Source organism: Symphodus melops (genome assembly GCF_947650265.1).
Source record: "Symphodus melops genome assembly, chromosome: 1".
NCBI classification, from domain to species: Eukaryota; Metazoa; Chordata; class Actinopteri; order Labriformes; family Labridae; genus Symphodus; species Symphodus melops.
Genome location: NC_136691.1, coordinates 21573775 through 21717953, shown reverse-complemented (window position 1 = coordinate 21717953; position 144179 = coordinate 21573775). Strand labels below are relative to the sequence as shown.

General features: G+C 43.8%; 4 protein-coding genes across 5 annotated transcripts; 2 read left to right on the top strand and 2 right to left on the bottom strand.

Moving 5' to 3' along the window:
• Positions 1-1486: 1486 nt before the first annotated feature.
• LOC306833638 (gamma-crystallin M2-like) lies at positions 1487-2285 on the top strand. The gene has a single exon (XM_079359032.1). The coding sequence runs from the start codon at positions 1552-1554 to the stop codon at positions 2104-2106; it is 555 nt and encodes a 184-aa protein (XP_079215158.1). The 5' UTR covers positions 1487-1551; the 3' UTR covers positions 2107-2285.
• Positions 2286-40924: 38639 nt separating this feature from the next.
• Positions 40925-44384, top strand: marcksa (myristoylated alanine-rich protein kinase C substrate a). The gene is made up of 2 exons (XM_079360679.1): positions 40925-41327; positions 42476-44384. Exons 1-2 carry the CDS (start codon positions 41232-41234, stop codon positions 43136-43138), a joined length of 759 nt encoding a protein of 252 aa, XP_079216805.1. The 5' UTR covers positions 40925-41231; the 3' UTR covers positions 43139-44384.
• Positions 44385-46999: 2615 nt separating this feature from the next.
• LOC306820816 (histone deacetylase 2) lies at positions 47000-53678 on the bottom strand. The gene is made up of 14 exons (XM_079338796.1): positions 53458-53678; positions 51427-51539; positions 51218-51335; positions 51028-51102; positions 50628-50766; positions 50232-50373; positions 50016-50108; positions 49682-49790; positions 49453-49593; positions 48366-48474; positions 48106-48236; positions 47677-47832; positions 47528-47585; positions 47000-47405 (listed from the first exon to the last, which is right to left on the bottom strand). The coding sequence occupies exons 1-14, from the start codon at positions 53510-53512 to the stop codon at positions 47375-47377; spliced, it is 1470 nt and encodes a 489-aa protein (XP_079194922.1). The 5' UTR covers positions 53513-53678; the 3' UTR covers positions 47000-47374.
• Positions 53679-55825: 2147 nt separating this feature from the next.
• LOC306834605 (heparan sulfate glucosamine 3-O-sulfotransferase 5) lies at positions 55826-131329 on the bottom strand. 2 transcript variants are annotated; one of them, XM_079360641.1, is made up of 4 exons: positions 130916-131328; positions 87288-87365; positions 58667-58808; positions 55826-58392 (listed from the first exon to the last, which is right to left on the bottom strand). In XM_079360641.1, exons 3-4 carry the CDS (start codon positions 58771-58773, stop codon positions 57462-57464), a joined length of 1038 nt encoding a protein of 345 aa, XP_079216767.1. In that variant the 5' UTR covers positions 58774-58808; positions 87288-87365; positions 130916-131328; the 3' UTR covers positions 55826-57461. The 2 variants fall into 2 exon arrangements, 1 of the variants encoding a protein (XP_079216767.1); XR_013780510.1 differs by lacking the exons at positions 55826-58392; positions 58667-58808 and adding an exon at positions 82941-83109 and having other exon boundaries at positions 130916-131329.
• Between the last annotated feature and the right edge of the window lie 12850 nt (positions 131330-144179).

Below are 144179 nucleotides of genomic sequence, written 5' to 3'. Positions count from 1 at the left end.
TTGTTGTTTTTTAACTCATTCATCCATATTCTCATGTGTAACACCAGAGAGAAACCAGGTCATTTATTTGTCTACTAGACTTAAAATAATACTTTACATGTTTTACATGTTGTTGCATAAAGTATGATTTTTTTCAGCAACATGTCCGACTTGGAGCTGAAATAGATTAAGATTGATGATTGATTTGCCTGACACTCAACCTGCTGCTTCTTTGGCTTCTTTTGGTGAATGTGTATGAATGGATGAGTTTATTCTGATGGTCTCTTCACTCAGCAGCCTCTCCCATCAGTGTGTGAATGTGTAGGTGTGACCTGCTGTGTAAAAGAGCTTCATGTCCTCAGAAGACTAGGAAAGAACTCGACAAGTCCATTTACCACCTGGAAAGAAACAACATCTTCTAACTCTTGAAATATGATTTTGTTTGGACTCGTGATTATGGCTACACACAAAGGCTGGAACACACAAACACACATACACACACACAATGCTTTGCTCAAGGGCGCCTCAGCAGTGCACAGGAAGTGAACTGGCACCTCTCCAGCTACCAGAGCAATTTCCAGATTTGGTCCACAATGGGACTTGAACCGGCGACCCTTTGATTCCCACTCCTACTGCCAGTCCATCTACAAGCTGTTCAGCTTTGACAGATTTAAACATTTGTACACTGTGGTTCAAAAAGCCTTGCGTAGATCTAACTATAAAGTATCGTTGAGTCGCGCCCCCCCCCCACACACACACACACACACACACACTCCTACCAAACAATGATCCAACCAACGACATGCAGACACCCTGATTCTGAACACCAGAGTTTATTGGAGCTGTGGTTTGTGAAACCTAAATCAAACTACTGTTTACATAACAGACTGAGAAACTGTTTAACTCTATACTGCTACATCTCTATGTTAATGACCCTGAATGAATGAAATCTCTCACTGTGGTGTAAGTGAATTACACCCTCGATGAACGAAACAACCCGACTAATGAATGTTCTTTTATTACATCGGTCACAGTCCTGACTGTGGAGACTTCAGGTTGTATATCATGTAAGTGAGCGCGCTCACACATTCAGAAAACACATCACATAAATGATTAGACATTTTCAAACCCGGAGTCTTTGTTTATAATGAACCTCAGCTTGACAATGTTAACGGATGACGTGGCAAACTGGGGAAAAAATGACAAAACAAGAAGAATGTCAAAGCTAAGGATGGTTGTATGCTCTGCTGGGACTAAAGCAAGTGTCACAAAGGAGCCTTTGTTCCTTGTTAACCCTTTGAAAAGGTTTTGTTTGACGGTATTTGAAGGGAAACCGCCTCTCTAAGGTCTTTTGGGGTAACAGCAGCAAATGTGGACAACCCTCGGCGCTCTATGGGCTTCTATGGAGGGTTGCTGGGTCAGGCTGTTTTCACAAAAGGGCCCTCTGCTCGTCAGGTATAAAAAGGAAGGTCTCCAACCAGGTAGACAAGCAGTTCAGCTCCAAGAGCAACCACCAGCACCAGCACCAGCAGCAGCAGCATCGCTCCCAGCGACAACACCGACCTGGCAAAGATGACCTCCAGTGGCATGAACATGATGAGCAAGATCGTCTTCTACGAGGAGAGGAACTTCCAGGGCCGCTCCTACGAGTGCATGAGCGACTGCCCCGACATGTCCTCCTACATGAACCGCTGCCACTCCTGCAGGGTGGAGAGGGGCTGCTTCATGGTGTACGACCGCACCAACTTCATGGGGAACCAGTACTTCATGAGGAGGGGCGAGTACGCCGACTACATGAGCATGATGGGCATGAGCGACTGCATCAGGTCCTGCCGTATGATCCCCATGCACAGGGGCTCCTACAGGATGAGGATCTACGAGAGGGAGAGCTTCCAGGGCCAGATGCACGAGGTGATGGAGGACTGCGAGAACGTCATGGACCGCTTCGGCATGGGCAACTTCATGTCCTGTAACGTGATGGAGGGCCAGTGGCTGATGTACGAGCAGCCCCACTACAGAGGCAGGATGATGTACATGAGGCCCGGAGAGTACAGGAGCTTCATGAACATGGGCTCCAACAGCATGAGGTTCATGAGCATGAGGCGCATCATGGACTCCTGCTACTAGAGAGAGACTCATCCCGGTGCGGCGGCTAGCTCCTCAACGAATTGAAGAAGAATTAGAGTCAACCAATCGGCAGCAACGTACTGCATCAAAATGATAAAGAAGACAAAAGCTGATCTACAATTCCAGACGATGAAGAGAATCACATGATTAAGAAACACCAATAAATTCTTTCAAATTTACATTTTATGTGTTGGGATTTATTTCTCCTCCTTTCCTTCTTCCTCTTCTCTTTTCACTGCCTGCAGTTTCTGAATGTTCCTCATTAAAATGCAAAGTGCGAGGTTGAAATGACCATCCGTCTATTATTTATACAGCTCCTGGTGGTCGGAGTCATTCCAAGTTCTGCTTGGGCCAAAGGTGGGGAACGCCGTGAGCTGAGTCAAGGTCCATCACTGGGCTGATGTTGGAGCCCTTTTTCACATGTGCACTCGTGAAATCCTCTGAATCGAGCTGTTCACACATTCACCTCACAGCGGCGGCTGCCCCCCCCACACCCCTCCCTCTGTCTGACAGGAGGGGGGCAGGGTGCATGTGTGAACCTCTTGGCAGCGACATTGACTGACATATTTACAGACACGTTCAATTTAAATCTCGAGCGTGGTGTTTGTTATTGTTTTGGGTCGGTGCAAAGCGGGACACAGAGTGTTTTATAGATATTTGGTGAGGACCTGGGACGCAGATTGAAAGCAGGACGCTCCCCGTCACATCCAGACATATGGTCCCCCTTCTTATAGAGGACGTCACGCTTATCACTTTACAGGAAGTTGGCTGGTTTTCAGTTATCTCGCTCTTTATTTAAGAAACAACCCTAAAGAAGAGGCCCAGTCCTCGGTTGACTCTAACAGATCGTGATTCATTCTTTATGAAGATGATTTGTCCTCAACTTGCCTCTATTTTTATGATTAATGGTCTCCCGAAGCATTACTTTTAATCAGCCTCTTATCCGGTCTCTTCTAGTCCTTGAGAAAAAAAAGAAATGAGGAAGTCTTTAAGTGCAAAACCATCAGCAAGGTTAGGCACTACACACTGACTGAACCGACTCACAAGAGCCTCAGACGCATTGAGTCCTCATTTCATCAGGAAAGACGAAAATCCTGCAATTCTTATAAACCCCAGCAGACCGACAGGAGAGTACAGCCGCCATGCAGCTCTGCAGTAATCCCCATCAAGTCCAAGTGTCTGTGGGAAAGTCACGCTCTCACGTTGCAGGTCAAGGTGTGTCTCCTTTTTTTCAACCTCTGCTCCCTCTGCTTCTCTCTCTCTCTCTTACTCGCTTCATTAGCAGGTGTAACAGCTCTCAGCCTCCCTGTCAGGACTAATTAGAGCAGATCCAAACGGATAGCTCCCATTAGTCAGGCTGCTTCATGCAGGCAGGGAGCCGGGATACAATACAGCCTGTGGCTCCTCTGGGGTACTGCCCACTTCTTCAGAGCAGCACTATATCTCTCTGACCTACATCTCAGAAGATATGACTAAGAGATTTTAACTCTAATACTCCAAGTCCATGTCCCATTAACCCACTGACAGAGAGAGTTTGGAAGCTGCTCGCAGATACTGCTTACTGAGAGATTAAATTTGTCAAACTAAGAAGCCCTGACAGGAAGGGAAATCTTTGTTTTTTTACACACGAAAATGAAATTACAACTCGACACACAAGGAGCAAAATGCCCAGCCCAGATTTGCACAAGTCGACGCACATCAAGACACATCATTCAAAAATCTGTTTTACTGTTTTATATTATCACCTGCTACGGCAGTCTCTGGCTTTAGCCAATAAAAACAGACTTGGTAGCCTGGTTAATGTGGCAAGCAAGATTGCTGGCAGGAGTCAAGTCCAGTCGAGCGACCTGTTCAGCAGGCAGGTGGTCAGAAAGGCGGATCCCCCTCTGTATGCAGAGTTTCTTCCCTCAGGTAGACGATGCAGACCGCCTGTGGTGAGAACTAAAAGACATTTATCCACTGCTATTTGTTTGTTAAATAGCAGTTGAATTTTAAATTCTTCTTCACTTTCATCATAATGCTGGATTATTTCTGTTAAATTTGAGTTTGTATGTAAATTATTCATGCAGCTGATTGTCATGTTGGTTGGATTTTTTTATAGTGTTGTCTATGTATTTGTATGTTTCCTGCTGTAAACTAATTTCCCCTCTAATTACCTTTGACCCTTTGATCTCTCTTTTTAGTTGTATTACTGGAAGTCGGCATTAGTCTCAAGACTGGCCTCAAGGCCACTTTTTGAAGGTCTTGGTCTCAGAATGAAATGCGTTTTCACTCGGACTTGTCTTGACTCTGACTAGGCCGACTCTAGATTTTTAATCAAGACCACCCCTGATAGGGTTTTTTTTCTCCCCGCGTCATTACTGTGACTAGAAAGAAAACACCCCTTTCTAAAAGAACCAATAACTTCCATTCATTCAGATCCCAGTGTTACCGTCTAAGTGACTCTCCTGCACACAAGATCATGATGTTTCACTGACAGTTATGTTCTTGGTCCTGACTTGGTCTGGATCCCTACATGTCTTTGTTTTGTCACAGTTTGCCCTACCTTGGTCTTGATCTTGGTCTTGGTCTCAGTTAGGGTGGTCTTGCCTACAACACTAATCCATTGTCTTTAAGATTGCTTTTTATTGCGGTCACCATGTAGTGAAAACTGTTACATTCTCAACGTTTGACGAACCACCTGGAATATAAGTGTGACATGATGACCAGAGAAATCTCCAAACGGCCTGTTTGAGCACACTTTTTCTGTAAAGTGGAGCAGGCAGAAGACAGAGAGGATGGACTTTTCTCATTGTCGGTGGGTTTGTAGACAGACAGGGAACACATATTTGTTTTAGAAAAACATGGTTAAGTGTATTTTGCGTTAACCACTGTGCAGCCCAGCTCCTACAAATGAATAAAAAACACCAGATGGATCGGGTTAGGGTAGGACGTGTGCACAGCTCTGATGATGACATTTAAACTTTCCACCCAAGTGTGACAACACAGGCCACTGTGGAAAAATGGCCTATTGTCTCACTGCTGTACATTTCTGTAAATACTGCACTGTTCTCTTTTGAATTGCAGGACACGTTTTCATTCCTTGCTTGTGTTTAGTCAATTCAAACACTGGCAGGTTATGTGCGTGTTGATAGTGAGATCACTGTGGTTCTTGGGGAACATGTTTAGAATTCAAAGCATAATCCAGAGGCACCTGGATTGGACATACAAACGCCTTTTTGCCAGGCATCGTGTGGGCTGCTGTTCTTTGAACCCGGGATGAGATTTGCTGAGACAACCAAAAGTTGAAGTTGAAAACATGAACTTAGAAGATTTCCTAATTCTGGGCTTTGGTCTCTTGTGTGTCCGCTGAGCTTCCTCCTGTGTCTTTGGTGCCATGTGGGGAGAGCACAGGACGAGAAAGGAAAAAGGGGGGAAATATCTCTCACATCCTTTCATGAAGCGAGGGCCACCAGCTGCCAAATGCCTCCTCATATCAACTTTGCACCACTGAATGCAGTGACGGTGCAGGACTAAACCGCACAATACTGGAGCCACAACAGCTGACACATCAAGCTCTTCAATTGATTCATTTACCCATCTCACTTTTTTCCACACATATCTCTTTACAAAAGACTGAATCTGACACTTCTGCCTGGTAGGCAAAGATTGTGTTGAAGGAGCTAGCTACAAGCAGATAACAGCAAATGTTTTGTCTGTGATGAAAGAGGGAGGCAGTCGACAGCTGCAGAAATTATTCATGGATTGTGCTGAAAATAACTCTGTTCAATGTTTTAATACCGCCTTCTGTGATCTCGGGCGGTGATCCAATGTGACAAGCTCCTGTTTGGTCGAAATCATCCATTTGTGAAAAGATGTGAGCGGGCTAATCCCAAACTAAGCAATGAGCTCATCTCTATGGATCCAGTGTTTATTTAAGCCTGGTAATATTAACAGTGACACAGGTCGACAAGGACATGAGACTTCCTGTGAAAGACAACATCATGAAAAACTACAGCGCCAACAAAGATTTGAAATCAGGGCAATTTATTTCTGTTTTCAGTCCCGCAAGATCTTTCTTTTCCGAGGCAGTTTATAACTACATGACATGACAAGAGAAGTACAAATCTGCCTCTTCCAAGTCAGACGTACTTATTTCAGACATTTTATCCTTTCGCATATTTACACATGACTACAAGCAGTGCCACTCTCTGTAGACTGGGGGAGGGGGGGGGGGGCAACTGGGGAACTGATTTAAGCAGGGGTGGCCTGAACATGTACAAATAATTATCAATTATTTAACTCACTTCTCACTTCACTAATCATAACTAATAATATAACACACAATAATGGCAACATTAGCTTCATGTTATGGCGACACAAAAACAAGGTGTAAGTCACAACTTAAAAATGTGCACATGAACTCCTGCACACTAACTTGCAATGTTTTGGTCCTGACAGATTCTGATGTCAGGATGTGTCTTACTATGAATAACTCTTATCCTTAACCTCTTATCTTAAACCCTTCAGGAGCAGAATCTGAAGTTAGAAGGAGGACATACTGACTGCTGCATTGTTGTCAGAGAAGACAGAATTTCAACACAACATGTTTCCTTAATGTCAGACCATACAGTGACTGTGTTGAAACCTAATTCTGGTTAAACTAAGTAAAATTTCATCACTATATCATCTGTGCTTGTTTTTTTGTGAGCTGACTTTTTCTAGCGGTGGTCAAATACGTCTGTTGGCCACACTGGAGGTTATTTAGACGCCTGGGCACTGGCAGCAGTGGCTCTGAACTTAGTCAAAAACCTGTTAAAAAGAAACAGGGTCTGGCAGGGGATGACTGCAATCAAGCTGCTTTTGTGAGTCACATCAAGACAAGTCTCTTACCGTTTGAAAAACAGCACGGGGTGAAGGAGGCCAGCATTTTCAGAGGCACAAACAGCAGTGCTGGGGAAACCAAAGCAGAGTGCCCAACACAACGCTCGACTGCAGCAACAGCAACAAAAAACTGAAAACGTATGAATGATGGATTTCATCGTGGTCACAGGAATATTTGGACAATGGTGGGAAAGGATTAGACACCTCAGGGGCTTCTGGGTGGTTCATTGTGTGTGGAGGTGGTGTGTGCGGCCCCAGACTGTGCTCACATCAGCTCACACATCAGTCTGTGATCATGGCACAACTTTTACCCAACAGCTGGACTGCAATTGGCGAGTCTGGATTTATTAACAGGCTTATGGGTGCTGGGAACTGGGGTGTGTTGGGGGGGGGGGGGCTCCCTCCTACTTATGTTGAGAAGAGGAGTGAGGTTGGAGGGCTTCAAAGAAAGAGCTCCCCAAACTGTGGAAAAAAAAACATCTGAAACCACTTCCCCAAATTGTATAACTTTCGGGGATCAGTCGGTGTTAAGATTAACAGCTTTATTTGTCATGTGCAAATTTAGTGAAGGACGTCTTGTGAAGTAGAAAGAGTCCCGCAGAGATCAAGTGAAATAGCAGGACAGCAACGTGCAGGGGCGTGTCCAGAGGAGTGGCCAGGGGTGGCTTGGGCCCCCCCTTGAAATCTGATTGGCCACCACAAAGTCCTTGACTATTATTAACTATAACAGTTGATGTGATCAGCGCAGAGAGAAGGGGTCCGAAGTCACCCAAGTTTTAAAAGTCTGAAAACGCCTCCTGCAATGTAAAAAACTAAAAATAAGTTATGTATTGATTAGTTTTTCTATATGTATTTATTCTTTGCAAATAATGATAAATGTATAATGTGTTAACTGCTTTAACCCTCCTTCACACCATCAGAAATCTACCTGCTCCACTTTTGGCCTGACGTCTGAAACAGGGTTGTATGAGTTACTTATGGTCAGCGTATTAGCCACAGGTTGATGCTGGTCACCCTTTAAAGAGAGATTAGCACAGAAGATGTCTGGCTACATCTGCACTCTGTATTCTGTACCGCTAGTCAGACTGACCATTCAAAGATATTTACGCCCCTGGGACGTTTCTCCTTCTATATGAACGACCGTCATAAAGATGTAATGAGGTTTTCCACCTCCGTAACAATAACAGAGATAGTTACAAGGAGCGAGATGGGCTCAGTGGCAGGGCAGCACTGATTGTGTGTGCATGTTCAGGTGCGTGTGAATGTAGAGCTCACACTGGTTCTCTACATGTTGTGTTTCCCCAGTACTGTAACCCAACGGAGGAGCTTCTGTCCGAGCCTGTTGTTCTTGTGATTGTGTTTCTCACAGGGTGGGCCGAAAGACTAGAGGCCAGCTGAGAAAGCAAAAGTCCAAGTTGAACTAAAGATTCTCAAACAACCATGTAAAAGTTTCACACTTCAAAACGGGCTCATCTTAGCGTCACACTCCTACGATACGTCGAGCAGTGTCAGTGGTTGTGTATCCGAGCGTGGCTAAAGAGACATGGGCTTTATGATCTCTGAATGCAGGGAAAACATTCAAACAGAAACAGGAGCAGTGATACGACCGGTTTGAGAACGAGCCCTCGGGTCTCCCACACTGCCTGTTGTTACTGCAAACTTCAAACTGTTGGCTTTCACTCGTCCCTGCAAATAAAGTCATGGCAGGCTGGCAGATTTATTGACAGTCTGTTTTACAGACTGGCTGATGGTTTGGCTGCCTGTGCTTCTTGTACTGTCAGACGTTGTTACGGCAGTGTCAGAGGACTCAGCCTTTTGCTGATTAGAGACGTATTTTTTTATGATACAAAAAATACCTTCAGTAAGTAAAAGTAGCAGTTGAACATAATGTTTTGTAAGAGACCTTTTTCAGGGCCTCAGGCAGAAAGGATCTGTTTCAGGGGTTGCACTAAAAAGCGAGTGGTTACCATCTCTCTAAAAGGTTTCTGACACAACTAAAGGCATCTAGTTGCAATCACTGGAGGGATGCTCAACACATTCAGTTTTCCTGCACTCTTTGTTTTGCACACCTTTATTTCTCTGGCTGTCATGGAATAAGGCTGATGGACTGGAAAAGCTTGTTTTAGGCACAGAAAGGGGGCTGAGATGGAATTTCAGACCGATGACCTGAAGGCAAAGACAGGGATGCAAACACATGAATGTTGAAGTTGGAGGGAAAAAAACCAACGGCATTTCATTATATAACAAGGTGAGAGAGGTATGTACCACGGTTGGTCTTGTGTTTTCTCTCCTTCACAGGTTATGTTCATTTTTGTTATATAAGCATGAGTCTAATGTTAACTGCACAGGTTTAATCTGTAATTATGTTCACTCTTAGTCACATAGGAGGGCTGCTAAATCTTGTTTGGGTTTATTATATACAGAGGGGAGGGGGGACAGCGGATCCAGATTTTGTACATTTTACCAATAAACGCCGATGTCATTGTGTTTCCTGGTTGCTGACATACTCCAGCTGAGTTTGGTTGTTTACACAACAAGTTCATAAAATACAGATTCCCCCCCCCCCCCCCCCCACAGCCCAATGCCAAATTTTCCCATCAGTTCTATGAAAGTATTGTCAAATTTCTCCAGATCGGCAGCATAATGGTTAGAGCGCCGGCTCCATGTACAGAGACTATAAAGCCCTGAAGAGCGGGCGGCCCGGGGTTGAATCTGACCTTCTTTCCTGCCTGTCATTCCCCACTCTTTCTGGGTTTATTTTGAATCAGGATTTATCACAAAATCTAACCATTTAATCGATACTATTCTGATTTTTAATCACGTTCGAAATAACATAATTTAGCATTTAAAAATATGTTTATAGTGTATTTTGAATTTTAATCTCATCCTGATTCCCTGCTTTGTCCACTGTCCTATCCATTAAAGGTAAAACAAATGATTTAAAAAAAAACAACGTTGTTGTCAATGTCACTTCTCTCCACACTGACCAATCAGAATCCAGAAGGGGTGGGATTCTGATCCCAGCTTTGTCAACACGTAGCGCTCTGTAACTGCTGCCAGTGCAGAAAGTGCTGATGTGGACACGGGCCGTCAAACATGAAGTCTCAGTGACGCCTGCCATCTGTTTCTCAAGCACTGTTTCGCTGGCCAACCTGTGTGTTTGCCTAAAGTTGGAAATGCACATCACAATCTTATTTTATGGATCTAGAAGTAGTCAGAGAGGCGGAGCTGAGGCGAGCCTTACTGTAAGTCTCCTGGTAAAACTCTTTAAAAAAGACAAGTTATTAAAAAAACACTTCTCGCACAGTGTGTACCGATAAAGACATGAGCTATTCAGACACCAGTCCTTTTTTGTACCACACTCTTCTGGTTAGTGGTCATTTTAATAGGGATGTTCATGAACTTCACTTTTTGTTCTTCTGCAACGTTTTCATTTTTACCAAAGAACTATTTGAGAGGAATGTTACCCATCTCTTCTGGATGATTAACACAAGTCAGAGTGTGTGTGTGTGTGTGTGTGCGTGTGTGTGTGTGTGTGTGCGTGCGTGTGTGTTTGTTATAATGAGGGGAGGTTGAGCTCCATAGTAAACGTATATTGTCAAAAACAGGTGTGAACTTGTAGCGGGCCTGAAAGAAGCGAGTATTACAAGAGTGACAAGAATCTTATTTCACTCAGACTGAAGCCAACAGCTGCGCTCCTGTTGTGAGCCGATACAGACGGACTGTGTCACATTAACAGCTCTTTATTGTAGATAAATATTTAAACGCGGTGCGGACGGCCACCTCGTTGCTTTACAGGAAACAGGCTGGAGGTCATCTGACCATCAAATGGAGATCCCGTGTATTCATTAATACTCTCAGATACTCTTTGAATGATGTTTTTAGTGACACATGTGTCTTGTTAAAACTTTGTGCTGCTGCAGCCCGGCTAAACAAAAAAAGCTCAGCTCTCTCAGTTGTTTCACTTGAGTTGGTCCGACTGTGAGAGCTGAGAATAAAAGTGTGCGGTTACAGATCAGGTTTCATTGTCTCATTTGAACCCTAAAGAAACACAACCCCTCTAACACAGCCCCCCCTGCACAGCCTGGATGTGTTTGTTTTGTGTGTGAATGTTTGCAGAGTATACATTGATGTTTCTATGCCACTATGATGGAAATGCACTCTGGGTCTCGGAGATGGGGAATAATGCCCTTTGGTTCAGAGGGATGTAAATCCTGATTAATTCTGATAAGTTTATAGGATTAAAGCCGATGAATCTAACACAAGTAATCCTGTAATAATCCTTCACTTACTGTTGGAACCAGACCCTATTATTCTTAACACCAGCGAGGTGACTAACCTCACTGCACTGTAAACATGAAGAATATGTGTGATCAATAACTTGACCCCTTTCACCTCAGAGTGAAACTGATTGTTCAATATTCAACAGAAAGACTTTACAAAGGATACTTCCATGTTTGTAAATGGCAAACAAAATTCTGTTTTTAAGCTCGATTATGGTTAAAAGGCTGTGGATCAGCGGTAGAGTTGGTCATTCAAATGTTCGATCCCCAGACACAGCTTAAACAGTTCTTGGGTGGGAGACTTGACCCCATATTGCTGCATCATGGGAGTATACATATGTGGATGTGTTTTTGTTTTTTCATATTGTACTTATGATACCAGGAAAAGTTTTTTTTTTAATTAAGACTGTTTTTTAGAAGTTCAGCCTGGCCAAGACAGGAAGCAGCACAATTTACTGGGTATCAGACATGAAACACTTAACGATAATGATCATAAATAAAGGAATTACAAAATTCATCAGAACGTGTCATACATCAACAACAAGGCATCATAAAGGGGCAATATGAGTCAGTGGAAACATGCACAGCCTGATATTTCTGCCTCCACATCATAAAGAAGTCCTTCTTAATGAGCAGCATACTTGAACACCCTTTTCCCCAATTCACTACAGGCTTTAGAGATAGTTGAAATTCTACAGATACTGTGCCCTGGATACCGGGCGCTGAGCTTTATTAACAATCTCAAGGCCCGTTTCCACCAAGCGCTCTGCTTTGGTTCAGTACAGTTTGGTAAGTTTTGGTAAAGTGAACATGGATCTTGTGTTAATTTCCACAGCCAATCACACATCACTAAATCACAGCACATCATAAGAAGGACGTGACACAACAAAGACAGATCAACGACCCTCAGTCTGCAACTCTGAGACAAAAAAAACAGCCTGGAAAAGACTCTAAATCTGCAGGATATTTAAAGATGGCGTGTTTTATTATCCAGTCGCACAGGAAGTGAAGCTTCGTTCCACCAATGACTGGCTGGCTGTCTCGCACCAACCTTTAGGGTTGGATCTGCAGCCAACAGAAGGATACCAAAGAAGCAGGACGGTAAAGATCAGTTATTTTGGTGCCATTCCCAATTTTTGAAGATGGAAACGAGGATGAATGTGTCGCACAGCATAAACTGGAGCGCTTGTTGGAAATCCTCGGATAGCTGTAAAGCTCTTACTTACCATGGCTCTCTGTATGCTCGGGTTGGTCGGTCTGAATGAGTTGGTTATGACTGATGGACACTTCACATAGCAGCCTCCTCCATCAGTGAGTAAATGTGTCTGTTTACCATGATCATGGCGACTTCATTAACGAGTGAGCTTACATTTAAACTCATCAACCCCTGAACTGATTATCAACAACAAAAACACACTCATCTCTGATTTCACTCACAATAATTATAACAAAGATTTTCACCATGATTTATCCTCTTATTTAGGATTCTTGAAGACTGAACTCATGTCTTTATCTCTTACTCATTAGATATCCATTATCATAATGAAACTAACGGGCGCAAACTTAAGCTGAATGCTTTTGTCAGTAAATGTGAGCTATATATGTGTCACACTTCTTCATCTGCTGTAACAGGGAAGTGAGTCTGATGATGTAAAGGCAGACGCAGGCATGCGGGGAGGAGATCGGTCCAGTTTGCAGAAAAGTTTAGCTGATCGAACATCACAGAAAACGTGAGGTCGATTGAATTTTGGGTAAAGATCACAACATGGTACCTTCCTGGAGGGATAAGAGATATAATGCTGAGAGAGACAGTGAGCTCAGACTGTTTACCGGATTATTCATTTGTTGAATTTAACCTTTAAAACTGGTCTTCCACAAATGTTATTGATATAGATTAAATACACGGTTCTGTTCACCTCACATTGTCAGCACTAAGCTGACAGTTTCTCTCTTTCATTGAACATCAGGGTGAACATGACGCGGGGTTGGGATCGGCCTGTCCTGGGAGTCGGCCTGGCAGCCTTCACGTGACTATTAGCCACATAACAAACTGACCCAGCAGGTACCCAGAGACGGACAGACACTGAGCTGATTGTCATGGTGTTATCTGAGCTCTGTGGTGGCAGTTGGCAGGGTGGGTTTCACCCAGCGTAAATGTGAAGTGACAGTGCGTTATTGTGATAAAATCGAGCGGGGCCGCTCTTATTCCAGGGAATTCTGTTGGCAGGAGACAGGAACACTGATCAGGGCCAGAATTTGTAATGTGAGCTGAACCCAAACGGCCTGTTTCCCCCTTTTTGTGAGACGTGGAAAAAGTGCTGTAGCTAGCAGTAAAACCTGTTACTGATGCGGTTTGGAATAAAGATTTTAATCAATCCCAGGGTGAGGGCATCCGAGTAAACACTTGCTTAAAAAGTCTCTTATTTCTCAGTGTGGTTTGGCCAGACCACGAACAATAGAATGAGCAAGATGGAGAACGAGAGCAGACCACTGACAGGGCAACTCAACACGTGGGGTGAAAAAAAGCAACTGGCAGTGAATTATGGGAGCATATGGCACAGGATGGGAGGAGCAAAGAGAGTCACCAGGGCGGCTTAAAGGAGACACAGACGAGAAAAAGCTTCCACTTGTTCCAATGGCAATGATAAGATAAAGAGTCTACATCTTCATGTGTGTTTGGTAATCCCCTCATCAACATGCAGTCCAGTGAAGGGAGAGGGAGACGGGAGGCGGGGGGGGAGTAAAGCCCCAGAATTCACTTCTCTGCAGGTCAGAGAGCCCTGCACTCTCTCCTCTCGCCGTCGTTTCTGCATCGTCGGGGCATTGTGGAGCTGTTGCCATGGAGATGTGGGTCAGAGCGCTGATGTGCGAGCGCAGCGTGGATTTGGCGCTGGCAGCAGAGTAGCAAACAGCCGGGGCTGGAGCCGGCAGTAAAATGTGGCTGAATCTAGGTCACCGGGATTCTCCAGAGCAGAGGCAGACTGAGGCACAAGATACAGTGGGAGGGGGGCGGGGGTGGGGGGTGTGTGTGTGTGGGGGGGGGGATGTAACAAGGAGGGGGTCGATGACTGCCAGGGCTGGGGGAATACCAGCTCACAAATTTCAGCCTATTCAAAAATTAGAATAGGGATCACAATCATGATTTTTCCACTGCAGGATTAAGCTTGATTGTTGCAGAGGATTTTCGTCTACCTTTCCCCCAATGGTGCATTCCACCCGAGTGCAGAGAAGCCTTTAGGATCACATAATGCTGCATGGCTGTGAATTCGACTTTAAAAAGCAAAACAAAACAGCCAATGGGCAATTTGGGATATAATTCAAGGAACAGTCCATTCTGTTTTTGTCTTTTTGAATTAATTTAAATTAATTTAATTTAAACCTTTTCTGGTCTGAGCATTGTCTACATGAATTTATTCTGGAGGCATAGACAGACCCTTTTCTGCATCAAGCCTCGTTGCAGTCAGGAAGTCAATAAACGTCATTTTGTATGAATCTCTGATGGAAACGTCTCAGCCATGCGCTGAGGGGGAAAAAAGCATCCTTTTAGGACGTTAAGCTAACTGGATATCAACAAAGGAGGTCCCTTATTGGTCCATATTTAGATTTCCACAGACATTGTTGGACGTGCGCTGTAGCACACACTGTCTCCACTTGTTTGTGTTTGTGCATGTCTGTGAGACAGTCCGTGCTGGTTATTGTTCAACTTTGCAGAAACTCGTCTTGTTTCTTATATTGGCTTCCTGCTCCTCTCCTCTTTCCCTCCGCCTCCACTCAAGAGCGGTCAAAACAATCCGGATGCGACGACACCACAACAAACGAGATAGTTCAGAGCTGGATTTTTCTGACCTCTCCTGGGAACTGGAGGCTTAAGCCATATTTGGACTAATATCACCAGGGGACTTCATGTGATTTAGAAAAGGACTCTCCCATCTGTGTGTGATGTGAAGCATTCAAAACGGATAAAAGAAGTCTGTTTTAAATCCACATTCACTGAAATTATACCGACAGATATGTCGAGGCTTTATGTCACAATTACAACCCAACTCAAAAGTAATGTAGGGCATCATGGTACTGTTGGCTTGCGGTGGTTGTGGGGACTGAATTGCCCTTCTTGGAAAAATAAAGTCGTCTGAATCTGAATCTGGTCGTGGTTCGACGTCAGGGGCGTCGGATGGTGGAAGTGCCAGTTTATCTCACTGAAGGTTTAAGGAGCTCTGTCTGCTGGACAGCGTGGCGTCTGCTGCTGGGCCAACATTGTGTTTTTGTTTGTGAGCCGGTGTATCATTTTTATGAGGGACCCTCTTAACTGGTGACTTCAGCCGAAAAGCGTCTGAAGATGTCGTGGTTACGGCAGTCTTTAAAAATGGAAAGTGCCCTGACACTGCCTCGACCAGTCATGTGTAAACTGCATGTCGTGCCCATGTCACGTTCATTTTTAAGGACACTCCACCTCAAGATCCAGCTTTAAGATAAACGTATGAGATGTAAAGACACATTTCATCCAAACTAGAATCTAAACGATCTTTATGAAATCAAATGAATCAGTCTCTTCTCCGGCAGCGCATCCAAAGCGAGCTGCTAAAAATGAAGCTTTATGTTCACGCACTGCAGAGTGCAGACTGTGGTTGTAATGCAGCTATGTGTGTGAAGTCTGCCAAACACAGATCTTCATCTCCTGCATCAGCAGAACATCATTCAAACCCCCGGTGAATCTCTGTCAATGCAGGAAACAATCCCTCTCTTTGTTTCTACAGCAGACACACAGACAGAAGCCCAGAGGAGAGATGGATCTCTGTCCTTTCCTTTCAAGTGTCACCTGTTCAAAGAGAAATGCTAATTAGGTTCAAGAAAGTGAATGGTAAAGCAGTGGGACTGGAATAATGTAGCAATTGTCTTTCTGATTCAGTACCCTCACACGAGAAATAATTGACTAACTTGTTTATTGTTGAGTCATTAAGGTTCAACCATCTATGCTGACACTCTTCATCTACAATCCAGCGGATTATTCAAAAATGTTTTATCTATAAATCTTAGTAACAAACCACATATACATAGAGAGCTCCTGAGCCTTGTCCTGTAGGATCCTCTGGGTTGTTGGTTCGGACGTCCTGCTGCTATGGACGCCGTTCGTTTGTTAAGCAAAAGATAACACTTCTGACAATAATGCACAATAATGATTGATACTACTGGGTAGCCTTTTTGTAGATGAATTCTTAAGCCACACGTATTGATAAGGAAATCGAGCGATCCTCCGCCTTCACCTCATCACTGCCGAGCCTTCGCAGCTTCATCAGCTTTTCGTCCAGTCAGCGTCCGGTCATCCCCAGTCTTACACAGTTTGATCAGCCTCTTCGTTCCTCTCAGATCAATCAGCTTTTTCGTCCCTTCAGCATCAGACAGAATCATCAGCTAACGCTTCCACCACAAGTGTCTGGAGTCCATCGGGGGAAAGATCTTGCTGCAGATCAGGGCAGACTTCTTGGATTATAATATCTCTCTGTAGAGTTACAGTGCCAAAGATTCACTGACAATCGTTTAAAATCACTCATATAAATTATTTTTCATCTTTGATTCATTTATTTGTCTCTCCTGATTGAAACCCTGTATTATCATGCTGAAACCTTCAACACACTGTATTAGCACATCAGAGCCTCCCTGCTTAGATTCACTGTTTCATTGTTTTACGTAATTTGTTGTTGCTCATATTTCTATTTCCAATAATGTGAGGGTATATGTCCTTTGTGTTTAGTGATTCTTTAATTTATTAATTTTGATTGCCTTCTGATCAATACGGTCTATCCTCCACCCATCCATCCTCCATCTTTTAATCTCTCAACCGTCCGTCCATCCATCTAGTCATCAACAGATCCATCTATCCAACAAACCATGTTTATCTTTCACCAACTCATCTAGTCATCACTCCATCCAATAGGCCTTTGATCCATCAGTCCTGCTCTTTTGTTTTATATATATATATATATATATAGTGGACAGAGGTGGAAATCAGGGAGGGAGAGTGGGGGGAGACATGCAGGAAAGCAGCCACGAACCCGGGCCGCCCATGTGAGGACTATAACCTTGACACATGGGGACGCACGCACTGCCGCTGCGCCCTCCTGTTTAGTAATATTAATATTTTATGTTTAGTAATATCAAACAACACTCTTACCTACTCTTTGTGTCATACGATAACATTTGTTATAAATGTTTGCTATACAAACAAATATTGATTAAATCCATCTATTTAATATTTTAGTCATATATTTTTTTTTCTTTCGCTCATGTATCTATTGATCGATCCATTTATAATTCCATCGATCCATTTAGTCATCCATCCAGTTAAAAACCCTACCATACATTTATCTTCCCTTTTGACCATTCACCCTTCAATTTATCAATCCTTCCATCCATTTAACCATCCAACCATCTGTTTTTATTATCATTCCATTAATCTATTTAACCACCCGGCCAAATATCCAGTCTCAATAATTACACACTAATCCCCTTTTATATTCATATTAATTGGTAGATGTATTTTTTAATAAAGCCTTAACAACAGTATCCATGATAGGTAGTGTAGACATACGGCAAATTTTTGAGGTACTTTCTAAAAATCCTGAAAAAACACGTCTGAAAAGACAGAGTCCTGAAGAAGCTCCTGGAGAAATGATCATTAATCTTTGTCATGTAACTTTAAAGAGAAATATATCCTGCATGGTGCTGCCTGGGTTTATTTTCAGTAACCACCCACTGGTACTTCATTGGATTTTGTTTTAATCGAAGCTGCACTAGATCTGGTAATACAGTCATAGCTAGATAAATAAGTCACAGGTAACTCAGTAGTGTCATTTGTCACTGAAATGATGTTATCATTATGTAAAGTGAAAGTGATTTTGAGTAAATAGAATTTACATGCAAAAAAAACCCTGACATGTCATAACTCAGTGCTGCTGTGTGGTTTGCATAATGTTGTACAAAGAGAGAGGTGGTTCAAGTTTAGTATTTGAATATTTCCAATCCATGTGAAAAAGCTGGCTCCTGTTGCCATGGTTACGGCACATACTAAAGCCTGTAAATAGCTAACAGAATCAAATAACAGCATCTAATGCTATAATTTTCTTGTGCTGTGAAATAAATGACAGAGATGAAAACAAGAAGAACAGGTTTCGTTTGTATCGGTGATGCCTGAGCAGCGGCGGCAGCCTTGGGCAGCCTTGACTGTTTTAAGTCGCCTTTTCACTTTCAAAAAAGGCTGCTGACGTACAAGCTTCAGACTGTCAGGCAGTTCTGTTGTCCTGTGTAACCAGTGAAGCTCCGTCACTGAGGAAACCACCTTTTATTCTGAACCAGAGAAGAGCAGCAAAAGAAAATGAGTAAGAGATAAAGCTTCTATTCAGCTCACACTCAGTCCCATTAGATCGAGAACTGTCATCAAAGCATCCTGGAATATTTCACCAGATACACTCGGTATGATGTAAGCACTCGTTTGACTATTTCAGGACAGTCTTTGAGAGCTTGGTTAAAAGGATGCAAGGGGAAGGCTGTATAAAAAAAGTCATCAATTTCTCATCTCAAATTAGCTATAATTTGGATTTCTTTCATTATGAGTGGAAACACATTACGGGAAAATGTCAAAGGTGTTTCTTGAAATGTTAAACCTTGGTCCTGTGTTTTAATTATTTTTAGTTAGTGGCTATCATAATATATGTGGTTTTGAACTGCTCCAGCAGCTTGCTTCACCTGTGGCCTGGAGACGAGCTACAGTATATCGTCTTAAATGAAAACAGCATATTGGCAAATACACCCGATCATCTTTCCGGTGCTCGTTTTCGTTAATGACAAGATTAAATCAAAATGAAATTAATAAACAACATGATGGAAAGGATCCAAACAAAGATAGGGTATTTAAAATGATTAACTGCACACAAGCTATTCATTTAAGATCATTGGAGTCCACATATGTCTTGACCAATGTGTTTGCTTGTATTCATGCATAACATACCAACAATGGGTTACATCCAAGCGCACCATATTCAACTAAATATTTGTCCCCGGGGTGAACAAATAATGAACACATTTGTGTAGAAATATCTTGGTAAGGAATGTATTCCCAGATTGACCAAATCTGATGAAATGTGAAAAATTACAAAAATGACGAAGAACAAAAACCGTACTGTTCTGCTAGCAGAAGTAATTTTATTCAAATGTCTCTCCCTCCTATTTAGGCCTGGACTAGTCACATTCAGTCATGAGTGATTCAGGCCCCTACAGGTAGGTTTCCGACTGTCACTGTGAACATCGCACTGAGCTGCTGCTGTGGTATAAAACTGGGACCCTAGGCAGTTTCTTGCCTTGCCTGTAGACAAGCAGAACCTTTACAAGCACCTCTGTTGGTTCAAGATGAATTAAAGGAACCTAGAAATATGCAGACTGGACATTTTGATGATTTTCCCCTGTTGAACCAAACTCAAACCCAACTGTGACCCCAAAACCGAGGCACGAACCCAACGATGACCTCTGCTAGCCATTACATCCCCAGTATTTAATGCTTCCTAATTCATAGCTACTTCTTTTGTACCTCACTTGGACATTGTTCACGTGCCCACTGATGCCTTTATCCCTTCAGACAAATCCCAAGCAACTGTGACCACAACCTTGCCATTATTTCCATGAAAACTCCATCTGCAGCAATTAGTGGACTGTGTGTTACACTATGCAGAGGGCTTGGGAAAATAACATTCATAGACCTTGGAAGACCTTTCAAAAGAAGACGACAATGCCTTTCCGGCATTCCTCGGCGAATATGTACATATGCCCTCGAGCAAGAAGGGGGGAGCTCACATTCCCAGTCGTCAGGGGCTCACAATTAGCCTCTGATGGAGTACAACAGAAAGAGGGCCAAGAGGGCTTGTCAAGGAGGAAAAAGCCCAATTGAGATTAACTGTTTAATTCCTGTCAATTGACTGAGTTGTGATTCTCTTCAGAGCGCAGGCCACATGTTCAGCCTGTTTCCCATAAACCCAACGCAGAAAAAGTAGATCCAGACGTGGGATTAAGTCCAGGCATGGGTAGCAGTGCATGTGTGTCACATAAGGAAGAATTTCCTTCCATCCGTCAAAGGGAGTTACAAGCGTGACGGGACATAATGTGCCCATTGTGCTCTACAGCATCACTTCTTATCTTCAGTGAGAGGAATGCCATGGAGGGCTTTATGGAGCTCACAGGTCCGCGGTTGTTTGAGCTAAACACACCAAAAGTGTGTACAGTGAGCTGATGCATCTCAGAAGAATTCTCAGTTGAGAAAACCTGAGGAGAACGTGGGTCGAGCTGTGACACCTAATGTACTCCCAACTTCTCTGAAGAGTCAACTTTTTCTTTTTATACCTCCAAAACAGAAGGCCGTTTTCCCTTCTGGTGAACTGACAATAACCTTTGAACCCAGAACATAAAAAAAGGGGCCCCATACTTTGTTGTTTATAAACCCATAACCTTTTTTTATGTTCACCACCGGATAAAAGGTAAGTGTACTGGAGGTTGTATATTTCTTTTCTAGTCTCCTGACTATTCAAAGCTGTTTTACACTGCAGGTCAAACTACACACTGATGGCTGAGGCTGCTATGTACAGTGTCTTGTTTTATTCATAGGCAGCAGACGAAGCAGAACGAGAAATTTGGGGTTAAGAGTCTTTCCCAAGGACACATCTGACATGTGGCTGCAGGACTGGGGATTAAACCCCTGACCAAAGACCCACCCTACCACAGTTACTCCTTGACATAACCAGGGGAATTCACCTCAAGCGAGTGGGAAGTGATGGTGGTGATGTCTCATTGCTGGTGCAAGGACTGAATTCACATGGGATTAAACTGCTGCATCATGTTTTCTCTTCTTCAGTATGTTGTTCTTCGCTCTTTTGTTGTGATGCTATCACATCACAATCAGGAGAATATCCGCAGCAGTCTTCCGGACTTAATCGAGACATATTCAGGAGTGCAAATGTGGAAATGGCTTGTTCACTGTTTGTCATTGATAGTTTGTTGGTTGTGCAGCCGACTTAAATCACCAATAAATGGTTAAACTGTAAGTACTGGTTCCTGACTCTCGATGCTCACAGCAGAGATAGAGTTTCATATGCTTAAATAGATTAGCAGCTGCACCTTTCATTAGGAGTAGCTGCAGTTTAATGCAGAATGGGGAACGTCGAAAAACAGAGAGACAAAATTGTTGTGGTTGATTGCTGCAAGCATTATGCCAATAACAGGTTGTGAATCACCAACACCAGGTGCCATGAATCTAATGAAAAGCTGAAGGACAACACATATTTGAAGATTTGTTGGTATGTAGAAAAGACTGCTGATGTCTCAGTGTGATAAGGCTCGCTTATTGTATCAGACATGTTTTATTCAATAAAGGAGACTGTGTTTGGTGGATGGGAGATGTTTCTACAACCAAACACACAGGGAAACAAAAGAGCTCATTACAAAGTGATTCATCTCAAAAAACCCCTCAGTCAACATCAAACCCTGACTCATAGGAAACTCATCAGGCACTAAAGGTCATTTTCACACATTTGCTACCCTTTGTGTGTGTGTGTGTGGGGGGGGGGGGGGCTGCTATTCAGATTGGAATGATATTCTTGAAGGGATTCCATTATTCTTATTTATTCTACATTTATTTGTTTAATTTCTGCCTCTATTGTAGAGACAGGCCAGTGGATAGTGTTGCAGAGCACCCCACTTCGAGGGCTGGCCTGGTTCAGGGTGCTCAAACTAATTGCTGAGCCATCGGCACCCCCTCAAAGGGATCTTTGATGCTTTTGTTGACCACACCCTGAGAAACTGTTAAATTACGTAAGAATGAGAAAAAGTGCTCAAACTTTTAACAGTCATCACACGACTGGCACTTATTGCTGTTAGGAAGTTTGTGTTACATGTATACAGACGTTTGTGTTGTACTATATGTGACGTGTTCTCTTGAGTCCAAAGCAAATTTCTCCTAAGGAAGACAACAAAAGCAACAAACTGACTAATTTAAGCCCCATTTCCACCGAGCGGTCCGGTGAAAGTCTTGGTACGGTGCACATTTTGTGGCGTTTCCATACACTAATCCCGGGAAAGAGTTTGAACTCCAGCTTCTGCAACCGTGTTTTATGTGTCCTTGGGCAAGACACTAACCCGAGTCGCCCATGCTGATTCCAGCTGTAAAAATGTGATTGGTTTATTTTGATGGTCTCACTACTTAGCAGCATCTACCATTACTGTGTGCATGGGTAGGAGTGATCTGTGGTGTAAAAATCCATCTGAGTAGAGAGACGACTAACAAAGCGCTACAAGCTCAAATCCATTCACCATTTAAACATGAAACGCAGGAAACTGATTCAAAGACAAAAAAAAATGTCTCAGTCGAGACAGATAGTGGTGATATGCCATTTAAATCCTTTTTTTAAAGTAAAAGTTTTGAGGAAATGTAATAAATCTTTTTTTCACCCAAATGGGAACCAGTTTCTACCAGTTTTTTATATGGATTCTTGCTAATAGAATTTTCTAAGAGATACTCATTAGACTGACACCTTAATGAAACCACTTTAGGATTGTAACGTCATTTTCTATCTTTGCTATCGGAAAACTGCCACAGCCGGTTGATTGACCTTCATGCCGTGAGCTGATTCTAAAATCATTTCTTCCTCAGGCTCTTTCTTTACTTAAAACCTTTTTCATCTTCTGTGGGAACTTAACTCTTCAAACAAACACACACACACACACACACACACACACACACAGCTATGGAATAAGAGCAGTCGATGGCAGTATTCAACAGTTGTATCTTGTTCACCTCCAGACTGAAACCTGTGAAAAGTCTCTAATGCAGAGGAGCACATTGATTTCTGTCTGTGGGAGAAAATGACTTCCTCTGCTTCATGCTGTTATCTACAATTCTACTTAATCTTGGTTCAACATTCATTATGAATGTCATCGACAGGGGCTCTGCTGGTGAGCCCTGTGTATCCCTACAGAACATCCAGACCTGTTATAATGAGCTGAACCTGAGCATGAATGTAAACCGCTGATCCCTCTATATTTCTTTATATCTTAGATTCACCTTTATTAAAAACAAACTCTTGCAGGGGTCAATCGGGAATAAAACCGTTTGTCTGAAAACAATTAAAGCTTTTTCAAATAATAAGTCAAAAAGAGCCATGATACAGCCGCTTACTGTCTGTTAGCCGGGTTTGGGATAGCTCTGTGTGCTTCATATTTACATTAATTCAAAAACAATGTTGAGTCGTGTCCTGACATCAGCAGCAGTTCCTCACATGCAAACTGTTCCCAAGAAAAGACCATTTAGTGTCCACTCTGCCGTTGTTATTGTCAAAGCTGATATCAGTCGTTCTGACTGGTCGGTGAAGAAGCGTCTTCCTCATTGGTTGATTATGAGTCAGTTAAGTCTGCCCAGCCTAGTGTCAGTATCACTGCTTATTCAGAGTCCACAAATGAGATTACAACGTTCCTGCAGCCTCATGTCCGATGTGTCCTTGGACAAGACACTTCACCTCAAGTTGCTCCCGCTGCTTCGGTGGCGGCGTGTGAATGGGATTAGTTCATACTGATGGACTCTTTACACATCAGCCTCTACCATCAGTGATGAGTGGGTAAGTGTGACCTGCGGTGTCAAAACGCCTCGAGTGGTCAGAAGAGTAGAAAACCACTGAACAAGCTCAAGTCCGTTTGCCATTACTCGTCACTAATGGGTGTATTTGTCCGCATAGATTTCCCCAGTATGGATCTAGTCTCAGTTGCTACGTCCCTGCTCGATCTGTCCACAGTGGTTGACAACAGTCTTATGTGTTCAACGACCCCTTGCTTGCATACAAAGCTGCTCATGTTCACATTTGTACTAACAACACGTAAAAAAAGGTGTTGCTTTGCATCTTCTCAGATCATTTGGACTGACTGCGTTGACTCTCGCCTCCTCTCTTAGTTTCTATGGTGACACAATCGGTGAGAAGCTCTGGCAATAGGAGAAGCAGCCCTGATTTGCTCTGACCTTTCCCATCGAATATAAAAGATGTTCCTGTTTACACTTTTCATTGTTACCTGCGTCATTCAAAGAAGCCCATTAGCACGGAACAATTTCCTTTTTCAGTCTGCTCTCTCTTCACGTTGGAGTTAAAAGTTTTCCCTCAAAGGGAGAGGCCTGATTCGGAGCATTCTGCCAACAGATAGCAGCTTTAAAGGTCTGTGAGCTGCTTCTTGTTACATCATGTAACTGCAACACGTTTTGTTTTAAGGAAGAAGAGGACTTAAAAGTGCTGTGTTGCAAATATTGTGTGGGCTGAGTGGAATTAATTCCACAATCAGTGTTGGCGTACAAAAAAAGAAAGAGAAAAAAAAACACCAGGTGGAGCGGGGCAGTGCTGAGCCCTGGAGCAAATATCCAGGAACTGCTGCATCCAACACTCAAAAAAACAACCCCTCCAAGGTAATCGTGCTGCCAACTGGCCAGCCGCCACACAGCCTTTCCTCCGCTCTCGGATCTCCAGAGCTGGCCTCTCTGCGATGATCAGCAACCAGTGAAAGAAGGTGAAACTGGTATAGGGCTGATTTACACATTCAATCAACTGTTACATAGTTTGTGGTTTTGTCCACTAATTGCCATTTCCTGGGTTTTAATGCTGTTTAATTAACCCAATGTACTAGTCCTACAGTAACAAATGAGCTGGTGTGGTTTAGCGACAACTAGTAAGTAAAAGAATTATCTTCTTCAAACCTATTGTGTGATTCTTCCTATAAATAACTATCACCATCTTACTTTAAAGATAAAATATGTGGAAATGTTTTGTTGGTGCTTTCCGTACTGACATCTCGTCAAATATTTCCAAAAGTTTCCAAAGGCTCAGAGAAATTCTTAATTTTCTAGTTTTAACAGGATGTTTCTTGTTGCAACAGCTGCCACGTTAGAGCTGCATTACAAAAGACATGACATGTTTATCGTTTCTATGGAAACTCCGGATGTTACGTCAAAGACCCCTGCATGAGGAAGTGTGAGCTGCTACTGAAAGCTGCTGTATACATTGGTCTTGACTTGAGTCAGCTCAGAGTTGGGGGATAATCACTCCCATGATTCCCCGCCAGTCTCCACGCCATCTTTTGTTATTGTGGTATATGTCAGTCATAAAGAGAAAACTGTTATTTCTTGTCTTGTTGGGCAGTGCTGGGTATCAAAAGACAAACAAAAAGCAAACATGCTTTTTTCAAAACACATGGAGTAAGCTACAGTAAACCCTCCTTACTTTAAAGTATGGCCATTGATAAACAGGAAAGTTGATATAGAGACATGACTTATCATTACAGACTGTGTTTAAACAGGTTACTTATACAAAGCAAACCCTGCTGATGAATATTATCACTCCCTGACAAAAGTCGTGACATGAAAGCACTGATTATGTCTGAGTAGTTTCACCAGCTGCTTATTTCACAATCCCTCCAGTCCTTACCAACTACATTAATACAGTGCCTTAGACCGCAAGCATCAAAAAACAACACAGCTGAGTAAATATACATTTCCAATATCTGATTTGTTTAAATTCATGGTATTTAATATTTTTGCAAGTGTCCAGGTGATGAATTGTGCACTTTTTTTTTAACTATCCCTGGGATCACAGATATGAGCTCATGAGCAATGAGCTTTCTCACCTTCTTTGTCTATTTCAACCGAAGACTGTAAAAAGAAACATGAAGTCTGAGTGACGTCACTCATTGGTTATTGAAGGGGGCTTTTGAAGCATGTCGATGGCGGTCTCAGTGCTGGAAATCCTGTCTCACCCTGACTTTCAGTTAACCTAAGAACAGGCTGAGAGCTGGAGCTGAGGCGGGTTCAAAGCCTCCTGACAAGATGTTAAATCGTTCCCGCCCTGCAGTCGGGGCACGCAGCCAGCACGGTGACAGTTATTGAAAAGCAGGTTTTTGAAATTCTGCATCATCTATATTTTTTGAGGTTGTTGCTTCATTGAATCTGTTTTTAGGTCAACCACCACAAACAGGAGCCAATTCAGCAGGAAACTGATGTAACCATCTAATCGGTACGCTAATAAATTAGCCTAGCGTTAGACTGTCCAACTCTCAGAACCTAATATTTCTTATTCCTCTCCAGTGCAACCCTCTCATCGAGGTATGGTCCTATACGCTTCAAAAAACCAAGACGGCTTCAAAACAGCTGTCAAGAAGAAGCGGCAGGAGGGACCTGGGTTGGGAACAGGAGGGTTGTGGGTTCAAGTCCTGATGCGGACCAAATATGGAAGTTGGTCTGGTGGCTGGAGATGTCTATCAGATGGTGTCAGACCACTTCTTCAACACTACAGAGGTGCCCGAACCCCCACCAGCTCAGGGGCCGCACTCCGACATCTCTCCATGAATGCATGAGTGTGATTCAGCATGTCTCTACAATGACAGAGTGTGAACCAGAATTTCCCCCTCAGTGATTATAAAGTATGTAAAATAAAAAATGTAAAAATAAAATATTAAAAAAATATATCATGACGTCAAGCTGACTATGTCAACTTCTTCTATAACGTTTTTAATAGTATGATATCCTCACAGTTAGAGTGGTCTAAATCCCCTCGACACTGATGTAATAAGTCATTAAAACTATTGTGATGGTTAACAGTGATGGATGAGACACATTAAGATCAATCAAAAGAGCCATTAAAGGGGAGCAAGCCCTGAAAAGCTTTCACAGCAGCTCTCAGTGATGGTCTGCAGCTGAAGGAATGCCTTGTAGTTGAAATGACCAATGCTCGAGGGGGCATCACTGTTATGATTTGAGTCCAGTTCCTGTTGCCCCCTTAAATTCCTGCTTTAAATGCTGCTGATCTGACGCAGCACACACAGCGGCAGTCCTGTTTACTGAAGCCAGGGGTCAGAGATTCTCAACATGCATTAGTCAGTAATTGGGAGCAACTGGCCCAAAGGATGATCAAAGGGTCGGCTGTAGACGTGTAAACACACTCCAGAGCTTTAAGGAGGAAAGCTGCGTGAGGTTCAATCAGCCCGCTGAAAGCTCAAAGACAGATCTTACCTTGTTAAGGGTTTCATATAAAGATGTACGTCTTCTTTAACTGCTCCGCAAGGCTGATTTTATTTCAACGTTAGCCATTTTGGATTTTTCACATCATCTCTGTAAGCTTCGGAGTGTCCATCCAGTGACAACAAGAGGCGGCTGATCGCTCTGGAGAATCCTGCGGTAATCCGATATAAGCCTGTCGTATTTGACGTTTGTGAAATATCTGATATTTACATGAAGGCAAGTTTTAGACAGTTCGTAAAGCGTTGGGCAGGACACGTTAGGATGGGAAAGGTGGAAGCTTCGGTCCGAGTGTTGATCGGAGTCGAAGCAAATCTTGTCTCTGCCTAACTTTCAGTCCACCTAATGACAGGCTGAGGCGGGATGGCGAGCTTCTATCGGAACGTCTTCCTGTTGACTTTGCCAGCGACCGAGCAAAACAGCTCTGTGCTTTACTTTTGGTTTAAATGTGACGCACGCTATCCCTCATTTATGATGTTTGAGTTCAGGGTCAAAGGGCGGTGCAGTGACTTTGGAGCATGCTCAGAACACAGAGGGCCGTTTAAGGCCGAATCAGGATTATACATGGAAGACGGATCGATCCCCAACAGCATTATCTGAGAGTATTAGTCCAACTTGAAGTAATTTGACTCAGTCACACTAACGTGTACAGGCCTTTTAAAAGTCTAGTTTTAGTCGGACTAACACAACTGGTCGTCTTGCTCTAACTGCGTGTAAACGTTCTGATTGAGAGGTGAGAATTTAATCTTGATGTTGGGATAAGTTGCCTTGTTCAAACAAGCCCAGTTGAACAAACAGATTTTCACTTGCTTGAAATAAAAACACGTTTGTGATAAAAAGCTAACACTGACAGCCTTGTTGTTGTGGATGTATTTGTGCAGCGAACAGACTCGGCATGTGGCGCCCTGGCAGACTAAACCTCCACTCTGCGAGACACATGCTGCTTCTGATGCATCTGTCAGCCAGTGGCATCCCTGTGGCTGCAGCCTGTGCTGAGGCAGCAATCTGCACAGACAAAAGTCTTATCACCAGGCACAAACAACAGTCCGACCCCCCCCTCACTCCCCGCCGCCACCTCTGACATACACACCGCCACACATTGCCTCTGTCTGTCTCTCTGCCGGCAGGCCTGCTTTAAATCAAATCCTTGAAAGTGGAAAATTAATCATCAAACTTATCAAAACACATGATCAGCATCTGGTTCGCCCTCTCGCTGTGTAAGCCTGCGCTCCATCACATCTTCAGAAACCCAAACACACTTAATCCCCTCGGCAGATTTTCACAGATCGTATTCGCACTTTCTGTGACTGCCGTTTGGATGATGACTCTGTCGGTGAAGGTTGAGCGCTCTCCATGAGAATGGAGTAGGTGTTTAGCCTGAGGACGGGCTCGTGAGGGACTTTTCCCTTCGCTAATGAGAAACACTTCACCTCAGCGCTGGAATGCAGGGTCACTATTACTTCCAGGTGACGCCTGCTCATATACACGCGTCCCCGCAGCAGATGTATGTCTGTGGTCACTGGCTGTGGTGTCTTCTCCGGATGTGGTCGCTCCCACTCACACATGTATGGAGAGTTGGCTTGGTTTCCAACATGTCTGCGTGGGATGAGAGCGCTTGTTAAAGACATATTATAGCGACTTGGGTTTCATATTAGTATAGCTTTATTTTCTCCTCTAAACAGATTTGGAAAACATCAGGATTTGGTTTAAGAAGAATCTTAATTGATCTGGTTTAAGATGGGTGTAAGGTGAGCAGGGGAGACGCTTAGGCCGATTTTACCTCCATTCTCCCCTTTGTGACGATCCGAAGCTAGTTCCCCTTTTGAAGCTTTATTTTGGGCTTCTAATGCCTCCAGTGGAGAGACAGGAGAGTGGACAGACTCAGAAATGAGGCTAAAAGAAAGTGAGGAATGACACGCAGGAATGAAGACAGCCTGGAGGAGCGCAGCCTCCTTACATGGGCACACGCAGCGACCACCAAGGTCCCATCTTTATAATGGTTCTACTGGTTATCTGGCCACATCTTCCTGTAAGGAGAGGTGTCTCAGGAAAGTTCAGGATGCAAATTGTTAATTTGTTCAATTTTTAAAGAAAGCGAACGGCCGAGCTTGTGAGCACATATGAGCTAATATCTTAAAGAGTGTTGCTGGTGGTCTGGACTTTATGTGCCGATCAAGATCATACTAAAATGTGTTATGCAATAAATAATAAAGAAAGTCTCTCTGTGTCTGTGTTCAATGATCCGGCGAGACTGTCCGCTGTTAAAACTGAAGACGGGCTCACAAAAACTATCAACTACGACATGTACTGTAAATCTAATGTAAAGACACCTTTAATATCTCAGTCTTCATGTAAAAGGAGGGCTGTGTCCTGTGTGTCAGGGTGGCCAACACATCAGTATTTACACAGTCAGCACTGCAGGTTCAGCTGCCACCATCAGCTACGACACACCCTCAAACTCCCTCACCTTGACTGTGTGTTCCAAGTGTTTGCTTGCTGAGATACATCACTGACTGTTGAACTGTCAAACCTGTACAGTGGTGTGAAGAAGACTTTACCATTAAGGACAATAAAGTCTGCAGACCAGGCTGTCGTTCTCCCTCACCAGGTCATAATGCTGCATTTACAGAGAACTGTGGTGTGATGCGTACACTGTAAGATGTTAGGCTGATTTATTCTCATTTTGAAGACGGGCCGAATGTCGGCGCCTGCCGAGAAGTGCACACCGAGGCACGGCGGCCGATCGCCGTTCGACCGTGTTTGACATTTAGTTTGTTCGACTTGCACACAATCACATCATGAGATCAGAGACATGAGCCTATTCCCCGACCACCCAGAACCTGCACAAACTGACAGACAGCATCTGAAATCACCATGGCAACAGCAGGCATGACCTTTTTACATGCCCCCCCCCCCCCCCCGGGACTGACAGTGTCTGGATTAGAAAACCTAACTTATTAGATATTATAGTCCACTAACTGAAGATGACATGATGAAGAGTTCACAGATGTGGCTGCTCGCACTGACAGCTGTGTGAAAGTGTGTCTTGGTTTGTCCCAGTTTTTGGTCGCTGCATCTCACCTTGGTTAGTCGTGAATGAACAACCACAGCAGAAAGAAGGATCTGGAATCCAAAGCCTCCTGTTTCTTATCAGAGTCTCCCCCCCTGGGCTCAACAGCTCCTGTTTTGTTCAAACACGTGGTGCGTATGCAAATAAAAGGCAGCCGCCTGCGTGCAGCATGAAGTCACTTTGCCAGTGAAGTCACCGCTACAGCGATAAACCCGGCGTGGTGTTTGACTTGCGGGGTGCCTCAGCCGCCATCTGCGTAGGTACACAGGCACACCCAAAACAGAAGGAGATATTCCCTGAACGCTCGCAGCCAGGGCGGGAGACCTGAGCCGAGGAAGAAACAAAGCGACAGGGGTAAAGACCGGGGCCAGGTCCACAGTGGGGAGTGGAGACCTGCAATTATAGCAGCCAGCGGAAGCAGCTTCACAAAACTGGGCCATGTAAAAAAAAAAAAAAAACAGAAGATCACGTTTCCGCAGCTTTTGTGCTCGCCTGAGTGTTCGGTTCCTATACCTTTTGTATCACAAGCATGTAGACAAATCTCCAGTCTTAGTGGCCAGGTTGAGTCAGGCTATTCCCACAGGGCACAAAAGGCCCGGCTAATAGCATTCCTGTAATGGCAGCAAGAAAGCTGTGGACAAACATTTACGGTTGGCCAGATTGAGTTTTAAACAGCCTCTTTTCTCCTTCTTTCCTTGTGTCCCATTCACACAGGTCAGTGGGCTCCTCCCTGCTGTTTTGTGTGAGCGTCATTCACAGCTCTCCATCACTCAGTGCCTCCAACTCTCTCTCTCTCTCCCCCCCGGTCCTCCGCTCTCACTCGGAGGACAACACCGGTGAACGGCGCTCGGACATTCCTGAGCGAGGGGAGAGTGTTTTAAAGTGAGACTTGAACTGCTGACAGAGGAGAGAGTATCGAAAAAGAGAAACGCAGGTCAGAGAGAAAAGATGATCTTCATTGCCAAGTGTTCATGATAGTCGCTGCTGACAAATGTAAAACATTTTCACACCTTATCATGGTCATTACATCATTATCGCCATATGTTCGCTGGAAGATGCACGTCGGTTTCACCCAAACTACTTCCTCTTGGTGGGAACACATTTCTCAAAACAAAAAGAAAAACGGGTCAAATGAACAATCTGTAAGATGTCCCCTGAATGAAATGATAAAATGGCCAGATGATGTGATATATGATCAGACTTTAAAGGAAGAAACAACATTTTAAATACACTGTAGCAGAGTCTATCCTGTGTAAATGTCTACACTGGGTGAGAAGCTCGAGTCCAGCTGTCTGACTTGTTGCCTGATGCTTTGTGAATGTCAGGTGTTTTTAGATCACGCTCATTCTGCGTCACTAAAGAGCGCTAACATTAGCCCACTAACACAACAATGCAGCTGGAGACTGTCTCAAGACTGTTCTTGAGACCACTTTTTGAAGTCCTTGTCTCGTAATCTAAAGCATTTTTACTCAGTCTTATCTCGGCCTTAGTCTGGGTGGACTCCGTATTTTAAATCAAGACCACCACAGTTCAGCTATTTTCACGTCATGACTGTGATTAGAAGGAAATGCCTCTTTTTATTAAAGAACGAATAACTTAATGAATGAATGAATTAGTTGATTTTTATCCTCCGGTTACGTCCCCAAGCTTCCCGCTGTTACAGCCTAATGGAGTGACACACAAGTCGAGCATTTTTCAGTGCTATTCATGGTCTTGATCTCGCCCTGCCTTGGGGTTGGTCTTGACTCTGTCTCGATAACCTAAATGTCTTGATCTTGTCTTGGAGCAATCTGAGCTTAGTCTCGGTTAGTGTGGTCTTGACTACAACCCAAGAGTATGTTTCTCTTGTGTGCAGATGGAGATTACAAACAGTTATGAGCAGATTTTAAAAAGTCATCAATAATACTTTGGCGGCTGTAAATTAGCCTGGACGCCTCGTCCAAGTATCGTCTATGTGTGAGAAACACAGTGAATATTTATGGAGAGGGTTGTGTTCAGGTGCTGTTCATCAGACTCGTATGTCAGGTGTCACACACGACATGAAGGTAGGAAAAGATCATGAAGATAAGAGGAGCGCAGGTTTTGCCTGAGGATGTAAACACAGAGTCTAATCTGTTTGGACCAGCAACATGCTGTGTTTGGTAAAACACTCAAGAGTTCACAATGATCACAGCCTCATGTTTCTCTTTCAGGCTGTTGACACCACAGAGTCGGCACCACTGTCATGTTTAAGTCACCTGAGGACGCGCGTCCTCGTATGAGCTTCAATTTAGTGTCACCGCTTCGATCATATTTCCCAGGAGGACGCATCGTCTTCACAGGAGCGACAACAAATCAAGAGTCCGGTCAGTTAATCACTCAGATGTGATCTGGATAACGGTCTGTACAGGCACACAAATCACACAAATGACCGCAGTTATCACATCAATTATCTGTTCTGAACACCCAGGAGTTATTTTCAAATTTATGTCCCCTCCTTCATTTTTTTTTTTTAGAAACGTCTCCAAACAGAGCGGCTTCACGGTGACTGATCTGTAGATGTTTTAGTGTGTTTTTGGTTGACTCTGGACTTCACTTGGTTTTTCCCCCAGCTTCACTGCAGGTGAGTTTAGGAGTGGTTATAAATCAGCGAAATCTAAAATGCCAGACGCAGACATAGCAGCAAAGAAGCTGTGGTCATCATCGTCACAGAGGCTGTTGGTTTGAATCCGGAGCCCTTTGCTCCATGCCATCCTCTGCTCCCTGTCTGATTAAATAAAGGCAAAAGGCCCAAAACAAATCTTTAAAAAAAAAAGAAGAAACACAAAGTAAATAAAGCTTGTTTAAAAAGGAGCGTGAACATTGGGTTAGCTTTTATCAACAGAGGCGGAGATGTTTTGCTTCCTGTAGGACATTCAGGCGTCAAACACTGGCGGTTAGCTTGCGCTAGCACACGGTAGCGTGGAGCAGAGCTACATGCAGTAAACATTGACCTGCAGTGAGACCTGGAGGGGGGGCCCAGCGTGAATTTGGTGCCACAAACTACAACACCTTGAAATATTTGCTTGATTTAACATCACTGTTACTGGTAACTGCATCAACGCCTTTCTTTTTGGAAAACGTGTGCAGATAAATAATGCTCCGCTCAGGCCGCTGACATGACCTGTGTTTTGCTGCGTTTTGGTTGAAGGGTGTTCTCGCCTTCTGGCAGTCGCATGACACTCACCCATCCACCTTCAGTGACGCCACGGTTTATTTACCAACAACTAGTGTCAGTTTGCTCACTGACGAGGCGTGTTTTTTTTTGTTTTTTTTAAACGCATTGTCGGCAAGGTCTGCTGATGACTCCTCTTACTTCTGCAAATACCTGTGGTTGTTTGTTTATTCCCCAGGGGAGAGGCACTGCATCATTATCAGACCGCAAGATACTTGTCTTCCAGCAGACCGGCCCCCCTGTGATGCAAATAATTACACCACAGCTCTATTTAAATACACTCAACAAAAATATAAACGCAACACTTTTGTTTTTGCTCCCATTTGTCATGAGATGGACTCAAAGATCTAAAATTCATTCCAGATACACAATATTACCATTTCTCTCAAACATTGTTCATAAATCTGTCTAAATGTGTGATAGTGAGCACTTTTGCTTTGCTGAGACAATCCATCCCACCTCACAGGTGTGCCACATCAAGATGCTCATCAGACACCATGATTAGTGCACAGGTGTACCTTATACTGCCCACAATAAAAGGCCACTCTGAAATGTGCAGTTTTGTCTCACAGCAAAATGCCACAGATGGCGCAAGCATTGAGGGAGCGTGCAATTGGCATGCTGACAGCAGGAATGTCAACCAGATCTGTTGCTCGGGCATTGAATGTTCATTTCTCCACCATAAGCCGTCTCCAAAGGCGTTTCAGAGAATATGGCAGTACATCCAACCGGCCTCACAACCGCAGACCACGTGTAACCACACCAGCCCAGGACCTCCACATCCAGCAGGTTCACCTCCAAGATCGTCTGAGACCAGCTACTCAGACAGCTGCTGAAACAATTGGTTTGCATAACCAAAGAATTTCTGCACAAACTGTCAGAAACCGTCTCAGGGAAGCTCAACTGCATGCTCGTCGTCCTCATCGGGGTCTTAACCTGACTCCAGATCGTCGCCGTAACAGACTTGAGTGGGCAAATGCTCACATTCGATGGCGTCTGGCACGTTGGAGAGGTGTTCTCTTCACGGATGAATCTCGGTTTACATTGTTCAGGGCAGATGGCAGACAGCGTGTGTGGCGTCGTGTGGGTGAGCGCTTTGCTGATGTCAATGTTGTGGATCGAGTGGCCCATGGTGGTGGTGGGGTTATGGTATGGGCAGGCATCTGTTATGGACGAAGAACACAGGTGCATTTTATTGATGGCATTTTGAATGCACAGAGATACCGTGATGAGATCCTGAGGCCCATTGTTGTGCCATACATCCATGAACATCACCTCATGTTTCAGCAAGATAATGCACGGCCCCATGTTGCAAGGATCTGTACACAATTCTTGGAAGCTGAAAATGTCCCAGTTCTTGCATGGCCAGCATACTCACCGGACATGTCACCCATTGAGCATGTTTGGGATGTGCTTGACCGGCGTATACGACAGCGCGTACCAGTTCCCACTAATATCCAGCAACTTCGCACAGCCATTGAAGAGGAGTGGACCAACATTCCACAGGCCACAATTGACAATCTGATAAACTCTATGCGAAGAAGATGTGTTGCACTGCATGAGGCAAATGGTGGTCACACCAGATACTGACTGGTTCTGAGTCCCCAGACCCTCAATAAAGCAAAAACTGCACATTTCAGGGTGGCCTTTTATTGTGGACAGTCTAAGGTACACCTATGCACTAATCATGGTGTCTGATGAGCATCTTGATGTGGCACACCTGTGAGGTGGGATGGATTGTCTCAGCAAAGCAAAAGTGCTCACTATCACACATTTAGACAGATTTATGAACAATGTTTGAGAGAAATGGTAATATTGTGTATCTGGAATGAATTTTAGATCTTTGAGTCCATCTCATGACAAATGGGAGCAAAAACAAAAGTGTTGCGTTTATATTTTTGTTGAGTGTATGTAGACATGGATTAACACACAATCTCTGCGTCAAATCCTAGAAAACGGAGTAAATATGAACGGTGGTCATTAAAGCTCAGCGGAGTAGAATTAACACGCCTGCAGCTTTCAGCAAAGACACAAACACAGAAAACGTCTCTCGTGAATCGCTCATGAAACAGATTTTTTGCTGATCACATTTTGGATGAATCACAGATGATGAGGCTGTGTGAGGGAGTCACTGAGCTGTTTTCATGGACACGTACTGTACTTCTCTTTTTTTGGAGTAAATCAGCACACGTGTTTCACTCTCTCTCTCTCTCTGGGGAGAAGTATCATTTGTGCCGTGTCCTTCCCTCAGTCAGCACGGCTGCATTAAGCGGAGGTTCCCACACTGTTATATTTCCCCCCGGCAGCCTTCAGAGCGCTCTGCCACAAAGCTCTTCTCCTCTCACCCAGGAGACCGCTGCTTTGAAAACCAGACATGACCTAGAATAATACTTTGGCCCAAACGTTAATCTTTATCTTTATCCTAAACCGCACCAACTGAACTCGAGGCCTCGACCTAAACAGTTTCAAGGCTTTTTCCACACGTCTCCGATTCGTTTTAATGTTACATATTTACCTCAGGTTTGGTCTGTGTTCACACAGGGACATCGACGAGGCTCTCTAAGTGCTCAGAATTTATTGTGAGTAAAATCGCTGAGTTAATCAAAGACTAGTCGGCTCCTGATTCGCTTTTCATTTCCCATAATGGACAAATGACTACGCCGTCATCTGTTTTTCTGTTGTTTACATCCATCACTACAAGCGATACCGTTTGAAAATGAGGCTTGAGAGTAACATGTTGATGTACTGGAGTCGCTGATGGTGCTCATCAACACAGTTCAGGAGAAGGCGCAGGTCAATCCTCACCCCAAACTGTAGCTGGTTTAATCTTCAATGAACACATGAAAAAGTGAAACGCTTCCTGTTAATGTTCTTACTGCAAATGAAGCTCACATCACTCAGCAGTGTGACTTATAGAAAGGGTCTACTTGTGTCCATTTCTGAGAGTCAATACATCTTCATTTGGTCCATGTTTTATTAAAGATTAAAGTTCCCACCCTCAGTAGGCTTCACGCATTTATTCATGTTTTCACTGTCAAGAGTTGGGAACGGATCCAAAGACGTCTGACCCGTACCGTCCTGCTTTTTTCTACCCTTCAGTTCGGGGTGCCAAGTGTATCGATCCGACGTGATTGGTTGAAAGAATCGTCACTTCGGGTGCGACCGTCATAATAACATGTGAGGACCGAGTCAGTTTAAGCTCTTTGTCCTTGCGTCCTGCAGCCTTCTCTCGCCTTTGTCGCCCTTTTTTGACTGTGTCGCCTTCTTCTTCTTCTTCTGCGTTGAATTTATTAGCGGGCTACACTGCGTTGGGCTGCTTTGATGTCACGCTATCATGTAGCAGACGCACCGTTCCTCCTACAGCAGATCGGGGTACGCGGTCGATGGATTGCGTCGCACTATTGAACCCAAAGTGCCTCGAAAATGGGAGGAAGTGTGATGACGTAAAAATAAGAAAGAGCGGTAACGCGTGATGTTTGATATTTGTCTGATTAGTCTCACAACAGGCAGAAATCAACCTTCCTCATCGCGCTACGCTAATGCTATCTGTGTGGTCATCACAGTGCACAACGACAGGCAGGTGTGTCACAACAATGAGCTGCATGTTTCTGAGCAGCTCCAATCTCCACAGTCGTGTGTGGACTCACGAGGAGCGCAGGTAGACTGCCAGCAGACAGACGGCAAACACACACCTGTCAGCTCTCTGAAGATCATATGTTACTGACAAGTTGACACGACAAACACATTAATGTAACCAGCTGGAAGCTGTGGTTAAGGTAATCGGCAAATAAAGCTGCGTGCTGAAAAAAAAAAAAAAAAGAGGAACTCACGAATCAAAGAGTTTAAAAGAGAATACGCTAAATGACAGAGGTTACACAACTTGACCACACTCTGTAGCAGCGTCACATCTGGGGTTTCCCCCTTTATGTAAATCTCACCACGGAGAGCTTGATGGGTTTTTTCGGCCGTGGACTGAGAGGTGGTTTCTGTGGTGTTTTCCAGGACGTCTGATTCATTCATTCAGTGTGTCGAGTGTCAGTAAACACTGAAGAGTGAAAGGTCACGTTTCAAAACTGAGGGTTTACCAGACGACAAATATCCATCTTCCAGTCAGAAGAAAACAACCAACATGTCTTCACATCTTCAGACACATCCGAACTCCTGATCAAAAGAGCTGCTCCTCCAATCCTCACACCTGATGATGTCATTAACACGTGACGAATATTTGGCTTCACATCAATGCTACGTAGTTTCACAGAATCACAATATCAAGGAGAAGCGTCCTCTCGTCCTCTCGTCCTCTCGCTGGGACTTTGTACGAACGAGGTTAAAGTCCTTGGCGGGGTGGCAGGAGAAACCCTTTTAGGTGATGTGGGGCTGTTTGCACGTTTCAACCTGGTCACCCCGATGACCTCGGGAGTTTTTCAGGAGTTTTGTGTGCAGTGATGAACGAGGCTGTTGTGTCTTAGCGAGACCATATTTGCAGATGATAGTTTTCCTGATCAGTCGTGAGGCGTTACAACGCCTCGCCCCCCCCCCCCCCCCCCCCCCCCATCAGCTCTAACAGCACCTTGCTGTAAGTGACTGTGTTTCTGAATTTGACACTTTTTTTTCTTTCTAACAGCCTTATTTATAGAAAAGGAGTTTTCCCTCCAAATGACTAAGAAGTGACACGTTTAATGGCACACAGAGATGCTGTTTGCTCTGCAGGGCAGTGAGGGGAGCATTTAACCCTTTGTGTGTTTTGTGGTTTTGAAGGTGTCGTATGCCGACTCATTTGCTAAAGGCAAAGGTTTAGGGAGGATCTAGAGACGAGGAAACAAGCTGACCGGACACACCAGAGGCCGAGTACTTTTTTTACATCATAAAAGTTCAAACATCATCATGGACGGCTCTTCTTGAGAGTTTTAATCTGCATCAAAGCATCTTCAAGGCAGTCATCATCGATACCATGATGTGTGTAGGTGCTCCTAAAAGAGCTCTCGGCGTGTGTTTACACGAGATGTGAAACCACACGCTCACACACAGATGAAACTCTGCTGCAGACGCAGACTGTAAGTCCGAGGGCGTGGTGAGGGTGAAACTTCATGAAGACGCGGCTTCGTCTCGACACATGAAAGGCCATCGAGACTCTTCTTCAGGCTCTGAGTGTTCACGATGGGCTTTCTTTGACGTTCGGGGTTTTTTGGGGTTCCTCTCCTTTAACTCTTTAAATGTTTTTGGTTTGGTTGGATCATGAAGTCAAGAAGGACGGTGGTTTAATCGGACTCATCCAAAGTCAGCTTTGTTGTGTTTTTCTCAAAACAACAGAAACGGAAGCAGGTCCTTTAGTTTGTATCTCATGTGAGAGTGACGTGTTCTTTGTGCTTCACATTTCGAGGCAGCAGAGTGAAAGTGCTGCAGGAAGCCCCCCTCACTTTGGGCTGTTCAGGTTGTGTGTGCTGTGAGGACAGTTGACTCTGCCTGCCTGATGGATTTGCATTGCAAATACAGGCTGATAGACCGGTTTGAACACTCAATCACATGGTCGTCAACAGCAGCACTGCAACCCCCCAAAAAGCCCTCCACCACTTCTCTAACACACACACACACAGTTCAGCTGGAAAGTTCCAGAAACTACACAAGCAAGTTGAACATTAATGACCAAGTTGTTTGTGTTTATTTCTGACAGTTTGAGAGGTGATACCCAGGTGCACGTGGAGGCTGCTTTAATGTCTCAGGTGAACACGCACACACAGCTCATTGTTTCACCCTCAGTTCATCCCGGGGTCACACTGTGAATCCTGCTCAGTGTCCACAAAGGTGTTACAATACAGTTAAAAATGTTGATGAGGACAGAAATGTTTGAGTTTCATCTTTGGTTTAAAACACAAACATGTTGATGCTACGATCTCCAGTGATGCGTTCAAGGCACACTTCAGAAAGTGGGAGATTTAGGAATCCCAAGGTTTCAAGGATCAAGGCGACATTCAGACGTTCACATGCGGATTTAAGTCGAACTGGTTTCTAACGTCAGACATCTTTTATGTGGAGGGAAGGCCACCTGTGTTTGTGACGTAGCTGTAATGCTCCTTCGTAGAGTCGACCGTCGTGCCAGAGAAGGCGTTGACTACATGATGGGAAGGATGCTGGCAGGTAAAGATGGTTTTAAGGTGATCTGAAGTCACATCAGATAACGTAAAGGCGTAGTCAGTATTTACGGATAAAAAATGACTATTTGTGTTATATCTGGGAAAAAAAATTAATTTCCATGCAACAGAGCCGACAGATAGAAAATACAGTGAACTATATTCAAAACTGAAGAGTGACACCAAACAGTAACAGAGGACATTTATGAAAACTGTCTTTGTGGGGGGCAGCAGCAGTCAGTAGGGTCTTGGTTTAGCTCAGTTGGTCGAGTCGGTCGCTTGTCAAGCGGAAGGTCAAAGGGTTCGATTCCCATCTCCTCCAGCTACATGTTCCATGTGTCCACGGGCAAGAACCTGAACCAGCTGCTTTATCAGCGGCGTGTAAATGTGTATGAATGGATCATTTATTTCTGATGGTCTCTTCACACAGCAGCCTCTACTATCAGTGTGTAGCTGTGACCTGAGGTTTTAAAGAGCTTTGAGGAGTCAGAAGACCAGAAAAGAAATACACAAGCCCAAGTCCATGTTCCAAAGTTTGGAAGTTGGTCTGGGTGCGGGAGAGGTGGCAGGTCACTTCCCGAGTACTGCCGAGAAGCCCTTGAGCTGAAGCTTGAACAGCTCTGGTTCGCTCCCTGTGTAACAGCCCCTCACTCTGACATCTCTCCATGAATGCATGTCCACAGCATGTCCTCTGTGTGTGTGTGTGTGTGTGTGTGTGTGTGTGTGTGTGTGTGTGAGTGACTCAGGCCTCGATGTGAGAGAAGCATGTGTCTCTATAACAGAGTAAAATAAATGAAAACACATTTAACACCTTCATTTCTGGAGTCTGAAAAGTCATTTCATCTAAATTAAGATTAACTTGGACTCTGTTAAAAAGTGAAGAATCACTGATCAATAATACAAGATAACTAAAAGTGATTCAAAAACTAAGAAAACAGCACAAATGAAAGTAGAGAAAACTTTAAAATCTCTTCACTTTATCTGAAATGTACATGTTGAATGTTAACTTACTTGAGTCATAAAGTATTAAGAGCGCAACATTTGTGTAAAAATGTAGCACAAGTCTTTTTCTTCCTACGTGCCCCAAACGCAGCGCTACAATCTATTGTTCACTCCCTTTCCCCAAAACCACGCCCACGCCCTGAGCAGCGGCCTGTGATTGGTTAAATCTGAGTGCGGTGCCGTCATCGCTCGGAGCGCCCATTCATCTCTTCACTTGGGCGTTGGACTCCGCATCTTATTAGCAACAAGGGAAATTTCTCCATTTTGCAGCCCGTCTACAGCGACGAGGATTTTATTAGTCTCTCTCTACCTGCCAGCTTTTTGCTGCTATTTCCAAAAAGCCTGCTCACTCTTCACTGGACTTTGCTCTACATTTTCCCTGTGAACTTTTTCTTCGTGCACAGAGAGGGAGACAGCAGCGAAGAGTCTGAGTTTCGACAAAGAGGCTTGTGGGGTCTTTGTTCGGTTTTTTTGGGATCGCTTGAGTTTCTTTGTTGGAGCGAAAAGCATGGGAGCGCAATTGTCCAAGACAGCTGGAAAGGCTGAAACCGCGGCTGAAAAACCCGGAGAGGCTGCTGCCTCACCCACCAAGACCAACGGACAGGTAAATGATATTTTATCATCCATCTCCTCGCATCCATCAGGTCAGAGAATGTGTGCGGTGTGGAGGAGGGCTGCGCTCTGAGGGCGCAATCCGTGCGTAATTGTAGCTCGATTGAATGGAGATGTGCTTCAGAGGGGGTTAACTGCACGAGAAGATGTGTTTCTTTGAATTTAAATTCTTTATAGTGAAGAAGCAACAGTTGATTTTACTGTGTGTTCATTATTTCGTGGAAATCTGTGCGCTACATCCAAAGACTATTTGTAGAAATCCTTGACCCAAAAAACCAGAATTTGTTTGGAGGAAGCTTTTTTTGTTGGATATTTAAAAGAAAATTACTTAATTGATGGATTTCATTAAAATCATCGTTTTTTCCCCCTGGATAGGTGATGAATTTAAAAAAGAATAAAATAGATTGTTGGATTGGTGAATTTGACGCGTTTTGGCTTTGAATGAAGTCTCTTCTTGATCTTAATCTGTAAAACGCTGAATAAGTCAAGATGCGCGACGCCAACAAAGGCTGTGCGCTCGGAGCACCACTCCTTTTGTTACAGATGCTCGACTAGAAAGTGGAGATGGCAGCCTGCTATCACACAGGAGGGGAGACAGGGGAGGCTTAGAGAGTTTGGGTGCGCGCCGGCGAGCGACAGGCTTGTGCCGCTCCCTTTTTTTTTTGAGGTTTTTTGTGTGGAGTTTTTACATTTTTTTGAGAGAAGAAAAGAGAAATCAGAGGCCAGTTCGATTTTAGTATCCAATTTTAGGAAATGTATTTGAACTCTGCTCTCCGTGATCTGCGAGACTAATGAGCATCTGCTGTTTTAATGAGCAGCTGCTTTGCTGTTGGAGCGACCAGGCACCGACCCCTGTCGATCCAGGCGAGGCACTGCGCTCAGCGCGTGAACGAGATGTGGGGCCAATGATTTAAAAACGTGCGCTTTGCCCACTAATTCTAAGTTGTTAGATTAGCAGGATTTTTATGTTGATGAATGCAACGTTGAACTAGAACGAATCCAGGCTGAAGTGAGAGTCTGCTTAGAGTCGCTGTTGATGTGACGGTGACTGCTGCCCCTGGTGTTCATCAGCGGCACTGAGCCTGTTGAAATCCTGCCAGCTCTTTTCATGGCATTAACGGCCCCTGTGTCTCTTTTTAGGAGAATGGCCACGTTAAGGCCAACGGAGACGCGTCTCCCGCAGCAGCTGAGAACGGCAAAGAGGAGGTGCAGGCCAACGGCAGCGCCACAGCCGAGGAGAGCCCCAAGGAGGAGGGAGAGAAGGCTGAGGCTGCCCCCGCTGAGAAGGAGGCTGCTGATGGAGAGAAGGTAGAGGCTGCCGCTCCCGCCGAGGGAGAGGCAAAGGCAGAGGATGGAGCCGCGCCTTCAACTAGCAACGAAACCCCCAAGAAGAAAAAGAAGAGGTTCTCCTTCAAGAAGTCATTCAAGCTGAGCGGCTTTTCATTCAAGAAGACCAAAAAGGAGACCGGAGAGGGAGCAGAGGGCGAGGAGGCGGCCGCCGCTGCTGCAGCCACAGAGGAGGCCAAGGCCGAGGGCAAAGAGGGAGCTGCCGCAGAGGAGACCAAGGCCGCCGAAGGGGAGGCCGCACCTGCCGCCGAGCAGGCCAAAGAGGAGGTAGAGGCCAAGCCGGAGGCCGCGGCGGAGAAACCTGCCGAGGAGGCCGCGCCCGCCGAGGAGCCAAAGGCAGAGGAGCCAAAGGCGGAGGAGAAGCCGGCCGAGGAGGCCGCCAAAACAGAGGAGGCCGCCCCAGCCTCGCAGGAAGCAGCGTCAGCGGACGCTCCCGCTGCCGAGGCTGCTGAATAAATGAGAAAAAAAGTCAGAGAAATTTGAGAAAAATAAGGAGAAAAAAAAAAGATAATCAAAGAACATTTCCCTGTTTGTATGTTGGAGTGACGCCCGCTGGAGGCTCTGAAGAACTTGTCTACAACCAGGGATATTTTAAAGCTTTTCTTTACTTTGATTTTACATTCCCCCTTACACAAAACCCATCTCGGTCCATTGTTACTTCCATTCCAACGGGCTGGGGAGGTGGGTGGCTTCAACATGTACAACAGATTAATACATCCACACTCTGCCATATATTTTTTCATCAGTATTAAGTTTTTTTTTCTTCTTTTGAATTTTATACAAAAATGTAAACAACATAGTATGGACATGCCCACGGTATGAAGGAGGAGGGGGCGGAGCTGTAAATGAGGGGCGGGGAAGGTGGGGGGCGGGGTCAGGGGGGGGGCCTGGGAAATGTGCCACAGACTATTATAAAAGAGTAGTCTAAAAAACCAACATCGATATCCTCCAAACGGTTTACAACACTAAAGTCCTTTTGACAGCGCAGACAGCAGTCCCCGAGTTAGCGTGCTAGGAAACAGAAACAAGTCATAGGAGCTTCTCACTTCTCATTAGCCGTACCAGTCAGTGATTCAGTAGAAATACAAGTTGTATAGGCTTTATTGTTTATTGTTGGTTTACGACCTTAATAAAAAATGTAAGTATGTATAGGCGGGGTGTTTTTAACTGTGATTATTGTACAAAATGAAAAATCTTGATCTCAAGAAGCACAGAAGAAGTTTGCAGCTCTTTTTTCCACCCGCTCATTTTGTAAGATAACAACAAACACACACACACACAGAAACAAACACACACACACACACACAAGCGTTTAAAAAAAAAAAGCAGTCATGGAAGACCTTCTTAAGCAATTTTGAAACCAAGCTGTGATAAGTGGAATGGTTTAACTGTTTATATACTGTGGTATGTTTTTTTTTTTTTTTTTTGATTCCAGCAGGCGATGCTTTTTTTTTTTCCAGTGGTCTTTGACTCAATTTAAGGAATCATCAGATGCAAATGTTTGTGTAGCATCTTGTCTCTCTCTCTCTCTCTTTTCCTTTCCTTTTTGTAAATACTGGAGAAGCTTTGACCAGTTTGACTTAGAGATGGAATGTAACTTTGCTTACAACAAAAATTGCTATTAAAACTCCTCCTGCTTAAAGGTGTTCTAATTTTCTGTGAGCACACTAAAAGCAAACGAATAAATGTGAATAAAATTTGAGCCGCATCTGTCGTCATTTGTGTGTCAACTCCTTCTCTGATTGGCCGAGCTCTTAAGAGGATTAGATGACACCCTGTGGTTTTTATTTGTACTACAGCAGCTTCGGGCCCTTCCCAGACTTTAAACCCAGGCGGTAAACACTCATTGTCCAACGTGTCGGGAACAGTTATTGGATAAAGGCCTCAAACTGTAAAAACCCTCGAGACGGAGAGAAACAGGCGGCCGGCTCGAGAAAAACTAGGACAGCAATCAACGCTTCAGTAACGGGATGATGACGAGGGCGCCGTTTACACAGAAGTCAGAGAAATCATCATTTTCATTTAAAGCTGGGCGGAAATTGACGAGAGACGGAGTTGTGAAGCCCGCAGCTCTGAGACAGGCCGTGATGGCTCCAACGTAATCTGTCAGGTGCAACACGCCCCCTTTAAACTGCGTCCATTTAAAGATGGCGTCCGTGTGAAGGTTCCCTCCTCACTACATGGATCTTGAAGGCATGAAGACAGAGCAGCTGTCCCTATCTCTTTTCTGCGATGTCTTCAGAGTTTTAATGAAATCGAAGTAAAAGCCCACTGAGACATTTTTTACTCGAGATGATTTCAAGGTAAAGTCGCATTTTTTAAAAATCCTGCAGTACCTGAGGATCATGGTAGACGTTTGAATAATCCCACACTCTCTTTCCTTCAACACACACTCAACACCCGACATGTCAAGCTTCCTGGTGCAGAGTTCGGTCAGAGTTCAAAGGTCATGCCAATCACGTGCACCTGCTCAGGAACGGGGAGCGGCCCACGCTCTGTGACGTCAGGAGTCATCAGCAGGCCGTGCAGGAGGAGAGCGCCTGAGAGCTGGAAACAGGAAACAGGATTATTCCTGGCAGGAAAGTCGATGAAATGGACTTAGTGCTTTCACACTGCAGGTCACACCTACACTCAGTGATGTGAAGGGTCCGTCATCATGAACTCATCCATTCATACACGGGGACATGCAGGAGCCGGGGATCAAACCCTGACCTTCAGGTTGAGAGACGACGAAGACTCCACCATCACTGAGCCACAGGACGGATGTGATTGGATGATTTGATCAGCACAAACTGATGGTTCACTTTGCAGTCTGACACTGTAGCAACCCCGACTTCACTGCTACAATGACAACTCATTGATAAACACACAGAGCGTTGGATGTAGCAGTCTGACCTGTGTGAACACAAACAGGTGACGCACCCTTCAGTTCGTCTCTCTGTACCTGAAGTAAACGATGACGATGACTCCATCGCATCTTTAACGGGAGAACACACATAGTCGTGTTGAGCCACTTATTTAAAGTAGGAAACATCCTGGGTACAATGCACCTGTGGTGACCTGGACATTTACATACACCTTTGAATAAATCTCTTTGGGTCGGCGGCTGGAGCGGCTCAGGCCAGAGACAACAAGTCATGTGGGACACAGGATTCAAAGACTCGAGGCTTTCATGAGCTCATTCTCCCAATTAGCTTACTATGATGTCTAATTATTAAATAGCTGTCGGAAATACAAACAGAGTGAATTATTATCATGAATTGTTATGATTTTTATTTGGTTTTCTAAACATGCTGCTTGGAGGAACTCGTAAAACACAATAAGGTTTAACAATCTGTTGATTTCAAAATGCTGAATAATAAAGAAACTCCTCCTGTCGAAGTATTTAGATTATTGTTATCATATGTGCAAATAAATAAAACTAACCCAACCTAATTACAAAATCAGCAATATACAGAGCAGAAGGAGGCAGACAACTCGAAGAGCTCGCTTGAAGCCTCCGCCTGAATAATCTTTAAATGTCACAAAAAAACGTGATAAAATACAGAAAACAAATATATAAACTAATAAACTTCATATATCAACAATGACAAACGTCAAAAAGCAGAGCTATGCAGTGTAAAGTCGAGATGCCGATTCTTAGGTCAGGGCGCCCCCGTGTGGCCGACAGCAGCATTGCAGCCTGTAAGGGACGTGCGTCACGTTACCTTGGTAATGGCTGAAGCTTTCTGTCTGTGCAGGGTTGATGAGCACGAAACTCTTGGTCCAAAAAATTGAGAACAAACCTCGAAACCATCCAGTGGCTCGAATGAAAGGGTATCAGCATTTTAATGAGATGATTTATCTCGTTTTTCCTTTTTTTTTTTCTGCGTCATCTTCTTCCATAAACCAAAATCCATCTGAAAATTTCACAATTGAAAATGTTTTACGAAGCAACTAAGAAAATGGTCCAAAAAATAACTAATTTAAATAACAGATATAAATAATTAATGTGTGTATTTTAATTCGGCCGATCTGAAACCCGCGTATAAGTCACAAATGTGTGGTTAATTTACCTTTTGTTTTATTGGAGTCCCTTTCAAAAACAGCGCTAGTAGACGGGAGGACCAAACAGCCATCTATAAGATTAGGTCATGTTTACAGCAAGTGGACGGTGGGAAAGTAATCCGAATTAACCGAAACACTTTTCTAATCTTTAGTGTTTTGTTTTGTGCTTTAAAATATATTTATAAATGTTTAAAAAACGGACTAAATCACACACCGCCCCCTTGCGGCCATACACCATCATTACACAAATGATAAAACACAATTCAAGGAGATGGTATAAAAAGTTTTATTGACAATGCAAAATATTAAAATTTAAAACATGATTATTATCGGGCTCATGTACACTTTTACCCACTTTTGTCTAAAAAACCCCCCAAGAAAGTGGAGGTTTCCTTCAGAAGATCAAGCACATTGGAATAAAATGCTTCAGAGGGTATCAAAGGACGTAATGCAGCAAATTCAAGGGGCCGATAACTCTACACCATAGATGGACGGTTACAGTTCACAAGTAGAAAAGGGAGAGTTGTAATAAATATAATGCTTCTGGTTATAATTCAGTGATGAGTTTGGTCCTTGAGGAAGAAGACAGCACCGTTCTGTGTGTGTGTGTGTGTGTGTGTGGATTAAGCTGACACTTCTGACACTTCAGGCACTGCTCGTCTGCTCCGTCTTTACACTGCCATAGAAATAACAAAAACATGTCAGCTGACCAAAATAAACATTAACTGTAATTGTGAAATCCGATTACATTTATTAAAAATGCTTGAGGACGTGTTTGTGATGTCACAAGTTTCTCACCTTTTTGAGTCCGTCTTCTCGGCGTTGTCGTCTTTTGACTTCTCCTCCTCTTTGATTTCTGCAAAACACATATGGATCATTTTACAAAAAAAAACAAACAAACAAACATTAATCCACTGGATTAACTCATCAGTGTCCAGAACACTCACCAGTCTTCTTCTCCTCGCCCTCCTTCTTCTCTTCATCCACTCGGGGCCGCTTCGCTCCCTTCTTGTGATTGGCCACATTCCTCCTGCCTCCCTCCCCCTCGTCCTCAGAGTCAGAAAACTCCTCGTCACAGGCGATCCTCTTATCTGTAGCGCGAACTGCAATCACCAAACACACCCGGGTCAGACGTGTCACCGGTGAGAAGAGCTGCAGGTAAACACTGTGTGTAGCCAATGTCAGGGCAGCAGAGCCACGTCAACAAAACGACACTCCACTGACCACATCTGGTGGGAATACGCTCAGGATTCTTGAGACACCTTTACAAAAATCTAATATGTATGCAGAGGTGGTGCTTGGGAAACGTTCGGGGGATGTTAGCTAGCTATTAGCATGGCTAAAGTACAGGTTTGACCGTGTAATGAAAGTCTTACTGGAAAGGCGTTTGTCAGGATCCTCCGTGTCCTCGTCCACAGTGTCGTCTGGGATGGCGTCCTCAGGAATCGCCTGCATCTGTACTCCGGGAGCGTGGGGCAGCATCCTCAGGTTCTCAAACAGTCGCTGCCTGAACAGGTGAATACGACGCTACTTTAACTTAAACATGTACCGACTCGTGAGGCAGCTGAAGGAGACTTTAAAGACGTAGAACAGAAGTTGAGGAAGTGGTTGTGTTCTGCCGAACGCTTGGACGTACTTGATCTTGTCCATGTACTCCTGCGTGTTCTGGTTGGTCATGTTGGACGGGCTGATGTGCAGCTTGAAGTCGGGCCCAAAGTACTCGAAGTAGTCGTTGTACGGCAGCTCTGCAGTAGAGACAGCGATGAGAGAGGGAAGCAAACACAGCCGAGAAGGATTTACACCCCGTGGATAAAAACAACGCCAAACGTGATTCACAGAGGCTTTAAAACCTGCTCTGGTCCTGACGGAGGGGAGGACGGATCGGGACAGGGAGGTCACTTAATGTCCCCGAGTCCCATTAAGGGAACTGCTGGCCCATTGGACCGGCTGTGATTACACCCTCCGTCTTTATGTTACACAGACTCAGTGGAGGAGACAATCTGCTGACTCGGCTCCCTCAAAGGAGGTGATCAGGCGGTCCTTCTACAAGAGGGGGAGTTTTAATATACACACTTCAAAGACCCCCAGCAGATCCACCCACAACGCCCCCCGCCTAGAGTTAGACTCAGAGAGCGCCCTCGTACTAACATCTTATTATTATTCATCAAAGGAACTCCTACATCATTTATCAGTCTGGCTGTATTTTTAATCAAGGACTTAAAAGGAGATCTATTCTGCTGATCTATATTTAAAAACAAACATGTAATGTCACGATGTCCATACTTTGTGGGGTTTTTTTACACATTTGTTGGGGTAATCCTCGGACGAGAACTTCTTGAGACGTGGTCAGACCCTGACGTATCAGAGCGAAGCCTGGAGCTAAGTTGTTGGGACACGCCCACCCTGGAAGCACTCACTAAAATTTTTGCAACAACTGCAAACAGAGCTGGCCAATCAGAGGAATGTGAGCATGTGGGGAGGCGGGCCTTAAAGAGACAGCAGCCGAAATGAAGCGTTTGAGGCAGAGGCCGAGATGACAGACTTCACTGACGCTGTTATCAGATAAATAAGACGGAGTTTGTTTTCACTAACAAATCTCAGCACTACTCAATGAGTGAGTATACCAGACCTCCTTAAAGGGACAGAGCACACCTGACAGAGGTGCAAGAGAGAGGAGTGTGATGGGTTCATCATGAGCAACCTTCGTGTGTTCGGGGCCGTACCATCGGGGATGTCTGTGTCCAGAGCTACGGCGGTCTCGTAGGTCCAGCAGCGGGCCACGTTGCGGATGGTGTATCCTCCTCCGCCCAGCATGAGCAGCGGGAGGTTAAAAGACTTCATGTACTCCACACACTTGGCGTGACCTGGTGAGACGGGGGGGAGGGGGGAACCATTAAAACCTTTCAGCGTGGCTCATTACTTCAAACTTGTCTCCTTTCCCGTTTTGTGTACCGCGGATGGTGAGGTTGAAGCAGCCGAGGCGGTCTCCTGACAGGGAGTCTGCGCCGCACTGAAGGACCACGGCGCTCGGCTGGTACATCTCCATCACCTTGGCCATCACCTGCAGGACGACAGCACACGCAGGAAGTGTTAGAGGCCCAGCTCACGGACGCTCCCAGCTGTAATCAGAGCCTGGGGGTTTTTCTCGACTGCAGACTGACTGGCGTAACCATGGCAACAGACCGGATTACAACCAACGACTGAGTCAAAATCTGTAGGTTTCAAACATTTGATTGTTTGTTTGCTGTGAGAAGTTCAGAAAGGTTCGCGTTGCAGCATCACTCACCGGTTTGAAGATTTGCTCGTAGGACTCGTCGTTGATGCCGTCACGCAGCGGGAAGTTGACGGCGTAATATTTGCCTTTACCAGCTCCGATATCCTAAACGGAGAAAAGGATCATGGGGAAAATGTTGTGACCTTATGTCTGCTTTTTATACAAGTGTTTACCTGAATAAACACACACTGTTGTTTCCATGCCAACGACAGTTTCTCTGATGCTCACCCTGAGGTCTCCGGTTCCAGGGAAGTACTCTCCGTATTTATGAAAGGACACAGTCATGACCCGGTCTGTGGTGTAGAAGGCCTCCTCCACTCCGTCTCCGTGGTGGATGTCGATGTCGATGTACAGCACCCTCTGGTGGTACCTGGAGAGACGAGCAGCACGCACGCACGCACGCACGCGCACACACACACACACACACACACACACACACACACACACACACACACACACACACACACACACACACACACACACACACACACACACACACACACACACACACACACACACAGCGTGAGTCTGTGTTCGCCCATTCAGCGCTCCATGACGAAACGTGTTCTTTCTGATCTCGTACTTCCTCCCGCAGGAACACTCGGACTTTCAGGTGAAACTCACTTAAGCAGCTCCAGGATGGCGAGCACGATGTCGTTGACGTAGCAGAATCCAGAGGCTTCAGACTTCTTGGCGTGGTGAAGTCCTCCGGCCCAGTTCACGGCGATATCCGTCTGCTGCCGGTTTAATTTCACCGAGCCAGCTACACGAAACAAACAGCTTGGCTTGAGTCAAATCTGTCAGGTCTGAATGAAGACTCATCACTGTTTATAAAAAAAGACACTTTGTAGACTCGTTTGAAACCATCGCGCATGAAGACTGAGAGACCACTGAAAGCAGACAGCGTCTTATCTTACATATTTCACCGTACCTTTAGACTTCCCCTTCTAGAAGCTATTCTCACACAGTCGTAACATATTAACTGCTGTGTATTCGTGTGTTTCTACGTTCAGGTGACACTGACCTGCAGATCCACCGGCGGAGAGCTGGCAGAACTCAAACAAGCCGTCGAACACAGGACAGTCCTCTCCCACATTGACTGCAGAGTGAGACAGAAACATGGCGCCTGCTTTATTGGCTCATTTTTAAAGTGCAGCACATGAAGCCACGGCGAGCGAGCGCGGGCTTCTGGGGGAACGCCAAGGACTACTTACAGCGCTGCATCTGCTTGCTGAACTCGGACATGTTGTCTGGCCGGATCGATCGCAGAAACTTGATGTAGTCGTCGCTGTGGTATTTGGTCATCTCCTCTGCGGTGGCTTTGTGCGGTCTCTGAACGAAGCAGACAGAAGAAGAGAGAGCTGAAGGAGACGCAGCGTGGATGAAAGGAGGCGATGTAATCATGACGAGGTTCAGAACATACGTAGATCTCCATCTTCCTGTAGAGCCCATAGTTCAGCAGCAGGTTGTGAGTCATCCGGATACGATGTGGTTTCATGGGATGTCCCTGTCCGTAGTAGTAATTTCCGATGTCACCTGCGAAGAGAAACGTGCGCTGTTAAAGACTAAAAGTGTGTGTGTGTAAGAAACGCAGATTTATGAACACATGATACTGATATGAATGCATCAACTGTGACGTAAAAAACTTCAGAGCTGAAAAGTGAGATAAAGTCCTGATAACTTTTAATCACCTGAAGGAATAAACTGTGCAGGAGGGGAAAAAAACGATTCTTTATGAGAACAAAAATGTCTGCCATCTTCTTCCTAAGGTCACTAATCCAACCAGGGGAAATGACTTTGATGCTCTGTTATGATTGAGACACACACACACACACATGCAGACATGACATGCACTGATGAGGAGGGCTGCACAGGTGACACAGACAGAGCTGCTGCTGCATCTACCAGTATGATGTCATGAATGAATATAATCACATATTCAAACACTATTGTGCATGTTCTCAAAAAAGGTCATTAATGGCAGAACCAGAGAAAAATATCTGCCTTTAATTGTATATTAAGAGTTTTTTTTTTTTTTTTAGGTATTCTCTCCACGGACTCTGCGTTCCCGCAGAGCAGCATCGCAGGAGCCCCGGGAACAAGGGGTTCCTACAGAAATGACAGAACCACGAGCGACCGACAGAGACATAAACATACACCCGTCACAACCAGAGTGTTTTATTCTGAAAATAAACCGGATGTGTAAATGTTGATTTGGTGTCTGACTTCCTGTCAGCCTGTTTTTTCTATGGTTAATTAATGCCCTACAGAAGCCCGGTGTATCTGCTGCGGAGAGCTCCACGTGTTATTTCTATTGCTGTTGTTAAATAATTAAAGGAAGCAGTATGTAAACCTGACACCTAGTGTTTAAAATTGGTACTGCAGTGATGTCTCGCTCTCCCCTTCCTTTCTGGAATCGATGCTCACACAGGTCGCCATGTGGTGGACACTGTAGTTTCAGTGTTTAGCCAGTTCTGCATCGCTCTTTAAACGTTACACAAAACCTGGTTCTGTTTTTCTTTAAATATTACAATTCTGACTGTATTACCACAAAATTAAACTATTGCCTGTACCATCTAAGCCAGGGGTAGCCAACCCTGGTCCTCAAGGGCCACGATCCTGCATGTTTTAGATGTCTCCCTCTTCAACACACCTGATTCAAATGATCAGGATCGTTATCAGGCTTCTGCAGAGCTTGATGACGAGATAATCATTTGAATCAGGTGTGTTGAAGAGGGAGACATCTAAAACATGCAGGATTGTGGCTCTTGAGGACCAGGGTTGGCTACCCCTGATCTAAGCTGTGCACCAGTTATGTTTGTCCTAAAATAGGTGAGAGAAGAGTTGCTTCTTTTGGGCTGATTTTTATCACACCGAGCTGCTTATGTTTATTCCTGCAGGTTTAATGTTTATTATTTGTGTTTGTTCCTGCAGGTTTAATGTTTATTATTTGTGTTTGTTCCTGCAGGTTTAATGTTTATTATTTGTGTTTGTTCCTGCAGGTTTAATGTTTATTATTTGTGTTTATTCCTGCAGATTTATGTTTATTATTTGTGTTTGTTCCTGCAGGTTTAATGTTTATTATTTGTGTTTGTTCCTGCAGGTTTAATGTTTATTATTTGTGTTTGTTCCTGCAGGTTTAATGTTAATTTGTTGCACAAAGCCGGAGACACACGGATGTAAATTAACTCAAACAAAAAGAGTCTGTGTTACAACGAGACTCCAACCTCATATTTTCTTCTCACGTTGATATTTAAAGCTTCGTAAAGCTTCATTTGTTTTTTATCCAGTTTTTGGATGCAGAAGTTTACACTGCAAAGGCCGATCAAGAGACATCCTAGTGTTAGCCTTGAGCTAGCTTGTGCTCGGCTAACCACCATTCATTCAGGGCAGCAGCTAACCGGCTATCATTAGCATGTGAGGTGGACTGAGGTGGACCCGGGAGGTCCCGTACCGTCATAGTAGTAGCAGACCTTCCTCTTGGTACCTCCCGCTGTTGTGTAAGCCATGGTGGGAGCACTTCTCTAACAGAGCCGGTTTCAGATGGCTTTAGTCAGGACGGATGTGAGGAGGACGACATCAGCAGCTCAGGAGGAGAGGAGACCGTCTGCGGGGGGCGGGGCTAAGGTGACCCCGGAGGAGGGACCGTCTGCGGGGGCGGGGCTAAGGTGACCCCGGAGGAGGGACCGTCTGCAGAGGGGGGGGTTTAGGTGACCCCGGAGAACGGACCGTCTGCAGCGGGGTTGACCCCCTCCGACCCCTCCTCCTACTGGTAGCTCGCGGACAGGTTTCCAATAGCTCGTCTATAGGTTTGTTGACGGTGTAAAAAATGGTGAGTAAGTACAAATCTTCCCACAATTCACTGTGAAGTCGACATATTTTCTTGGACATTGATGTTAATTTAAGATTATTGATTGGTTTATTGAAATTTCACACAGCAGCTTAATTCAGCTGATGTGTGCTGTGTAAATAAATGTAAGCGAGCTGATGCAAGTAGCTCTTAGCCACTTTAATTTGTTCAAAGTAGCTCTCAGGTGAAGAAACCGGCTCTAAACACCATACTTGCATTTGACAGCTGTTTTCAGTCCGTCTCTGACAAACAAACATTAAATAGATGAATAAAGAAAATGTCTTTTTAAAAACTGGTAACATATTATTATTATGGTATGTGTGGAAAATAAACATTTCCACCTCCATAATTGCTTCAACTGAAGCAAATGTCCACCTCCACAGCACTTAATAATTGCTCCGACACAACACTAGGTGTCAGCATCAACCTTGTCACATTCTGGTCTTCTCATCATCCACAACAAGTGAGACTGTCGCCCTGCTTAAATCATTTACACTCTTTCTGCAAATAGGCAGTCATTGCATTGTACTCAGCGATGCACTTGATTCCTGTAAAGACATTTTAGAAGGTCAGAGACCAGGTTTCCTGTCCTAGAAAAAGCTGCAAAATCAGTTACAGTTTTTCTCATTGACCTCCTGCTGCTACTGGGGTAAAATAAAGACCAAGAGTCAGTTCCTCCAGGTCTTTTCTTTACAGATCAGGGCATGCTCAAGACAACAAATGACGATTTTAATAACTGCTGGGCTTATTTACAGATATAAAATGATGCATGTGCTTGTCTGATATGTAGAGTGTGGGATGTTGATTAACTCAACATGTCACTCCATGTTTCTTTTTTCAAACTATTGGGTCACTGAAGGACGAATGTGCGACTGTGTTGATCCATTAGACGTTGCCCTTGAGCACCAGCAGGAAACCAAAACAAAATTGTTGTTTCTCTACACCTCAGCTGATCTAAAAATGACATCCAAATAAGCAGTGAGTATGTTTTTCCTCTTCTCTCCTTGATCAAACCAGCTTCATGTACAAGGTCCCGTCCATGTGAACATGAACAGTAACTGACGGGACTTTAACTTGTCACTCATTGTAGACAGTCATGATTCAGAGACGGTTACAGAGGATATACTCTGCTACAGTTTATGTATGTTTAAAATGTTGCACAATCGTCCTTTTTTGGCTCCTGAAAAAAACACTGATTTTCCCCTGTCCGTGAAATTGCTCTATAGGGATGTTTTTTTTTAAATGTTGACTAAGCAAGATTTGCTTTATCCAAATCTTTGAGCTATTTGTTAGGCAACATTCAGTTTGCATTCACCTAATCGTTTGGATTTTGGTAAAGCCAATGCTGCAGTATGTTGCTCGTGAATAATTTGTCATGACCAGCAGGGGGCGCCTCCACTGCTAGCATATAGTCTGATAAGTAAATAAAAAGAAAAACAAGTACATCAAGTTGATTTTAATATCTTGTGACGTTCATTTTGTAAACTACGTCAAACCTTCTAATTTCAAGATGTGAATATGAAAACCAATAGAAACTCAAATAATCAAATGACTTCATGTTAAAACACCTGTATACTGTGAACACATTTAATCGACACTACCCACTCCACTTAACATCTTGCTTTCTTTTTATTGCCACCCAGTTAGATTGAATGCTGTCCTTCGGGGGCCCCTTAGGTAGGTCTTCCACTGTCATTGCAAAATTTGCACATTTTGAGCCACTGCTGTGTTTTTTGCCCCCTGTAGGCCATTGCAAACCTTATAAATGTTGACAAGTAGCACCTCTGCAACCAGGATAGAGGTGCATATTAACACTTCAAAACAGAACAATAAAAAATGTGGTGACAGAACAAATAACGAAAAAGGCTCCAAATGAAGGTTTCAACCCTTTGTGATTTCAGTTTAAAAACAAAGGTGTTTCCCCAAACCTTCAAGCAGTAAAGCAAGTAAGCAGACAATAAATCAGTTGACATGTGTTTTCATGTTCTTTTAATTTCACCTTTTGTAACAACACACTTATGATACAGAATGAATATTTGCACAGAAACAGACATTTTCATCATAGAATAAACAGTCAGTTTGACAGGAATCATCAGAGGACAATGGTTTTTTGTCACTATGGCTTTTTGCCTGGTGTTATGCAAATAAATCAGAAGCTGTAAAAAGCCCTGGGTACACTTGCTTTTGAACCAAGCCTACGCAAACGCTTGACATCAGCGTCGCGTATCCTGCGGTGTTTTGAAACGTTGTGCACCTCCTCAGAAATTAACGCTACGCTATCCTCAAGACAAAATGTGTATATAGAGACTGGATGTGAGACCAGATAGCTGCTACTACAATGGCGGAAAGTTTTGATACCGATTCAATCGACCAAGTCCACAACTACCTGCCAGAACATTTGATAAACCTCCTGGCTGTCCCGCTATGTTTTCCCTTCTGCAGTAACAAGAAAATGAGAAAAACAATACGGGTAAAATCCTGGCTCAAAGGACGGATTATATGCAGCTTCATGCAATATGCATATGAAGGGTGATTTGTCAGAGTACGCAACATCCTGTTGGCTACGCTTCCAAGTGTACTTGCTATTGGCTGCTTTAGATTTTTCATCAGAGACAGTCCAACCAGGAATTGTAAATATTAAACAGGATTGATATTTACGATTCTACATCGTGGAGGCACCGACTCAATCGGCCAGACCCCCTGATTTTTGTCCAAAATCGGGCCAAAAACTGTGTCGCTTGTTGCGGCTTAACACATGTTGTACATCAGCAAATATATGCAAACATTTACTGTCACGACGCAGCCGGTTGTCTGTGCGTATGGGTGATTTAAAAGCAAGCATACTTACACCTGAAGTGCCAAGGAAAAGACATACTTACATGAACAACACGAGCTCGAGTCTTTAAATGCTTTAAAGCTTTTGTAAACGGTGGAGTCTGCCTTTAAACAAAGAATCAACCTGTTCTGATCTTTGGGGATCAGTTTTGGGAGGTCACCGTCTAATGGATGGATGTCAGCATGAATTCAAATGAAATGTGTACAAAAGTAACTGTATGAGAAGCCAACAAAAGACACTACTACATGAGTCTACAACGTTGTCATGGGGTCTCGATTGCACATGCAGTTTTGGTCTACGAAACATAACAGGGAGCAAATGAACAGTTTTACTCATCAAATGTTTTTACTCATCAAATGTTGTTTTTTGTCGTCTTTTATCATGACCAAAGCATCACACTTAAAGCTTTTCTTCACAGCATGAACGTCGGTGTCTGATTTATTTATTTTTTTGTAAAGAGCGACAAAAATAATCTCTGTAGTTAATCACACAGCTCAGCTCTTCATGGGAACACTGACAGACAGGTGAATTAATTTCAAATATCAAGTGCTTTAAAGTGACCCTCTTAGTCAAACCACTAACTGTTTGTTTCTTGTTTTACACACGTTAAAAACATCCTTACATCAAGTTCCTGCTTTATATTTGGTCACACTGTCATTCTTGTATTAAATTCAATCAAAGTGCTATTAATATCTGCTGAGATTTGTAGCTTGGCGTTTAAAAAACAACAACACCAAACCAATGGTCTCCGACTGGAGGAGTCCAAACGTTGTCATGGCCAGTTGAATGTCCTACCAGTGATCTGATAAAACTTCTGATTGAAGGGGTGGAAGAACTTCTGCAGTTTGGTCACCACTGACAGGTCCACCTCCGGATGGATGCGGCCCTTGCTGCCTGCCAGGCACTTGTTGAAGACAATGTTAAATCGCAGACAGTAAAATCCTCTGGTGGCGTTGAAGTACAGGTTGTACTGGCTGATCCTCGAGGGGAGGTTGAGGAAGCGTTCGACCAGCTGCAGCTCCGGCAGCGGGTCTGTGATGAGGCGGTCGCCGTCCACGATGTGGAACTGCTCCACAGGAAAGTACTTGAGCCAGCGCTCCAAATGTTTGGTGTAGATGCTGGTCCGAACAGCTTTGTACTTTGTGTTTACCTCGCAGGTGTTGGAGTCGATGGCCAGCTTCTCAAACTTATGGTAGGTCTTGTTTTTGCGCTCCTTGCCCTCCAGGACTTGCGTGTAGTCGGACACGGCTCTGGTGGTGGGCTCACGGACGATGATCAGCAGCTTGATGGAGGAGTTCATCTTGAAGATGCGTTCAGGGACCTCCTCTGTGATGAAGTATGCAGGGCTCTTCTCAATGGTGATCTGATGGGGGAAGGAGAAGGGCATTTTCTCTCTGTACCAGTCGATGCCCCGGGCGTAATTTTTGTCGTTGTCAAAGAAGTGGATCTCCTGCGAGGCCTTGACCACGGCCGGGTGCAGGTTGAGCATCTCCAGCAGGGCTCGAGTGCCGCCCTTACGCACGCCGATGATGATGGCCCGAGGTAGCTGCTGGACCAGGTTGTGCAGGCGGATTTGCTCTTTGGTGGCATTGCCCTTGCGAAGTTCGTGGAGCAGGCCACGTTTAAACTGCAGGGTTCGGAGAGGGATCTGCTCCGGCTCAGGGGGGGGCAGTCTGCTCTCAATGGGGCAAATGGGCTGAAGCCTGAAAGACAAAAAACAATACATCCTCAGATTCACACAAGTATGACTAATCAACAACATAATTCTTCGCTTAACGTTACATCTTGTATCCCAGCTTGTGGCCCTTTGCTTGGGGACAGTTTTGTACTTGTAGAACTGCAAAAGCTTCAGTGTTTAGCCAGCTCTGCATTCTAACCTCTCCATGTGAACCAAAGCAAACATTTCAGGTGTTAAACACGACTCTAGTTTTTTTATTAAAAACAATGAATGAGTTGTTTGTGACAGTGACGACTCACCTATCCAAGGTCCCAACCCTGGCCACCAGATAGAGGACACTTCCGATAGCAAGGCTGCCCAGAACGAAGAGCTTCTGTCTCAGCAATGCCTGCTGTTTGAATAGCATGGCCCTCCATCAATCTTCAGGACTGCGTCTTCAGCCTGCAGAGAGCGGAGCACATAAAGCACTAATCACCGGGGGAAGAGAGACAGCCTAATGTTTATTAACACACACTCAATCAAGTCTTACAAGTGATTAAGCCACACTCACACACACCGGGAAAAGTGCTGCAGCGCCATTAGTGGAAATGCTCAGCCACCATCCAGCACTTTGTTACACTTATTTATTTATTTCTGCCAACTCCAGACTCAGATTGGATCGAAATGTAGAGGCGTGCTGTGAGGGCTGGGATCGAGACAAGAATTTGTTATATGACGTGTGAGTGCAGATTTGCATTTTGGACTGTTGGGCAATCCACGCCTGTGCAAGTTGGACGTTAACAGAGTGGTCACAGACTTCCATCGAGACCATCCATCCATTTTCTTCCGCTTGAATGAGGTTGGCTTTCAGTGGCAGTCAACCCCGTCTACTCTCTCTCCATGCAATATTATTCAGCTCCTCCTGCGGGATTCAGAAGGGTTCCAAGACCAGACAGGATATATAATCCCTGCAGTGAACTCTGGGTCTCCCTGGGGTCTCTTTCTGGAGTTTCCTCTGATGGGTGACTGGGCTCAGCCTTAGAGCTTTGAGAGGCTACTCCTTTGCATCGAAAGGAGGTGGTTCGGCCTTTGATTAGGATGCCTCCTGGATGAATCCTTTTGGAGGTTTTCAATGCACGCCCAACTGGGAGAATCAGAATTAAATTTGACCAAATGTATTCGCCTCATTTCTAGTCTCATTACACTTAAAATAAGCAACTTTAACCTGAAAAGTCCAGATTAGCATCATATCTTAAGACATCAGGCCTGATTCAAAATTATTCAACCGGACAGTGTGAGCTGATATTCCACCATGAATGCTACACAACCGCACATACGACAGGCTTTAGACATTTGGAGGAGAGAAAATATAGCAACGCCAACAAGCAAACATTGAGGGCCCAATCCTGGGTTGGTTTTATAAATGTGTCTTGGGTTTCTTCGTGACCCTGTCCCAGTACTTCAGAGTCTCCATCTTTGACAATATCAGGTTCATTTAAGTTTGAGTCACAGTGTGACCGGGTCAGTCACATTATAAACTATTACAAAAGGCTCAGCTGCACAACAATACAGCCTCTAAATGCTTACCATAACCAATAACGCAGGTCATCCACAGAGCGTCTCATAAAGCAGAGCAAAGAGCCGTCGACCTCCGTGTGACCTGAAAACATTTCACTCATATTGCCTCATGATGACTTCTGAAGCAGGAATCGCAATTTCATCAGTGTGACAAAGCAGAAGCATAAAGTCAGTTAGCCAGAGGGGCAGCCCTGCGCGTTCATGGAGTCCCATTTAGAAAAAAAGAGGATTTTATTATTACAGCCTGTATCTCTGAACCGAGCAAGAGCTACGAATCCAATTGTTTTTTTTTCAAAAGAATAAAGTCTGTTCAAGGTTTTTCTAGAGGGACACATGATTATTGTCAATATACAATTTTACAATTAAATTACCAGTTTATCTTAAAGTGCACAGACGACATTCAGGCATCCACATCTACAAACCAGTTCAAGCATTCAAGTGAAGTAACGACACTACCAGTTGCATGATGAGTTTTAACCACGCTCACAGGCTTGTGGTGCAAATATAAAAAGACTAGTTCAGGATAGAAACTCCTTTGTCCTTCCATCCAACACCAATATTTCAAACAAATAATATCAAGTTTTCTGTGGTCTTGTAATGTCACACTGCACCGGTCTGATGGACACTCACTTTAGTTTACATGAGATGAGTGTGATGAAATGGTTGTTGCAGAGGAATGGTGAGTGCATGTTCTCGTGTCAAGCACATCAGTTTTGACTTGGCCTGCTCATGACAGCCGTAAGAGGGTAACTGAGCGTGTGCAGGACTCTTGCTCTGTCTTACTTAAGAATTATTGCCTTTTGTGTCATCTCCTGGTTGCCCTTTCCATGTTCTGTTTTATTCTGCCACCAGAGTGTAATGTTTCCTGTTTGTAGTTCATGCCCGTAGTGTTTCGTCTCTTACTTCCTCCCATTATCTGGTTTCCATCCACATGGAACGTCCTGATTGTCTTTACCTGTGTCATCACTTTCCCGTGTCTGCATTATAACCTCAGTGTCTCAGGCCAGGTTCACGCTGCACCTATAAATCAGATTTTTAACTCATCCAGAATGTAGGTTTTTTTTTTTTTTTCCACCAGTCTGGACACAAAAAGTCAACATGAGATCTTTTTCCAAATTTGATTCAAACCACGTACAGAGGAGGTTTCAGATCTGATTCCTACAGATCTGATCAATCTGAACGTCTTGGTCACTTCACTGTGTATTCTGCTTCACTCACAACGTGACACCATCGACAATAACAACGACGACGACGTAGATCCACCTTTGGTCAGTGGAAGAAAACTCCAAGAATAAAACCAAAGTAGTGAAACAAGCTCCACAAAAAGATCACACTTCTCTGTCATCCAGTTTGCTGTTGTATTTCCTGGGCGTAACCCGTTACCATAGAAACCAATGTGGATCAGACCATGTCAATACAGACGGGCAGATCAGACCTGCTCACTCTGTAATGTGGACAGTCAGTCAGTAAGATCGGATTGTTTTCACCTCGTGGACGCTTCTTGTTTTGTTAGTTCTCTCACTGGTTATAAAAGTGATGGTTGGATTATTGTACCTCGCTTTGTTAGACTTTTCTTCTTGTTTTCTGTCTATTTAAATATTTTTTTTGTTTTCCTGCCCTTGGGTCCAGTTCCTTTTAATTTGATCCCTGAAACAGCATAGGCCTGCTTTACACAGTTAAAGTCCTTAACAGTTTGATCACGGAGCTCGACAAATGTTGTTAGTGTCTCTGCTGGAACAAAATATTCTTGTTTTAAGAGCAAAACAGTCAAAGTCTTTAAATGGAAACTCCTTTGGGAGCCATCGACCGAGTTCTTATTGACCTACTGTACATAACCTCTCCTCTGTTCGACATAATGAACACAGAGCATCACTCAGCGCTTGTTCTTTAGGACTTATTTATAAGCAGACACAGAAATTAATTGTTTGCCATGTCAGGGCGCTTCAGTCTGAACAGCTGTGCACCGAGACGCACTGGAAGCATCACTAATGGAACCGTTATGGTCGGGCTGAAGCCTCAACTTTAGTTACAGAGCTTTAAAAGATGTATGTTGTTCTGGCTGTTAGGGCCGCATGTATCACTGCATCTTAAATTCAAATGCTAGAAAAATAAAACCAACTTTGCCTCAAAAAACGATCATGATGTTTTACTCTAAGATAAACTCACACAGCGTTTTTTTTTTTTCCCTGTCTGGCTGTGCAGTCAGGAGTGCTTGCATGAAGAAGTTTTGCGCTGAGCATAGAAGTGCTGCACGTCAGTCCTGTCGCTATGACAACAGTCTGCTGATAAGGGCGGCTGCATGAGAATGTTTGTTCCTAATCGGACACGGAGCAAAGCAGAGGTGGGGACAAGACAGGATCCGTATGAGGGGAAAATACGAGGAATGTCCATTTGTGAAAGAGCGCCGATAAATCAAAATACAGTGAAAAAATCTCCCACCGCCTCGTGTACAGTTTCACAGCTACATCCAACTGTGCCCGAACACAGATTAGAAGGTGACTAGTAAACTTTAAAGAATGGAAAGGACTGTTTATCATACTCTGAAAACCAAAATGATGAAAGCCACAAACGTCTTTGTGTTGGTATTTTAAAAGGTCACGTGTTGCAAAATACACTTTTCCATGTAAACTCTGAGTCTGCCTTATCACTTTAAATAATCGATCATGGAGCGAGGAAGCCTGAGACACCCGAGTCCTCCCAGAGAGGAGGCGTGGTCAGACACAGCTCATTTACATATTTAAAGCTACAGACACAGAAACAGTCTGTCCTGAGCAGGGCTGAAATAGAGGGGTTTATAGGCTCAAATAGGAGAGTGGATTTACAACAACACACTTCACACAAGTTTTCTATGTTCTTCTGAGACGTCTTTAAACTGGTTGAAGAGGAGGAGAACATGTGACCTGTGAGTGTAAATCATCTCAAACATCCCCTGTCGTTTGAATCAACCTCAGAGTGAGATCACCCTCCTGTGTTTCATTTTTCGGTTCCTCTAACCTCAGCTGCAGATCGTCCATGTTTACAACACATCAATCAGCTCTGATTGACACCTGTCACGTCGAGTAATCAATCCTTCATGTGCTCACAGGCTCATCAGTGAGTGTGATAAGAACGAGCGAAGCAGAAAGTCTTGAAAAAAGAAGCAGCTGAAGCGATTAGAGAAATGCTGACTGGTCTTTTGGGTGTCATTAAAAAGCGTGGAAAGTGTTGCTGTTTACAGCCCTGATAACAACGATAATTACTTTCCAAACATCGGAACAAGAAATATCAGAGTTTGATAAAACGCAGCTATATTTGCAGTGACACTGCACAAAAAAACATGTGTGCTTATTAAGGCTCTCGCTGTGCCGTGCTAATAATCTGCACCGCTCTGTTCTCATTTTTAGAAGAGCACACAAGGGCACGGGTAAAAATAGACGCCTGCAGCTGAGCTCTCATTAGATATCTTCCTTTTCTGTTAAATCACATACGAGTGGGAACAGTGGAAGACTTTCAGATTCCAGTCTCTAGTATTCAACACTTTTAAGGCACACACACGGCCTAAACAGAGAGGCCCGGGGGACTCAGGCACGGGAACAGCAGCAGAAGTGGAAACTGTGAAGCCTTTGTTCGGGACTTGTGCTGTTTCGTGCAGAGATTCATCAAGTCATATAGATGTCAGAAAGAGAGCACAGACAGATGAGACGTGACTCATATGAGTGAGAGGAGCGATGTCACGAGGGAGAGTGTGCGCTGGTGGGGACGACTGTCGCTCAGACTTTCAGAGGACAGAGGTGTTCGATTCGAGTCCTCCGAGGTGAACTGTGCAGATTGGAAGTGCAGAACCAATTAATTTAAGTTATTATTTTGTAAAGATTTATCTGGTGGCTTTCTGCCAGGACAGTGGATAGAGTAGAAACTCAGGAAGAGAGAGAGAGAGAGAGGGAGAGAGAGAGAGAGAGAAAGACAGAGAGAGAGAGAGAGAGGAATGACACAAAAGAGAGGAGCCACAGGTTGTCCCAAAAAGCTGATTACACAAACAGGACAACATGGTGAAGATCGAGTGCATCTCGAGTATCTGCTGACAAATGTATAACAGCTATTTGCCAGCCAACTTGTGGAGTTGCAGGTTTGCAACTTGAATTTGAAGAGTTTCATTAGTAATCAATCATTTTTGTGGAACATTATTTCTATTTTTCTTCTCCGCATCAACGTTCGGATCAATCCCGTCAAAGAGCAGATTTTCCATTCTCAGATTTATCGTCGGCTCAAAGTGAAACAGACATTGTTTGAGATGATATGTTAATATGTGAGTTCGATTCTGCAAAACTTTACAACAGAGCAGGTAACTTCAATTTCATCAAATCAAATACATAATGGATAAAAGCCCCGTGTTGAAAACTCTGCCACATCTGGGGAACCGTGCGTCGATGTGAGTGATCCACCTCTCATCCTTTATTGGTGGCGAGAGCCGCTGAGCGACTATGAACGGCATCTTCACACACTTGATCCTCTGACAGAACTGGTGCACACTCTGCGATCAGACGCCATGTTCTGCTCTCATCAAAGACATGCAAAGAAAGTAGCACGGTTAATAATATGCATCTGTGCAAAAAAACAAACAAATCCTCTGGAGTTTGACACGGACGGACGGACGGCAGCGGTGTACTGAGCGGTTCTTTGGAGTCAGCTGGGGACATGATGGAGGTAGAAGAGAGAGGACAGAGCGCTGATGAATAATTCACCACTATGTGCTTTATTATTGTTATTGATCTCTGCTTATGCACCAGGGAATGATTCTGCTGTTCAGCTCGGAGCTCCGCCCTCCGCTGACCTCCTCTCCAATCCCATATATAACAGGCGGCCATTTTGTGATAATACACCTCCATTATTTATTACCCGTCACTGCAGACCCTTTTGTCTCCAGCTCCACTCTGGCATCGTCTCATCCTCTGTGGCCGTGTGCGTTTTATAAAGAAGCATGCAGCAGGTAATAAATACAAACAGGCACATGTATGCATGCAGTGATAAAGGGCTCCTATATGTCTGCTGGTATATTTCACTTCTTCATAATAAAACCTTTTAGTCATTCTTCAGACTGTGAAGAGAGAACGCGCTGCACGGTTCACTCAGTACAGCTGGCCCAACTTCAACACAACCTCTGGCCTTGTTCGCACATGCACTCCTGGACCATTTCTAAAAAGACATCCGTGACTTATCACTGCCCTTCAAAGCGGGAGAGCGTCCGTGTGGGGCGGGAGGGGGGGGGGTGGTCTCAGGACGCCGGACATGACGTGGGCTTCCTGTTTCTTTTAGAGTTGATTTCAAAGTTATTTTAATTGTTTTTAAAGCTCCGCATGGCCTTGCTCCATCCACACATCACTGATCTTATTTCCTTTGATGTTCCCTTCCCGCTCTCACTCAGGTCCTTGAAAGCTCACCTTTTAAACGTCCCACATGTGACCCACACAAACCGGGGGAGAGCTTTCTGTTTTAATGCTCCCAAACTGTGGAGCTCGCCGCACAGAGAGCTCTCTGTGTGTTTTTAAAAGTTAACTAGACCCATCTTTTTCATCTGGCTTTTAATTAATAGGGATTTTTTTAATGCTTGTATCTTATTATTAATTATTATTATTATTATTATTTTTTTTTTTTTTATTATTATTATTTATATATATTTTATTTATATTATTATTATTATTTTTTTTTTATTATTCATTTAATTTATTTTTTTTGTAATAATTTTTTTCAATACAAAAATTGACATTCTGTGTGTTTTATTCTGGACCTTCTTTTCTTCTGTGAAGCACTGTGGGCTGCATGTTTTATGCATGAAAGGTGCTATATAAATAAAGCTGAGTTGAAAGAAGACTGGGGGGACGAAGACATTTAGGTTCCCAACAGCTTCTATGTAGAGCCACAGCTGCAACATAAACACAGCTGAAGATCCACTCATGTGAGCAGTGAGTTTAATTTCAGCTGTTTTAGGTTTTTTATTCTCCATCCAGCACAGGTTGTGTAATTTCTTGGCAAAGTGTCTAATTTATACATGTTGATCTCTGTACACAACAAGTGTCCTTTAATCTCTGTTCAGATTAATCTAATCTATAAACACGTCATTTCTGTTTTTGTATACTGGATACTTTGAATTTATCTTTGGGATCAATAACGTTTCTATCTCGCTGGTCTGGTTCTATATCTATATATGGAGAGACTTTATATCAATGCTATGTGTAATTGACTTATGATCAGTATGAACAAACAAGTGGGGAAGAAGAATGAAGCAGCTTCACAACGTGAGTGAAAGTGTAACACAGCGTACATAAACACATCTATGTATCAAACACTGTGCAACAATAAGTGCAATCCCAGCAGCATTCGACAGGCACAAGCTCCGGAGCAAATGTGCACTGTACATCCTAACAGTCATGTGCAACACTGACAGATACACTCCCACACTCTGAAAGGTCAGGCTATCCTGGTTTGTTTTGAACGACATCGCACAGACACATGTTATGCTTCCTGTTCGTTTACTTGCTGATGGTTTCATGTACATTTGTAAACGTGTGAACCACCAAAACGACAGCAGATAAAAATGAGCCGATGGCTACAATCTGACTTATTTACACGTCTGTGTTCATTCATGTGAACTCTCGCCATTTTGAATCAATAAAAAAGATGTCATCAGCTTAAAGTCACAGTCGGTCTCCAGCTATACGGACATGTTGGGACTTCCCACGGACAATAAGTGGACTGTATAACTGACAGAGTAGACCAAAACAAAATATAATCCAAACACATGAATTGATCCCCCAAAACAGATGAAGTGATAGTTCAGAGAACGACGACAGAGAAGTTGAAGTGAATGTTTTAGACTCCAAAAGAAATATCTGCTTTGCTCCGGTCTGCTGTGACCTTCAAACAGCAGCAGAGACAGAACTCATAAACTTCACACCGAGAGACAAACAGGAGGAGGAATACCCACAAGGTTTCTGCTGCTTCTGATCTCAAGGCACACACGCACACACGCACACACACACACACACACACACGCACACACACACACTCCAGAGAAGCGGTTCGGATGAATGACAAGATATATCCTTTAAAGAGCTGAGAGACTAACAGCTGAGTACATATCACATCAAACATTATTCTGCCATCGTGATCCTCTCTCCTCTTTACTCTACGCTTTGAGCACCAGCCAAAAGGGAATTAAAGTCTCCCAAAATAGGGCCCGGGCTTTAGTAGTAAACACTTGAAACAGCATCGTGTGTTTGAATAAAAGTATGCGGCCCTTTCAGCTAATCTAAGAGTCCCTCTCATCACAGGTTCAGGGATAGTAAGAGGATTACTCTGAGAGGAGGGTTATAGCTTGGACACAAAAATAACAATTCAGAAAAGCACATCGACTGTAATGAACGAAGCCTGAGTGATGTCACCCGTCTTTTCCTGCAGGGGGCGCTGGAGTCCCATTGGTGGCGGTCTCCATGCTGGAAATGCTGACTTTCATTCAAGCTAACCACAGACTGAGAGCTGGAGCTGAGGAGGTGACTTTTACTTCCCGGCAGGTGAAATCTATTTCACATAGGTGACATATTTATGACCTTCAGGGCCACCGTACTAAACAGACCAGTCATGAAAAAAGTTCTATATCCAGTGTGGGCCGATTAAGACATGAGTTAATTAGTCCTTTTTTTTCTCCTTTTTTTTTTAATCAGGCTGTAAACATGTTAGTTTCTGCAGTAAAAACAGAGTGTTATGTATGAGCGTGTATGTGACTGATTTTGTACTTCATTGGAGGTTGCTGCTTGGTACAGATACACACACACACACACACACACACACACACACACAATCGCACAAAAATGCACAAAAAAAATAACTGCATAAAAGCTGAAGATCTTAACCTGTTCGGAAAAAAAAAATGACTGACCAAAGTTGGCAGCAAGTATTCAAACATGACTGAAACAACGTGAGATTGTATTTCTTATTTTTCTGCCTTCATTTAAAGGTATGACAGTGAACAGAGGACGACATCATGTAGAGACAGAGCGGGGAGTGACACGAAGAAAGAGAGCCACAGGTCAGAGTTGGGCCGTACGTTCGGAGAACCAAACTCTGTTAGCTCCGCCTCCTTGGATTTGTTTCCTGCCCCGTGTTCTCATCATGTGGGTAAACTGTTAAACACTGACTGGATTGAAAGAGTACTGCATGCAAGCGTTGCTTCTGTTGGTTGGTCGTTTTCTTTTCAGGGTCATGAATTCGGCCTGATGTTTAAGCTGCCATCCAATTCTTAGCTGCAGCTTAGTGCAACTTGACTGGCTGAAGGAGGCGTACAACTGTGAGGCCACATTTTACACTTATGAGATGAAATCCTGTCAGAAGTTGGCTTTTTTTTAAAAAATCACCTCTTAACCCCGCTCTGGCTAACTAGCAAGTGTCAGAATTCATCTCTTATCAGACGTTTCCAGCAGGCTTGTGATCGTCTATTTGAGGCTGATGTGACTAATTTCGCCTGAATCTCTGCACATGGTGACAACTAACAAGATCCAGTCAGAAGGACTGTTTTTAGTTAGAGTTAGAGTGCACTAATGAGATTTGTTAGTGGAGGGGGAAGAGGGAGGTGTGTGTGGGACGGGGGGGGGACGCCTCCTGAATCACATCAGGTACAAACACCTGCTCGCTGAGAGGCCTCCCGCAGCACTTGTGAGCTCCTAACAGCTGCTGAGCCAACACCCCTTTTCTTCCTCGTCGCCCAGAGGAGACCCGTCGTCCTGACAACCATCCAGCTCCCAGCCTCCAGGGGGGGCTGCTGGTCCTATAGGTAGGCTTACAGACAGGTGGTTCAGGCGGTGATGGGCGGGCGGGAGAGGGAGCTCCTGGCTGTCGGGTCTGTACTCAATTCCCAGCATTCCCTGCAGCAGCTTGTCTCTGTAGCTTAACGTCAGCTGGTTTTCTTCTGTCTGACGTTCTGCAGCTCAAACTGGGCACTGCTCCCTCTCCTCTCCACAAACAGACAGGAGAAGATCGAAGAACAGGCATCCACCCAAACACACGCCTCGATCCATGATCTACTCATCATGACACAAACACGTGTTAAACTTCTCACTGTGGGATGTTTTCATGGACCTTGTGAAGAACTGCAAACGTTACCACCCACACATCTCACAGTTTAGTTTACGACTAAAAGCAGAATGAGTCAAAGGATGTGCGACTCCTCTACTCTCAAATAAAGAGACTGTAGTTTTTAATCTGCTGCTATTAATTGTTTGAAGAGATTAACTTAAAACAAGTGTGAAGTCAGTGAATCACAACTGATTCAACTATTTACAGCAAAATGGAAGTAGAGGCAATCGTACCGCTTCTGTGTTTTTATAAATCAGGTCAGGTTTTATAAATAAATGATGTTATTATTAAACTATATGCTAAGCTAGGCTAACCATAATGTACACAGACTGGTCAGTTAGAGCCTAAAATCTGAATAAGATATGACTTTAAATGTTGATGTATTTGTTTTTATATGTAAAGCACTTTGTAAACAGCTGTTTTTAAAGGTGCTATATAAATAAAGTTATTATTATTTATTGATCCCAGAGGAGGAAAATTCATTTGCGTTGAAGCAGCAATACAGAAATCAAAAGTCAAAACTCAACAGAATAGTAACATAAATACAGTTTTAGATGTAGTAGAAGATACATACAGAAGAATATACATAATGGGGTGAACACAACAGGACAATGAAGAATTTTGCACATTTTCCAACAACATCTCCAAATACTCTCTCATGTCTAAATATCACACACACACACACACACACACACAAAGCAGCAGCATCCTCCCTTTAAGGCTGTAACAGGGGCAACCCGTCCACACAGCAGAGACCTTGTCATCTCATTTCATGGCTGGACTAGCAGGAGCCCGGGGTGGGGGGGTGTTGCAGAGTGAGGAAGGTGGCATGCAGAGGTTATCGCTGAGTAATGTGTAAGTGATGAGACACCGAGTCATGAAAACACTGCAGGGATTGCAGACTTATCTCCCTGCTGAACGGCCGACTCACGCCGTTCCACTCCTCGCTCGTCAGCTCGGCGTCTGATCAGCTCGTCTTTGTGGGCTGAAAATGCAGCAACCTTGGGCCATCCTCTCTGTGCAGCCCTGATCAAAGACTCACCGCGGATGTGTTATGTGCACGCCCTTCTAAAAACACTAACGAGAGCCGGGGCGTGCACATTTGCCAGGCTCATCTTTAAGTGACACAGACGCAGAGAGGATGTTAGCGGGGGTCTGACAGCCTGTGCGAACGTCCGGGGAATTACTGAAGAAGTGGAAGGGGAGGCAGAGGTGTGTCTCAGGTGTACGGGGTAAGCCCTGCAGCAGGAGGCAACATATGAATGGAGCTAATTAGCCACGCAGCGCCTATATGCAAAAAACCCTTCTAACTGTTTCCAGTCATCAAGCACCCTGTGATTCACTGTGACAGGCCCTCTGCTCTGCTTTGCATAAAGACGCCGGTGAGGGTGTTTAAAATTTCATCCGCCTCCCTCAGCAGAGGCCTATCACTGCACGCCCGAGATCATTTCTCCATCAGGCTGTTGGCAAGCAGCTCCTGTGTTTCATTAACCCTTTATCAGACCGGTTAGATGATCTTTTCCTCATGGGAGCGCGTTCAAATCAATACGATGATTTGATTGCAGCGCGCGAGGGGTAATGGATTCAGTTTAACGCGAAAATGAAAATGAGTTTCGCAGCTCTGTCTTAATGACGATGCATTGGAAACAATCTGATATCAGACCAGAAGGACAGCGGACGTCTCCAATGATCTCATGACGGACCACCTGCTCTGACAGCTGGCTTTGTTCTGAGACAGAAAAACAGATGAATAAGGATTTTTCTCCTCCAATTATGAATAGTCTCAACAATTCATCTCTTCCCAGTGACGGATTATTCCCAATAATCAAAGAGGGTTGTTTGTTGCTTGAGGTTTTTGTGTCTTTGTTAAAAGACAGGACAGAGTCAGAAATCAGACAGACAGAGTGAGTGGGGAATGGCATGTGGTTAAGGAGGACAAAGGTTGGATTCGAACCCGGGCCACCCGTCCTGAAACAGATTATTGGATGAAGCCTGAGTGATGTCACCCATCTGTTACGGCACTGGGCTTTGGAGTCCCATCGCTGTATGTTCATGCTGTCAGCCTCTCGTGGACACTGGAAGAACTGCAGGATGTTGCACTTCTGCACTGGAAGTTTTGCTTGATCCTGGAGAACTGCAGCCTCCACATCCAACGACTTTCCATACTAGTCTACGCAAAGAGGACATATTAGCCCCCTTTCTCCACCTTTTCAAACAGTCCCCCTGTGCTCTAAATAAAACATCTGTGCTTTGGTCCAAAGATAACATGAATCAAGCAGCAGAGGAGGTTTGTGACCCTGTAGAAATGCTCCATTTTGGCGTGTGTGTCTCTTTAAATGCAATGAGCCCCCCCCCCCTCTGTTTACAAAATGAACACTGCATGGATTAGACTTCTAAAGAGACAAACACACTGAACATGCATACTGTAAAAACCAAAACATATACTTGATCACGTGCTTCGTCGAAAAGGATCCTGATCAGACTGGACACATCTCCCTGATAGGTCTCATGTTTGTATTCAATCCCGTCTGTCCGCCTGAGAGAAACACTGCGTCCATGTATCAGGTAATGATGTCGATCCTGAGGCTAATGCAGGCTACATGAGTTTCCAGGTCAGAGCTATTCCATCTCCATCACAGTCTGTCAGGTCCCATCATTGTCCTGCGTCAGTCACTGATTGGCCGGGCTGATCACCTTTCTTTGCTGAGACGGATCCTCAGAGACGTGCGGGAACAGAGACAGGATGCAGTGTGACTTCGAGCTCAAGGACGCAGTGACAGCAGCACAGCTGTTGACTGATATGTTGTCAGTGGCAGAAATCAAATCAGTGACCTTTGTGCTGCAGACCTGTATCTATATGAACACTCAGGGTGTAATGTACCTGACTGCAGGGAGCAGCTCACACAGACACACCAACCTGTGTGAAAATCACCTGAAACTATTCAGATTTCACAGCTTTTTGTGTTTTCAGCAGTCTGTTCAATGTTCCACCAGCTCCTCACGCCAACTGGAGCGACCCTCACGCCAATCCAGACTTCTCTGTGGGTTCATTCATTAACATGTGAGCAGTTATTAGGCCTCTTTCAGGCCACCAGGTCAAGTTTAAACGGCACAAACACTGAATGTCGTGCACCAATTTATGCCCAAAGTAGGATTAATAATGTGGCGTCGACATCTGCATCCTCTCTCAACTAATCTGCAATAATCTGGATTTCCAGATTAGCCAGAAGATATTTGGCAAGCAGTATAAATTGGGACACTTCCCTTTCTCTTACTGGACCTTGCAAACAATCCAACATGCAACTCAAGTACAAGAGGAGTGTTATCTGCACAGAAATGCAGATGATGGTTTTTGAAGACAGATAAAAGTCAAAACTGTTGGGTAATAAAATAACTACAGTTTTGCCAGTGCTATCAAAAATAAAGTTTTCTTGTTGTGATTTGTCAGGACCAAACATTTAAAAACTCTCTATTGGTAACGTCACTGTAAAGACAGATATACAGTAAATCTGTAGAAGGAGAAAGGCCTCAGGAGGGGCAGCTGTCAGTGTGAGAGGGGCTGAACCTCTAAAGCCCGGCGTTCGCTAGACGACCTCCGGCCTGATGTAGACCCGACTTCTGAGTTGTACGACTCGTTCTGGCCGGGCGTCAGTCGTGGAGTGCACGCTGACACACGACAGCCAATCACCTTTGGAACAGCTGCTCCTGACCAGCCGCATGAATTTCTGACATGTTTGATATTTTGTTTGTCTGACTGCACACAATCGCACAGTGTGAGCAGAGCAAGCAGCGCATTCCCAGACACTGAGGCTTCCACACCTGAACAAAAAAGACTGACGGAGCGCATCTGAAATCACCATGGCAACAGCAGGCATGCCCTTTTAGTCTGTATCCTCCCTCCTATGATGAAAGAATATACGGCAAAGATACCTGTGGACCTGCAGCTGAAAGGGTACATAGTTATTGGTGATGCAGGTTTTGTGTGCACACACATGTGTGTGTGTGCGTGTGTGTGTGTGTGTGTGTGTGAGAGAGCTTTTCAGGTGTGTGTTGCCCAGTTAAGCCGTGCATGTCAGACATCTGAAATAAAATAAAGAGTCTTCTATAAAAAGTGTGAAGTCTCCGTCCTGATTTTAGTCGTACAGCGTGAGCGCTCAGCTCTCGCACGGTGTGAGCTGACATTACACCACGACTCTTCTACAATCGCAAAGTGTAGAGCTGCGGCAGATGTCATGATAACATGATAACACATATATATATATATATATATATATATTCCTGGGACCATTGTGACAGTTATTCCTGTTAAAAAAGCAAAGTTAGGATTTGATGTCATTGTGTAAAACTTCTGTTTCGTTGTCTAAACTCCTCTTGGACGTTGTCACGCTGCGTTTGTTTGGATCAGTTTAAAATAAGCAAAGCTGGACCGAACCTGACTTTACTTTTCTGATCTAGAATCTGACGGGGATCAATCTGCCATCAGCAACATAGCATCTGGGAGGTTGTGCAAACTTTCGTGGGCTTTAGATGGAGCCGGCCTCCAGCTGAGACTTGTTTTACTGTTGTAAGGTTGAAGGTGAAGTTTTGTATGTCTGTGTTGAATGAATGAGGAGAACATTATCAAACAGACTTGTTCATCATCTTAGATTTAATTAGCCATGGTCAGATAACATAACTACACAATATCACAGACAGTAGCTCAGACATGCTTGACCAAGACTTCACAGTGATTGACAACATGCTGGTGGACCAGGACTCTGCAGTCACTGGCATCGTATTCTTCTTCACAGTGCTCCTTATATTCTGATAGACAGACAGCCCACAGATACTTGACTCTGTATCAGGCATGAAGAACTCATCTCCTGGACTCAAAAGTCAAACATCTATGTTAAACAAAACCTCTCAGACAACAGACAGTTACAGGATGAAATATAACTCTGCTGCTGTAATGAGATCTCTTACACACGTATCACAGCTTCACAGACCTAAAAGAATTACAAGACATATCCACAAATGTATCAAGATGAATGAATCCATAAAAATACGTACTTTCAGTTGTCAACATGAACTTTTTCTCCTGCACACACCAAAGAGCCTCTCGATACATAAAGCTCGGACTACAGACGTACTACAAACAAAAACCAGAGCGCTTCATATGCTGACAGATCCAGACCCGTGTACAGATCTGTAAATACAGATTGTATAAGTTCATAAGAGCGGTCCAACTGTAGGTCCAAAGAGTTGTAAAGTTGTGGCACAGATGTGTTTAGTGATTAAATGTCAGTGCAGCTCTGGTGCAGAGGTGTGAGCATAAGACCTCTCTGGACTGCTGCGTGCTGATTGGAGGACCGTGGGGGTCATCGCCTTGTTTAATTCACATCTCCCTCCCTTCACTCACACAGGGGGGGAGCACATCTGGATCCACGCTTTGACAGACACTCAGAGTCACAGTGTGTGTGTGTGTGTGTGTGTGTGTGTGTGTGTGAACCCTGCCAGTTTTCCACTCTGCATCAGTGAGAAGAAGGTTTATCACAAAGTGGCACTTGAATGGATAAATGTCTGTAAATAAACCAGACGGGTGTTGGGAACTATGGGTAAAAACAGCCAGAGGTAAAAGCAGCCGCGTGTGGCCCAGAAGCAGCAGTTCATCAGTCTGTTCAAGACCACCCGACACATGAAGTGACTCTTGGAAGTACGAATGCTTTAAGTCGGAGGAGAAATGTAGTCAGGTAGTCAAAGAGCTTTTTTCAAAGCCTCTACAGGATCCGACTTCTGTGCTGTACGAGCGGAGGAAGCAGCAATGAGCTGCCCGTCATCCACTCAGGGAAGCAGTGGAGTGTTTCCACTCAGAGCTGGAGCTCTGCTCGGTTAGACACGTTGCTCTTCACATTTCACTGTTTCCCCCTCTCGAGCGTCAGCCGAGCATCACTCAGCGTGAACCAAAAGAAGCCGAAAACAAACATCATGTGATGAATTATTGAGCTGCCGTGGCTCGGCTGGGAGAGCCGACCGCCTTTGGAAGATCGGGGGTTCGATCCCCAGCCCCTGCGCCCACATGTCTGACGTGCATGGGCATGGCTCTCTGTCTCAGTCATGACTGTGTGCTTCATGGTTGGCCTCTTCCTGTTCTGTGTTCTCCTTGTTGCAGGTATGTGGCTGGAGGACTCTAATGCAGCACAGCTGAGTCTATAAAGAAGAGCCTCTCACTCTTCTTTAGCCTGCAAACTGCTGTCAGCACACACACACACACACACACACACACACACACACACACACACACACACACACACACACACACACCTTCCTCACTGCATACGCACTGACCTCCTCACAAACAACACAAATGAATGATGTAATTACACTCTATCGGATAATATTTCAGACTATGTGTGGTCTCCCTCTTTTTTACACACAAATGTAAAGACATTTTTTTACAAGGAAAAATAAAACAATAATAACAAAGGTAAGTAAATAAATGGAAATAAAAACCTGGTTCACAGACTGTTGAACCAGGCTGTGAAGACACTATCATGTTTGTATGGACTGCACAGCCGGCTCCTCCCCTAAAGAAGACCACTCAATGCTACACAAGCTCAAGCTAATGAAGTGAGTGAATGTGTGTGTCTTGTTTATTGATGTGTTGATGTATTCTCTCTCAACTCATGAAACCTCCTGCTGCACATCACTCTGATCATCCACACATTCTGAAACACGTACCATGTCTGTTATTCTGTTTTCAGCAGTAAGTTCACTTCAAACCTCCGACACTGATTCTCTATTAATAAAACAACCAAGTATAGAAAGTCTGCTCCTGTCTTTGCTTTTCCCTGAATGCCGCTCAGGACACAATGAAATATTCATTCGTCCGGGCTCGTCGTGCAGCTGCACCGTCGTCACGACCGCCACACACTCTTCATCAGTTTCTGATGAAGAGACTGCATCAGTACACATGTATCTGTGTCTATTACAGGATAGGTACACACACATACTGTCAGTACATGTTTTTTTAAAAGAGGCTTTCGATCTACGAAGGCGAACTCAGTGAAACCGATGACTCGTGTGAAAGCAGCTTACTTCAACACCTTCTGTGTTTGTCTGCCATGTGGCTTCATGATGGTCGCCTCACAGCGAGAAGGTTGCTGGTTGGAATCCCCCATCAGGCAGAAGCCTCTCTGTGTGGAGTCTGTATGTGTTGGTCCTCTCTGGCTTCCTCCCTCAGTCCAGAGACACATGCTCGTTAGGTTCATTGTGGACTCTGAACTCCCCGTAGGTGTGAGTATGATTGGTTGTTAGTCTCTATAGGTCGGCCCTGTGATTGACAGGTGAGCAGTCCAGGGGTGTGACCCCTGTTCAGGTGTTCAGGGGTGTGACCCCGCCTCTTGGATCAGCTTGCACTGGTTCATAAAACTCTATGAACAAACAGGTTTGGTTCTGTGTCTGTGGTCGATCCGGCTTTGTGCAGTCTTGAGATCCAAACTGTACAGTTTTTCCATCAAATAAAATCTGATTTATTTAAATAAATTAAAAAAATTGGGTGGCGATGTGTCACGAGGAGCTGATGGTGGGTCCTGAGGCTCGACTAGTTGAGAGCCACTGGTGCAGATAATGGATGCATGTCTGCAACGTCACTGTGGAGGCAGAGGTTGGACACATTCATCCACAGCAATAATACTGAAGTCATTACAACCCTTTTTGTGGCTGCCGATTAAACTATTCACTCTCCAGAGCAGACGTCCTGTCAAGGGCCTGATATGAGATTCTGGGGGCCGATACTGATAGCAATAGTATGGAGAAAAAAACAATCTGATACACTGATCTATGGCCTGGTATCTTTCTGAGATCTGTGTTCAATCTGAGCATCAGTGTTTCTGTACGCTGGTTGGTTGGTTCTGTTTCTCTTAACTAAGAATCATCTCAGCTTCAGCAGACTGTCGCCTGTAAGAAGAAGGTAATTAATCCCAGTGTGCTCTGGTCCCAGCTGGAACGTGGCGTGTAAGGGAGCATTTATCTAATGGAACAATAAGGGGGAGAATCCATCTTTACAGAAAGGTGCTTTCACTTCAGAGAAATACTTAGTGGATGATAATGCAGCGAGATAAAGAGACAATGAAATCTGTGCTGGAGGAGACAGAGTTTTCTGCCTTTAAAGGTTTTAAGAGGTTCACATATTTGCACTGGCTCGAGCTCCACACACTGCTCTCTTTATTTAGAGCAAATAACCTTTCTGCTCCTAAAAGCATCCCTGTTGCCCTTAAATAAACACTTTATTAGATTATAATAGAGAGGCTGGAGGGTAATTCATTAAAATGCTGTGGATCCAATACACACACACACACACACACACACACACACACACACACACACACACACACACCCTGCCAGACTATGGAGGCCTGATTTAAGCAGAGTGAGGTCTGAAATCGCAGAGGAAACAAAGCTCAGCGACGTTATTAATGGGCGCAGTCTGTCTCGGACACATTTGCCATTTCTGTAATGTCACGGAGCAGTGAAGGAGGACGCAATAAAACACGGAGCCTGGAAGCTCCACTTATTACAATTAATAATTCATATGACTGCATTAACCAGGCGAAATCCACAATTTCACATGGCAGGACTGCAGTGTGTGTGTGTGTGTGTGTGTGTGTGTGGGTGTGTGGGCACAGCAGAAGGAGACAGACAGGAAGAGGCCTCGCTGCAGTGACGACAGAAGCTGGTCCGTGAGCCATGAATAATAGATGAGATATGTTGATGAAGCCGGTTTAAGCCACACATAGACCGTTTTTAATCTTTAAAGTATCACTTCAAATACACATGGAGGAGAAAGAGACAGATGCCTCCCTCGGCTCAAAATACAGATGGTAGCTCATCGCTCCTTTTCTTTTGTTCTGAAAATAAAATCACATTTTTCCTTCGTTCTGAATGAGAGGTAAAAAAAAAAAGAGGAGAAAGCGATGAAGCAGCAGACAAATGGATCACAGAGAACTCTACGACACGTAAGTTGTTCCCACATCTGCACTTCTGAAAGTATGCAGATCATTTCAGGAGGACTGCTCCGGATATTCTCCTGATCAGCTCCGCCCTGATTACATACTCACCTCACAGCTGGAGACGACTCCTGTCGGGGGGGGGGGGGGGTCTCCTGAGGTAAGATGTAAAAAAATGATCGGCTATACGATGCTATGATGAGAATATCTGCCTTCATATCGATGCATCGTGTAGTTCTACAGAATCACAACACAAACAGAACAATGGACGAGAACATACTGATGAACAGAAAACATGACGCAGTCATTTCTACATGCATGGACATGTCAGTGGTCACATGGTGCAGTATGTAAACCTCAGCACCCCCTCCCACCAGCTCCAGGTGAATACAACAGTGGGAGACTGGCAGGAGAAACTCTGGGTGAAGTCAGACTGACCGTGAACCTGCTTATGATGGACTTCCTTTTCTCCATCCCATTTTTCTGTTTTTCAAGAGGAATTAAAAAAATGAGGCAACTTTTTCCAGTGGTCGAAAACTTTATCTATCACTAATAGGTACCACAACTTAGGGCTGACAAAATAATTATTAAAGTCATGTTTGGTTTCTACTCATTCTTTGAGTGTTGTCTGTTCCGGTTTTACTTTGTTCTTACTCTTGTCTCTGTCTTCCAGATCCTGCTCCTCATGCTCCTGCCTTGTGTGTCAGCTCCGCCCTGATTACCCTCACCTGTCTCATCGTTCCCTGATTGTCTGTGCATCGATCCCTGTTTCCTTCCTCCTGTTGTTAGTTCGTATAGTGTGTTCTTGTGTTACCTAGTTCTAGCGGTTTTCCTCGTGAGTTTACTTTTGCCTGCCTATCATTCTGTCTTCTACCTGCCCCTTTTGTTGGATTGTTTTCCTTTTGGACTGCCCGTCTGTTCACTGACCTGGACTGCATTAAACTCTGCCTTTTTCTGGAATGTCCTGCTGTTTGAGCCTGTTTCTGAGTGCTTGTCGTACCTAGCTGTGATAGGGTCGACAGTAGCTCAGTCTGCAGGGACTTAGGTTTGGAACCAGAGGGCCGGTTCAAGTCCCGGTGCGGACCAAGCCTGGACATTGGTCAATAACAGTGGGGTATACATTGGATTGTTCTTTTTCTTCTGTGGATTGTTCCAGTAAATGACCTCAGCTGGCAGCTATCAAACAGCTCCATGGCTTAACGTAAACTACGCTTTTAAACATGATTCAGCAGCAAGATGTGATGTGACTATTGTCATTTCTGGATATTGTCAAAATGTCATAGTGCCCGAAATTCCTCCCACATGACCGCTACTCCTCCAGGAGGCTGGGCGGCACATTGTTTTAATTGTTAGTACGTCTTGACACCTTGTTAGGAAGTTGTTGATTGTAGTAGTGATGATGATGATACTGCAGATATTCATTGTGATTTTTGCTATATAATCAAGTTCTTTTTTTAGACTGATATGAGACCAGTTATCATGGCAAACCAACAGGTGTTACAATGATGGATTCTACCCGACCTAAAAAGACTTGGCCTGGTCTCAGTTAGTGTGGTCTTGACTACAACACGACGCCAAACCAACAGGTGTAAAGGACGCTCCACCAGCAGAAAGCTGCTCAAACTAGGATCAATGTTGGAGATGATTTTAAAAACGTAGAGAGGTTAGAACACAGAAAGGTTTACAGAGCGATGCAGAGCTGGCTAAACACTGAAGCTACAGTGTCAGAGACATGAAAACCTGTGTGAACATCGACTCTTGAGAGGAGGGGGCGGGGGAGACAGCTCTCTCTAATGTTTTAAATTTGGACTGCAGTACCTATTTTAAACAGTAGGTGTCAGAATCACATATTGCTCCTTTAACTTTAGCCAATTTCAAACAAAATGCTCCTTTCCCCTTAATTATTATGAAGTACCTGCGCAGCATCAGCGAGTTTGAGGAAGCCGTCACGTCATGATAAACACAAACCGGACTCGAAAAAGAGCTCAGAAACAAAATATATCACAGACATGATTCAATACATGCAGCAACTCCAAAACATTAATTTAATCACATTTTTAAACAAGGTGCTGCATTGATGAATCTTCACATTGATATTTAAAAATGCTTCAAACTTTCCCGAGCAAGATGTTTCGAATCAACATAGAACATATCAAACTATTTTAACCCAGTTATTTTAAACCGGATACATTTTTTGATAACTTCTAAAGTCTAAAGTATTTTTCACAATCTTCACTGCACACTAACTCTCACACTGTGGGGATAAGGCTGTCGTGACATTAGTAGCCCAATATGACAGAGTACAGTGAACCACATGGCTCCCCGCAAATGACCCTGGAAATAGACTGAGTCAGAGCTGCAGGTGACGAGACGCCCAGAGTGTGAGACTACTGGGACGTTACTCAGCGTGAAAGCATCAGCAACTTATGTAAAAACCACTGAGTCGTCAGAATACCTGTTGTTAGGGTCGGCCTGGTTTCTTTATTAAAAGCTTTATCCTCCTCAGCACAACACAAGCGCTTCTAGAAACGTCATGGTCCTGAGGAACGACGGACTGTAACGCGTCCCGGGCCTGCTAGTTGTTTCAGTGCTCGACGTGACTCTCATCTCATTTCATGTTTTACTCTCTCCTTCAGGTTATAGTCCTGTGAGCACATCTTAAGTGGTGTCAACGCCATTACAGCAAAGCGCTGGAGTCAAGGGCTGCTGTGAAGGGCGCTGCTTTATGTTGCTGTTTTGTTGCCTGCGTAGCCCGGTGGCAGCCGTTTGTCAAACATACAGGGAAGGTGACTGCGGTTATAAAGCTGTGTCGTTCAGCTGAGATGACCCTCCGTCTCACGACTCACACGTCGCTCCAGTCTTTTAATATCAACTTCAATTATGGCGCGGCTTCTCTGAGCTGACCTGCAGACATTTGCAACAATAAAGAGCCACAAAGCCTCGGGCAGCTGCGGCTCTGGATATTGCTTTTGTGCCGCTTTCATCTCCATTTTTCTGCCGTTTATTTCACATTTTGAGGTGAACACCAAAAGGTGAAATATTTCCACAATAACATTTCATTGTAAAAACAAATACAAGAAACAATTTTAACGTCACTAAGATGTGTAAGTCTACATGAGTGATGCTATGTGGTTTTGTAGTCTGGATAAATGTATCACGAAATGATCTTCAAACCCATTTTAATAACCTCCACAGCTAAAGTCATGATCCTCCTAATGTGCACACTTGAGCTCATAGACTGTGGATATCAATGGACAAAGCCCGAGTGACCTCACCCATCTGTTCCTGCAAGGTCAGCTACGTGCCTAACTATAGATAACATATATCATATTCAAAATCAAAATAGAGCCATTTAAAAATAAAATAAAACTCACCCCCAGTACAGTTTGTGCCCATGATGACAATTTTTTGTTCCTAAAACCGGCCTCTAGTGGACACTAGATGAACTGCAGGATTCTGCTTGGTCTAGCCTCAGGACCTACCACCAACTCCTTGATCAGTCCCTCCAGGATTTCACAGACTTTTTGGGGGATTGTTGCGGCCTAAAATGCCTGAATTCACGGCAGCTTTTCCAAAAAATTGCTGTGCTGTTAGCTGTTTTTTGCAATTAAATTGCGGCAGGAAGCAAAAATTGCAAAATAGTTGTGATGTCAATCATTTTCTTGCACACACTTTGATGTGATTGAGTGATATTTTAACCTGAGCAGAGCATATTCATCTGCCTCACTGACGTCTCCCTCTCACACACGCGCACACACTGTCATTTTTGTGTGGCCGCGCCGAGCTCTTTCATCTTTTCTGAAAGGCACTGTTGACTTCACGTTAGCTCTTTTCAACATGTCTGATATTCCCTGTGTTTTATATCTTCCTACAGATCGTATCTTGTACCCAGATCGTCTATGCTCCGTGTCTGCTGGGTTAAAAAACGATCTCAAATATTAAACATGCAGTAAAAAGTGACAGAGCAGTGTCAGCTACACAGCGGCACTTTGTCAACAAACTGTTGTCATGGAGACAGGACGGACCTGCAGCACTTCATGCTCACTCTCCTGAGTGCAGATAATTAGGAAGTGAGTTTGGTCCATGGTCACTAAACGTCGACGTATAGCTCACTGTTTTCGCGGGGGAAGACTCTGATTGGTTAAAGTCGCGGGGATTGGACAAAATTGCAAGGTCGCCCAGAAATGGCGGGGATTGGTTGAATTTGCGTGAAATGCAACGTTGTGACTTCCGGGGGAATGCTTAATGAGTAATCCCTCTGAAATGTTTCAGATTCAGTAAATTTGTGAAGTTAAGGGAACAAAGACCCTTGAAGAAATACTTCATAGACTATTTGAAGCTGTTTATTTTTCAGGCACAAATTCAGGACCCACTTAAAAGACTCACCGACTCACCAGATGGGTAACACTGCAAAAAGAAAAGACTTGGTCAAAGTTGACCCACACTATAATGTGAGAATATCAACGTGTGTTAGGGTTAATCCAAGGGTTCCCAAACGTTTCTGCTCACGACCCCCAAATGAGGGTTCCAGAGACTGGAGACCCCCCCACCGTACCTGGAGAGGGTTATTTGTAATGCACTTTAAAACAACTACAGTTGACCAAAGTGCTGTACAGAAGAACAAATGAAATACATAACACGGGTGAGCCATGTAATAGCCCACACGCTAAGGCCTACCTGAACACAATAGAACATTATATTCTGACTCGAGCCTTTCTTACAACAAGTTATCTCGCAACACGCACAATCACACGCACTAGGTCGGCTTGCACGTTTGTTTGCGGGTGTAATCAAGGTCATGCATGTTTTAACACATGCAAACCTTCAGTAGATCAGGGCCAGAAGAAACATGTCACCCTGCAGTCTCAAAGCAGCTCACGGCTCAACAGTAGAAAATAGACTGAACCTTATTTCAGACAAACTCTGCAAACTAACTCTAACTGACCTTTAAGCAGCCAGCCGTCATACATGCTGAAATACTTTTAATTACCGGAGTCTTCTGCTGGGGCTGTTCTCATTGTACTGCGCTGGGAGCTGATATTGATCTCAGGTTGTCTTCTGCCTCATTAGACCGTGGCAGAGCTCTGCCCTGAAAGCTAAAAGAGAACAGCGTAAATCCATAAAAAAGGCAACGACAGGATATTGTTTAAATCTCAGGACGTCTGGAGGTGTTTGAGAAGAGCGTGTGCAGCCTTTTTGTAGCAACTCTCTGACATTTCAGCCACAACAGGACAGCTTTCTGTGGAGCCCGCGGGATGATGGAGGACTGATTCAGGTTTGACATGAAGCAACATTTGCATTAGATTAGAGTAATTATGTAATTTGAATCGTTGCCACTGGCCTGTATGGTAGGCAGAGTCTTGAGTAAGGACCTGCTGGAGCCACAACCAGGATTAAAAAGATGACTCCTCTGAGGACACGCTGCTATTGATCTGCTTTCAACCCCAGGGCTGCTGGGAGAAAGATGCAAACCTCTGTCACCACACGGCCAAAGACCGATGACCTGGCTGCTCCTGAACGCTCCATCTTGTTTAAAAGAAATACTCAACGAGCTGAAGGAAATGTAAAGGGACCAATTAACTCCAGTAGTCACATTTCTGTGTAAATGATATAGAAATGTTATTTTGCATTTTTGTCGTTGAAGCCCACATTCAGTTATAATCATTGTCTTATTTTTGATCTTTGTCTCACTTTACCCTTCGACTAAAAGGTGAGATGCTGATGCTGTGTTTTCAACCTGGACAGAATAAATCATCTCAGATTGATTTATTTGTCTGCAAATTATTTTTCCTGAAGCTTTAAGAGAAAGATTATTTTGATTAATGAGAAGACGTTGAGGAGCAAATCTGACCTATTGGATACATCACTTAGATAATATCGGTGTCTGAATCAGACGTGGCTTTACTTTACTTTTTTTTTGGTTGTAAGGGCAAACATCTGAGGTCGCTTTCACATACATAGGTGGACCACGGCCTGTAGTCGTCATGGTAACAGTTGAATAAACAAACACATGCTCCACATGCTAACTGTTAGCTCACAACGGGCTGCAGACGCTAGCAGAGTCAAAAAAAAATTCCATTTGTTTTTCACTGAACTTCTCAAAGGTCTTTGTTGTGCGACACCCTCTGCTTATCAACAAATAGACATTGTCTAAGAGGGAGATACATGGCAGCACTTTCATTCATCACAGACCTTCAGTGGGCTCCAAATCGCACAAAGAAAAGTTCCTTTATATTTTTTATTCAAAGTGGTGAAAACTGCAGTCGATTGGTGAAGCTAATTTATTAAAACTCCTCGGTCAGGCTGACTCTACAGATATCCTTACTGTATGGTAGCTTCTCTATCTAACTCTCTATTGGTCATGGTAAGCTGATACTGCACAGTTTATAGACATTTTCGTACGTCTCTCTCATTATTGTGCAGTACTGCTTGAGTAAGTCTGGACTAAATTCCTGTGATATTAAAGGAAATGAGGAGAACTGATGGTCAGACTTTCATTTCGGTGACTTTATGATGGATGACAGCAGCAGGAGGGGTGGTGGGTGATTTCTATGGCAGATCTGAAATTTAAATTCCAGCCCCTTCAGAAGCAGGCTAAATTTGTGCTGACAGGTGATAATTTAAACACAGGAGGAACAGCTGGTTTCAGAGCTGTGTGAATATGTGTGTGCGTACGTGAATTATCTGGAGCCCATATGTGTGAGCGTGTACGATGAAGCTTGTCATATTTCCTTTCAATCAGTTCTAAGCGCTCACGTTTCACTTCATGCATATGCAGGCGAGGCAGACTTAGAAGCTGCAGGAGCCAGTTTTTCAGAGAGCTCCCAGCCTGTCTCCTCCTCAGCAGGTTGGGCACACACACACACACACACGCACACACACACACACACACACACACACACACACACACACACACACACTGACACTTTAACAGAAATATTTCCTCCTTCTCCTTTCCATTAGTTGCCTCCTTTCCTCTAAAAAGCTGCACAACTTTTTTTTGTTCAGTCGTGCTCTGAGAAACAAAATCATCATGAGCAAATATATTAGTTTAAACTGTATACGTAGCATAGTATAGTATAGTAGGGCTGTAAGGTAGTGCAGTGGTTAGCGCTCAAAGTGAAAAGGTCCCTGTAATCCCCAGTGTCCAGCTTGGCGCTGGGTGGAGTTTAGCCGTGCATGTGTGGGCTCTCTCTGGGTACTCCAGCTTCCTCCCACAGTCCAAAGACATGCTCCTTAGGTTGAGTGGTGACTCTAGTCTGCCCGTATGTGTAAATGTGTATGTGGCTGGTTGTCTGTCTCTACATGCCCTGTGATTGGCTGGCGACCAGTCCTGGATGTGCCTTGCCTTCTTTAGCCCCCCGCAACCCTGAATGAGGAAAAAAGCAGTATAGATAATGGATGGATGTACATCAGCCTATACTAAAGTAATACAAATGTGTTTGATTCATGCTTTAATTTAAATGGTGAACTATCTACATATAATCCATCAACAGAGTCCAGGAGCTTCACATCTAAGATGCTGTATTAGACAGGACAATTGATGAAAGCAGTCATGTGAACTTGAGTTGGGGACACAATGAAAGCCTTAAAAGCCAGGTAATGTATTTTAAAACATCTGCTGAAGGTGGAGCCTCCCGCAGAGAGAAACAAAGTAAGCTAAAAAAGACTCAATCACAGGAAACAACCTTTGGAGCTGACAGGGTCAACAAAGTTTGAACAGGAGAGTTAGCCGTGTGATTTATGGTTTTCAGTGTATATTTGTGTTGTTTACACATGCCAGCGGTCTTAATTTGGTGATATTTCAGAGCGGAATTGTCACTTCATTTCAGTATAAGCCTATAAAGCAGCGAAGGTGCTGACACATGAGAAGAGATAGGAGAGGTAGGATTAATCACAGGCCTCAGAACGAGGATGAGGAGGGACGGAGCTAGGCTAAGCTGGAGGGAGAGAGGCAGACAGAGAGGGAGGGGGCGAGAGAGCCGAGATGTTGGCACAGTGATGGATGGCTACGCTGTGGATTTACTGCTCTGCCTACCTACGCTCGACTCCCACCCCCCTCCAGCTGAGGTGGGTGCTAAACTAACAGCACAGAAGAAGGCGAGAGAAGCAGGTCTCATCAGCCGCCTAAGCAGAACACAAACACAGGACGACGTCAGAAGCCAAGGACGGGACAGGGAGGACAATCAGCTTCTGTTTACCTGCCTGAGATGATACCAGAACAAAACGATGAGTCATGAGTTGTGAATCTTAAAGGTAGAGGAACAAGCAGCTTGTGAACACAACATTCAAATTGGGCCTCTCCTCCTGGGCTCATTGCCTCCAGAAGGACACGCCCCCTGCAGGACTTCACGTGTACCTACACTGCAGTCTACCTGAGAATAGGACGTCTGTTTTAATGGAAAAGCCCATCATATAGGAAGTGTGTGGGGAAACACATCCACTCCCTTTCCACAAATGTCCAGAGGCAAAATAAAAACAACAAAACATGAAAACTCAGCCAGACGTCCGACTCTTTGCAGACAGTCATTACACGACTGACATGTTCTATGTTCACATGTACCTCAGGCCGAGAGGTGAGGACTGAGCTACGTTACTTTTGGAGAAGTCCATATTTTACTTGTTAAGAAAATGGAACTGATTTGCTCGTTTAACCTGAAGAAAGCTTCAGAGAAACAAAGCTCAAGGCAAACGGTACAACTCCTTCATGATCTTGTAAAAACACAAACACAGAGCCTGAAACACTGTGGTTAAGTTCAAACATCTCAATGACTCTTTCATCGCCTGAAGATCTGGATGTCAGGGTGTCGGGCCTCTTGTGCAGAGGCTAAAGAGCTCCATGCAGACGACCCGGGTTTGGGACATTCCCCCCCTCTCTATCTGTCCTATCTCTAAATAACGACCCTTAGAAAAAGCTGCAGCTTGTTTTCGTCCTTTAAATAACTGCCTTTTATAAGTCCAACTTGGCATTGCATATTGATTATTACTATCTACCCTTTGACGCTCTGTCAGTGTAAAACTGACACCAGAGAGGTGTCCGGATCGCCATCTTCTGAGGCGCAGAGCCACTGACCGCCCTGCTGTTTGACCAGATGAGAGTGAAAACACGGTGATGATGAAGATGATGATGAAGATCTTCACGTGTGAATTTCTATGTCCTTCTGTTTCTGAAGAAGTTAGCACGTTAACGTCTGCGTGAAACACGTTTCATATCCGTGAGAGTGAGTTCAGCAGCAGTGAAGGACGTGTCAGTGTGCGACGGCGAGATACATACCCTCTATTCCTCATGACTGCCAGAGGTGATGATTTGCACCCGGATACTTCTTTATGCACACACGCACAGATCCAGCATCTGTAACACAGAATGAAGCAAAGATCAATCACACAACATAAAAAAAAAACTGTGTTGGAGAAACACAGGGCAGAAACTAAAATGAATAATGTCCTGCCTCTAGCGACTTGGAATTAAAAGCATCATCGTGTCTGAAGGAAGCCTCAGACTCAGAATCATTCATTTTCAAGTTTGCATAACAAACAGGAAGCAGCACCTACAGTTATTTGGAGACCGCTTTCTGAGTTAAATAAACTCACAGATGAGAATAAAACACAAGTCATCTGTGAGCAATACTGAAACAAGTCAGATGCACTGCAAAATCTCAAATCCAGACAAATGTTTTGGTTTCATTTATTGTCAATTAAAGTCATTCTAAGCCACATTCAGCAGATAAAAGTCCTATTGTTTACAGCGAGAAGACTCAGAGGGCAGAACAAACACCTAGCTGTGGGAGTGTCACCCACCTGGGAGAGGGGCTACTGCCCTTTGTGATGTCATGAAGGGAACATTGGCGTTAATGCTGAACTGGGAAAGTGTTCAGAAGTGTCAACTGGAACGCCTCCTGAAGTCGTATTTACAAGCAGAAAAGATGGAGAAAATGTAGTTCAGTTAGAATCCAACATGGCTGCTACGTGCATCAACCGCACATTAATGCTGTAACTATAGTGTTTATTATTGTTCCTCCTTTCATGTGATTGAATCAATCACACTGATAGTATGGTGACAGTTCTCTCTGTGGACATGTTTTCATGTTGTTTCATGTAGTCAGGTGTGAGCTAACAAAACAAAGGTACTCCTGGAGGCGTCCATGTTGTTTTGCCGACTCGCAACTAGAACACTCAACTCGGGTGGGATTGGATGTTATTCCCAGCTCCGACTTCCCAGTTCCAGGGAAAATGGAACGTAGCATAAGAGTCTTTACCAAGGACACATCAGACATGTGGCTGAAGGAGCTGGGATTGAACCCCTGACCTTCTGGCTGATCCACAGCCGAGGGTAGATGTTCTGTGTTCAAGAGCATAACGTGTTTTTGATGGCTGACTTTAAATTTACTGTTCTGAAGGAGCAAAGCAGGTGAAGAGGTGAACTCCCTCTGTGGTCAGAGCTGCTAAAAATGGGCGACCTAATACAACAAAAACTCAAAGTGACCTGTTAGAGGAGCAGAGACCGCTGATCAGACACTCGAAGGTTACAGAAATATAAATATCTCTCTACATGTTGACCAATTTCACCCTTTAATACACAGTCATTGTTTAGTACAACTCAAGCTGAGGAGCGGCAAATTGACCTCATTGGGCTCCGGCAACACTAAGACTGTCTGAATGTTACTTTTTTGCCAAAGAATAAAAAAAGTAAAATACAATGAAAGTTATTGTTATGATCACGTAAGTTTATTTTGTAATAGGAATGAAAAATAACTAACGTTGCTAACTTTCCTAACTTTTCCCCTAAAAATGGCGCCCCTGTCTGCATACCCTAACTCTGTTTTAAACTCATACAGGTTTGAGAGCAGAATCTCTGAGCACCTGCTGCTTTCATCTCACACTTGGCAATCGGACGGTGCATCAGAAGATAAGGAAGAAGAACAAAAGAACGGTTGGGACTGAATGTGTCATAGATATTGTTTTGCTATCTGCCCCTGAGAGGACACCGTCAAATAAATAACCTGCAGGGTGCTTCTTTCTGATGTCTGCCTCATCAGGCTGCAGGTCATCCCCTCCAGGGTTATTAGCTGCAGCAGCCTCCCCTTACGAGAATAGTGAAACAATGTTGTGGACGCCCAAGCACAAAGCAATCAATAACATGTATATTGATGCTTATTATATTTCCTCCTGCATGAAAAAAGAGGGTCAGATGGTAACTGAACATGGCAGCCTGGGTCTGTTATTACAATGCTGAAGGCTCAGCCTGGACGTCAGGGCCTGCAGGGTCAAATCCCTCCGGCTGTGATTTCCTGGAGGACTACAGAGCGCTTTAATCATGTGGAAAAAGTGACTACGCTTAGAGGGAAAGCAGTAAATCACACATGATAGGGTCATACATGAAGCAGTGAACCTGAGCTGTTCCCTGATATCAGCGAGGAGATTACCGCTCCTGCAGGACAACGGCGAATCATGAGCGGTGACAGGACTGTGTTTGCCAAGCCTTGCAGAACAAATATTCATTTAATTTATGCAAATATGCACGAGCGTGGATTCATTTTAATTATTAAAACAAGACAGCCCTGTGTGCAACAGATAGTTCTGCTGGTGAGTCGGGGGCATGTTGCACCTCCTCATTAACAGCCACGTTGTACTTGGATGAAACAGACGAGGAGAGAAGAGGAGCAGGATTCCCGGCGGCTGAAACACAAAAGTGAGTTACAAGAAGATAACAAAACTCTGATGAAGGGATGATATCACTCATTATCTTCGACTCCCCCGCTCTGTGAACTGCAAGCTTTAACACTTTGTATCCAGTCCTTCTGTTGGTTCTAAAAACTCAGAGATAAGTCATCATAGTGGTGTGCGATATAACGATCTAAAAGGTCGAGAGGGATCTGTATGTTTTCACGATCTGCCAAAGTAAAGAGATCGTAGAACCGGGCTCAACTGTTTATCCGATCGTGCTCCGACACAGACACGTCTTCCCCTGCTTTTGCTCCGCAGCGGAGCGGGATTCCAGGGGTCTCGAACACGTTACTCACGAGCTTCCGGTAGCTCGCGGACAGTAGCTCGCCAACACTTGCTCGCAACACTTCTCAACTGAGGCAAACATGTTGGAAAGCCATGCAGGGGCAGATAACATGCATAAGTATTGGGAGCTCATCCATGTTCGGGCAGGAGTCTGAGGACAGGTTCAATGATTTTGATGAACTGGAGCCCTTTGTGGCACTCATTGCCATGGAGGATGGCTGAAATGTTCAGTGTCAGTCCTGTGGAGATGGAGATGGAGGGTATGAATCTCCAAAATCAAGTTCAGTTTAAGTCTCAGCAACACTCAACATTTCTGAAGCCTTGTAGAGCCAGAAAACTACAAGAACATTCCCCAAGCAGTACTGAACATGTCTGCTTTATTAGACCTTTGTGAAACAGCTTTTTCTGACACCGACGTCATTTAATCTAAATTCAGATGAACTGAGACTGAACATTTAAATAACTGTATTAGAGTGAACCTGAGCAGGTAGATTACACTTCAGTGAACGACTCCATGCAGTGCCAGTCATCTCACTAACTGTAAAAAAGACGGAGTGTAATTATGTGCTGATAGCTAACTGTGAATCAGAAGTTTATAACGATTTTTTGGACTTTGATATGAATATGTTCAGTAGCTGACTATATATGCACAATAACACGTGTAGAATATTCATGGAGTTTTTTTTGGGACATTGATGTCAAGTTAAGATTATTGATAAGCATTGAGTATTGCAGTTTCAAACAGTAGCTTTATTCAGCTGATGTGTGCTGTTAGAATAAATGCAAGCGATGTGATGCAAGTTGGTCTCGGTCACTTTCATTTTTTCAAAGTAGCTTTCAGATGACAAAAAAGTAGGTTTAGGGTTTTTTTTTTACCAAACTGTTTGAAGAGCCGGAGAGAAGTTCACAGTCTGCTGAGAGTCAGACAGAGCGCAGCTCAGACAAACGTCAAGTCAGTGATTGGAAATATAATCCTTTTATTTACACTGATTCTGCCGGTGTTTTCTGCTCCCTCACTTTTTAAAAGTTACTGACACGCCTCTCCTCTCGAAGCACCTGTTGTTCAAATGGAAAGGCGATGATATCTGAGAGGTCTGGACTCCTAAAAAAAATGTCTTTTGAACTGTCAGCTTCAATAATTTATTTTCATAGAATAATAGGCCTCTTTCTGCCTATAGTCAATGTGTTCACTGCAATAAAGTGTTGTTGAATAAATCAGATCAGGTTTCATCACCCGGTCCAAAGGAATGGTTTGATATCCACAGTATGAATGATTTGTGCTTACGTTAATATCATACCAGTTATTTTATCATGTTTTATTCTGGGTTTGTGTGTTAATAAAATTGTCTGACTTTTCAGCATATAAAGGAGTTTGTGTGAAGAGGGCTTGCAAGAGTGAGTGCACAGTCCAACATGTGTTTGATGTGGCCCTCAGTCAATCACTCACCAACTCAAACATAGGTTTAGTTTAAGGCCCTGAACAGTTAATCACTCACCCACTTTTATATAGGCTGAGTGAGCCTTGATACTTAATCACCTAAATGGTCTTCTCCTTAAAAATAATTAGTCACTAGACGAGATGTCAGGTTGTGATAAGAAACAGGTAGGAAGTGTCTTCCCCTACAGATTGGACAAAGGATTCAGGAGTTTGATGCACCAATGAGAGAAGTGGAACCAAACATCAGGAGGCGCATAATTTGGAAAGCTGCCCAATCGGAGGAAGGAAACCGCATATTCTCAAATGCATCATTTGGTTAGATATTCTCTGTCTAATGTATAAGATAGTCGGGGCTCAGACTTCACGAACTGACCAGGTATCTGTCTGTCGTCAGGGACACGTAGTGTTGAACCCAGAGACTCTGTAACTTCTATTCTTGATTCATCAGGTTAATAAACTCTGTTAACCTGAAAGAGACGTCTTCAGTCATTCCTCTCATCCCATCAAAAGAATGCGCACATTTGAGGTAATTATTTAAAGGAGTCAGATTTATATTTACAACATTTAGGAAAAGGATTAAACAGCCAACTTTCAGCCAACAACTTCCATGTATTAGTATCCATGCATGCAGCTTGCAGTGATGTCAGTCAGCAGCTCATTCAGTGTGCAGCAGGCAGGTGAGAGTCAGTAACCATGGTGACTGCCTGTTATCAAGATCACAATCGTGATGATGGCAAAAAAAATCGACATGTGATATTTTTTCCATATTGCCCACCACTAAGTGTTTCATGAGTTTGTATATAAAGATTATCCTGCTGATGTGCAATAATATATGAAACCTATTGTGTGTAATAGCCAGTGTTTGGACTAATGCATAACAGTAAGTAACTAAATCTGTGTGCAGGAAGGAAAACTCACAAGAACAGGGCTCAGAGAGCGCAGTGCTGCAGACAACGCAGAGCCGGGTTCACTTCAGCTCGCAGGACCAAGTTACTCCATACAAACAGCACCGCCTGCTCCACCGTCTGTAAACACCATTACAGACTGATAGACGTGCATGATGACGCTGACGTGCTTCATTTTAACTGTTGAGTCTGTTTGTCATGCATTCTGTATAGTTACAGTTTTGTCCAATGGCTGTGTAGAAAGCAAGGGAATATGACCTTCATAGATGTCAATCAAGCAATCTGAGAGAAACCAGACATACCATTACTATACACATAAGAATGAATTCATTCCTGCCTAACTGGGCTCCTGTAACCACCTCTCATACAAACAATTACACAGACAATTTAATTTAATAAATGTTTAATCTTTAGTCCTCATTGAGATGAAAATAGCAGGATTTTAAGTAGTCTAACTCTTTTTTCAAAGTACTTAAAAGTTTACTTTATAAACTTATTTACCACAAAAACAAGCCTGTCCGCAATGTCCCCTACAGCTCCCCTGGTTGTGTTTGTTAATTAGTTTGGATGTCTTTTGTTAAGCTGCTGCAGTCAAATAATTAACAGTGACAAATAGCCTTCGTGTCCACTTGTGCTTATCCCACCTCTACAGCTGTGGGGTACATCTTCCTCTCTCCTGCAACCTGTTCTCATCAGGCCACAGGAACCAAAACCAAACCTGCTAAATACATTAATTTATAACCTGAGCTGACATCAGGCCGAGGCAGCGACTCAGGGGGAGGGAGGGAAAGAGAGAGAGGGAGAGAGAGAGAGAGAGAGAGAGAGAGAGAGAGAGAGAGAGAGAGGGAGAGAGAGAGAGAGAGAGAGAGAGAGAGGGAGAGAGAGAGAGAGAGAGAGAGGGAGAGAGAGAGGGAGAGAGAGAGGGAGAGAGGGAGAGAGAGAGAGAGAGAGAGAGAGAGAGAGAGAAAGAGAGAGAGGGAGAGAGAGAGAGGTGGTTTGGGTGAAAAAGTGCAGTGTCACCACGAGTCCACTTTAAGCCGCCTTGCGCCTGGTTACTGTGCACAAGCTGATACAGCCCTGGGAAAGCGATGTCCTTGTGTTGTAATTATTAATGGGCGACACTTGCTGGTTTCATCAGAGCCTGAGCTGTGTGGCGCCAGAGCCAAGAGACTTGATCTGCAGTGATGGACAGGAGGCTAACCGCACAGCACAGCTTATAAAGCTCAACAGTGACCGCCCACTTTTTTGGCGGCTCTGGTTGCAGAAGCACATTTTCTCGTTCCAACACTGTGTTGATTTTTACTAAATCCTTGTATCAAGTGATTAAAGCCTGTAACCAAGACAACCACCCACCCCAATACTTGTGGCTATATAGACTACATATAATTCGGAGCCAACGTGTCATTGAAAAAAGGAAAAACAAGTCAAGGTTTTGTACATACATTTTGTCCAAAGTCAAAGAGCCATCCCACAATCCATTGTGAATGATATTGTTTCTTCTTAAAAATAACTTTAGCATTGTTTTATCTTGTAGTTTGTGTTGTGGACAAGGTTTTTAGTACATTTTGTGTTAGCTAACTAGCTAGCTAGCCAGTTTGCATACGTTGAGGGGTGGGAAACATTGCCATGGTAACTAAAGCAATCGTAGTAACAAAGAGTGTATTTCTTTTCCCTGAAATCCTGAATCAAACATGATTCTCTTCAAATGAAGGTGATATTATGCAAACTACAGGAGCATAAACCATCATGTCACACTCAGGTAGCTCGTGGTCAGTCTAACTTGACATTATGGCTAATAATCAAATCTGATCTGGAGAAAATGAACAGGATTTTTACTTCTGGAACCACACTGTTGGGTTTTAGCACAGTGCGGGCTGAATGTGAGAGCGGGTAAAGAGACAGGAGAAGAAGGGCGAACAGATGACAGTTCAACCCAAAGAGGAACACAATTGGGTGTGAAGTTTGTTGTCTGGCAAGTGTAAAATGTTCTTACACTTTGTTATTTAATCCTGAACATTCAACGGAATTATTGATTATTATAGATTAATTTACTCAGCAGAAAGTTTAACCTAATTTTATGAAGCCATGACTGTCATGGTTTGGTTTTGTCTCTGTGTTTCTTCTAGTTTTAGTTTTCATTCTGTCCTGTAGTGTTGTTTCCTAGTGTGGATTGTTTCCCTTGTGTGCTTTAATGTTTCATAGTCTTGTGTTTACTTTAGTCCTGAGTGTGTTTCCCTGTGTCCTCCTATGTTGCCTGTTAGTTTATTTCCGGTCTTGTGTTTTAAGTCTAGTCTTTAGTGTTTCCTGTTTTATTTTGTAGTTCTGGTTTTGGTGGTGGTGTCAGTGTCAGGTTTTACTTTGTACCTGTCTTCAGTGTTCTGGTCTTGTGTTCTTTGTTCCTTGTGTTTCCCGCCTTTGTGATTACCCTGATGTTCCTCACCTGTCTCGTTAGTATCACCTGTGTCTGATTACCCCTTGTGTATTTAGTCTCTGTGTTTGCCTCAGTTTCTTGTCGGTTCATTGTCATTGTCTCATGGTTTGTCGTTGTCCTGGAATGTGTTTCATCTCCCTGCTCCCTGTGTTTCTCATCGTGATTTTTGGATTTCTGTTATTTAAGTAAGTTTTTGCCCTTTTTTGTTAAAATAAATTAAGTTATTCTGCACTTGAGTCCTCCTCCTGCTTCCTACCTGCTACAACGTGACAATGACTGACTTTCAGCGTCCCTGACATGCGGTGCAAGGTAAGGTTATAGAAACAGTCTCAGTTGTCTCATGTCAGACCTTTAGAAATAAGTTCACATATAAAATACAAATATTTGTTTGGAGAAGATAGGCAGTTTTAAGGCCTGCTTTGGACTGCTGTACCAATTGTAAACACTCGGTGTCAGAGTTACATACTGCTCCTTTAACTTTAGAAAATAAACAACAACAGAAAATCTGCAAGGAAACAACAGGAACATTCGTTTTAGCACAACACAGGAAGCCACAAACCCAGCAGATAGTGAACAAGAAGAGGACAAACAAGAGGGATCAGAGAACCTGTTTTTCACCCAATAGGAACAAAACAGTTTGACTATGAAAGTCTGTTTATAAATGTATTTTTCTTTTGTAGTTAAATGTTTTTAAAGTCTTCTATGGACAGAAGTAGCTTACTGAACCAAGTGGAATTTTACAGCTGCTGCTGGCCGCTTAAATATATCTATTCAATTATATACAATAACCTTTGTGTAGCACTTTCATCCCTCGGTTCACCGTGTAGACTATAGAAACCAACTTGCTGTCGGAAGTTTATCAATCAGCGAGGAACAACTAGAGAGATGGAAAACATTGTGAAATGTCAGAAAGCAGAGCTTGATGTTACGGGATCAGTGGTGTGGATCTTTCAGAGAACACCTGCACAGTCTGTACAGATGTCTCTCTCCTCACCCTCAGGCGAAATGCAGTTGTACAGGAGGCTCATGAAAATGAATGACGTGTCTAGATAGTAAACTTGTCTTGGGTTAAGAAGTAACAACAATCAGGATTAGTATTTCAACTCCTTTGAAAACCATGAAAACCTGCGTATATGCAAGTAGAAGTCAAGATCTCTAGAGAATCCTATTGGGAAGCCTCGATGTACACATTTTAAACTCATAGTAGTTTGCCAACCTTGGGGGAATATCCAGTATGTTCATCACTAAAACATTCACAGAACAATTTTAATATTATTTGACAACATGAAAGGTGTTACAGTACAGATACCTTTTATTTGGATGGTGAGCTCTGCAATTAAAAAGTCTGAGTCCCAATGCAATATGATGCAGTTTAGCATGAACAGTATCTCAACAGTATGTTGTTTCCTGTTAGTTTGAAGTTTTTGCCATTGAACTATTTTCATACTATGACTCTTTATAGTCCCCGAAGGATCATTCGGTTTGCAACAGATTTGCTTACACAGGCAATGCAGATCATAAATACATGCATGTGAAACATGGATATCATCGTGATGGACGTGAGTGAGACACAAAGACCAATCAGTCCATAGTAAGAGTGCTGGCATCAAGGCCTACAGCTTATTTAGAAACCCAACAGCTAATCCTCAGATATCTGATGGATTTGACCCTCCTAACCCTCCAGAGCTTTGTCACAACCATTGGATGTTAAAACAAACCATGTTCATCATTCATTTAAACAAACAATACTTGAATGCTATAACGCCGTCTCTCAGTATAACTTAGTATAAGTGTAAAAGAGTAACTGCACCTCTGAAAAGATCTGCCACTGATTTTCTTAACCAATCCACCAACAGAGCTTCGCCGAGTTCAAATGCTTTTAGCAGAGATGGGATTCAAATCCTGCAGTCAATCAGTCTTATTGTGTCTGTGAAACCGCTCACATAAATTGCAATAACTGTTAAAAACTAGCAGCTTTTTAAAGTATTAATTCCCTCTTCACATAATTGGATAGGACACTGAGGTGGCTGGTTAATATTTTTTATGGCTCGGCCCTGTCAGGAGTGCAGATTGTCTTCTGAGGCAGACTGATGGTTGAGTGCAAAGTGACAGTGAATCTTGGAAATGGGACTCCTTAGAACATTATTAGCCATAAATTTCTGAGAGGATCTCCACTCAAGGTCAGCTGTTAAAGTGACAGCCTTCAAGCAACGCTCAGCGCAGCTCACCACCTTGAGCCGCCAGTTCACGAGGAAGCTCGCTCCGACTTTACCAGACTGCCCTGTCCCACACCAAGCGCTAGCTGGGACGGGAACCTGACCCCGCCCCATTGGAAAGTTGGCCAATAAAAGAGGGTCAACCTCCAAGCTCACTTGTGTCGACTCATAACTGAGTATGACCAATTACCTGACAGCTTACATAAAGATTTAGAGGATTGATTTGCTTCTGTGTGAAACCTTCTATAATGTGTCAGAGGTTTTACTGCAGAAAGTACAAGAAGAGGGCAACGTGATGTCACCCATTCATGTCTCGCCATTTAGGGTTGTGGAACCAGAAATGACCGAAAAGAACGACTTGGTGGATATCCGTCGACATAACTCTATCGTGTTGCCAAGCCTGAAAACATGCGTTGCATTTTCGTCCGGTCCTCAAATGGGACCAAAAGTAAATGGGACCATCCTGTATTGAATGAAGCTGGTGATCGAGGCTACGATCATGACTGCGGCTCAGTTGGGAGAGCTCCTACAGCCACATGTTTAATGTGTCCTCATCCCAAGTGGCTCCCTCTGCTTTGTTAGAGATATATCAATGTGTGCAAATAGGATTATTTATTTCTGGTGAACACTTTATTCAGCAGCCTCTCGCATCAATATGTGAATGTGAAGGTTTCAAAAAAAGGCGAGAGAAGTGTGATACAAACGTCAGCCCATTTACCTTTTTACAAAATCATCTTTACTAAGATAATATATTTACTGAGAAATAGCTTAAATATTCCATCTGCTGTCATACAATCTAATGTCTTTTTGAAACCAGTGAAGTCGCCCCCTGCTGGCCTATGCAGGTTTAAAGCACTTCTACGATGCTTTCATATTTCAAACTGAGACTCAGTTGTTTAAGCCGTTTAATCTGGATAAGAATGATGCGCACATGGAAATACATTGCTTTGCTTTCAGGATCAGATAATCCAGCAGTTTGTCAAAGAAAAACTAGAGAGAGGATCAACGTCGTACGGATACAGACCACTAGAACTACCATCATGGATTTTAATTACTTTGAAGGCAATTTCATACTACCTACTCTGTACTCTGTGGGTGCCAAAATGCACAAAAATAGGAGATCTTAACAGCTGTTTTGAGTCAATTATTTCATGTTTGACATCTATTTGAAGAATTGTTTTAGTGCTTCTTTTAAAACCTTATTTTAACCCTACCTAATGTGTTTTACAACATTACCGCCTACAGATACAAAATATGAAAACTGTCTAAATGATCAACATCATTGTAAAAATGTTCATCTTTTCGACCTTCTTAAAAGTTGTATGACATCGTTGTATGAATGATTCCAGCCCTCCACAGTTATCCCAAAAAACAAGATATGAGGAGCTGATTTATACAACGCTGAGATTTATTTTTGAACAGCTCTGTCTAATTCAAAAGCTCAGTCACATTACTTTCGAACATCTGGGCATAAACACTAATGATTCATATCAGTAAAGATGAAGGAATTTGTCAGACATATCTTTGTGCAATTTTGGAATCATGACATTTTTATTTCTGATCTGAGAGTCTGTTTTAAGATCAGACAGTGCAGTCAGCAAAGACCCACTGTAGTTTTATTATTAGCCTTTAACCGAGGCTAATCATTTACACAAGCTGTTCCTATCAGGTATATGACCACAGTGATCAGTGCCACTGGTCTTATAGGGATTAGCCTGTCTGATTTATGGAGCAGGAAATCAGAGTGGTTGTTAACCACAGAGGGGCTCGTTCCTCCAGCAGGACTTTCATGAGCTGCTGCTGAACAACACCCACGCTGTCCCGTATAACGCTGCAAGACCTCATTATGCATTCATACAGCATTCAGGTCAAAGTGTGTTTTTAATGAAGGTCAAGACCCTGTGGTCATTCTGCATGTTTCATGCTGCAGACCTCACTCCAGTCAACTCTTCTCATCTCTGTGTGGCTATGATGTGCAGTGAGCGCCGGCATGGAGGCTCGTGGGTTACGCAGCTCACTATCCGGCCGGTCGTTGGAGTAATTGGGCTAAACACCCGTGAAGGTGGGGCTCCCACTTGCCCATCAGCCTACAAGGGTGGGATGTGAGGGCTGGGATGCAGGGAGCATGTGGTAGGGTAAAGGTAGTGGTCATTGTCACCACCTGGAGCTGTTGAAGATGGCAATGCTGTTTTGGTTGTTGTGGCGACTAAGGGCCATGGGTGATTTAGTTCATCAGAAGGGTAAAGGAGGCGTATTTGGGATTAGGGATGTCTTCACTGCGGCATAAGTACCTTGTGTTTATATCAAAACAAGAATCAACAACATGATGGGTAACAGACGCATCAGGATGAATTGGGGCAGGGGGGCTGAGAACAGCTGTGTTATTGCAGCATATGTCTGGTCTGGGTGGTGGAGTGGAAGTGTGTGTGTGTGTGTGCGTGTTCGGTCATTGGGTGTGTGAGTTGTTGCCGGGGACCAGAGCAGAGAAACAATTTAACAGGAGCTATAGCAAAGTGTGCATACAGAGTGAGCTGCTCCGACTACTCATAGAACGAGCCGGACTCTCTGCCTGCTTACGACCTGCTGCTGCTCGGTTAATGTGACGTGGTTGGCCCTGGAGCAGACCGATGAGTCTCCGCTGTGGGTTCTGACCACGGTCGGAAATGACTGGTTTACACATCAGAGCAGAGTTGATGTTGGTTATTTTTATTGTAGTCATTATTTGAGGTGAGGTCCTTGAAATGTGTCTTCTCTAAACCCTCACTGAACCATGTTAAAAACCACAGTCTGACCCTGTGCCTCTCTCGTCCTTTGGCTGACTTCTCTGTTCAGCTGTGAATGTAAATGTGAGCGTGCTGTGTTGACATCCCACGACATGACGTGACCTCTGGCTGATGTGCAGAGCTGCTATCGTTCCCTGCTGTGTCGTGCAGCTTTAATGAAAAAGTGTAATAATCCTTCGCTATCTCAGACGGCAGCGTTACATTGGCAGAGACGTTCCGTCAGACGTGGGTGACATGCATATTCCTCGGCACGGGGGCCGCTGACTTGCGATAGCGCTGAGCTTATTCTGCTTTATTCCTGTAGTGATGATTTCCACAGGCTGTGCAGTCAATCACACCGTGCTGTCCTGTCACCGGCAGCAGCGGCGGAGAAGCTTCGGTCCGACTGCGGCGCCTTCATGGAGGATAAACAACACCCGCTCTGTGTCTCTTCACGTCGTCTCGCTCCTCTGCTGACTGGCAACAGCTTGTCTGGTGACAGCGTGGCATGCAGCAGCCTGTGTGTGTGTGTGTGTGTGTGTTTGCGAAAGATAAAGCGGTTCTGAGATTCCCTGTAATCATCCTCTGCTCACCCTTTCATAATGCTGTGTCAGCTTCCTGCACGGGTTCATGCTAACGATGTGAGCTGATGCATGTATGTGGATGTGACCAGTGTTTTCTCTTCTCCGTCTGTTTGTTCGGGGCGTCTCGACGCTCAAGTGTCTGCTGTGCTGATTGGCTTCATGGTTTCGAGGGAAGAGAAGCGTTGTGAGAGGCTTTGTGTGCAAGGACGAGCATAATCAGGATGTGGGGGATTAATAGACGAATAAAGACACTGTTGTTAGAAATCAATGCCTCATCCTGCATGCAACAGATCCGACCAGCAGCCGGATTATACAGTGAATAATCAGGTGTTTGTTCTTTTAAGGGTCACTTCATTCATTGTCTTATCATTCGTGGTATTGGATACAAAGAGTACTAAGGCAAGGCATAAGGGAAAAAATTCATAGTCAAAATAAAGTAGAAATGTCACATACTTTCAACTTTACAAAGCTGTAGCCAGGCGATAGCGTTTATAAAAAAAGAAAGAAAAGAAGGTCTTTTTTTGTGTTGTTATAATGTGAGATAAAGTCGAAATGATTAGAATATGGATGTCGATGCTGTTGAAATGTTGAGGAAAAGGTCATAATATCAAGAAAATGTGAAAGAAAAAAAATTTCTTTACTCACATTGATCGATTGTTAAAGTTAAGCAAGGATGATGAGGAAGTCAAAATGTCAAGAGCAAGGTTGACAACTTTCAAATAATAGTGTGTTAAAACCTTACTCTGGATATGTGAGGCTTCCAGTGTGTGTGTGTGTGTGTGTGTGTCTAGTCAGGCTTGTTTGTAAGCATTTCACTGTCTTAATCTCATCTTTTCCTGTATCTATATTTTCATGATTTAAGACTTTAATATTCCACCGCACATCTCTTAGACCTCACCTCTGCTACACTGCCTCTGACTGTGAGACCTCCAAGCCAGTATCCAACAGATGTTCAATAAATAACTGCACTCAGACACTTTGTGTGTGTGTATTGTGGGTTTGTCTGTGCATATTAGAACACTTGTTTCTCTTTTTGCCTCGCCCTGACACTGTTCATGTTTTGGCCTTAGAGATGTGTTTTTCTTTACACAGCTGCTCTATCTACTTCTTATTAATACACACTGGTACGATGGAGGGCCTAATATTTGAAGCACTGACCATTCAACTTCAAACGCTGTTAGATGATTAGTTATTGGCTCTAAACTCAGAGTGAACATGTCTTTTATTGGCTTCACACTGTCTGCTGTCAGAGTTAATACACACACAGGGTTTCCTCATTTCTAAGCGTATTCACCGTACATCCAAGGGCTATGTAATCCCTGTCATATTTCCTGGTCTAATCAGGTTAATGCCGGTTACACAATGGGTCACAAGGGGTCTTCCTAATTATTGTGTGTTTACCTACAAGGGGACATTTTAAAGTTTTGAATCTTTAAAGGACAAGTACAGTCTGGGACAAAGTGATTTTTATAGATACCTTCAAATCAGGAACGACTTAAACCAAAACCTGAGAACAGCTCTTGATACAGTGGTAAAAAAGGAGAATAATAAAAGAATGAAGTGACCGTAGTGCTATGATGGATGACATATGAGAACAGATTTATTTATTTTACCTTTATGTAACCAACTTTAAGATCTCTTTCACAGGGGTGACCTGGCCAAGAGGGCAGCAGCACATGTCATGATTAAAACAGTTTACAGACCATAAATTATCTCTAACAACAATTGCAATGAACAGATCAGTTTACAGATAAAGTGCAGAGCCGTGATGACAGGTTACAATTCAGACACACAGACACTGTCCGACTGTCTCGCGTTTTTTTGTCCTTTAAGATCGAGCCAAAGGCTTCAAGTGAAATGAGGTCGGCCATTTTCAAATCATTCTGGACAAAGTTCCAGGTCGAGGGAGCAGCAAAACTGAACGCTCTTTTTGCGAGCTCACACATAATAAAGTGAGGTTGTGCATGAAGACCAATACAAGCATCATAAAGAGCATCTGGGGGTTAAGGTTTGAAATTCGGGGTGGGCGGATACTCCTCGACTACTTCAACAGGCTTCTGTATTGTTGTGTTGGCTGCTGCTTGTTGGAGAAGGTCACCAGCATGTCTTTGTTGACATTCAGCTCCAGGCAGGAGCTGTCACACCACTCCACAAACTCCTGAAGAGCTGGTCCGTGGTGATGAGAGGGGCCTGACAGCAGGAGGACTGAGTCATCAGCGTACTTCACCAGGTGACAGTCAGGCTGTGTGCTTCTGCAGTCATCGAGGGTGAAGAGCACACCGCCCTGAGGAGAGCCGGCTGACGTGTGTTGGGGATCGGAGAAGTTGTTGTTGCCCAGAAGCCTGGTCAAAAAGTCTGATATCCACAGGATTAGCTGGTGATCCAGATGAAAGATTGCGGAGAGTTGATGGGGCTGCAGGGGGTTGAATGCAGACGAGTCTGGCTGAGGTGTTTGTGGTCGGTGTCTATTATGAATGTTTTTGCATCGTCAACGCCTCTGCCTGCGTGATAAGCAAACTGGAGCCGGTCCATCTGGGAGTGGGTTTCTCTGATGATGTGTGGTTGTATGATCCTCTCCATGGCCTTCATCACACGAGAGGTGAGGGCCACAGGAGGTCATTCAGAGATTTAATGGTGTTACTTTTTAAAGTGTCTTCTTTTGATTTACAAATAACCTTTTATTTGTTGACTAGAGTGGCCTTTCTTCACCTCAGAATTGATGCTGAGATTATACCTATCCTGTCGTATAAGGATACTGAGGTCCTGTCTCGTGTCTTTGTGTATAGCAGGTACAGAATGGAGCAGCTCAAGAGCCGGTCAATACAACCACATTACTACGTTACCTCTCTTTATTGACTTCCTGTTTAGATCAGAGTAGACTTTAAGGCGCTGCTGCTGCTGCTAACTTATTAAATAGTAAATTGCAGCACCCCATCTGTTTCACTGGTCCAGTGAAGCCATATATTCCTGGACATGCTCGACTTTACCAGGAAACGGGTTTATCGAGTGTCCTTGAGGTTTTAAAGAAGACGATTGGTGAACCGGCTTTTTCAGTCCATTCAGCAGCCACAGGTAAACAAGATCCATGACTCTAAAACATTGAAATAACAGCAGCTATTTGTCATGGCCGCCAACAAATTGTAATACTGTATATCAGGTAGAACATCGACAGCCAGATGTGTCTACCTCCGAGTCATTTAAATCCCCTGGAAACCCAAATCCACCTGGAGCTTCTAAGTATTGAGCGCCTTCTCTCTTAAAGGTGAGATGACTTCTTGACCCTTTCTGAGAAAGTTTCAGAAACTCTTCTGACTCTTTGTGTAAGGTGGGCAGGTTTAGTTCTGAGATTATTACATTATTAATTTCAAACTAATAATAAATTATTAATGCATGTCCACCCACTCAACTGTAATAAAACTGCTCTGCTGCCTTTAAGAGTCTGAGCCAACTCCTCACTGTGACGCCTGATGTGATTAGTTACCTGCGTACTGTTCATCGATCTGCTCATATGTATCTGAACATACCGATTCATCTCTTTATTATGTGATAGCTTGGTTGCCTTTTTCTGGGCTTCTGACCAGTGAAACTGTTTTACACCACATGTCACACCCTCCCATCGCACACAGATGCTACAGGCTGCTGTGTACGCTAACAGTGTTAATCCCAGTCATACACAATGAGACTTGTCAAGAGGCTTAAAGGGCGCCTCAGCTCCGTCAGCCTGTCTTTAGCTTAACTAAAGGTTAGGTTGAGATTTTCCAGCATGGAGATCGCCATCAATGGGATATTGGATAATGATGGGATCTTCTATCATGATTCAGTTGGTGTGAATTTAACCAGTGATTTGTTTAAACAAGATCCATGTCTGTATCTGTGCCACCGGCTGATCTAACAGTGCAGTAAGAGATTCTGTAATTTGAGTGTTGAGGCTTTGAAATGAATCCTTTCAACATCCACAATCCTTCCACTGAAAAACAATCATTTGGAGAAAGAATCTGGTCCTCTGCTTTGCTTCTTTTAAAAGTCTGAACAATAATGATCAGCTGTTTGCTCCCTCCCTCTGTTGAGTCCTCAGTTCAGAGGAGACTGCATGATACTAACACTTCATCCCCACATCCTCCCTCGCTGCCAGGACAGATGTGAAAGCTTTTAAAGCGACTGCAAGTGTTCATTAGAGATAAGGGAGTTTCTCTGCCCACGTAATTGCCCGGCTCCTGTGGCAGACTTTATGTGCCAGTCAGCTGTTAGCAGTGTGACAGCGGCCTGCCAGGATACAGCGGGGGCTCTGGTTCCCTGACATTTAGACCCATTTAGACTCATTATGCAGAGAAACCAGCAGGGCCCTTTGTGTTTGCCCGTTTGACTCACAGACAAGATTAATGAGTGGGAATCTAAAAGTGTGCTATTTAACTTGTGCTTGACTGTGGTTCAACATGTGCAGGGAGGGAGGAGAGGATTCTAACCTGTCTCGATACAACAATGTAAACGCATTTCACTGCTCACACCGGCAAGTTTAACCAACAGTGAGAGGAGACCATGAATGTAAGCAGTAAGTAGAACTATTGTTGACATACTCCTGTTATAACTCATGTAAAATAAAATAATAGTGTAACTGAGGTGGAAAGATGTAAAGATTGAACGTTTGTTAATGATGTCATCATATACCTTTACTATCAGCCTCCAAAAGGCCGTGGGCCTCGTGCATATAAAGAAGCCTAACGAGTCGCCTGACGTTCACCTTCTCGAAAATTTAACTATGTGCTGTAAAGGACCAGTCCGTAAAGCACTGATTGGTCTACTGGGGAGTGCTGCATTGGCTACAGGGATAATGTGTGTCCTCTGATGTGAGATCAGAGAAGCTGCTTGTCAACAGGCAATTACTCAGGACCTCAGACCTGTTCGGGCCCTGAGGTGTCACAAACTTCAAACATCAGCAGCTGCCCAAAAAAAGTGCAAATCTTGCAATGACAGGAGGAAACCTCGCTAAGGGGACCACATTTAAAAGCAATGTGGCAGACCTGGCAATAAAATAGCACATATAGGACTGCCAACTTGCATAAGCCGGAGGATTGCAAAGCTGCTCAGAAACATCAATGCACAAGAATGTGGAGCTCATGACGGTGTAAGTGAGGTTCAGACCAGGCTTTAGACGGGACAACAACACGGGGGCAGCTGTAAACTGACAACAGAGCTCGTACTTTACCTCATCCTGTTTTAAGTCACCTCAGATGAAACTAGTATGTTAGAGCAAAACTACACGACCTCTGTAAAGATACAGAGTCGAGATCACAAGTAGCAAAAGAACAATGCAGGCATATATTTGTAATGCACTTCAGGATATCACAAACAGAAAAAAATACAGAAAGAAAATTACATGCAGAGATTCAAGATATGTTCTCCTATAAATATTTGGGTGTAAAAACATGACTAAGGTGTGTATTTTACACGATGACACATCAGCAAAATGTCAATTTCTTCTGCAGAGTTCTGAAGGTGATAAATAAAGTGTTTTTCTTTGGTCCCCTCTGGTTTGTCCCCCCAAGGAGAACCGACTCCAACTTATTCATTTGTTCAACCAACCATCAGGCTGTTGAATGATGGACAGCTGTAAATGAAGCAAGGTGATGAGCAGAAGTAAGGTGTAGATGATGTAAGGTAACCTGTACGGTTTGTTCATTTATTTATCTCTTACATTTCTGGCTTTGTATTCATCTGGCCACCTGTTTGTCTGCTGATCCGTTCTTTCTGACGTGTTTGTCTGAATATTGTCCTCCTGTCTTTGAATAGGACTCAGTTGGGGCCTAGTGGTTGGTTTGCACACCTCATGCACGGTGACTGTAGCCCTTAAAAGCCGGTTTAGGGTCTGGCAATAAAAATGAACTGAATGAATTGCAGGTTGACATGAGAAGAGTTTCTCAGGGACGCTCAGCACATCTGCTGTTGTCTTTGTTTGCAGCGCTGCAAACCTCATTGAATCTGTTGTTGTTGTTGTTGTTGAAGCGACAACAGAGGTGATGAGGCGAAAGATTTAAAGATGTTGCGTCAATCTTTTTCCGACATGTTGTCTTTTAGGAAACAGTTAGTGTTAGGCTCATGAGAGACAACATCTGTGCTTCTGCTTCTTGTTTAGCCCATTAACTAGCGATTACATCAGCTTATACTCTTTCAGGAAATGTTGCTCAGAGTGTGTTAAAGTGTCCACAGGCCTTTGTTATGACACAGCTACTCTTCAAAGTCATGTAAAGTTTGTTTCTGACGACTGAGATTTGAAATAAGAGACTAGTCCTGTTCATATATTTCATATGTTTTGTGTCACACTAATCACAATCTATACTGTTATATCTGTATGTATCTTTCTTGTCGTCAGTCGAACGTGACTGTGTGCTGAACTATGGTTTACTTCTGTATGTCATCTTTACTGGACGAGGACATCTTCACATTATGACTGATTTGAAAGACGATGACGTAAGCTACAGTTACAGTTGGATCCAGTAGATGTCGCCCATGAGCACCAGCATCAAACCAAATCAAACTTCTGTTAGGCGACATCTTGACTCTTCTACAGCCTCCGCTCTCCCCCAGCGACACACCTCCAACCCCCTCTCCCCTCGTGTTCACACCAAGGAGATATCAAACTGGACACATCATAATTAACCACCAGTAGCTCGAGCTGTATCTTCCTTGGGCCTGCACTGTTGTGTTAGCACGCTAATGTTAGCTCGATTGAGTTAGCTCCTCGCTTCACTTTGCAATTTACACAGACTGAAAACACTTACATGACAAAATTAAATAAGCAGTGAGTACGTTCTACCTTCTGTAGTCCGTGAATAAAAGCTTTTATACACAAGGGGAGGAGCTGGTCCATGTTAAAGCATCTCTGACAGCAACACAGCCAGACGGATACTCAGTCATGACTCACAGAGACTTTTATATATACTTGATTTCTGCTGTATTTAAAGCGTGTGGAAAATGAGTACATTCTTCCTTTAACTGTAGGTTAATCAATAAGTGGTAGCCTAACTTTGTATCATTTGTTGTGCAATAATTACTAGTTTGTTACTGAATAATTGGACCATGTAAAAACAAAGTCTTGACATAACTTCCAACGAGAAAAACTGAAACTAATGACATCAGCGCTTCCACTGTGAGAAAAAAAAAAGCCCCGCTAACATACACACACCTTTAGATCTTTAAATAGAAAGTCCTGTTACTTTGAATGTATGGTTCATGGAGAAATGAGCAAGGACACCAGTGTGGTGCTGTCAGTTTAGAGTCAGCACTTCCTGTGGGCTGATGAGTGTCTGTACAGGACATAAAGTTCCACTTGGGCAAACAGGAAGAAGCTATGGGGGGTGCAGGGCACTCTTTATCTACCGCAGCTTCATGCTGTGATATCAGCTAACAAGACAGCTGTATTTTTATGTACATAATTCGTGCTGAGTGCAACTTTTATTCTGTAGCGCTGGCAGTTTTCTGCAAGTTCAGTGAAACCTTGTAGGGAGTTAAGATTGTATTTCAGAACCCTGTGTCTGTTTTCATTTTGAAACCGTTCGTATAAATGACACACCGTGCTGCATTGCAATCTTAAGCATTGCATAATTTCAAAGAGAATAATTTTTGACTGTTTTGAGACAGTCTGGATGTATCCTACAGCTCTGAGTCTCCGGGGAGTGCCAATTAGCTTGTTTTTCCTGTCTCTGATCAAACGAGCCGAGATGGTGCAACATGATGCCACACTCAGGTGATGATGAGATTATCTCCTTTGTCTGCATGTAAAGCAGCCGCTGAGAACAGATCTGATATGTTGGATGTCCGAAAAAAAAAAGAAAAAGAGTGATGCATCAGGGCATAGCTGATGAATAAAATTCAAGCACTGAAAATGAGACACATAAGCTGCTGAGTGTATCGTCATGAACCCAGTGTGCTCTGAAGTGGATTAAACGGAGGGTGAGTGTATTAGAAGTCTCAAAAGACAGAATGACTCTGCAGAGGTGGCATAAAGCCACCACAGGCTCTTTAGGAAGGGTTTCAGATGATCTGGCCCTGGCACTGTGCCCCCCTCCAGAGGACTTCGAGGCCAAGGCTTGCAGGGCCGTGTCCTCCTGCAGTGAGTGACATCCATGAAGATGACAGCAGCCCTGGAGGAGACGCAGGACGGCACACAAGAGTAAAGCCCGGACTAAAATTACCAGGCTGTTCTAGTTGACGGCAGCGCCCACAGATAAGGAGTGGCAGGGGAAGCTGGGGTCCTGTTGGCAGGCACTGAGCCCATTTGGCACAGCAGCACTCGCTGGTGAGGTGGTGATAACTTTAGATTGCTGAAATCATCAGGCGTGAAGCTCTGTAAATGGACATCAACGGGAAAGATAAATGGTGATGAGTAAGCTGGCCAAAGCCAGTGCTCTGCCCCCCCAACCCAAGGATGCACACACACCTCACAAGTAACAGTCTTCTATAAAGGCGACGTCATGTATTTTTTCACTACACACACACGCGATTCGATGGACATGCACTAACGGAGAGACGTCAGAGTAATGGGGACTGCTCATGAAAGTACGCCTGAGCTGTTTGGGGTTTGGTGCCGTGCACATGGACACATGGACAGTGCTCAGGAAGTGAACTGGCACCTCTCTAGCCTCTCTAGTTAGCATGACTCCTGCCTGTCAGCTGACTGCAGCCACGAGCATCATCCCTTCACTGAAGAAACTCTGAAACTCCTGAAGTCAAACAGATCGTTTCCTCAGCTATCATTACTGCGATCAATGCTAATTATGTTAGCACTGTAATGGTAATTGCTATTTTGTGTTGGCATCAAGCTGAGTAATACGACAGCGGTTTGTGGTTTCAAAACAGATGTTTACATTTTCCAGAATCCCTTCTTGTGTGGCTGTGGCTCAGTGGGTAGAGTCAGTCATCTCTCAAACGGATAGTTGGGGGTTCAATCCCCAATTTACCTCCTTCTGCAACCTGTGTCCTTGGGCAAGACACTGAACCCCCAAAATGCTGCGTTGTGCTTCGGATGTATGAATGTATGAATTAGTTACTTCCAACAGACTCTTCACACAGCAGCCTCTGTCATCGAACTTCTGTAATGACTTCGTTCATGTGTAATGTTAATTCCCTGTTGCTGATGTCAGTCACACCCGATACAGTTCAGCTTTGCCAAGACACCAAAGACAGCTGGGAGCGAGTCAGCAGCTCTTCCTGATCTCTGCAGCATGTTTGGGAGAACTTGTTGTTCGCTCCAGGCTCCTGTAGGTGGGTCAGTGTGACCCTGATAATGATCATGTCTTTCTGAATATATGCAGAGCCTTTGGAAGTGTCTGGTAGTTATGTTCGAGCATGACACTGACCCACGAGTGTGATGTTGAATCATGTCTCCTCGAGTCTTCAGCCGATATATAAACTTTACCTGAGTCTGAGGAGTCTTACTGTGTGGAGTCAAGTCTTGATCATTTCATCGACAGTCTCGACTCTCAGGTGTGAATGTGAATCTGTAAAAGTGCATAGAGTAGCCAGAGTATAGAGATGAGTGCATATCAATCTGAATCTGTCCTCAGACAAAGACACATACACCGTCAGTCGAGTTTCTCTGGTTTCAGAAGAGCCCCAACAAATGATGTCACAGCTCGAGCTGCATGATTAATCAAATAAAAAACTATGATCTCGATTCAGACGTACACGCGATCTCATTTCTAAATGATGGAGACTCACTTGCTCATATTTCCCCCATGAATTCAGAACTAGTCGCAATAAGGTCAATAGACAACACACTGGCTCTGCCCAGGTATGTTTACAGCCACCTAAGTATCTCTATGATTGTGCCATCCAACTCAGTCAACCTGCCGTCAGTCACCCTTACTATGGTAACTACTCATGATAAGGTAGGCAGTGGCACATGTAAACAAGCAGGAAGGAGGCAGACACTGTACGTAGTGAAGTTAGAGCCGCAGATTAAATAGAAAAGTTGCAAAAAATAAGAATCGTGTGAGAGAATTGAGAATTTTAAATTTTAAAAAATGCCTGTTTTAGCAAGAGCGGTGCAGTATGGCAGCCTGTCTCTGTGATGCGGCTCCTTCCTACAAAGTGCTTTCTAACCTGCTCCACCGTCTTTAAACATGCGTGCGTCACATCTTGAGAGCAGAACTGGATAAATAAACCACTTTTTATTTGAAGAAGTGGCTACACAGTCCCAGCTGAGGTGTGATGACAGGGAGTTTAATAAAGCATTGAGAACTCATTAATAAGAAATGCTCTGCTGTGTTGACACAATCTGTGAGGAGCATCAGCCCGGGGGCCTCGAGTAAATCATGTCAACACGCGCAGACAAACATCAACGAGTCACTGAAGCCGAATCAGGGAAGCTAATCCCAGACTGTGTGCTGTGTACAGTCATGCATCATTAGCAGAGGAAACACTCACAGATCCTCCAGCTGCATCCAACTCTTTTACTTCATGTTGGGAAAACCACAAGAGCGCACAATGAAACACCCGGATTGAGCTTTTGAAGGAATCACACGTTTCTTTGCTGTGTGACGCGGCACAGTTGCTCGTGCACAAGCAGCGTGAAGGTGAAGTCGAATCGATCCCCAGCTTCCTTATCAAGAAATCTCCCAAAGTTCATTATCTGAATCGGAATTTCTGACCTTACCACATGTTTCTTCATAAACACGGGCCTGGTCTCACCTGTCCAGAGAGTCCTCATTCTTACCTTCAATCTAGCCTCTTGTCAGCGGTGCTTCTGTTTTGTCTGGTAATGGTTCAATACCCGCCCTCTTTTATTCTATCACTTGCAATTTGAGTGGTTTTCCCTCTTGGGATAACTTGACGAACTTGAAGATAATGCGTCCCACCACCCTGCAGCGTCATAGTTTAATGTTTCATTTCGGGTGAAATGATCTTGAGAAAGTGTGATCGCTCTTCTTTCTGTGATAGATGAATGTAATACAGGAAGTCTCCCCAAATTAATGAAGTGAGTTTCCACATGCTGAAATAAGGAACTTAACACTCAGCCCCGCACTTTGGGGACAAAACGTGATGCAGAATACTATCACAAAATTGTGATAATGATACAAGGTGTAAAGAATCTGCATCAGCTTCAGCTAGAGCTGTTTGCAATGTTTTTTTTTACCAATCCATTGATTTGTTTTTTACCACTAACTCTGAGGGTAGCTGAAAACTGGTGACAGACATGGCAAATCTTGTTTACATGAAATAATATTTCTTGATTATTGTGATGATTTCAGACCTTAGTCCTCACCTCACCTTGAAGCTCATATTGGGATAACGATGAACTGGTGGTTTCTTGTGCAGCTGTCTGTTTCTACCTTTTTGAACTTTTTGCGTCTTCTTCTGTTTAGTCTGTTAAAAGGTAAGCAGCTGTGTGGGTGCTAACAAGCTCTCCTCTGTTTGGATCTGTTTCATGCTACAGGGAACTTTTAAAATAACATCTCAAATTTAAGATTTCTGTTTTTCACTGGACTCAAACCATGACATCAACAAAACCTCGCTTCTCTAACACAGTGTTTGTTTAAAGTCGGGGTCCCAACCACCTGAGGGGGCACCATAGGGTGCTATGAAGGTCACGGAAACTAAGAAAATATTTTGACTGTTACAAAAACTGTTGATTATTTTTGGGACAGATTTGATAAAATACTTTAAATGAAAGGAGTACAGAGCAAGCTTGTTTAATTGTTAATGAAATTGGAAAACCTTGTTAAGAAGTGGTGTATTTAATTTCAGGCCCGTCCTCGATTTAACATAGTCAAGCCTGATTCCTCAGGTTTCTCTTTTGTTGACGATTTAAAGCCAGTAAAAGATCATTTATTAGATTATTTAATTCAAACATGTTACATCCAAACCAATCCACTGAACTGGTAAAAAAAAAACCTGCCCTTAAGCAGCCAATGAGAGCCTTTGTTCAAAGGAGGTGCCGCCCTCTGCTCTGACGTCCAATTGCATGCGACTGTGCCGATGAGGGACATTTCTCCTAGCCAAAGAAATTCTCTGAACATGGACGTGCTGATCGCAGAGTGATGTCTTCACGCTCACACTAAGGAGAGGATTTAAAGTTTGAGTGGTTTTAAGAACTGCATTAAACATATTCAGGAGGTAATATTGATACCCAGAGAGGCGAGGAGTCATGAACTATTTGGAGAAAACAGACAAATCTGTGTAAAGTTAGACATTAAACACCCCATAGAGATTAAATATAATAATGCATGGGTTCAGCGCCTACACAATATGCAAGAGGGGGTCAGTATCAGACATTGATTATTGTATTGGGGTCCTTAGCATGGCACACTTTGAGAACCCCTGGTCTAACACATCCATCTTCATCAGTCAGAGTTACATGTATGAAACTTCTGACTGGTATCAGAACCAACAGAGAATAAGAACAACCTGCACCAGAACTTTAACAAGTACATTAAATAGTTAGTATCACTGACGTGCCTGTTCATTAATACCTGTAGTTATACAATGCAACATGTGGCCTTGCACTTTTCAAACATAGTAACAGCTATGAGCCTGCTGACTGGCCATGCTTAATGAGCATCACGCTAAGCAGTATTTTTCCTTCAATGTACAAATAACTTTCTGTCAGCGGAGATAAGCAGAGAATCATTACAGTCATTTTCTTAAACGGTAAAACCCATTATTGTGACAAAAAGCCGATGAGCACGCTGCCCTCGGCTCTCATCCTCTCATTGTGTGTCAGTGTGCAGAGTAATCCTCGGGGAAGAGGCTGATTCAGCACCACGGACAGCAGCTCCGGCCTCACACACTTCTTCTTCTTCCTCTGCTTAGAAAAGAAAAATATCCCCAGCAGCTGGTGGAAGCTGCGGACCCTTCTGGAAGCAGTGCTCAACTTAGTGTGAGAGAATTTTTAAACAGATTTAGGCAACACAACCACTTCTTTCAGTTTAGGGTTAAACGACACTGACACAGGATGCTAACACCTGTTTTCTGTCCAATCACAGCTTTGATGCAGACGATGTCACAGGACAGACGCACAGGATTGGGCTCAACTCTTTGGGGAAAAGCCTTACTTTAGTTTTGAGACAGACTGGAGCTGAGGCGGGTTCGAAGAGTGGACATTAATGAGAAATAGAATGAGCTTTTTTTCATTTTAGCAAATGACTGCAATGACACAAAGAGTGAAAAAATGTAAAGGGGTCTGAATACTTTCCGTACCCACTGTATCGACGATACAAAGGAGGAAAAGCAGACGTTTATCAGTCACAGTTTATTACTCGTACAGAAGTAAAAGTTGGTCAGCTGCCTTCATACAGACATCAGTGTGCACCACGGTCCCATCAGTTCACTGAAGGCCAAAGGAGATCACTCTGTGACCCATTAAAAAGTAAGTCGACTGAATCTCAAAGAACACAACCTTGACATTCATTCTCAAACGTATAGAGAGCGATCAATATAAATGATGCAGCACAGCGGCACACGTTTCCCACCTCCGTGTGCCGAGTGAGAGTGATTGAGCCGGGGAAGTCACAGGTGGGTTCATTATGTGGAGCGCGAAGGCTTCGGCCTCATTAAACACCAGTCGGATCAGTAAAAAATGATCATGCCAGCCGTACCGTAGATTATTGATTGTTTTAGTCTGTGGTAGTGTTGAATGAAGTTCGGAGCCAAATATGAGCCAAAGTCTTCCTGTCGTCCTGTTCGCCATGTTTCAATAGATTTATTTCTAATTCGTTGTTTTAAAGCGTCTGGAAACAGAAACATGTGAGCCTGACCTATATCGAATTTTAAGGGTTGAAACCAAATGGTGGATTTTAGCATTTTGAGCGCCTATTGCTAATTTTATCACAGACATGCATGGTGTAACACGTGCTGCTTTCTCTGCATGCAGCTCGTGTTGACTGTTGCACATATGGCCCAAGGGCTCCTGGCGTGTACCATACAGTGAACTCCTCATTCATCAATCTTTACTTCACAATCCACAAATCATGCAACACAGCACCAGTCACGCTTTTTACCCCGATAATGCTGCTGGGTAAAACTTTCTCTGGAGCCTCCACCCACTCACTCCTCTTTAGGATGCCATCACTTTCTGTGGGTGGAAAAGTTTTCCTCTGACGGATAGTGCCGGAAACCACAATTTAATTTAGGAAATTGGGGCAAATACAGAGTTATTCTATTATAGTACATCAGATATTTGTCTCTTCTGCAGCTCTTCTTCGTGTTACAGCTCAGTCCAACGGCTCTGTTTTTGGATACAAATCTAATACGGCCCAGTTTTAAAGTAAATCATGTCAAAGAGAAGGATGTGCAGGTCAGTGGTCTCTCCTGAAGATAACCACTGAATGTCGACACATGCATCCACATATAAGATGTACTGCCTAATCCAATCCCTGCTCTCCCCCCGTGTCTCCCTCATCATGTGAGGCAGAAGCAGCACCTCATCATGGAAAATGCCGGAGCGTCCTCAGCTCGATGGAGCAGCAGTGGAGACAGAGGACAGTCATGACCCGCGAGGTCAGCCAATTCAAACAAAGTGTTCTCTTAAAGAGTCGGGACGTCTCCGTGTTCACTTCCTGTTCCGGCCCACAACAAACAGCACATCACATATAGAGCCCGACCGATTAATCGCCCCGCCAACGATACCGGCCGATATTAGCATAGCCAGTGACTATCGGTAAATACGCAGATATGTGTGGATGTTATGAGATTTTTAGCATCTCATTTGAGTTTCATTGTATCAGACTGACAGTTTTCCTTTCACCAGCAGAGGGCGCTATAAGGATTATATCAAACGCTAGTGATGCACACACATCAGTCTTTTTCACGAGAGTTTGATAACCTGCCTTTGAGAGATCAACACAATAAATGTGTGTGTGTCGATATCTATTAACAAAGATCGAAAATTATCACAAAACGATATCAGCCAATATATCGGTATCGGATTTATTTTCACCCCAATATTGACATCGGCCCAAAAATCCCATACCGGTCGGGCCCTGATCTTGACAACTTTTTACACTACAAGTAATTATACTGTCATGTTTAAATGAATGCTTTGTAGTTGAAGGATGGAAATTGCAGAGAAACAAACTATACAATATAAAATGTTATGAAGCGATGCGATCGGTTACGGTACGATATTATGATACGAAACAACATGACACGGAAAGTTACAACACAATACATTACAGTATAATGAGATACAGATACTAAACAGTACAACACAATATGTCATAGTACAATGTGATACTGTACAATACACAGTACTACATATGATAAGATAATAAAGACAGGGCTCGACATTCCCACATGACCCCGCTGTCTTCTCAAATGAAGACTGTAGCCGGGGCTACGATCTCTCTGCATTGGCACATCGTCAACATATTCTAATCCTTGGTGATCAAAGATCGTCTTTAGTCTACATAATGTCCAAATGTGTGAAACACTAGTTCAGGACGATGTTTCATGTTTTAGTTAAAGGGAAGAAAGTGCCACCACTTGTCTTTCTTTTTCTGCAGATTGTCACAGCACAAAAGCTCTCTTCAGATCAGGTCAAATATCCTGTTTTATTTAAATGTTGTCTGATTCAAGTGTTGTGTTATTTTGTCGAAGGGTTGGCACTTTGACAAGGGATTGGATTTTGCAGCTTCTGGCCTTGAGCGAACTACTGCAAAGTCTTTGTCTGAATAAAAACAACCAGCAGCAAAACATCTTTCCACAAACGTCGTCTACAGAGAGAAGAGACGTGTGCGACTCACTGACAGAGGCAGAGCCAAAACACCTGCTGGACAAGATGGTCAATTTGAGGTGTTAATTTGGTGGTCAAAATTGGAGGTTTTATTTTCTCTTTTGAATTCTGTATTTCAATGATGGCTTCAAAATTGAGATTGTAAATGGGGCTGTCTTGTAAAGTAGACATTAGTCCCTTTAATGGTTAAACATTTCATCCAACAAGGTGAGAGCAGATGTGCCCTGATGGCTCAGTGCTGTACTTAGTACAGGTGAGAGGAAAAAGAAAGAGGAGACTCAGCAGAAACACGAGAACTGGGTCTCTGCTGTTTCCTTCAGCACTTATAATTGCAGCCTCAGAGATTCTATTCTGTCGAGCAAACAACGGCAGCTTCCACAACATGTACATCATCCAGGCTCACCGCCTCCAGGTGCTGGTGAAAATGTTCTCCACACGTATGAACAAATACACCGTGGCCTGCTTCTCTCTGGATCTTTGTTTTGCTCCCCATATATAAGCCGTCTTCCTCTCTTCTCCCTGAGGTCAACAGAGCAGCAGGATTGAGTCAGAGAGATATGGCAGCAGATCTGTGCAGATAAAACATCTAGGTTACATCCCTGTGGAGGCTCTGAAACCCGACTTCAGACATTTTGTTTCACCTCATTTGATCACGTGACAAATACTCCTGATGCATTGTGTGAGAGGCTGAGGAGAGAATCGTTTCCTGAGGGGCCACAGACCGTTTTCACACCTGGTTCTTTACCCTGAAATATAACTCAGGTTGCATAATGTTGAACCTTTTATCACAGCTGAATGTTTTATGACCATAAACTGACAGCTTGCTGTGGTGGAACCTGACATCTGAAGCCACATTGTGGTTTTCTTTGGGGACTTTGGGTGTCTAAATTGCAGTGACCTGGAATCCAGCTGGAGTGAAGTTTATTTCTTATTATGTCTTTCACACTGTTACAGGAAACACCAGAAAAGCCTGATTTTGCTATGAACTTACATGTATCCCCCTGTTTTCACCCTGATATCAGATGAAAACTAAAAACCTTTTGTTGCATTCAGCTCGTTTAAACAAAAAACGGCCGATTTCCCAAACTTTAGAGACCACACATGGCGATAAATAATCAGAGGTTTTACAGTTTTGGTCGTACAGTGTGTGGTGTGCGGCCACACGGCAACATCAACACACCACACACCAACCAATTTCACTCACAAACGTCCTCCGATCAGTCGGGAAATCTCACATAACCCCTCGAGATCAAACGTGGTTTGATTTTTGGATTCCCGCGCGTGCTCCTGTTATTTCCTCGCCGCTACGTCACCTCGCTTTCTGATTGGCTCCTGTGTCACAGTCAACAGGCTCATGCTGGTTTCATGCTGGAAACACCACACACGATGAGAAATCAGGCCAAAACAATCCAACATGTTGAAAATCCCCGATTTGAGATCAGAGCGGTCCCGACGTCCTTCCAAACAGACGAGAGCGGTCTGAACACTCGACACACGGCAGGATTATTTTATGATGATCGGGTCGTCTTTAAGATTATCGGAGAATTGGAGTTCTGTATATTTCTTAGTTCAGTCTTCAGTGTTTCCTGTGTTTCTTGTGTGTGATTCATGGTTTGGTTGCTTTGGTCTTCAGTGTTTCCATGTTGCCTGTAAGTTTATATCCTGTGTTAAGTCTAGTCTTTGGTGTTTCCTGTTTTATGTTGTGTATCTGGTTTTGGTGGTGTCAGTGTTGTGTTTGACTTTGTACTTGTCCTCTTGTGTTCTGGTCTTGTGTTCTTTGTTGCTTGTGTTTCTCTCCTGTCTTGATTACCCTGATTGTCCTCACCTGTCTGATTACCCCTGTCTATATAGTCTCTGTGTGTTCTTACCCTCTTGTCGAATCGTTGTCTTTTGTCGTGGTATGTGGTTTGTCTCCTTGCTCCTCGTGGTTTTTGTATTTTTATTTTGTTTGTTTTTTGCTCTCTGGATTTACTTTGTTTTTTGTCACTCGTGTTTCGAGACGTTTTGGATTTAGTTTTTTGAGTAAGTTTTGTTTTGCCTTTTGTTTAATACATTTTGGTTTTCTGCATGTGGGTCCTCCTCCCTGTTTTTCCACCACCGCCTGTGACAAAATCGGCCTAATTATCCTGCCGAGTGAACCCGGACATTCGATGTTATGAGAAGATTTAAATGTGATGTAAATGAATGAATGCATGAAAATGTACCTTCTTCACTGTTTTGTCTGACAGTTCCCTAAGGTTTATTCACACACCTAATTTATTTTCCTTTCTGATTTTCATCTACAAACTTTGGTTTGCACGGCGTGGAGAGGGAGAGCTGTCCGATGGGAGTCTTCCTACAGGCATGGGACTATACAAAGAGTTGCCTGCCTTGACCTCTGAGCACCAACCTCCATCACCGTGTAAACTGTCAGAACCAACTTTGGTAACTTTGCTTATCTATTTTTTTATATTGCCTACTGTCTAAGAGTAACTGATTTAAGGTTTGAGCAACTGTCACCATATCTGGGTAAAATACCTCACACAAACAGAGTTAGGCTAATTTGGGATTGGAGCCTGTCTGTTGTCTGAGATGTTTTCATGAGATGTGTGACATTTACAAGTCAAGGTGATTTCTTCTCCAAACCTTCTGAAGATTGACTCAGAATAGTGAAGAATTTTTGGGATGTAACTTTCAACAGGATACAAGCGAGACTATTCACAGAAGAACATCAGCTATGATTGTTATCTGACCTCGGCCGACATAAACCGTAACCCTTAAAATGTACATAAACACGTTTCTCCGTTTGTTTACACCTCATAGCTCTGTAGAGGGAAGAGTGTGTGTTGATTAATGAGGAAGTCCCACCGCCAGCTACACCTGAAGAATGTGAACATAATAACACTGGTCTCAATTCACCAACATGATGAGAATTGACTTCAGACTTGGGTTAGATGCAGCTCAGGAACTTTCCACTGGGACCATTTTTAAAACTACTCTCTCCTTCAGGCCTTCTTTCCTCCGGTGATCATCAGTCTAATGTTCTGCTCATGAATATCCCCATCATTCTTTATTCACCCGTGCAACGTTTCCCTTTATTAACGTGTGCTAACATCTCTTCAACCTCAGAAGAAATCCTCCTGCACGCTGTTGTCCTGACAGAGCTGGAGGGTTTACCCCACAGTTACAGATGACTCGGCTTATTGTCCAAGAAAGAAAAAAACCCGTCTAAAAGCAGCTCCGGCTCAGTGAAATGTATTAAACATTGAAAGGATTCTCCTATTTTTACTGCAGAATATTTCTAGTTTCCAGCCTCCGTGGCCTTTGACATGTTCTTTATGAAATCCCTTCGAGTATTAAAAAAGCCGACCTGACTGCAGAGTCAGAGGACTGACCTGAGTCTGCAACAAACCTGTGAGGACTGCAGACATCCGTCTTTTGGAAAAACTGCAAACTTTCCCAAACTCTGCAGCAAAGAAACACAGCACATGAAGAAGTCTTTCTCTAATAGACAGCTAAGAATGATTTCAAATCAAACATTAACCGACTGAATGATAGTTACAGGAAGGGTTCAACTCTTCTGTCAGACAGTGAGCTGACTTCAACATCATTTCCTGATGTCCTGTTGAAGTTTAATCATTTATCAATGAATATATCTTTTTATCTTTTCACTGGTTGTCTCTTCCTCTTGTGTTGCAGCCACTTCGATATCGCTTACATTTTGTGATTTCCAACTTAAAAAAATGGGTTCCTTACTGGATAAATTGAGCTCAAGCGTTCCTCAAGCTGGAAGGCTGAAATGTTGGTGCACAACTTGCAGAGAGTCCCATCACGATGGCTGCCAAGGGGAAACTTATTTCCCATATGCATTCAAAAACACTCCGGTCGGACTCAAAACAGCAGCACCTGCCTTTCAGCTTTTTTAAATGGAATGGCTGTTCTGTCTGCGTCTGGGTTCTTTCCATGCTGCCTGCACTTCCAGCTGTCACTCTGTGACAGTAAATATAACGAACATCCCAAAGAAGCCAGCGAGAAGCCATTCAAATAATCCCCTTTCTGGGTGAACTTTTTGATCAATGGCTCAGTCCCACGATGCAACAAACACAGAAACGGAGCCGCTCTCAGCGAGAGCACAGTAATCGATGCTCCAAGACACTAAATCTCATGAAACAGTCAAGTAGTTAAATGTTGGAAATCACTCAAATCGTCAGTAATGATCCAAATTTACAGCATGGTGTCGTCCTGTTGCACCTCATACCGTTTCCTTTTAGTGTTACTGGGAAGAAATCGTTTGTTTGATGAACAACCAGGACGGCACACCATGAACATTAGTGCATAATGTGTGTTTTTATATCGGCTGCATAAACTGGAACAGAACAAAGCTTTTATCTCATAAAATGTTGGTCTTTTTTTTACACCTCACTCATAAAAATAATTTCCCCTCCTTTGGATTTCACAGATAAAATAACTTTTAGCAGCCTGAGAAAGGAGCATTTTTAGCAGCCCAATAAAGATATAGAAGTGCAGAGTCGCACTATAAGGAAGGGTTCGCTCTCTGCCAAGGATAAATCCATGTTTCTAATAAGCTCCAGCAGCAGAAAGCTGCTCAGACTAGGATCAATGTTGGAGATGATTTTAAAAATGGAGAGAGGTTAGAACACAGAAAGGTTTACAGAGCGATGCAGAGCTGGCTAAACACTGAAGCTACAGTGTCTGAGATATGGCGACCTGCGTGAGCATCGACTGTACGCTCTCGCCAGTGTTTTAAACCTGGGCTGCAGTGCCCATTTTAAACACTAGGTGTCAGAGTTACATGGTGCTCCTTTGGGAGAGAAGCAATCATGTCTTGTGACAAAAGTAGAATCAGAATCATTTAATACAGACAAAAACAGGTTTGCATAGTTAAAAATAAAAAGTACATTTGCGGAGCAATGCCCTTAAAAAAAAGCAACAGCCACAAATAAGTGTCACATTTTCAATTTTATATCCATCATAGTTTAGGGACTTAATCCTCTACTCAATTAAATTCCTCAAGGATTTAAGCTTTAACAGTATTTAGACGTTTCGTCCACATTTCTAAGTGTTTTAGGCGCCATCTGTGGCGCGCGGCTGTGAGCAGCTCCTTCCTGTGGTTTTTATGATCCCCCTGTGGGAGAAAATCTTACGGGATTCATTGACCTTTGACATCAGCAGATAAAAGTCGAAAAAGATCACTCATCGAATCCATCTTTTTTCCCCTCCATGTCTGACAGACCACTTATAGCGCAGTGAGACGCCCTTTGATTATGTAACTCTGTCACATCCTGCTTTGTCCCTTTACATTATTAATGAGGATAAAAGACCCCCGCTCTGACCACAGACCTCTGCATTACATCTTCCTGCATGCTGCACAGAAATGTGAAAAACAGTATGAATTAAAAAGGGTCGTTAATTCCACTCGAGGATTTTCCTGCCACTCGTTGAGCAGCATCAGTTTTTTTAGAGAACATTCATCTCCTTAGCGACAGCAACCAATAAAGCTTTCAAACTTTTAAACTGTACTTAACAGTTCTTTTCAGCAGCGTGCGTGTGTGCGAAGGCGATTCTTAATTGCATTTTGGCTCCAACCTGCGTCTCCGGCTGCATCTACTTGAACCCTAATTACGGAGGTCTGCCTGTGCATGAAAGCAAGGTAATAGAATACGGCCTCAGGTCATCACATTTAATAGTATGACTCATCATTAACACTCGGCAACAGCCATCGATCGGGTGTAAGTGAAAAGAATACTTGAAAACAAGGCTTGGAGGGGAATGGGGGGGGGGACTAAGTGCTCCATCAGATAAAGAAGAGCCATAACTCAGAGTCAGGACGGAAGGGGGCTGCCGGTGTTTTTCTCACTCCTGAGGAAGCTCAGATTACTGCTCATCAGCGTCAGTCTGTGCAGACAGACATCCGCTGCCTCTTCAGTAAGACAACTCTTACCCAGAGCTTCCACCAGATACGTGCACAGTGCACGTCCGCTCCGGTCTGTTATGGTACCGTGTCCCTCGGCTGACCCACAGGCTGTGTTTTCACTGCGTGGAACGGAGCAGCACAGACGGACTACTGGAGCGCCAAGACAAAGGAACGAACCCGTAAAAATACGATGTATGTGGTACAAAACCATACACACACAATGACATCCTGTGTTTGATTCTGAACATAAACCGGGTGTGTTTGATGTTGATTCGTTGTCTGACTTCCTGTCCCGCTCCATCTTTTCTGTGGTAAATTGCTGCGCCGAGAGCGGAGACGCAGCGAAGCCAGTGGAAGCAAACGAGTTGAATAAAGATGCTGTAGCGGAGCGGAGACGGACCAAACTAGCATCTGGTGGAATTTCGGCATTACACTTCTCTGCTTTACAATACCGACCACCAGAGGAAGACAGTTTATATTTCATCTACGATTAGGGAGCTTTTTCTTTTTAACCCTACACGACCATCGACGTACTGTTGAAAGGCTTCGTATACTGCCGGGCTCGGCTCTTTAAAATGTGTAATTTTGTACAGAAATCCTTTCTATCTCCTGTCTAGCAATATTACTCCTCTAGCTGTAAGCATGAGTAACCTTAAGGGAAGAATGTGTGACTTTTTGATCCACTCATTGTAGACAGACATTTTGCCATAATTAGGTGTAAAATGTTGCACATTCTGCCTTTAAAATGTGCAAAATCAAACGAAACAGTTACTCTCGCAGACGTAGAAAGAATCTCATCTCCATCTTCCTGTAAAATACTCATCCTGTTAAAGTTTAAACCGAAGACTATAAACTCCCCGTAGACCTGAGAGCTCCTTAAATCTGGGACCAAACACACACTGCACCTCTGGCTCTGATCCCCGAGAGTCGACATCCTCTGACATTTTAACACAACGCTCGTTTAAAACTCAGCACTAAATCCAGATATTTAAAGAAAATCAGGGCATGGCGACTCATAAAGTGTGTTAGTGGAGAATAGCAAGTTGTTAACTGGAGACGTTTTTATCTGAAAGAATAATGAAGCAGCTTGTAAACGTGTGAGAAGGTAATTCCTAAGTGTACTGTACGCTGTAGAAGTCTGGGCTCGTTTCCAGTCCCTTTCTGCTTACTTCTGCCTGCTAGACGCTTTAGCACAACTTCCTCAAATTGTCAAAGCTATCTGTTTAACACTCATAATAGCCTCAGCAGCTCCTCCAAAAGCCAAGAAGCCGCGGAGAAGCTGCGTCCGCCGACAGTCTGCCAACACTGCTCAGTATTTCATGCTCATTGTTTTTCTCCTCCGGCACTCAAGATTTTGAATCTTTAAAATGTTCTGTGTAGCGATATACTTGCAAAGCTCTCCATCCCCGCGCCCTGCGGGGGATGCAACGCGCAGCCAAAAGACATCGGTTGCCACGGTAACGCTGACAGCACCTCCCCGTAAAGGCTCTAATTGATAGCGGCAGATAGCTGCAGAGAATTAAGCATCACGCCCCGGATCGCTGGTGCTACACGCAGACAAAGGCGCAGAGAGAAGAAAAAAAAACAACCCATGTGCAGGGCGTTGTGTGGCCAACGCCGGCTTCAGATGTAAGTAAGGGTGCTCTGCTGGGACAAATCTGCTCCCAAATTCCTGAAACAGTCTTTTAATAACCCACATTTGAAGTCATGTTCATTCCTGGGACAAAACTGCTCCTCTTGCTAAATGTTTTAGTTGTATGCTGAATGTTTGTTACAAAAAGTATCAGGTCTGAGTCCTTCTGTCAGGTTTAAAAAAAAATCACCACTTTTAAGTTGCCCAACAGGAGAAAAAACTTTCTGAAAGATGTGATGAACCTTCCTAGGCAGAGATGACATCGCTCTGCTGAAATGACTCGGAGTAAATCAGCTCTTTGCCTGAAATATAATTAGAAGTGATTTTTGCATTTACTACGGCAGTGCGTTATGTCTGCACATGTCAATACAGCTGGAGTCGTAAGTCGTTTTTATGGCTGAGTTTCAGCAGCAGCAGCAGCAGTGGGGCTAATGCAGAGTGAGGAAGTATTGAGCTGTGATATAACACAAGCCAAAGTTTGGGGGAAAAAAAACAAAAAAACGACGTGACAGTATCTCTGTGTGTCTGTCTGCGCAGATGGAGCAGACAGACACTTTTCTTTTTCTTTTTTCAACACAGTGAGCTGGATGAGAAAGCTCACAGACGGAGAGGACTGCACAGTTTGAAAACGAGCAACCTAAAAAAAAAAAAAAAAGTAAAAACCTGAACTAGACGTCACTTTTCATAGCTGACGTGACGGACTTAACGGCAGATATCAAAGAGTTGCAAAAACAAGCAGGAGCTCAAGTGGGACACGATACACGGCGTTCGGGTGGCGAGCCACCACTCTAAAGTAACTTCCTGATACCCTAAAAGTAACAATAATTCATTCAGCGTCAACAGACTGAATAAAACCACTTTTATTGTGAGTGAGTAAGTATTGGGATGCAACACCTCACCCTGAAAGTGTTGACCCTGCCTTTGAACCGCTGAGGGACACAGGTCCATAACCCGTGTTCACTCCTCGATACATGTGGTTCAGAACTACAGCTGTGAGCTCCGTGTTTCAGTCTTCTTGCCCTTCGTACGGCTGTTGGTGGTGGACGGGGAGGGGGTGCCATGTGTCCAGAAGTCAATTATACAGCAACGGTCATAAATATGGATCCATGCAAAACCCCAGCATGTCAATCAAAGGCTTTAAAATGTCAGCACTGCAGAGGGAAAAATGGAGCGAAAAGAAACAAAACAACTACCATCAAGTTTTCATCAAGATTGCACCAAAGGCGAGCACACAAATACGTTTGACCTCACCACAATCGTCCTGTTTACTTGACCAACTATTTGAAGCAAACGCACCTCATTGGAGTTAAAGGGATACTTCATCCGTTGAAACATGAACCTGTATTGACATGTATGCAGTAGAAACGGACTCTACGTTTGTGTCCATAGGCAAACAGTGAGAGCACTGACACTACCCCGTCACCAGAGGCTCCTTGTCATCCTCTCCCATCTCAGGGGAAAAGCAGGGCAGGATGCGTGATCATTTAAAAATACTACCAAAGCAAACGGATGAAGAATCCCTTGAATTTGCTCTATCGTTAGAGCCCGTGTCCACCTGGCATTTTATCAGAGAGAGAAGAGATGAACCGCACATCCGCACTGTCTCTATGACAGCTGCGTTTCAAATACACTGCGAGTTCATTTTCAACGGAGCTGGACCGAATGTGACAACCCGAAGGACAGGAAGTCAGAAAAAGGAAACGCGCAGAGCGTCCGGTCGCGGAGAATGTGAAAATTTGGGGTTAAAGTTTCAAAATAAAACTCAAAGTATACTCCCTCTCCCAGGCGGGATCCAAAGATCATTTAAAGGCAGAGTTGGTCATTTTCATTTTTAAAGTAAGTCTGCACCACCCCCCCCCCCCTCTGTGCTCCCTCGAAAGCCACGCCCCCTCACTCACAAGCACAAGTGCAACTGATCCAGAAACAGAGCTCAGCTCAAGCTTTGAGTTTGCTTCTTTTCTCTGATTTAGAACAATGTGAATGTGGAGTAAGGTACCATTAACCCTATAAAGGAAACATTCACAGTCCCCTTTTCGTTTAGTCGATCCTAAATTGGGATTTTCCAAATGATCTGTTTTGTAATTATTTTCCAGTTGGAGCCTTCGTTCTTACCACAGGATGGATATTAAATGGAAACAATCTGTGCAGAAAGGTGTAGGAACCATAGGAACAAAAAAAAACATCTTGTAATTAAATGAATCCTCGCCTCGTTCTGTGGCTGCGCTGTGGGAGGACACGGAAATTGCATCAAGCAAATCTGGGGAGTGGAACCCATATGGCTAATGGATGTGGGTTATGATATTGTTTTGGAAGGCTCCACAATACGCTGTCCTTCAGATGCTACAGCGCCACAGACCTCCACAAATCATTACTTGCGGGATAATAGAACTCACTTGATCAGACCCAGGAGGAAGGCATGCCAGGGAGAAGAGGGACACCAGTCTGTGAATAATGATTACGGTCACCTTCGCCGTATATCACCGCCCTGAGAGAAGATGAAGGTTGTCAGCGTGCAGGGCTGACGGATTTCTGCACCATCCTCAGATTACGACCCCACACAAACTTCCTCTTCTCCGTTAGCCTCACAGAGCCACCAATAATCACTTGCTAAGCTCGAAATTAATTCATGTCATCGTCAGAGAAACATGTTGACGCAATTTGGCAAAGCAGACTTGGCCTTCTTGATGACACAGCGCCACACCGCAGGGCCTCACATCCACTGGGATGTCTCGCTGGAAGTTATCTGGAAGTGGTAACCAAGGTCACGTTGGTACAGTAGGTCGGTCTTCGCCTGAACATTGGATGGATTCAATTAGCACTTCAGCAAAGGCGAACGTGAGTGAAATGTAATAACATGCCCGGCGTGAAGGAACGGCCGGATTGATACACCGGAAAGGCTGCTGTAAAATCAGACCGATGGACTAACTCTCCCCCGCTCTCTTTTTCCCCTCACTGTTTTAGTGGAGTTGGCAGCCTCGCTTGTTTTTTCCTCTGTGCTTCATTTGTTACTCGGAGAAGGTCATCGGCGAGCATGTTCAGGCCCTTCCTCAATGTCCTCTGCCGCCCGCCCTGCCCACAGGAGTCATTAGGACGATAGGCTGTCCTGGCTGCTGCTAACTGTGTGCCACCACAACCTCTGGGAGCTCAGATTACACCTTCGGATACACATCCTCTGATGAGACCCACAACACGTAACGGGACGTGTTAAGGCTGAGGTGATGTTAGTCAGCTGCCAGTCCAACAGAAATGAGGCTTGCTCCGTGATCTCACTTTGATTGTATTTTCCTCTTCTTTGTCGCTGCGTCAGCGTCCATCATATTTACCGGTTTGAATCATGTCCAAATGCTGATTTGTATCCGCTCCTAAACTCACCTGTGCAGTCACTGGCTGGAGGAAACACACTAAGGGCTGAACGATTTATTGTTTTCTGATCGAAATCGCGATTTCAAAAAACATGATCACAGTCACGGTTTTTGGCAGTGCTTCTCCCGACTGACCCAGGAGCTGTTGTGTCAATTTACACACACACGCCGTCGATTCTGCCCCTGCGTGTGTGCGTGACTTCTTTAGCCTGATACACAGCTCGACAGATAGTTAACAGTTTTCCTCCAATAAAGAAGCTGAAGTTTATTTGTCCAGTCTTTAATAAAGGAAGCACTTTAAAAATAAACAGACACCAAAACATAAGTTATTCATCTCATAATATGCTAAACAACCGAAAAGTCTATGAGAATTTGAATAGGACTGCTAGCGGTTAGCATCGTGACTGTATCAATTGTTGTTATCTCACATTGTAACCTTATTAAACATACTCAAAATAAACAATGCAAGATCTGAACATGAAATGTCGCTCACAGGCAAATGTTTCAGCCGTATGGCCAGAAGAAAATATAGAGACATTGTTGGCTTCTCTTGTTGCATAACTTATGTGAACTTAGTCACCTACGGCAACCCCAAAGGCACAAAATATATATCAACACTTATAACCAGATTCTGTCAAACTGAAACTAAAAACAAGAACATCACACCATCTGTGTGTTTCTTCTTAATAAATAAATCTGAAATCAATTCTTAACTTTAGTTTTCATTCTATTAATTTAGAGTTCTGGCATTTAATGTTTTAACTGGTATGATGTCATTTCCTGTCATGTTTGTAAATGTTACTGTACATTGAGAACATTGCACAAGCTTGATTTGAAGAAAATCGTGATAAAAATTGAAATCACAATTTCTGCCAGAAAAATCGCAATTCAATCTTTTCTTAAAATCATTCAGCCTTAAAACACACCAGCTCCTGGAAACGTCCCGAGTCAACCTGAACATGACACTCTAGGCAGAGGTCAGGCTCTCTGCAGACACAGTCACCACCACACATGTATGTTGATGAGGGAAGTCTATATTTTATTTTTTAATGAAACAGTTACTGACTATATCTTAAAAGTTGACCGTTTAAGCTGATCCCCATTTTAAAACTCTAAAACTAAAATGTTGGATGCCCATACCCAACATCATGAAGGAAGCAAAAAGCTGTAATCTCAGAATCATTGGGCCCGAAAACGTTCACGCAGTAGTTCCCCAATATTAAACCAAGAATTTTACAGGACCGCCTAAAAATCTCTTCTTGATCTGTTGAAACCTCTTCGACTCTTTTCTCCCGTCACTGGAGGGCAGCCCTCCCCTGACAACCCTGCAGCGTTCTGCCCAGCCCGAACGCTTCCAGGGAGCTGGCCAATCAGGAGACAGTGGGCACGTGGGGAGGGGGGCAGAGGCTGAAATGACACCAGTTTGAGATAACTAAGGGTTGTTTTTTTTGTGCTAATCATGCAAAGCTCCCTGATAAGTTTCACAGAGTAAAAGCATGAAAGGTGAAAATGAGGATACTTTTGGATCTTTAATATCTTTAAAATATTTCATGATAAAAAATTAACAGGGAAGTGTTGTATAACCCGCTGCCCACCCTCAGCTCATAGACGTCCAGGACAAAGAGATCTGATTGGTCAGTAGGCTGAGAGTCTTACAGGTTACTAAAGATACTTGCAATGTACTGTATGTACTTATATTAATCTCTGAGGACCTTTTTTTCTTGAATCATTGGTTCTTTAACCAAAACCCACTCTGACCATTTCAGTTCTTTTATCACTTGTTATAAGGGGTAATTAAGTCAGTGGTTCTCAAACGTTTTCTGGCAGGTCGTCATTATGCAGATGAAATATTTTCAAGCCCACCTCCCCTCTCACCATGCACATAAACATATATCAACGCAAAATCATAGACTGCAATTATTTATGGAAAAAGACCTGAACGACATCACCCATCTGTTCCTTTGGGGAGCGCTGGATTCCCATCGATGGTGGTCTCCATACTGAACTAACTTTCAGTCAACTGAACAACAGGCTGAGAGCTGGAGCTGAGGCGGGTTTGGACGAACTGTTACATCACGCTGACCTGTCAATCAGGTGAGCTACGCAAATTATCGTGAATAACGCTTATCCCTAATCCCTAAACGCTTATCCCTAATCTAAACAGATGAGTCATCCAAAATATTCACCCTGACTTGAGCCAATCAGATCTGGTTAGTTGTTTTAACCAGCCTCTAATGTAAATGTTCATTTCTGCTTTAAAAACTGTCTTTTCTGAATGGGTGTACATGTGACTCCCTGTGCTCCTGCAGCTGGCCTCTAGTGGACATGCCAGGAACTGCACTTCTGTATCTGCTTTATTTTTCAACACCAGAGGTTACTGATTGAGCTGAACAGACCTTCAGTTCATCTCTTTGGCATCAAATTCCTGTTTTCTTTCCTGTCCAAAGATAGAATATTAAAGCAGTTAAGCATGTGAAGTGTGATAACAACCTGTGAGAAACACTTTGTCCACATATGTGATGCCTGCTTTGCTGCAAATCTTTCCAAAACATTTACATTGCTGGCAGTAAAAAAACGTGTGCATTGCTTGCCCCCCCCCTGCAATCACTGCATTAAGCACTGCAAACACATCATTGAATTTGATATCACTTCACATCTTGTAGAACAATAAAGTAGTAGGTATCTTTAACCTGAAGGAGAGTAAAAGAGTATGTATTCAGAGATGCTGCGTTTCACAGAGTTCAGCCATGTTCATCCTTCCAGTAACTTTTCTTTAGTTTTCACCAGATCAGAGAAGGCTTGACTGACACTCCACTCATGTTATTTTTACACCACCATGCAATATTGAAGCCTGAGAGTGCAACACTTTAACCACCCTAATAACACTCCTCATAAAACACTCTTTGTCTTTGATATCTTTGTGGTTTTCTGGATTAAAAACAATTCTATGTTATAACTGCCTGATCCTCCTATGATCTGTCTGAAAGAGTTTTGCTTGGTTTTTAGGTAAACCTTAACTTCTTGACTTAGGTGATAGGAGGCTGATTCTGTGGATTCAGAGTTGTTTGGTCGTGTGATACCAGTGAAGCATGTTCAAGACTGAAAGATGGTGGAGTGCATAACTTAAACCGGTCTCTCAAAGAGCTTAAAGCAGCAGTATGATGTTGACACATCAAACCAGAGGACTGTAATCTCAAACACACCCAATGTCGTCTTGTCTGCACATCTTCATTCTCTGCTACAGAGCTTTAGGCACTTAACCAATAACAAAAGCCCTATTAGGAAGTTAATGCAGAATAATGATGACAGACAGAAGCACTGGAAATATCACCTGTCGTCTGACACAAGATGGATGGTGCACTGGCACACACACCGGGCAGAAAGTATGACATGTTGATCCATTTGATGTTACGGGACCACTGAAATAATTCTCCCCGACGGCAGTCTAAAGCTGAGCTACTGCGGCCATGAAAAGTATAAAGAACAGAGGGGGAACAGGCTCTGCACAAATCCAAATTAAACTCCATAGGGAAGTGCACGGTCCAGAGAAACAACTCTGCATGATTTCAGTTTGCTCTCTGCTCAGGCATGCACTTGCAAAGATTTCTTTTGTCTTTGAAAAATATATGGTGTTTGATCATTGAGCTGCAGCTCCAGGAGAGCAATCCTGCAGGGGTGGAGAGGGGATCTCAAGTTTGAACTGCTCGGGGATCATTCATGTTGAAGACTAAGAATAAAAGCAAAGCTCAAAAAGGCTGCAGAAATACTAAAGCAGAATTTACAATCTCTGCACCGAGTGGCATGAGGTCACACTAAAACTAAAATATCACGCATCACCTTCTGCACTTTTGCATACACTACTTTGATCAATCTCAGAGAACTTGAACAACACGACTTGACACAAAGAATGGATGTGTTTACCTGTTCGGCTTCCACCTCAGGACACGGCGGCTACCCTTCCATCCGGACACTCAGGAGGCTGCAGCGGAGATCAGAAAGCCTCTCCGTATCTCCCCCGGAGGCGTGCGTGTACGCGCTCAGCTTTAGCACAGCAGGTAGGGAAGTGAAGGGTCCCCCTTCAGCTCGGATGTTCCGCTCTTCGTGCAGCCGCGCGCGCTCCGATAGGTGCGTAAATAACAGCAAGCAGACACAACAGTCACAAAACGTCCCGCCGGAGGAGATCGTTACCTTTCTCTTAAGGACTGTTGAGGCTCTGAAGTCCACAGGAACCAGAGCGCCCTCCACCAACACCCCGCGGAACAGTGTGGAGGTGTGGACGCGTGGAGCTGAGTGGAGGAGGCTGCACGGGGAGAACCGGGGCGTGTTCCTGGAGGAGGAGGGGGAGCAGGAGGAGGAAGGATGCGCAAAAATGCCCAGCTCAGTGTGAGTGTTAAAAACTTTCAGTCTTAATCTTCAGATTTCTGCAGATATGTAAAGATTTATTTATGGGTCCATGAGCTGGAGGTGATTTTAAAGGGACAGGTCAGGCTTACATGTTTCCATACAAACATTTCATGTCTCAGTGGGAGTCTAACCCTTTCTGTGTTTGTGTGTTTGCATAGCCTAATGATTCATGTCCGTGTGTGTTTCATTGTTACTGCATGAGGAGAAAGGAAATAATTATGTAAATATTTTCATAGAGAAAAGCCCAAGATAAAGCACACAATTTTCTGTGACAGAATTTTTTTTTTTTTTGCTTTCCTAAATCTAGAAGGAAACATGATAATCTAACATGGTTTATAGGCCCATGAATTCTAATCATAAAGCTAAAGGTACAAAAGTAGCCCCCTGGAGTCATTTCCAGAACGTTTTCTCTGGATTATCATTTTACTGTGTCATTGTTGTCGGCCTTGCACAGGGTTGTAGTAAGGTCGATAGATGGATAATACATCTGTGAAACCAGAGTTTTGAATCATTCTGATGCCTGCATGTGACAAAAGCAGACAAACAAAACCATCGGGAAACTTGTTGGCATCATGCAAACATAACGATCCACAGCAAGCACACTGGTGCTTCCTTATTGGTCCACATAGTCCACTGATAATTTAAATGTAAGTGAAAAAGAGGAAAGATAACGGTAATCCTCAGACAACACTAGTTACTCATGTACGAGAAAGATCAGAAAATAAATGCAATGTATTGCTTTGTACACGGGGGGCGGCAAAATCCACACAAATCAATTTTCTTATCTTTAAAGCAGCGAAATGTAACTTTTCCATCTGTCGTTTCAGTGGTCTATCTTACGATACAGTTCTTTTCAACACTACAATGACCAGTCACCTGTTTACTGCACTATGTAACTTTGGCAGCGGGATGAAGCCATCTCTCGTAAAGTGCCGACAGCATAATGGCGGACAGTTAGCCAGTTAGCACATCTCTGTAGTTTGACTCAACGGCTAAAGCTGAGAGGAAAACAACTCTGATGAGGCAGAGAAAAAAGGAGAGAGTGACCAATGAGGAAGCCGGACTTTACTAGAATGAATACTGGACCTGCTTTTACGCTTTGTTGAAAACTTTCCCTAACTAGGCTGTATCGTTAGCGGTGTCATCGTCGATGTCTGATGTTTAGCAGCTTTACCGGGGCCGGAAAGTGTTATACCCAAGTTATATCTCAGGTTTAATACAAATGAATAAATTCATCTTGTGCCAAAAACGTTGTAGTCCTCCAGTCAGGCGGGCCGGGTTCACGCTCTGTCCTATCCTAAAAAAAAGTTGTCCTCGTTGATACGTTTGGATTCTTGTAAACGTATCTCAACTAGCAATATGACATCAAGTTAAGTTACATACACTCATACAAACAGTCAAAACAGTTTGCAAGCAAAGTAAAATGTGTGCTGACATTTATGAACCTCGTCAAGCGACATGGTTCTCAGGCCCCTCCCATCTTTGCCAGCCTCAGCTTATGAACAAATATTGTCCCTGAGGGGGAGGCGTTCACAGCGTGCTTTACGAGAGTCTAGTCGCACTCCTTCGGAGGGGGCCAAAGCACAAACAACAAACTGTATGTTACTTAGATAGAAAATGTACATGTAGGTAAATGAGTTGTTGTTTAACCTCAGAAATTATCTGCTTCATCAACCGAGCCAAGTCAGACTCTTAAAGTCAACCAAACTTTGATGGAGTCACACCGAACGTGTATAATTACATTGCTAAGTTCATGTAGGTGTTTCTGTGCCATGCATACCAACCACAGAACACAAAACTCATGCAAGAGAGGAACCATGCTGGTCACATTTTGAAGCACAAGCCAACACTTTGTGTGCATTAGGTGTCAGCTCCAGTACGGCTCTGTGCTCCTTCGTCCGTCAGCTCTTGCTGGAGTCTTGAGACCAAGACGTTTCCGTCGTGACTATAGAATCACGTGCAACAGCATAAGAGAATACGATGTACATAACCATGGAAAACTCTTAGAAACATGTCTACAAACACACAAGGTCATAGTTCCCAACCGTCAAAACAGTTATAAAAAATAAAAATAAAAAACAGTTTTTTTTTTTAAAAGTTGTCTCGGTGTCTGACTTCCTGTCCCGCTCGAGCTGCCCTGTGGTAAATTGAAGCGTCGGGCTCTGGCATCCTGCAACAACAGAAGCCGCTGTCTATCTGCTGCGGAGTACTTCTGGAGCTAAGACGCAGCACAGCGGAGCCGGTGGAAGCACACACATTGACGAAATAAAAACCTTGATAGACCGAATAATTTGGCAGGCCGTCTGCTGGCTTCCACACCCGACCAGCTGAGAGCGAGAACATTTTGATCATTGTAAAAGAGATAAGAATAAGATTATAATGATCAACAACAACAACACAGGGTTAATCAGGCTTTTTCTTTCTGTTAGGCCTCAAACACCTGACTAAACATTTGTCCGTGTTAGTGTGTGTGCGTGAGAGTGTGCGTGCATGCTCCCTTGCTTGCGTGTGTGTGTTTGAGAGAGAGAGATAGAGAGAGAGTGTGTGCATGGAAGTGTGTGTGTGAAAGTGTGTGCATGAGTGTGTGTTTGAGAGTGTGTGTGTGTGTGTGTGTGTGTGTGTGTGCAACAGACAGGCGGAAGGAGATTTGACATCCCAGCTTGATATACAGCCTGAGCTTGGAGTGAAATAGACTTTATGTCATATCAACAAAATGTGAGCTTCCTCATCTGCTTCCAAATAAGCCATCAGTCTGACGCAGCACATTTCAGTTTGTTGGTAAGCAGCTCAGTGTGTGTGTGTGTGTGTGTGTGTGTGTGTGTGTGTGTGTGTGTGTGTTTGCCCAGCAGTCTGGCTGCTCCGTCCCACACTCACTTTAACAAAAGCTATTAACGGAGTTCTGGTGTCTTCTCGCTCGTCTGCTTTGGGCCGGCAGATGGTCCTGCGTAAGAACTCTGAATTATTCAACCATCCCACGGCAGATTGAAGCTGTCATGCGTAAGACAACTTGGCTGCCCTCGTCCTGCGGCCGGGGAACACCGTCAGATGAGCGCGTGCATCTTCTGCAGGTTATGCAACTCACGTTGAAATTTCACTAATGCACAACTCAGACCTGGCTTAAGATTTACTGTTGAATGATCTCGTCCTCCTTTTTTTTTTCTTTTTTTTTTTCTTTTTCACAGATCAGACTCAGAGTGTGTTATGCTTTCACAGAGAGAGATGAGATTCATAAATTATTCACCTGATCCAGCTTTTATGTGTGACTGCTGAGCTTACAGCGGCGCCGGCACATCCAGAAACAAGGCAGTTAAGCTTTTTTAATAGATACACAGTGTCTGTTTGTGCCATTCTCTAATGCATCACATTAAGGCAGAGTGTGGCAGACACAATTATGGAAATGACTAAAGTTGGACAAGTATGCGAGAAAAGCCATAAACCAAAACATTGTCATAAATTTTCCAAAAGACATCATGTGGGTCCTCAGACATTTAATGTGCTACAATTACCACAGCAGCCATTAGTGATATTAGAGTGAAGCTTTACTGATGGCAGGGATCATGATTAGAGCCATAATTTAGCAGGATAACTCCTGTCACTTTAACTGAGCCAATGACACTATGAATACACGCCATTACCAAACACTGCTGTATAATATATCACCACATTATGGCTGATAAATGTTCCACATTTCACTTTCTCCTCATGCCTTCCTCGTCTGCCTCGGACTCAAACCGGCCACACTTTGTCAAGGTTGAAACGGAGTGAACTGAATGACACGGATGTGGTTTTGTTTAGCAGTCAGCGTGCGGGTGGTGGGGAGGCTAATCCTTTCACAACAAGATGAAGAAATCCACTCCACATGGAGAACGCCGTGTGTCTACCTGAGTGTGTGCGGTGTAATCACCCTGAGAGCGGCCCATTAATCCGGTTGCGAGTTGGCGCTTTGATCTCTGGCTGAGTGGCTCTGCGGGGTAGCTCTCCAGCTCACCTCCTCGCCTCAGAATCACTCCAAAATAGAAAGCAGGCTTCTTGTGTGAAATGGGTTAATAGCTCGTCTTGAGTCGAGAGGCTCGTTCCGCGTGTACACGCTGCGCAGAAGTGAGGCTCATTTCCAATAAGTGGTCCAATTTCAGACGAGGGCCTCTTCACATGAGGGAGGCAAGGTAGTTATGTGCTCCACAAAACTACCTGAGCGACAAAAAAAGAAATCAATTTGAGATCCTTACAGTGTAATTGCACAACTGCTTTACTGTAAGTGGCAGCTAATTGTGTCTAATATATACATCATATGTGCGCATACAGTCTGTGTTGACTGTAGACGTGATTGTGTGCAGACAACAGAACTGAAAAGTGGTTTAAAGAAGCACACATACAGTGAGGTCTTCTTTTGTAACCATCACAAACAAAGTCATGTGTTATTCACCCCAAACATATTACCTGGGCAGTGATGATGATAAAACCATAAAGTATTGTACCGGTGTATCAGATGCACTTCTAAAACGTATTAGTCCAGTGGAAACCAATATACGGGTTCAAAGTTCATTTAAGAGACAAGCAAGCGCACGGCTGAGCAGGGAGCAAGCTGAACTCATGCCGGCTTGTTTCTCTGGATCATGCACTTCTCTCCAGAGTTTAATTTGAAAATTTAATTTGAATTTGTGTAGAGCCTTTTCTTTTTTTTCCCTGTTTTCTGGCGTGCAGTCATTCCTGCATGTGCAGCCAAACACCATCGCACATCGCATGTGACCTGATGCTATTGGCTTGTCGAAAATTTACCCCATTTCATTGACAGTTTCAAGCGGCGACTTCAGTGCTCAAAAAGTGAAGGTATAGATTGCGACAAGGACCGGACTGGGGTCGCCACTTCTTAAAAGCTTTCCTCCCTCATGATGTCATCATTCTGCTTTTGTCGTAAACTGTGGTGTACTGTGAAGTCAACGAATCTTGATGAGTGCTGCTTTGATTGAAATCAAATAAAGGAGCAATATATAACTCTGCCATGTAGCGTTTAAAATGGGCACTGCAGTCCAAATTCAAAAACATTGGCCCCGCCCCCTTTTGAGTCAACGTGCAAGCAGGTTGCCATGTTGCTGACACTGAAGCTTCAGTTTTACACAAACAAGTACAGATTTCTTGTCAAATGTTCTCCTTCTTTCTTCGAACAGTCCGATCTTTAACTCTGTTTATCCATCTTTCTTAACTCAAGTTCCTCTAGATCTACCAGGTACAATCTATTTCAATTCAGAGAATCTTTGTTAAAAAGACATTCTCCAGAAACTTGTGGATTTGTAACCAAAAGAAGACCACAGCAGGGCATCTCCAAAATATAAGGAAGGGGTTTTCCATCATCTACAGAGTACAGAAATACTTTTCAAGACAAATTCCCTCCAAAACGGAGAGCTTGTTGTTTCCCATTTACAGAGACTGCTTCAAATGGTTGGCTTTTAGTAGTAGTACCTGAATGATTAGAGAGCTTTGAACAATATACGAGCCCGCTGTGTATAAATCTGCTGGTTGACAACATAGCTGCTGCAGAAGAGGCTGCATGTATCAGAGAGGAGAGTCTGTGTTGTGCTCCTGCAGACACAGAGGAAAGGCAAGCTGTAAATATTCATGGCGGAGCTGTCAGCGTGCAGGGCCTCTCTGCTGGCTCCTGTCACTCCATTGATCTCTCATACATGGCATTCACGTCCAGTGACCGCCCGGCCTCACCTCAATCATGTGGGAAGAGTTGCCCTTCCTCCAACCTGCCCCATGTCACTTCCTCCAGGAGACGCCAGCATGCTGATCACCTCCAAACGCTGGCCTCTTACAGTCCCCTCATTATAATAGTTAGAGCAAGTCAACGATTCTTCTTTACTCATGACATTTCCTCAGTATTTTAGGAGCAATGAGAATCAAAAGTGTGCGTTTCTTTAAAGGGGACCAGCTGATATCTCCTGTAGCTAATAGAGCCTAACAGTGAGCCAATAAGAGACGTCGCTGTGATGCGCTGTGCACTTAAAACTACAGTAGATTGCTATACAAATGTGTGTCTCCTACAGGAGCATACCATTGTTTCACACCCAGGTAGCTCGTGGTCAGTCTTCCTTGAAAGGTTGTGACATTAAAATTAACACTAATATAGTCAATGAAACCCCCATAATGACAAAAGTCCATCCTCTCTGTCTTCTGCCTGCTCCACTTTTCTGAAAATGTGTTCAAGCAGGCCGTTTTGAGATTTTCCCTTAATGACATCACAAAGGGCAGTAGCCCCTCCCCCAGGTGGGTGACACTCCCACAGCTAGGTGTTTGTTCTGCCCTCTGAGTCTGCCTTCTCACTGTAAACAATAGGCGTGGTCAGACACAGCTCATTTACATATTTAAAGCTACAGACACAGAAACAGCCTGTTCTGAGCAGGGCTGAAATAGAGGGGTTTATAGACATGATCAAATACAGGATCAGAATGGATTTACAACAAGACACTTCACACATGCATGTTCTGGGGATCTCGGAGATATTCATTCATAGAAACTGCTTAAAGGACTCTGGTACTCTGATCCATTTGGAGGTTCCTAACATGGTATAGGAAGCTGCCTCCATAAAGCACTTAAAATCACAGTAGGTAACCGAAGGCGCTGAAACAAGCTCTTTTTGATGCATGATTTGAGTTGTTCCTGCATAATTTCGTAGTATCTGTTTAATCTTGTTCTGTAAATAGAAAGACAAATGTGTGCTCTCCCTGAGGGGAAAACAGGAAAATCTGATCGGGATGAACTTCAAAAACCTCATCTCATGTCTGAAGAAACTGTTTGATCTTTTTTTTAAGACCCTGAAGGCACCTCTGAACATCTCCACGATCCCCGCAGCTGTAACAGCACAGCTGCAGTGAAATCGATGAGTCATGTTTTGTAGATCTCTTGTAGATTTATTCTGGAATAAGGCGCTATATAGGTCGATATATACGTAACCATATTTCAGTGCTTATGATTATTGATCTTCTGTGCACTGCTGTTCTCAGGTAATAATTACACATCCTCACAACATAATTACTTTCTTAAGACCTGTACACTTTGCTCTTTTCGGTGAGTCCACAGTAGCAGAATCGATATGATGATGGAAGAGAACCTGTACTTGTACAATATTGAGAGACACACACTTTGCTGTGCCTTTTTTTGCATTCAGTGAGCAGCAGCAGAGCTCACGGCGTACATCCTGATGCTCCTCCTCAGACCCCTCTGGACCCTGTTCTGGTCATGCTTCATGAACCCTGGCTGATGTACAGGTGGATCTCAGAGACTGGGGGGGGGGGGGCAGGCAAGTGGGCAGGGGCCACGGCCTGTTTGCTGAGAGGATGAAGAAACCTGTCATTATCCTCTGTGAGCCATTCCTCTCACGCCACCCGGACCTGACTGTTAATTGCCTCGAGACATTGGTCCAAACAGAGACGCTGAGAGGAAACATCAGCGAGCTGTGAGGCCATCGTCTTTCCTTTATGACGGAATTGATGCAAAATAATTTCCCACTCGTTGTTTCTTCTGCAGATAAGAAGTTCTTTAAAAAAAACACTCTGCATCTGTCTACTTGAGGTCTGCAAAACAATACAAGCTACCTATGACCAAACATTTTACAACTGTGGTCATAATGTGCATCTTTTTTATTGGCTGCATCTAAACAGGTGTGCCGGTGCCAGGAGCCGATCGGCCCATCGATTTCCTGCTCCCGCTAATGGTAAGCTGCTCGGGATTAGCTCCTTTTCTGTAAAGTTGAATGATTTTTAACATGAGCGCTCGGAGCTGCTGCACAGAAAAAAGCGCTCCGACAAACAACGCTGGGCGCTGTGCTTAAAAAATAAAAACACTCTATGATGTGTATTTAGCTTTGATTTGTTTCAAATGTAAAATGTTTATTAAGTGAAACTAGATGTGACCTCCATTCCTTTCTTTATTTTTAACCTTTATTTAACCAGAAAAGAAGAGTCAATGGAATTCAAAATCTCTTTTTCAAGGTTGTCTGGGCCGACACAGCAGAAACTGGCAGGTTGGTGAGAGATGATTCTGAGCAGAACACAAGAAAATAATCACTGTAGAAACACCAGGAAACGTGGCCGAGGCTCAAGTCTTAAGTGTGGAGGATGAAGTGAAATATCTGGATCATATTATCAGGAATGACTTGATGGATGATGATACTCATGCTTTTATTCTGGGACGCACATTTCTGACGACGTTAAAACAGACTTCTAGCTGACTGTCCTCAGCAACACTCGTGCAGTTCAGTCAAGCTAAAAGGAGAAAGCCGCAGGTGGTCTATAATGATGCATTTAGCATATTTCTCAAATTGCCAAGATGGATGAGTATATATCAAATATGTGTCTCTAATAACGTCTCCACATGTCATGCTGTGCTGAGACATCTTATACATTTATGAGTCTGAAAACTGTCTCTGAACAAGGTGTTTCTCGTGTTTCTGGAAACTTTTAGTTACTGACAAACTGCGTAGTGTTGTCCCTTTGTTGACGGCCTGTTTTTACATTTATTGTTCTTTTTTATAATGGTATAGCTGAAAGGAAGTCGAATGTACGGTTTACCCCTGTTTCTGACAGCGTTCGGACTCGCTGCACACGTGCGGCCACAAATGGCGTGCGGCGTATCAGCAAAACTAACATAGTGACAACAACGAGGGCTTCTTACTTCTGGAGCGACGAAGTAACCAAAGTTTTGGCTTTAGATGATGACACATTGTTTTATTGGCACCTGTCAGAGTTGAGGACTGGAAATGAAGTGGATACTTCAAATCTGTAACGCCATGCTGGGGTTTCATAGTGCTTTGCTCAGAATACGTCACATTGAAAGTTTTCATATTTGCCGTTCGATCGTCGTCTCAGCCCTGCTCATGAGCTTTGGGTAGCGATCAAAAGAATGAGACTGCGAATATGAGAGCTCAGCCTTAAAGATAAGGCAAGGAGCTCAGACGTTTGGGGGAGCTCAGAGCCGCCGCTCCTTTACATCGAAAGAAGCTAGTTGACGTGGTTTGGCCGTCCGATTAGGATACCTCTTGGGCGCCTCCCTTTGGCTCCCCCAACTTGGAGGAGACCTCGCGTAGACCCAGAGTTCACTGGAGAGAATATTCCATCTGGCTTGGGAACATTTCTGAATCTCCCTGGAGGAGCTGGAAGGGTTGACTTACTTTACCTGCTGCCACAGCGACCCGACCTCGGATAAGCCTGAAAAAGTGGATGGATGTCTCATTTAAACGTTGTTTAAAAACTGCTGCAGTTTGTGACTAAGAACATAAACATCACAGGCACCGACACAAATAAGAAGCAGTTATCAGAAACTGGGATCAAAGTTAATGGACATAACCGGTCCATGTAAACACTCTCAGTCACAGCTGAGATGGACTCCAGCTCCTCGGGACTCTGAGACAGAACAAGCTGCAGTCACAGACGGATGTTTCCTCTGGAGACTGAGGCTTTGCAGGAGCTTCTCAGGAACACTTCACTGGTTCTATTCAGATATTTCAGCCATCACTGCATGCCTGCTAAGTATAACCTGGATATAGAAATATAATAAATAGTTAATGTGGATGTGTTTTTGCCCACTTCTGCCTAAACACTAAAGCACTGTTATAAAAGGTGAGTAAAATCAGCCCTGTTATCCCAGTGTGTTGTGTGTTTTGTATGGACTGTTTCCTTGTTTTTCACTGATCAGTGTCTCAGCTCTTAAAGCCATCACACAGATAAAAAGGTTATTTCAGGACAGGGAGGAGCAGGAGGGCTCAGAGCTGAGCACAAAGAAACTTAATGGGGTACAGCAGCTCAGATCAGGGAGAAAAGAAAGATGGCTGTGCAGGAGGGAACAGTGAGGAGCAGCGAGTGTGTCTGCGAGTCAAACCAGGTCAGAGGATCTTCAGGGAACGTGAAGAGAGGAAGAAACCTGACTGCAGGGAATCTGGCTGGATTTTAACTTGTTCTTTAAAATGAGAGTTAATGTTTTTAATATACTGTGTAAAGATGTACTTTTCTATTATTCTTAACCCAATCTCACTCCCAGGTCTTCAAATATGGTGGATTGGAAAGTTTACCTATTCTGCTGATCCCCTTTTAAACGTGCATATGTCACAATGCTGGAGGCTGCAACCTGTCAGATCATGAGCGATCTGTTTCCCTCCAATTGGATTGAGTTTATTTTGCTCACCTGTGTCTATATAGTTCTGTTCCCTCCCTATTGTTCTCAGTTCATAAGTAAATGGTAAACACACAGTTTAGTTCTTTTCTCGTCTTCAGACAGCTCAAAGCTCTTTTTACTCCGCAGGTCACACACTGATGCTAGAGGCTGCTGTGTGAAGAGTCCGTCAGTATTAACTCAATCATATATACAAAGTCATACGCCACTGACGAAGCAGAAGGAGCAACTTGGGGTAAAGTGTCTTGCCCATGGACACATCGGACATGTAGCTGCAGGAGCTGGGGATCAAACCCTCAACCCTCCGGTTAAGAAACGAGTGACTTTACCAGCTGATCCAGAGCCACCGTGTGTTGATAGATCTTACTCTTCGTTTCCTCGTGGCTCATGTTGTTTTTCTCCTTGAGGCTTTTTGATGGCTTTCGATGGACTTTCTTTGGAACATTGAAAGACTTTCTTCTTTCTCAGTCAGTGGCTCCAATATGTTTTTTTTCCTCAACCATGACACATCAGACTTCTTTTAAACTAAATCCTTGATCTTTTTGCTAAACTCTTTCTTAGTCATTTTGGTGCCTCCACTTAAAAAAAACCCTTGACTGCTTTTATTATTATTTCACATAAAAAAAAAACTAGTAAAAAGTGAAGCAGTTCTCTCCCGTAGGATTGTTAACATCTTACAAGATGTTATAAGGTGCTTATTCATCGTTGTAACACTGGTGTCGGAGGAGTTCTTGATATGAAGCGTCGAGCAAGCTGCTGTAGTTTATGAGCGGAGAGCGAGGCGGTGCTGATTATTCAACGACGTGACAAGCGTGTGAATTTAACTGTGCTTTATGGTTACACTAAGAAAATGTATGCAACACGAAAGAGAGACGGGATCATAAATCTACTGTGTGTATCCATCCTGATTCATTCAGGAGAGGCTTCAGGTACTGATCCTTCTGCATGTTCTGTCAGAATGTAGACCGAGTCAGGCTCAAGGACTTAAAATACTGGCATCCTCACCAGCTGCTGAAGTGCAGCTGCAATACAAGTAAACTCCATAGACTGTAAATATGAAGGAAGCCTCAGTGAAGTCTCCCATCTGTTCCTGCAGGGGCCTTTAGAGTCTCTTGATGGTGGCGTGCTGGATGCTGAAATGCTGTCCCACCCTAACTTTCAGTTAATGGTGGATCCTGTATGTGACTTCACGGGCTCTTGGAGGCAGCCTCAAGTGGACACTCATGGTACTGCAGGGTTGTGCACTTCTGTACCAGTGGTCTCCCCGCTTTTATTAACCAGTGTCCCTTCAACTTGTCAAACATGCCTCATGTTTATGATTCTAGATCAGGATTGCTCTGACTCCACCAGACGTAGTAAAATAATTGTACAGACACCACATGTGTTTATACAGACAAATAATCTGTTGGGTCTGGAATCGGGCCACAGAAACTTGCCTCCTCAAATCGTCTAGATTGTTTCCAACCTAAGTGGCTGATGACTTGATGAGAGATGAGTAAGCTGGTTAAAGCAATCCCACGGTCGAGGAGACGAGCAGAACTGAGGACAGACACACTCAGAGACAATAAGAGAGCCCCAACATGAACACAAGGAAGGCAAACAAAAAGCTCAGGAGCCATTTAAAATGATGTCATAGAGCGGCCCACTTGTTTGAGCGCGGTGACGGTCACATCTACATCTCATATTTGGTACTCAGGACTGTGACTGCTGTAAACGTTTCTTTTACAGAGAGAAATCACATTTGAAGGTGCACGTTGGACAATGATGAGTGCCAAACAAGGCCTGTCATTTAAAGGCCCCAGGTAGACCAACAACACAACTCAACACAACTCTTTGTTTTCCAGTCCTGTATCACCCTCAGCACTCCTACTTCCCTTTGAAACCGGTCATTTTATCCTGGCACCAGGTCTAGTGCTGTCCATGGTGCTGAAGTGTTCAGTGAGGAAAAATCTCAAATTGTAAATAGAAACAGTTATTTGCATGGCTTTAAACTCTAACTGTATGAAACCGTGTGGGATACTGTTTATCCAACTGAGAGTGTACCTATGAAAACTGTGCCTAGCTAAGGTATATTTTCTTCTCTGTCATGGTTTGTTTCTGTGTTTCGTCTTGTTTTAGTTTTCATTCGGTCCTCAGTGTTCTGTTTGTTTCCCTTGTGTGTTTTAATGTTTCATAGTCTTGTGTTAACTTCAGTCTTTAGTGTGTTTCCCTGTGTCCTCCTGTATTACCTGTTTATTTCCTGTGTTGTGTTTTAAGTCTAGTCTTTAGTGTTTCCTGTTTTATTTTGTAATATCTGGTTTTGGTGGTGTCAGTGTTGAGTTTTACTTTGTACTTGTCCTCAGTGTTCACATCTTGTGTTCTTTGTTCCTTGTGTTTCCCACCCGTGTGATTGTCCTCACCTGTCCTATATATTAGTCTCACCTGTCCTATATATTAGTCTCACCTGTGTCTAATTACCTCATGTCTATTTAGTCACTGTCTCTGTTACCCTCTGTGTCGGTTCATTGCAGTTTGTCAGTGGTTTCTGTTGGTGTGGTTTGTCTCCCTGCTCCTGTGGAAAAACTTTGTTTTGCTCCTTTTTTGTGTGGATGTTTTGAATTTATTAATTAAGTACGTT

What these genes read in the sequence shown, in the direction of transcription:
- LOC306834605 (XM_079360641.1), bottom strand. Translation starts at nt 58,773, where the DNA reads ATGCTATTCAAACAGCAGGCATTGCTGAGACAGAAGCTCTTCGTTCTG. An exon ending in AGGGTTGGGACCTTGGATAG is followed by an intron (nt 58,393 to 58,666) that starts GTGAGTCGTCAC and finishes TTTGTCTTTCAG; the next exon opens with GCTTCAGCCCATTTGCCCCA.
- LOC306820816 (XM_079338796.1), bottom strand. Translation starts at nt 53,512, where the DNA reads ATGGCTTACACAACAGCGGGAGGTACCAAGAGGAAGGTCTGCTACTAC. An exon ending in GGTCTGCTACTACTATGACG is followed by an intron (nt 51,540 to 53,457) that starts GTACGGGACCTC and finishes TTCTCTTCGCAG; the next exon opens with GTGACATCGGAAATTACTAC. An exon ending in GGACACAGACATCCCCGATG is followed by an intron (nt 48,475 to 49,452) that starts GTACGGCCCCGA and finishes TCTCTACTGCAG; the next exon opens with AGCTGCCGTACAACGACTAC.
- marcksa (XM_079360679.1), top strand. Translation starts at nt 41,232, where the DNA reads ATGGGAGCGCAATTGTCCAAGACAGCTGGAAAGGCTGAAACCGCGGCT. An exon ending in CCACCAAGACCAACGGACAG is followed by an intron (nt 41,328 to 42,475) that starts GTAAATGATATT and finishes GTCTCTTTTTAG; the next exon opens with GAGAATGGCCACGTTAAGGC.
- LOC306833638 (XM_079359032.1), top strand. Translation starts at nt 1,552, where the DNA reads ATGACCTCCAGTGGCATGAACATGATGAGCAAGATCGTCTTCTACGAG.